Here is a 144,179-nt window from a genome sequence, read left to right as displayed (position 1 = left end):
TAACACATATTGAAAAAAGTAGTTCTGGATATTACATCCACATAAGGGCCCCAAAAGAACTGAGGTGAAACTAGTGGTCACAAAAAACATGATAGGCTTGGTTGGTCATTTACTCCCCCAGCAGATGCTGCATTGAGAGTGAAGATCCAAAACGCTTCCCTTTGTAACAGTTTTTAAATAATATCTCCCCCCCTGGGGGGTAGAGTGACTTTTTCGATTCCAACAAATTTTAGAGATGCGGCTGAGCCATGGTTTGCCTCAACATAGTGCCGTATGGCATAGTCTAGGTTTTTGTGACGTATTGCGGTCTTGTGCTCACCTATTCGAACTTTTAGAGCTCGCTTAGTCTGTCCCACATAAACTTGGCCACAGGGGCACTTAAGCATGTATATAACATGGGTGGACTGACAGTTAATGACATCTTTTATTTCATATTTGGTCCCCTTGAGAGGGTGATAAAAGAATTTGGTTTTACTGGAGCTCGAACAGTGTGAGCAGTGACCACAGCAATAAAAACCAGCGGGTGGGCGTGGTAGCCAGGTATTAGTGGCTGTTGGGGGCATAAAACTATGTACCACCTGGTCTCTAATGTTGCATGGTCTCCTAAATGATACCAGTGGAAAGTTAGAAGTAACGTCCTTCAGTGTTGGCTCACTTTTGAGGACATGCCAGTGTTTTAAGATTATGTTCTTTACCTGGCCAGCAAAAGGGTTAAAATCGGTCGAGAAACAGATGCGCGGAGGGCATAGACGGACTATGAAAAAATGGGCCCCCGGGCCCCAAAATGCAAAGGGCCCCCCTTCTTACGACCGCACAGCGACAAGTCCCAAAAAAAGAGCTCCTGAAATGTATAGAATAGTTATACCGTAACTATAACACACAATATTGTGTAGAAAACATAGTAGCCATTCTTGAAAACATTTTGGATGGGTTTATTTTCCCTCTCCTCTGCCCTAAAAACAGTGGTGCCAGGTTCAAAGTTAAACTATGCTGTGTGATAACATTCTTCATCATGCTTATGTTAGCTGCTAAAGCAACTTAAAAGAAAAAAATAAGAAAATCTAACAATACTTTATATAAAATTGGGTGCTGTCTTATTTATTTTAGATATATTATTAGGCCTATCTATATTTTAATAATACATTATTGTCTCCACCAGCCGAAGGCATGGGGGAGAATATGTTTTCCCCTCCGTCCGTCCGTGTGTCCGTCCGTCCGTGCGTGCGTCCGTGCGTGCGTGCGTGTGTCCTCGCTGTTTGTGTGCAGCTAATCTCAGTCGCCGTTGGCCCGGTCGCTGCCAAAGTGAGCACACACATTCCCTGGATGCCAATCTAGAACCTCTGCCTTAAATATTTCAAATGGGCTTTTTCTAGCGCCACCTAGTGGCCGATGTTCGCAAGACACATTTCTGTGCACTACTCTTACAGATGTTGTCCAAAAATCCTACAAATCGGTAGGTAGTATCTCGACAGTCATGTGATCGACACGGATTTGTCCGAATTTTCATATTCCATCCTGATTGGCTAAGATTGGCTTTGTAGGATTGAGCCATTTGGAACAAAATGCCTCAAATCCCAAACGCAAAGTGCAATTATCATGAAATCGCGCACACACGTTCCCACTAGGTCGAAGAAGAAATGCCACTTCAAATTTTTGAAATCAGCCTCATGGTGGCGCTATAACAGGCCGATTTGTGGTTTTACCTATAACTCCATCGATCAGTTTCAAACTTTGTAAGCGCATTCCCTAGAGGCCAAGGAAAAACCCTTTCCCTGCATTTTTCACATCAGCCTTTTATAGCACCACCAGGAGGCCGACTTATGTAAAACACAATTTTTCCTATTATTCCTTGAGATTTTATCCAAAAATCATGCAAATCGGTACACAGTATCTCTATAGTCATGTGATCAAGTCCGATCCGTCTGATATTTCATATTCCATCCTAATTGGCTAATATTGGCTTCCAAAGTTTGCAGGATTGCTCCATTTTTGAACAAAATGCCTCAAATCATCAACGCAGCTTGCAATTACCGTGAAATTTGCCACACATATTCCCACTATGTCAAGGAAAAAATGCTACCATTTTCACATTAGACTGTTATAGCGCCACCAGCAGGTAGACTTTAGCAAAATACATTTTTGGAACACAATGCTTCAAATCATGCATGCAGCGTCCGATTGCCATGAAAGGTCTAAGGTGAAGAACATATGCCACCCTTTTTACATTGGCCTATTATACAGTAGCACCACCAGGACGCAAGGCCTGGTGGAGACCTGTGCTCGGAAGAGCACTGCTTCTAGTTCATTATACTTCTTGCAAGAGTTTGGCTCCTATACATTTGATAGGGCTTTTTATGTTTATGCAAAGAATCAGCCAGGTAAGGCTAGTGGTAACACACAAACTGAGGAGCTAAACACTTACAGTATAATATGTATCATGGTGTTTTAGGAATATCTGGGGTTATTTTTGACATGAACGAATAAAATAGTGTCTGGTAAATAGCGCAACGTTAATAACAGGAACGCGGTCACACGGTGGCTCAAGCTGAGGGGCCCCCCTAGCTCAGGGGCCCCTGGGCCTGGGCCCATTGTGCCCGTTGGGTAATCCATCCCTGGCGGAGGGGCCTTCACCCCTGTTTTTTTGGACAGGAGGGAGGCTCGATCAGCACACCTAGCCCGATCAAAAGCCTTATTGATATCAACTTTACTATAACCTCTATCCAAAAAAACGTTTTTTCATTTCTTTGGATTTAGTCAGGAAATCATCCGTACTACTACAGTTACGTCGTAACCTGAGAAATTGACCCACAGGTATATTGCATTTGAGTGGTTCAGGATGATTACTTTTTGCATGCAATAGTGTATTGCGGCTCAAGGGCTTGCGATAGATAGTGGTCTCTAGGACATTGTCACTATTTTTAAAAATGTTTAAGTCCAAGAAATTGATACTATGAGGGCTGATAAAGGGGGTTCTATTGTTGTGATGAGCTCTGAACAATATGACCGTGGTATTAAGAGTCAACTCTGCAATGATACATTTTACTCACCTCTAAGCTCTGATCCCACTGTGAAATTAAAATCTGAAATTGATACATTTATTGACTCCTCCTTAGAGAAAGGTTGGATAACTGAACAAGAAAAAGATTGTCTAACTACTAAACATCCTATTTGCCCTGCTTTTTATGGGTTGCCAAAAATTCATAAAACAATTGTAGACCCTCCACTTAGACCTATTGTGTCTGGGAATGGTAGCCTGATTGAGCCCATGTCCCAATACATTGATTTCTTTATTAAAAAATTGGTACCAGATTTGCCAGCCTATTTGGGAGATACCACTGATATTTTAAATGCTGTTAACCATCTCAAAGTGAGTACAGACTGCATCCTAGCAACTCTAGATGTTCAGAGCCTGTACACTAACATACCCCATACTGGAGGTTTAGAGGCCTTAACACATTTTCTAGAGAAACGACCTGAGGGTATTTCTCCTCCTAATGAGTTTTTACTCACTTTAACAGAGATGGCTCTAAAAATGAATTTCTTTCAATATGGTGGTTCTTATTATATCCAATCACAAGGTACTGCAATGGGCGCTGCATTTGCACCAAATTATGCAAATCTGTTTATGGGATACTGGGAACAGAAATGTATTGATAACCCCACCACCAACCCATTCCATTCAAAAATCAGCCTATATCGGAGATATATAGATGATATTTTTCTGATTTGGAATGGGTCAGAGGATGAATTTGCATCATTCATGCAATATGTGAATAATACAAACCATAATCTTAAATTCACTGAGGAACATAGCCCTCATAGTATCAATTTCTTGGACTTAAACATTTTTAAAAATAGTGACAATGTCCTAGAGACCACTATCTATCGCAAGCCCTTGAGCCGCAATACACTATTGCATGCAAAAAGTAATCATCCTGAACCACTCAAATGTAATATACCTGTGGGTCAATTTCTCAGGTTACGACGTAACTGTAGTAGTACGGATGATTTCCTGACTAAATCCAAAGAAATGAAAAAACGTTTTTTGGATAGAGGTTATAGTAAAGTTGATATCAATAAGGCTTTTGATCGGGCTAGGTGTGCTGATCGAGCCTCCCTCCTGTCCAAAAAAACAGGGGTGAAGGCCCCTCCGCGCATCTGTTTCTCGACCGATTTTAACCCTTTTGCTGGCCAGGTAAAGAACATAATCTTAAAACACTGGCATGTCCTCAAAAGTGAGCCAACACTGAAGGACGTTACTTCTAACTTTCCACTGGTATCATTTAGGAGACCATGCAACATTAGAGACCAGGTGGTACATAGTTTTATGCCCCCAACAGCCACTAATACCTGGCTACCACGCCCACTCGCTGGTTTTTATTGCTGTGGTCACTGTTCACACTGTTCGAGCTCCAGTAAAACCAAATTCTTTTATCACCCTCTCAAGGGGACCAAATATGAAATAAAAGATGTCATTAACTGTCAGTCCACCCATGTTATATACATGCTTAAGTGCCCCTGTGGCCAAGTTTATGTGGGACAGACTAAGCGAGCTCTAAAAGTTCGAATAGGTGAGCACAAGACCGCAATACGTCACAAAAACCTAGACTATGCAATGGCACGGCACTATGTTGAGGCAAACCATGGCTCAGCCGCATCTCTAAAATTTGTTGGAATCGAAAAAGTCACTCTACCCCCCAGGGGGGGAGATATTATTAAAAAACTGTTACAAAGGGAAGCGTTTTGGATCTTCACTCTCAATGCAGCTGCTGGGGGAGTAAATGACCAACCAAGCCTATCATGTTTTTTGTGACCACTAGTTTCACCTCAGTTCTTTTGGGGCCCTTATGTGGATGTAATATCCAGAACTACTTTTTTCAATATGTGTTATTACTCATATTGATTTGTTCAGTGTTTATCAGGTGAATTAACTACATTAATAAATAAAAATGAAGAAACAACTGTTAAATTAAAATTAAAATTAAAATGTGTGGATATCTCTAAAATCCCACAGTCCTTAATACCTGCCCTAATTAGGGTTAACACTGACTGTATAGTTACTATGTATTTATGCTTGATATTTCATTTTCTGTATATTTTTTATATAAAAAAATGTCTGTCACTGACATCACTAAGGGGAGGGCCTATTCAGCAGCGAAGTGTGATGTCACTTCCGTGAAATGGCGTGAAATGTCGCCCTCTACGGGGTTCATGCTGGTATTGTTTTGTATTCAAATCGCCATAGGGGATTCTGCGAACGCCGCATATAAGGTCTGTGTTAAAAATATAAACACACCATGTGCGCGGACATGCTCTCAGCGACAGTCTGTCCCAGACACGAGTGTCTCTCTGTAGTTTCCAACATTTAGGACAGCATTGATTACATTTTCTCTGACAACAGGCTATATCAGATATGAATGAATATCATAAACTATGCAGAACCCCCCCACTGACAGAAACGCGCACATGGTGTGTTTATATTTTTAACACAGTTCTTATATGCAGCAAACGCAAATCTCCCAATGGCGATTTGAATACAAAACAATACCAGCATGAACCCCCTGGCCTAGAGGGCGACATTACGCACAAATGACGACATGGCTTCGTTTCTCTATATATACCCTCCCCTTTCATGGTTCTGGTTGACTCTGAGGAAGACTAAACGTCGAAACGTCAGTCACCCTGTCGCTACAATAAATGAATGTGCAGACCAGTTGAGTGCTCCATTTTTTTTCATCTGGATAGTCATTTTTTAAGTGCCCAGGTAATAAGTCTTTTTGATATAGTTTGTCCTTGTTGAGCACCGACGAGTCCTACTACCAATCTGCTGGCTGAAGTGCGCAGACATCTCCTACTTGTACTTTATACAGTCTTTTTTCACTCATACCAAATCTCTTTGCCACGCGTTGTGAGCTTGTAGATCTGCTATTTTTTGGCAAATGTTCCACCCCAGAATAAGTTGGGGATATTTTGATCATCGCCATTATATCGTAAATCACAATATAATCGTGATATGACATTTTCATATCGTCCCTTCCCTATACTACTACAACTGTTGCTACCACTCCGTCTCTCCAGGTGAAGGCGAACACCAAACAGAACGTCATCATGGCGTCAGACGTGCACGTGGAGCGGGACCACGGCTCGTGCACGGCCGTGGCCGCGCTGCTGCAGTACTTCCTGTTGGCCACCTTCGTCTGGAACTCTGTTTACGCCACGCAACTCCTCCTCCTCATCAAAAGGCCCGGTCCTCAGCCTCAGTCCTCCCTGCCTCCACACTGCACTGCACTGTCTGTTATGGCTGGCTGGGGTAAATTGTAAAGTTATTGCATCAGGGGTCTTCAATAGGGGGTTTGGGACTCCTAAGGGGTCCTCAGAGTTACTACAGGGGGTCCTCCAAATCTTTGTGTGATAGAAACCTTTTTTTTCTCCTTTTTTATATTAACCACTTGAACCCTAGCGTCCATATTCTGAGAGCTTTAGCCAAAAATAGCAGATCTACAAGCTCACAACGCAAAGAGGTTTGGTTCAGAGGGGGAAAAGAGCACACTAAGTACAGAGTGAAAGGTCAAGTGTATTAAGTATTGATGGTTCAAGTGGTTAAATATCTGAAAACACAAATTGACATGAATCCAAAATACAATGATGATTGTGCTGTCAAGCGATTAAACTATATGGAATCTATGAGAAGGTTGTGGGGGTCCCTGCTTCATCTCTCTCTCTCTCTCTCTCAACTAAGGGGTCCTTGGGCTGAAAAAGTTGAAGACCCCTGTATTACATAATCACACTATTGCTATTAACTCCATTGTCTTTCATAATCGTTTCCTCTCAAACAAATTCTAAAATGTTTCAAAAACATTTTAAGGTTAACTACTTTGAGCCTACATTTTAAATATATATTTAAATCAGCCACTGTGTGATTATGCTGGGGTGTTTTCCTGCAGAAAGACACTGCACTGTTTATGTTGACTTTCATCCCTTGCAGGAACGTTTCTGTCTGTGGGGGGGACACCATTCTATGCCTCGTTAGTGCTCTCTCTAATCAGTGAATGCATCAAAGACAGCAATCACTTTGACAAATACAGAACCTAGTCAATCTACAAGGCCACACAATGCATCTAGTCCGACCCGCAGTTTGAGCACCACTGATCAGATGGTGCATGTATTGTGCGTGTATTGTGCGTGTGTGTGTGTGTGTGTGTGTGTGTGTGTGTGTGTGTGTGTGTGTGTGTGTGTGCGTGTGCGTGTGCGTGTGCGTGTGTGTGTGTGTGTGTGCGTGTGCGTGTAGGTATCCCTGCTGTCATGGTGTCTCTATCTCTTGCTGTGTGCTACAGAACCAGCAATCCTCTAGGATTCAGGAGAGAGGACTTGTGAGTCGATTCTCTTTAATTCATTCTAATGAGATCATAGAAAGCAAATACTGTTTCTGACACTGTCTCCTTTACTCTGCCTCCTTCCTCCCACTGTCATCCTTTTTTCCTCTTATTTTATCCTATCTGTCCACAATCTCTCTCTCTCTCTCTCTCTCTCTCTCTCTCTCTCTCTCTCTCTCTCTCTCTCTCTCTCTCTCTCTCTCTCTCTCTCTCTCTCTAGTTGTTGGCTTGCTGCCACGGATCACACAGGGAGGTTTGACTTTGGGAAGCCCATGTTCTGGGGCTTTCTCCTTCCTGTGGGTGTGGTGTTGGTCTACAACACAATGGTCTTCATGTACTTTATGTACATCACCTATAAAAAACAGCCCAACCTTACCAGGTACATCCTCATTAATATCTATTATTAAGGTACTGGCACTGCATCATGCTGTAGGTAGCTGGGTTCATTAATAGTAATGACACAGGTTTCTTGTATTTAGTTTTTTCAAGCTAATCACACACTGTACATAGGCTAAATAATGTATACGGTATATGATTATGTAATTTATATGATTATGTCATTTGCTACAGCATGTAGTTGCTCCCACTTTCAGGTGGATAGCTCCCGAGATAGGACGTTCATTTAAACCACTGATAATTTTCATGTCAAGGAACCCCAAATTTCTACAGTCTCAGCCTGCGAAGCCCAATTTGAAAAATATGTTGTGCCAGATAGTGAAACATCTGAATAGTCATTCTTAGACATTCTCTCTTTGGGCTAACATCTATACCTGGTGAAATAATAGTTAAAGTACACTGTTCCTCATTTTGCTGGGGACCCCTTGGAACCCCCTCAAGGACCTCTGGGGGCTGAAGTGGTAATGTTATGTGTGTTGCAGTACAAGGCGTAGCTCCATGAAGAAGAAGTTGCTGAGTAGCTTCTCTCTGGCTGTCTTACTGGGGATATCCTGGGTGCTGGGATACCTGACGCTGGTTACCACCGGAACCGGTCACCAAATCTTCAACATCTTCTTCTGTATCTTTACAACAACACAGGTAGGAACATTGTGCTATATCATATATAGAGGCGGTATGCATCCACTCAAGCCATCATATGCCACTCAAGCGCTCATTGGGACTCCAACAAGTAGGAGCAGGCACGTGCACACATAGACATCAAAGGGGCTTGAGCCCCTGCCTTTTTATCCGTCTGTAAAAAGTGCCCTCTCCAGACCATGAATGCAGTGTTTACTATGGTGAAAGAAATGCAAATGCCCTCTTTCCATACCATACCTGAAGGCAGCATTTAATAGAATTGCCTTGTCCAACTCTCCTGAACTTGAATGCAGCATATGTTGAAAGAATTGCCCTCTCTGTGTAGAAATCCATGCCATACGCCAGATCTCCAGTATTGACTTGATTATGCTTAGTTCAGTGTGGTATCAAGCACCGAAAATAGCCGACCTCCAAGCTCACAACGCGTCACGCTTGTGAGCTAGGTCTGCTATTTTCGATATTTTCACCAAAAGGCCCCTTTAGAAATGTCAGCCCCTGCCTCTCTAACATTTGCACATCCCTGAGAAGGAGTCATGGCTCCTCATGACTCCTACTGACTGTTTCTGTCTCTCTCATTCTCTGTCTCTCTCCAGGGCTTTCAGATATTCATCCTGTTCACAGCCAGAACGTCTTCATTCAGGAGCTCCATGTCGTCGGTGGCTCACCTCCTGTCCCTGTTGTCTATCGTTCCCCTTCACACCTTTGAGCTGAAGGAGTCCCAGGGGCCGGGGGACCAGGGCATCTACAGAGAGAGGCGTGATTCTCCAGCACTCCCGTCACCAAAAAGAGGAATGAACACACTTCTATGGGAAGACCCGCACCAGGGAAGAATCTATAGTGGGACCGCGGAGAGAAACCGGCACCGGGACAGAGTCTATAGAGGGACAGGACAGGAGGGGACCAACACCATAGGGCCTGGGGAAATCTCGCTTTTGCGAACACCCATCATTTCGACCGGAAGGTTAGCGACTCACTCCACGGAGGTTAAGGTTAGGGTGAGGGTTAGAGTCAGGTGTCGAAAAGATGACATGTAGTAACAGCGACACGCTCCCTGGGCCTATAGGGGCAGGTGAGGCCAGCTCCTGGAGAGAATCTCTAGGCTAGGGGGACAGGAAAAGGAAAAGATGCCACTCTAATTAGAATCATTTTAATATATTATGGCTGCCGATAGCCAATATTAGACACCAATAATATGCAAGGACTCACAGACCTTGCCTCACTCCCTCTCTCCCCCTCTCGTTCTCTCTCCCAGAATGAATGAACATTTGCACAATTTAGGCTATAACAAATACAGGATCCATCTACCGTTGAGCATACAGTAATGTACAGTATCTAATGCGACAGGTCGTTTGCTGAGATGACGATGGGCGACGTGCAATGAAGTATAAATTAAGCACATTTTTGAGGGAGGTATACAGTATGTAATTTAATACTTAACACATGTCTTGACCAAAGGTATTTTTTAAATATAAATATTATGTTTATTTCATTTTGCAGCTTTTGTGGAGGATGTAATTTCCTTATATAACATCTGATGCCACCATGCAGGCTCCTCCTCTGCCAAAATGAATTGTATCACAAACTATAATAGCCTACTACAGGGCTTTGGTTGTTAATATAAAACCGAAATGCAATAATTCTAAATGACAGTATAAAATGCCTGTGGAAGAATATTATGTGCTGTAAATGAAAACGTCTTTCAATAACAAAGTTCAACCTCAGTTTATTATCACATCACAAGTTTACAGCCGGTATAAAAGAGTGGGTGAAATTCCCACAACTTTCAGTCAGTGAATAAGAATAAAATATAAAATGTATCCAGAATGTATCTAGAATATTATAGAGAATGTGAAAACGTGTCCTATTTCATACTGAACTCATGTTGTTAATAGCAGGTGTAGAAGTGAAACTCAGTGGATTATTTCATGGATAGTTAATAGGTTTACGATCTCCATGGTGCGCAGGGTCATTTTGTTTGCCCTACAGAAATATCCATGGTGGGGGTTGGGGTGTGGGGTATTCAGACAGAATGGCTGACAGATAGATGCTGTATACTACTACATAACCCCCAACTCATCTTTTTAGTAAAGGCAACATGTAAAACCATGCCACGGCCATAGTTTTTGAATTAATATTTTATTAAACAGAAATGCAAGTAGTCATACAAAAACGTTCAGTGGATTGTTTCCATTGAGGTCATATGTTAATTCATTTAATCAAAATATTATAAATAACCCAAAGAATACATTATCATCACAAATATAAAATACTATATGTACAGAGTAGAAAAGGGGGGAAACATAGGGTTGTATGGTGACCTTTCCAGGTGCCAGGTCACCATACAACCTGTACAGCTTCAGAGCTGTCGGTGTAAATAGATGTTTATAACTTTGGAAGGATAAACCTTGCACAAAAAGCACTTTCAGTGCATTAGGACCAGTGTACTAAACAATAACCGCTGTTATTGTTGGATTCTCTTTCTCTCTCTCTCTCTCTCCCTTGTTATTGTTTATTTGTTAATTATTACTGCTGCCATAATGTCTGACAAACCTGAACAAAACATTTTACTCTTACGTAGGGTCAATAAAGAGAAATTGAACCTTGAACCTTGTAGCTATTATGGGTAAATTCATCTGCACACGCAGTCAAGTAAACACTCTGTATAACGTTTTACTGTACATAAGTTTAACAGTAAGGCAGCCTGTGGGCTTAGTACAGAGCCCAGAGGAACTCTGGTCCAGTAGAGGGTTTAAGAGGTTAAAATGTGACAAATATACTTACACGTGATTGAACATTTCAAAGTGGTGTTGAAAGGTGACGTCCGGGGGTTGACCAAATAGACAAAATAATATTGGGTGTATGAATGTGTTGAAATTGAATAAATACCTCCAAAGTAAAGTAACCCTGATTTAAAAACCAAAAAACAAGGTTAAACTAGAAAGATGCGTTGACTTTAATGGGAAACCAATTAGATTGGTACCCGGGAAAAGGTATCGTGATGTCTGATTGGGTGATGGGTTACATCAGATGATGAGAAAACCGGACAAGAACTATGTCCTAACTAATAAAAAAAAATAGGTTTTACATTCCACCAATCTATAGGATTGGTGGAAACTTCATCCAGTTGGTCAAGCGTTCCTTTGCCCTGCTTCATGCATGGCATATTGAATGACTCGCATGTATATTATCTACAGTAAGTCTATACTTTAGTGTTATAAATAGTTTTTCTAATGTATTGCTTGTTTCGTGTCCCAAACATAGATTGGTTCTGTGTCATATAACTTGAAATAGATTGCATTTGATTGTGAAAACATGTTGAGTCTTTCACCCATGTTCTTTCTCCTGTACACATGGATGGGGAAACAGATGGATGTGTTAACCTGTAGGGTCATGAAAGAAAAGTCTTTGCACCTATTCATCCGGATGCAGTTTGGACGGAGTCCAACTGGACTCAACCGGTCATCATTCCTTGATCTCAGTGACCACTCCAGCAGCGATGGTGGAGCCCACGTAACGCAGCATGAAACGACCCAGCTCCTTGTAGTCCTTGTACAGCTCCAGTGGCACAGGCCGCTGGGTCTCGATCTCCACAATGGCAGTCATACCTTTCCCCAAACACTTCGGTTTCATCTTGAGCACCTCGCCGCTGCTCTTATGCAGAACACTGATCAGCTTCCTTACGGTGGCTGGCTCACTGACGGTCTGGTAGTGGAGCAAGACAGGGAAGCCTTGCGTGACGGGGATCTCAATGTTAAAGAGGAGGATCCGGGCCCTGAAACGCGAACAGACTCTGATGGGCTCCATGGGATGGCAGAACACACAGCCAACATTGATCTTTAGGATGTCCATTCCGGAAACCGTGAGGGTGACATGGTCCCCCGCTGCCGCCCAGTTCAGACCCTCGTCATGTAGAGTGATACCTTTAACAGAGCAAGTCTCATTAGGAGGCACCGCCAGGATTCTGTCTCCGGTATGAACATAGCCAGCCTCAATCTTCCCCGTTACACAGAAACCTGATCCCTGATCTTTGAAGACGTCTGAGATGCACAGTCTGAAAGGCTTCTCTATAGACCTCTGGGGTGGTTCGAAGGCATCAATCTGTTCCAGCAGGCAGGGTCCAGAGTACCAGGAGGTGAGTTCTGGAATTGAACTCCTGGTGGTGAGGTTCTCCCCTGAAAGGCCGCTGGTGGGGATGTAGAACACGTCAGACTCCTTGAAGCCTGCCTGCTTGAGGAAATTGCCGAGTTTAAAGAGGATCTCCTCGAAGCGCTCTTGTTGCCAGTTCACTTGGTCCATCTTGTTGACGGCCACAGCCAGCTGAATGACGCCGAGGGATCGAACCAGCAGGCCGTGCTCTCTGGTCTGACCCCCAGCTTCGAAGCCTGACTCAAACCCCCCTCGGCTGGCATCCACCACCAGTACCGCCACGTCAGCCTGTGCTGCTCCTGTGATCATGTTTGGGATGAAGTCTTTGTGTCCCGGTGCATCCATCAAGGTCACCATCTTAGAGGCCGTCTGGAACTTAGTCACGCCGACATCCATGGTGACGCCTCTGTCCCTCTCCTCGCCAGTCTCATCCAGGACCCAGGCGAAGGCGAAGGAGGCCTTGCCCACCTTCTTGGACTCTTGCTCGTACTTGTGCATGGTGCGCTTGTTCACGTCGCCCAACAGGTACAGCAGGTGCCCCATCAGAGTGCTTTTACCCGCATCCACGTGCCCTATAACAACTAAGTTCAACAGAGCTTTCCCCCCCTGTCTCTTCTCCAGCTCCGCCTTGACGTCGATCTGCTGCCTGGCCTTCCCTAGGGCACGTCCCAGGACGGGAGCCGAGGCGAGCCCATCTGCCCCTCCCCCGGACTGTTTAGACGTGGTCTTGTGACGTTTAGTAGGGGCCAATGAAGCAGCCATGACGTGTATGTCCTCACTGCCTCGACCAGAGATAGTCATGCAGGCCAGCTTGGGTACCACCTCTGACGCTTTTCTTTGCGGAAGCTGTTTTCTTTCTGGGTTAGATCTTAGTGGCTTTGTCATAGCCGGGTCCTCCTCAGACAGGACTCCATCTAGTGCTTTCTGCGGGTCGAAACCACATTTGAAGGCCGCCTGGGTCAGGACCGAGTCTGGTACTGCATCACCCAGTACGGTCCGCATCTGGTCCAGACATGAGAACAGCTTAGCCTGATCGATTGGGTCGAGGTTGGCTACCTGTTCCACGCTCTCATGATGCTTCGAGTAGATGAACTGAGCTGCTGTTGTTGGTGAGATGCAGTCGTCATCATCGTAGTCGTTATCGTAGTCGTCGTAGTAGTCGTCGTCGTCATCATCATCATAGTAAGAACCCCCGACGTTTCTGTGTCGAGACATGTTTTTGTCTTGAGTGTTTTTTCTCTGATATCATAAATATATTTCATTTCTGCGCCTGTTGATTTGCATGTGTCTCAATGCCGCATACATATCCTTATGAACAAATATGTGATGACGTCATAGGATGCTCCTATACAATACAGTGACAAGCCACAGTGGGCCCAAATGACAGGTACAGTACTGGTCAATAGAGGTTGGTTCGGGCTGATCCATGCCCAAATATTGAGTCATACATACACCACAGACTCTATAGTCTATTTTGTCTCTTTGGCATAGAGACAAAATAGACCAGAGGTTCTCAAACTTTTTCACATCAAGGACTTGTTTGATTAGATCCACTGTCCCTCCCCATATTTGGGCAAGAATGACAGCATCAGCATGCCATCAACATGATGTCAGACATCCCACACTGACAAAGGAAGCATGTTGGACCGTTTTGTTTACTATCTGTGGGTCTAGTAAAGTTTGTATTACAATTGCATAAGTTACTGTATCTATCTATGTAGAAATCTTGGTGTTTACGCCCCTTTCATATCTTTTTGAGCAGTGCTAACTGCTCCTACAGTAAGCCTACGTCTGGCTTTGTGTGTGGAGCACAGAATGAGCTCGGAAGTTCGGAACTCCATGTATGGAGATAACTAAGAATATGTGATTTAAATATTCTGAGACTCTGGGTCTCGGGATTTGTTTCCCTCTGACCGCTTACAGTCAATCACAGCAGTCTGGCCAATCACAGTGGGGTTTTCCTATATGTGAGAATCAAATCATAAATCTCCGGGGACCTCCTGGGTCTCACACACACGCACGCACACACACACACACACACACACACACACACACACACACACACACACACACACACACACACACACACACACACACACACACACACACACACACACACACACTCTCTCTCTCTCTCTCTCTCTCTCTCTCTCTCTCTCTCTCTCTCTCTCTCTCTCTCTCTCTCTCTCTCTCACACACACACACACACACACTCAAATCATGTTAACTATTTGAATTTAACTCTGATAGTGGGGGGGGAGACAATTTTGAGACCATTTTGTGTCAATTACACCATTGATGTGTGTGTGTGTGTGTGTGTGTGTGTGTGTGTGTGTGTGTGTGTGTGTGTGCGTGCGTGTGCGCGCGCGCTTGCGTGCGTGCGTGCATGCGTGTTTGCCTCAAATTGCCTGCCATGGACATGGTTAACATGACGGTTGTCTCAGCGCTATTTATGTTTACACTGTTTATTTATAACAGTTCGTTATAACACAACTACAAAAAGAAACTAAAAATCAAACGGCACTGTCTACTGAGTGCAGGAATAAAAGAAGACACCTAATAGGGTCCTGTCAGACCGCGAGTCCCTTCGATATGATGTCATGTCGTCAACAACAACCACTATGGATTCTTGAGTGAGCAGCGGTGTATGGAGCAGTGCTGTGTTGCAGTGCCTACAGTGAGTGAGCGAGCATCTTATTTATTTACTGGCGGTGTTCATGTTTATGTTTATGTTTGATGGTGAACGTTCGTATTTCAATGAATAAATCATGGTGCAACGTTTAGTTTTGTACAGTGACAGTCAGTGCTTGGTGAACGTCAGGATTAGACTGTACAGTCATTGTGAAATGAAATGTCAGTTTATGCAGCCGATGGTGTTTATTACTTTTTATACAATCAATGGTGAACAAGCCAATGTGCTTTCTTTAAATCCTATGTGATATTGCATACGTTTACATATGTATTCCATTAGCCCTGAATACATATTCAGGGCTAGTATTCCATTATACATGTGTCTGTGTAATATCACAGCCATTCTAGGGCTAGCTAGCTGTGTGATGTACATCATATCCACTGTTTTGGGATAATAATGCAACATTTATGTAATGTAACTAGTTTAAATCACAGTTGTCTTTTCCTGATCTTAAGGCCCGCAGTCACCACATCAGTGGTCTGTCATATTTATGATTCATTTTACATTTGTGACATAATGACATTAGGCTACTCTACAAACACAACTTGCACAGGTCAGCAATACAGTATCCTACTGTATGACAGCCAGGCACAAGGAGTGCATGCAGCGCAGCATATCTTCTGAACATTGTAGACATTGAGGTATTTGGTAAAGAAAAATCACTCTAATTTATAACTTTATCTGTTTGTTTCTGGCCCTGAAACGTACTTGAACAGAAGTGGACTATGGAGGATGCCAGTGGACCTGTTGTGAGCTGTCAGTCAAGCTGGAGCTCCACAGCTCAGCTGTGTGATGTTCTTCTGTCGGTTCTCCTCCTGGATGGAACGGAGCAGCTGGAGACAGCTGCACATAAAGAGTATGGAGGATGCATTTAGGTCTAGGGCTGCAACTATCCATTCTTTTCATAGAGATGAATCTGTTGATTACTTTATTGATCTATCGAATAATCAACAAGCGTGGTTTAAACGCTGTTGTGTGCGACAACACCCTGTAGACAATATGCCTTCCGGTTGGTTCCAAGATTTCTAGCGGAAGTGCTGTGTTTAACCGAAGTTACGTTAGGGGAAAACGGGGGAAGCTCACTTCCGGGGAAGCTCACTCAGCGGAAGTTGAACGCTTTCTGCCTTATATTGTCACCAGGCTTTTCTCTTCGCAGATGAGTAAAGCCTGGCTACACGAGGCTAGTGCAACAATAACAGTGAAAATAGCTGATGTACAAGCTAAGCTATTTTCACTATTCTTAAAAAAAAAGGCATTTCTTTTTAACTTTTTGCCTATGACATTCCCAAAATAGGGATAGATTCTTAATCAATAATTTTATTAAATGACCGATTCTTCTTTTTTAATTGATTTCATTAGTTCAATTAACTGTTGCAGCGCTATTAGGTGTTATCTGTCTGCAGTTTGTCTTGCTAGTTAGTCCCTTGACTGTCATTTAAACAGATAATGATGGCAATATTTATTATTCTCTCTCTCCTCTTCCGTGTTTTCTATTCTTTCTTTCTTTCTCTCGCATTCCTCTCCCTCCTTTGTCTCTCTCCATCTTTTCTTACATCTTTCATTCACATCGCTCACTGTTCCATCCTCCCTCTTGACTCCTTCCCCCTCTCACCCTCTCTCCTCCTCCTCCTCCTCCTCTCCTCCTCCCCCAGCTGTACTCCGGTGTTGTTGGAACAGGAGACGGTGGGCGACCCCTGTGTCCTGACGCTGACCTGTGAGGCCCAGACTGTCATCAGCAGCCTGCTGCTCACCAGCCAAGCCAGAACCACTGAGCTCTACTCGCCCACTGGAGACTACTGTGGAACCTGCCGCGGTGTCCAGACAGACTGGTAGGATATTTCACAGTTTAGGCATTAACGCTTAAACTCATTATGCCCAATTTTACACTTGGTTATAAATCAAAGAAGTCCGATCTACAATTTAGCAGTATCATAGAAAAAAGAAAAAGCATAGGGCTGCAGTGTTCTTAAAGATCTGTGAAAGATGAATGCGGTGTAGGAAGCTGCACTTTGGTTAGAAAAGGAGATAGCCTTCAGAGTCAAATAAGTTGAAAAAACCAAGGCACATCTTCCAAAAAAGTTTAAAAAGCTTTAATATAAAGGCCTTTGACCTATATAAAAACATTTGGCTGAAACATGTTGGCTTGTTTTTATAATAGTCCAGCGATGAACTAGCATTTATATTGAACTTTTGTGGAAGATGTGCCTTGGTCTTTCCAACCTAATTTAGTTAGCAGATGCTGTTATTCCACAGAGACATTTTTGTTGGGTCAAGTGGTTCCTTGTGGTACCTGTGACATTTCGCCTCCTTCTGTTTACTGCTAGTGCTGCAGACACAGAACCCTTCTACACATCACAACTGAACCTGGACAACCCCTCCACGTCGTGTCAAGTGAAGGTAAGGTGTCCCTCATGTTCTTTCTCTTCCTCTCTTCTCTGTCATTTATTGGGATGGGACGATATGAAAATGTCATGTCACGATTATTGTGACAAAAGAAATTGTTATTTACAATATTATCGCCAACATCCATTATCCTGGGGCGTAACATTTGCCAAAAAATTGCCGATCTACAACGCGACGCATTGTGAGTTTGTAGATCGGCTATTTTTTTGGCAAAGAGATTTGGTAGAGTGAAAAAGAAAGACTGTATCGTGAGTGTCTTTTATCACGATAAATGATAACGATTATCATCCCATCATTTGTTATGTTGTTCTGTGGTCCGTTCTGTCAGTTACTCTCTTTCATCCCCCTGTCCACCCTCCTAGCTCCTGTCCCTGGGCGGTCGGAGCAGTGTGGCAGTGGGTCGGATCGTTGTGGGCTTGCGGCCCGCGGCCCGACAACACACCGCCACACCCGTCGGCCTGTCTCCCAGCTTCGACATGCAGCATGTCCAGAGTCTGGTGGAGGAGATGGGGGCAAGCCTGTCCCCCGGAGCCCAGAGCCTCATGGACATGGTGAACTTCCAGCAGAGGGTAGGGGCTCCAAACACTGTCTTCCATTGCTCACTTTTAAATGTTTTTCCTGCTTTGTCAAAGAAAAAATAGTTATAGGGGCGATCAGTTGGCGCAGGGGTATCAAATCATTCAAAGCATACATAAAATCTTGTTGCATGACAGAAATGGACTTTCAAATTATATTTTAAATATAGTTTGTGAAAGGCGGTGTAGTTACAGACTTTTTGCATCATTCAAAGATTTCGGAGTAGGTGTCAAGCCTGAGAGACTGTTTTGTTCCTAAATAACATCCATTTAGCTGAGGCACCCCGGAACACCTTGAAGGACCCTTGAGGGTTCCCAGACCCCACTTTGAGAACCACTGTTGTAGACACAGTATGGACTAGTATGCAACTAAATGTATCTGAAATTGTCCCATACCTGCTGCCCTACCTTGAGTAATTATCTTGACATGCATACATAGTAATCCATGATCCTCTCCATAAGCTCATGTTGATGTGTGCATGTAACTGGCTGTGTGTTGGTGTTCCTGCAGAACCAGACAGCGAGTGGGCTCGGGAACTTTTTGCCTCTCCTGATGGGAGGAGGGACCCTGTCTGCACTGGCAGGAGGAGCCCACCACGGACCCCCTCCTACAGTAAGGAATGGAGCATTCTAGTTCTCATAAGCAATACATTATGTTTTATGATGGAAAAGGCAAAGGGAAAAAAATAAGAGAAGAAGAGGCCTGTCATAATTATTACATAATCGTCTAATCGCAATTATTTGACATAATCACAATTATTCATAATTGTTTTCATGTTGTAAAATGTTCATATATTTTCAAACCTTTTCAAAAATAGTGCAAATAGCCGATCTACAAACTCACAGATCGGCTATTTCCACTATCAATGTTCTTTCTAAAGTATAAAGTTGGCAAATATGTCAGCCACATGCAACTTCAAAGCCCAAAAGCCAAACAGAAACGTAATTGTCAACAACAAAAACACTATTAAATCGCTAATCGCAATTATTTGTGTGACAATTAACCCTCATGTAAAATGACATTATCGTGACAGCCCTAGGCTTGAAAAGTGTGTGACCTACTGTACTTTCCTTATCTTCTATCCAGTTTCCAGTGGGCAGCAGCAGCCATGGTCTTCCTCCTCCAGATTGCGTGGACTCGGCTTCAGCAGTGCAGAATGGAGACCTGCGCTCAGATGAGTCCAGCTGTGCCTCCTCTTCATCACCACCGCCACCCCTAAACAGTGGTGGAAGAAGTATTCAGATTTATTTTTACGTCTTGTAGATCTGCTATAATTACAAATAAAATGGTGCTTAACTGGTTAATTCATGTTTTGTAATATTAACCAAAATCTACAAAGGAGTTTTTCAAATAATTGTAGTGGAGAAAAAGTACAATATTATATAGAAGAAAATGTATTCCATACTTAAAAGTATCTAAAATTTGTACTTCTGCTTAAAGCAATCCATAGGTTTTATGTTCTACCCAGGACTCTAACTTGAAGTTTGGTCTCCCATGTGATAGACCAAACTTTTGCCGCTCATTCAAGAGAGAATCCCTACTTTGAGTACATCTTTGATGTGTTGTAGGAGTGCGTCTCAGTTGAACGTGACTGAGGCCTTCTCTGTTCTTTCGTGAATTGAGTTGAAAACATAGTTTCAAAGGTGCATGTTGTAAACGTTCTGTGTTGTGTCCTGTCCCAGCACCCAGGAGAACCTCCGCCCAGATGGCAGAGATGATGTCCCAGTTCCTCAATGCCCAGGTGTCAGGGCAGGGGTGTGGCCAGGCTTTAAGCTCCACCCCTGACCTTCTGCCCATGCTCCAGGACGTGTGCGGTCAGGTGACCCAGTGCAGGCTGGATGCCAACGCCGCAGCCAGGGCGAGGTGAGCACAACCACACTAGTAGTATACTATTGGGGGCAGACATATCTCCATAACTAGGGGTGGGGCGATATGGTGATGAATATCGTTGAGGCGATACAATGACTCCACAATATGCCTTTTCAGAGATATCGTATGTATTGTGATACAATGAGGGAGCCTTATAAAATATCCTGTTGAATTGTTAATACAGAGAATCATTGCAGAATTCATTTAAACCTGCATTTTTGTCTAAATCAGTAACTCTAAAATGTCAAGGTAACTCTGAAACCAAATTCATTTGGTTTGATTTGTATACTGTCAGAGTTACATACTTGTAAGGGTCAATTTAGACCTCCCAAAAGGAACCCAGAGAGTACCTGGACCCCACATTGAGGACCACTGATCTAAATGGTCTGTTACTCCTATTTATTTTAGTTTTTGTTACCTTGTACTGTCTGTAGGTGGTTGAACTGTTAAGTAACTTGAAAAATAACCATAAAAACCAACATGAAAAAGAATCGTGATTAGATTGTGTATCGTGATACAGCCTGGGAAAGATATTGTGATATTGCATTTTCCCATATCCCCCACCCCTAGCCATAACTGAATGGTCAGAGAGCACGCCTGGGAAGCCAAAGGTCCCAGGTTTGATTCCAGGCCTGGGCAATGTGTCAAAGTGTCCCTGAGCAAGACACTTAACCCCCCAACTGCTCCCCAATTGCTACAACCAACGGCTGCTCACTGCTCATAGGATGGGTAAAATGCACAGGATACATTTCACGTATACAGTAGTATGTGCAAATATAAGGTGACTAAAAACACCTCAAGGAGTGGGCACCAAATTATTATCAGAATTATTAAATAGTTGTTATTACTGGTGACCAATTGGTTATCTTGAGGAAGATGTGACCGAAACATTGATTTGTTGTAAATACAGATAGAACCCTGGGGCATTTGTTTTTACCTGAGGTTATTCAACTGAGGGTCAGTTTGTCAAGGTTGAATAACCAGAGCAATGATGGATGCTGGGTGATGACTGTTTGACAATTAATTCATTAATTACACAAATATACCATGGCTTTATTTATTACCAAAGACGATGACAAAATGGCATTTGAACAGTTCAAGCTTTGCTGCTCTCAATATGCCTTGTCTGTCCAAAACCGCAGATCCACATCCTCAGAGTGCATTATGACACGCTGTGAGCTTGTAAATTGCTACTTTTGCAAGACATTGTCATATGATGACAAAGTATAAAATATGAAAAACTAAAACATGAAATAATGAGAAACAAGGTTTCTGTCTGACCGTGATGAATGATGATCTATAGTATGAGCATGTTGATCACAGGCTGAAACATTTAGATTCTTCTCAACCCCTCAGCTCATCTTTTTTAGTTCAAACACTATCAACATTTTCATTGTAATCTCTATATCTATTTTGTAAGGCTAATGTTCTCTTGTCCTTTAAAGCAAATAATCTTCTGTTTGTTTCTGGAAGTTGTGCTGAAACATTTACATTTACAGTGATGTGACTGGCTTAAAATAAAGTTGTATTAATTTAAACAAGTTCTAGATGGCAGCTTTAAGCAGAGCTCTAGGTCAGTAGTTCTCAAACTGTTTTGGCCCAAGGGAACCCCTGTAAATAACGTTTTATCTACGGCATTAATGATTTACAAATGTGTTACTTTATAGCACCTTACTTTTATGTCATATTAATGGTTACATACTAATGTAAATCCTTCCTCCTAAGATACAGTATGTAACGAGGAAAACTAATATCCGTTTTCATTAAGACAGATGGAAAGTAACTTTATGCATTTAACCATTGAACCACAGCATCCCTACTTGTGTCGTTTGCGTGCGCCTTGTGTGTCATGGACGGCGCTAACTATCACACAACTCTAAATCTATCCAGTAACTTGAACACTGCATACTAAATTATTTTAAAGCCTTGTGTGATGATTGTTACAACTGAGCATATTCTACCCACGTGGAAGAATTCTGCATGCGCTGCTGCTGTGTTGGTGTGGCGTTGGTTTCAATGAGGCCTTTTGTCAGAGCTGACAGTCACATGTAGGCACCGTACAGTCATCTCTCTGTTCACATCCAGAGAGAGAGAGATAGAGAGAGAGAGAGAGAGAGAGAGAGATAGAGATAGAGACGGGACGTTTAAGACGGCAACAAACCGGTAGGTCCCTCGTCACTCATTTAACGTTATCACATGATTTAAAAGAATTGGATCTGTGTTATACTGTATGTGAATGAGTGGAAATTAAGTGGTGCTACGCTTGTCACTGTTATTGCATAATCAACTGAAGCCATTTATTTGAGATAATCGTGATTATTCTTGCATCATCGTCAGAATGGTTTCCATTCATCTGTAAATGAATGTGCCGAAAACGTTTTAACATTTTTTTTTATATTAACCACTTGAACCTTAGCGTCCATATTCTGAGAACTTCAGCGAAAAATAGCAGATCTACAAGCTCACAGCGCCTCACGCTACAAGTCGTTGTGAGCTTGTAGATCGGCTATTTTCGGCAAAGAGGTTCGATGTAGAGGGGAAAAAGAGTAGACTAAGTACAGAGTGAAAGGTCAAGTGTATTAACTATTGACAGTTCAAGTGGTTAAATATCTGAAAACACCAATTGACATGAATCCAAAATACACTGATGATCGTAATGTCATGCAATGAAACTATATGGAATCTATGAAAAGGTTATGGGGGTCCCTGCTTCATCTGTCTCTCAACCGAGAGGCCCTTGGCCTGGAAACGTTGGAAGACCCCTGCTCTAGATTAATACAGTTTGATTGATTCCATCTCTCTGTCTTGTTTTCTCCCCGTCTCATGCTCTCTTTCCTCTCCCTCCCTGCAGGGACCTGGGTGACATCATGGAGCGTCGTCTGGAGGAGATGGAGAGGAGGTTAAAGGAGCACATGGACCGTCGTCTGGACGCTCTGGAGGACAAACTGGACAAGGCCCTGCAGGCAGCCCTGCCTCGGCTATCCCTCAACCCCCCAGCAGGTGGCAGCAGCAGCAGCCCACAGCACAACCCCACCTCCCACACTTAAAAGCTAAATACCTGTACTCTGTCCGTTGCGGGCAGGTGTCGCTCAACTACAAGTAACCAAACCTACCTGCAAGTGCTGTTGACGTGTGTGACGAGCTTGTAGAACGGCTGTTTCTGGTTTGCACAACGCCGGCGCGCAACCAAGTCTAAAACAAGCCTTAACATCTACTGATGATGACTGACCATGGGCGCCTTAAGCTAACCCTAGAAAGCTTACAAGTGAAGATGATAGGTGGCACGTGCTTCATCGGCCGGGAAGGAGGAGGTGTGAGCACTGTTTACGACTACGAAGGGTCACCCAGAACCTCATAACCTGGAACCTTCCAGAGCCTGTGAAGTTCTGTGATGTTCCTTTTTTTTTTCTCTCTCTTTTTTTTTTACGTTTCCACATAAGGGTCCATTTGGTTCCTGACTATCAATACAAGCTCATAATGTGCATTGTGAGCTTGTAGATGTGGATCTGCCTGCTCTTGGTAGTTCGGAAGAAAAAAGAAATGTAAGCGTTAAATGGATATTTCACTTTCAAACGTTTGTTTGGGGTCATTTTAACATCTAGACAGTTCCTATACAAACCCATTGAAAATGGCTACATGCTCGCAACGCCAGGCGTTCACACATAATATTGACAATTTGGCCAATGTTTCACCAAGCACCATTTTTTTATATTACAGTTTGTAGATTACTTTTGACGCAATAATGTGTCGACACCCTTTATACACTTGTACTGTATGTACGTTTGGTTTGTTTACTGTTGAATGAGAAAACAATGTTCATCATCTGAGGACCCCCCCCCCCCCCCAAAAATAAAATAATTTGGGGGATCCACCCACAGTTTGAGAACCACTGGTCTAAACTCATGCAACGAAGACGCCAGCGGAACAGATCCACTCCTCATCAGACCCTCTGCTAACCTTTCAACCAAAAGAAAAACTAAAGCCTGCGTATTAACCCTCAACCCAAAGAAAAACTAAAGTGTGTGTATTAACCCAATGATTCTCTCACCCAGTTGCACGAGGCCACAGACCCCCATTTAATACCATGTTTTATCTCTGGGACCCCTGTCCACACTGTAAAATACTCAGTGTTAGTTTATCTCTGAGAGAGTTTTCATGTCAAGGACCCCCAAATTGATATATACTGTATTTGCCAATGGACCCCCAAACTGAAAGGATTGGAATTGGTGCCAGCAGGGACCACCATAAGAGCATATATGTCTAAAAAGGAAGTTTTCAAAATGTCTCACAATGTTTCAAAATATTTCAAAAACATTGCAGATCTATAAAATCCTGGCTACTACTGGCTATTTTTAAATGTCCAAAGTAGCCTACTGTATAGAAGCGGTTAAACTGATTTTGCGAGTCACCCCTTGGAACCCCCCCCAAGGACCCCTTGGCATCCCCTGGACCCTAGTTTGAGAACCAGTGGAATAGTTTCTTAATGATCAAGATGGGGTGTGTCCCCGACTAAGGAACTATAGTTGAAAATTTAATTAAGCCTAAAACAAGAAAAATGCTACAAATATATATATATTGTATAATTTATATACGGTATGTTTATACTGTATGACAGGACTGTGTATGAAATGTGTTTTAGCATGAATTTAGTTGAGGTAAAGCTGTGTACGTTAATGTTTTAAAATACCTACTGTTTTGTTGAACTGTGGTGTGTAAATGTGATGTTTTTAACACCTGCACTGTTAACAGTCTGAAAATAAAATATATTTATCATATACTGTTCACAGTACATTTTGACTTTCTTGCACAGTTTTGTCGAAGTCCTTTTTCAGGCCTCAAAATATGTCAACAAAATGAGTACGTCTGACGGGTCTTGATGCCTGTTCCTGATAAGTTTGCGTTAAAATCAAGTCTATCAGTATGAGGGCTTGTTAGGGCCTGATCGTGCGGCACGTTGTTTGCTTGTAGATCTGTTCTTTTTGGCAAGCGACACCGTTACGATGGAATATGAATTAGGCTTTAAATGTAAGTATAAAAATTTTAATTAAAACTAGCAGGTTTTATTTTATTGCTTGCCTCACTGTACCTAATAGGGCGGCAGTGGTTCCGGGGTTGTGTGGCCGCTAGACTGCCTGGATGGGAACCACAAGGTTCCCAGTTTGGTGCCATGGCATTGGTCCGAAATCTCATTGTTCCTACATCCCATTAGTCAGAATCTGGTGGTGTTAACCTGGTGAAAAATACTATGCCTAACCTCAGTAAAACTATGCCTAAACCTAACCCTAACCTCAGTAAAACTATGCCTAAACCTAACCCTAACCTCAGTAAAACTATGCCTAACTAAATTCGGACTAATGAGATTTTGGACTTATGGGCAGTCCCCCCAGTTCGATCCCGGGCTCCGCCAGAGTTAGTGTCGAAGTGTCCTTGAGCAAGACTCTGAACCCCTAATTGCTCCCAATGTGCAGGTTGGTTGATGGTTCCCTCCACCATCGGTGTATGAATGGGTGTGAATGTCATGCACATTGCACAATCTATGTAAAGCACTATAAAAACACTATATTAAATACACCATTTATTTATAGTCCTCTGAGTACAGAAAACATCACTTTTACTGTAATGCAAGCAGGAAGAGACAATATGTATACAATGGGATGCACAAAATCCCAGAAAATATCTAGTCTAAGTGTATTATAAATCATGTACATTTTCCATAAGATGTTTGTTGCCTGGGCCTTAGCCTTACGCAAACTACTATACACTAAATATGGCCCTGTATAAAATCTCCAATTGAGGAAACTGTGATGGAACATGACATTGACAACAAGGAAGAATGTTTGATGTACAGTAATATGTAATGTGACTGAGAATGATCTAACCTGGCATCAACAAAGAAAAAACAAATCCGGTTTGGTTGCATCTGCTAAACAACCTGTAGTTTCCTCCTTTTCATGTTGGTTGATGATACTGCAGCAAATATTAACACATAATGACATTGTTTTGTTTCTCATGAAGAATCATTCCAAATGATTTCCTTTGACATAGAGGAATGCTCCAGTAACGATGCCCAGTATACCCAGAACCAAACCTATTCCACAGAAGACAGCAGGACCAGAAGACCTGCTCTCAGGTATGTCAGCATCTGTGAACAACAAATAGACATCATAGCCAATTTGGATACAAATTATGACGGAACAATTCATTCAACATGCAGTAAGATGCTGTATTCAAGTTCAGGAGAGTTTGGACATCAGGTATATGGCATGGAAAGGGGCATTTCTTTCGACATAGTGAAAACTGCATTCATTGTCTGGAGAGGGAACTTTTTACAGACTGATAAAAGGGCAGGGGCTCAAGCCCCCTTTGATGTCTATGTGTGGTGTGCACATGCCAAACTCACCCCAAAATCGTGTCTCGGGCTCCTCCAGTGCTTCATGCTCCACCGTACAGGCATAGATGTCTCCCTCCTGGGGGGTGAAGTCCAGGGTCGCGATATGGCGGAAGGTCCCATCAGGATTAGCGAAATATGAGAGAACAGGATCTTCTACAGCGACTTCTATGTCATTCTTGGTCCACCTCACTTTGATGTTAGGAGGGAAAAAGTGGTTGACAAAGCAGATGAGAGTGTTCTCCACACCCATCACCCCTTCATCTTTGGTGTAGATGACAGATTCAGGGGCATCTTCTGAGGGTTAAAAGTCACAGTTTATTTATATATAATAATTTATTTTGCACATTGTTAGAGCATTGAATTATTTTTAAAATAATTTGATACTGTTGATAAACACAGTAAATAAAACAGTTCTCAAACATTTTCATGTCAAGGACCCCCACATTTATGTTTGGATTTATATGTAGGTCCATTTGGCCGCAGCCCGCAGACCCCAATTGAAAAACGTGTGGGAAATATTTAACAACGCAGATCTTCTCTTATTATGATAAGAGAAGATTTATTTAAATACAGAAATAGTGGATATAGTTTAACTGCTCCTCATTTTTCTGGGGACCCCGGCCCCTGGAACACCATCAAGGACCCCTGCGGGTCCCTGAACCACACTTTCAGAACCGCTGGGTGTGTTGTCTTGTGTTGTCTTACCTTTGGCCTCTTCAACAGTTTCGATGTTTTCCCACCATGTCTTGTAGTAAGGGCATTCAGCTTTGTAGTGGTATGCAAACAGGTAGGCAGAGGGGTGATGTGCAGCTGATGGGATTCTACTAGTCCACTCTACCTTTCCCTTCTTAAAGTCTGCGTGGTACAATTCATCCCCATCCAATTCCACAGAGACATCAGTATCCCCATGAACAAAGCACCCATATCTATGTTGAAGAACATGACTTGCTAAAAAAAATGAAGAAAAAAGAAAAAACAATAACTAATTCGATTAAAGAAGAATTTATTCATTCTTTTTCAAAGTCTCTTAGAATATTCTTTGGCTACATGGGAAAACAAAGTGTTCTGGAGATCACTGTCTATAGCTTTAACCTCTGCTCATTCCTGTTCTTTGGCTCTCTTTCAAGTTTTAAAAAATACATTCACTTTGGAAGTGAGGACATTAAGATCACTTGCTAAACAACATAGGATCAGCGATATGAACAAAATCATACTTACGTTGTGCACAGGTGCAAACGGCTCCAGAGAAAAGGAGCATCATTTCAAAGTACATTCTTGTTGAATGGCACTGCTCGATCTACCATATTAACTCGCCTACTGTACAATGATAAAGGAGGAAGCTACTTGATCTCGTGTGAACAGATAATTATTTTTCCTCATTCATGGTGTATAAATAGAAAGTTGTCAAGTGAATGTCAGAAACTGGTATGGGGTGGAGGGAGGAGTGGTTTAGGGGGAGGTTATGGTGGTATGGGGTAGGTGTGAGGTGGCTGAGGTTTGGTGGTGAGGTATGGGGTAAGGGGTATTGGGGGTGGAGAGTTGTTGTATGGGTTGGGTGGGGGGTGATTGTTGTGGTAGGGAGTGGGGTGGGGTTATGGAGCTTTTAGGTAGGACAGGACCAAACACCTGAAGGATGTTTTTCTTTTTCTAGTGATAAATAATAAATGAACACATCAACTAATAAGAGATGCTCTGTGTAGAGTTAAACCCTGTGTTTTGTAAATTCGTCCAAACATCTAAACACAAAAAGATGGTCCCCAGCTTATGCAAAACCAGACAATACACAAAAATACCCATGAAACCTGGCCCTGTTAGATTAGATTTCAGACCTCAAAAGTGATGACTCTATTTTGTCATCACACAAGGCGGAGACATATTGTGAGACGGTGGCAATATTCATTCATTTCCTTGTTTTTTAGTATTGTGCTCCTGTGCACAAGGTAACTCATGACATTGGACGTTTATCGTTGGAGACATTTGAAATGCAAACATGTATGTCAAGAATTTCCTTTATTTAGTTACTTTCTCTCTTCTCCGTCTGGGTGAGTGAAATTACTTATGACGTATTTATGTTTAAATATCAAATTATAGCATTTGTTTTGAACCTATTCAGAAGTTGGTGATTGTTTTTCCTTTTTCATTTAAGTAGCATCAATACTGTTTGTCCTTCTATTACAGTTTCTCCAAATAGATACTATGTACAGACAGTCGCTTACTGTTTATTCAAGGGTCATGGTCTTGAGGAAGTGGAGTATAACATATTGCACTATTTTAACAAAGAAATAACAATGACCTGGAACAGCACCCAAGGAAAATGGACAGGACGCACAGCCAATGGCATAGGTACAGCAAACGCTTGGAGTACTGACATTGTACTCCAAGCAACAGAGAAGAGAATTCTTTGTGACGACAACATACCATTTATGAAAAAGTATCCAGGTAATGGAAGAAATAATAAGTGTTCATATTAATCAAAATCTCAAGGCATAGAAAATGGCTTGCTAATGTTACAGTACCATATCTCAATACCATGACTTTGTTTCAGGTGTAGTAGGCCTAGGCCTACTAGCAGCTAAACCCAAGACCACGGTGAGATCAGTGAGCGTGCAGAGAGGCAGACATCCATCCATGCTTGTGTGCAGTGCATACAACTTTTACCCCAAGCAAATCCTGGTCACGTGGCTGAGAGACGGCCAGGAAATCACTTCAGGTGTCAGTGATTCTTCGATGACTGATGGGGATTTCTATTTTCAATTCCATTCTTACCTGGAGTACACGCCAACATCAGGAGAGACAATTACCTGTATGGTGGAACACCCCACCCTCACCGAGCCAATGTTTCAAGACTGGGGTAAGAGTGTTTGATTATTTGTGTTGTAACTAATAGCCTAAGCACATGTAAAACACATTTACTCTCACCTTCAAATGTGAAACTCCCAAGTCAGTGCAATAAAGGAAAAATAACTACATAGAAAAGAATATCCACATGAATAAGACAATACATTTCAATTATAAAGTAGCCATTTCCAGGAGGTATTTAAGTTTGACAGTGTACTTGGAAAACAAGTCAGTTCAAGTAGCCTATTAGTAGATACTCCGTATGAGATATTTCTAAGATGAGATTTCTCTCAAAATGTTAGACCCGCCCTCCCTTCCAGAGTCAGAGAGGAATGAATTAATAGTTGGATCAACTGGTTTGCTGCTTGGCTTTGTCTCTGTGTCCTTTGGGTTGATCCACTACAAGAAAAGGTCTGCAGCACGCACCATTCTGCGCCAAGGTAAGAGTCCAGCTGCACAGAAGAAATTGGAGGCAGATGTCAGTGTTTTTATTTAGCCATTTTTAATCCCTATTTTGGGAATGTCATTATATGAGAAGATTTCTTCTTATCTTATCTTTTTCACTTTTTAAAAATGACAAAAAGAAGTGAGAAAATAGCTGATCTATAAGCTCACAACGCATTGCAATGTGTTGTGCGCTTGGTAGATATAATAAATTTCTTCTGATTTCAACAGATCGGGTGTTGGTTCCAATTGAAGACCTTCCAACTGTAAGGATGGACGAATCTGAAGAACCAGCACTGTAACTAATGTGGTGTGTGCATTAATGTAGAATTAATGTAGAAGAATGATAATATGCTGTTATTTTATAATCTTCGCTCATGACATGAGCATAGCAACGCTCAGTTACGTTCTTCATTGTAAAACTTCTACAATCTTTTACTGCAATTGTTCTGTCTTGATTTGATTTGTTACAGTCTGATGATTTTGTCTGCAAACACCAGAAAAATGCATTTCACTGAGTTTGGGGTCAGAAATAAGTTCAAAGTGGTGAATTAATTCATATTTGTTTGTAACTGATCAGGCAAAGAACTTGTAAAAGTTGTATTGTGTGATTCATCAGGGTGTTTATTGCACATAAGCGAGAAAGTTAAAGGCACTAATCTAGATCATTTGTGATTGTGAAATATCAAATGTCATTTCCATTTTCTTTTTCCATGCTGATTATCAATAACAATTACAGTAGTTAATTGTTTAGATACTTGCAAAAGGTTGAAGTATTGTAACATTTAACAATAAACTGGGGCCAGAGAAAAGATATTTTCTGCAGGGGTCAAGTAAACTTTCTTGACAACCACCTTCTGGATTATAATGGAATTGCTTACTTACCATTTTCTAAAAAGTGTAATGCAATTTTTGCAATGTGCTATAGCTGTTGTCTGGCACATCCACTAAATAAAACTAAATTTATATAATTGGTGTTATATAACTGGTGGAAAAGAAAAGGAAATTGGCACTGTTAAGCTACAAAAGAAAATCTAAAGGGGGGAACTAATAGTGTAGGCATGAGGAAGAAAACCAGACAGCAATAGAGAACTGGAGGTTGCCTGGCAAGATAAACAGCTACATTTGACAGTTGTCTTCCATTCCTGAACATCGAGTTGAATATCTGGTTTGGTCTTATGTTAAAGTAGGCCTAATTCTGTTGTAGAATTAGTATTATTATATTATGTAGTATTATTATCCCTATCCTTGTTTTTTTTCTTTTTTTCCCTTTTTAGTCTTACTTCTTATTACATGTAGCTCATTATTGTATTGTTATGTTTGCACAGTTATGAACAGTTCCCACCAACATTGCACTGCTTGTAGGCTACTTGTATAAGTGTATAAAAACCCTTCTTGATACTTGACATTCAAACTGAACACATTCTTGCTGTTTTCAATACAATTTACAATTTAGGCATTTAGCAGACACTCTTAATCCAGAGCGATTTACAATAAGCAAAGTAATACATCAATACATCAATAAACCATCATGCCGTGTTTTACTGTAGTAAATACTTTCTCTTATTCCTGTTCTAAATCTTTTGTTTACTCCAGTCCAGTCCCAACCTTTATTCTTTGGAGCCACACATTCTTACATCTGACAAAAGCTGAAACACACACACACACACACACACACACGCACGCACACGCACACGCACACACACACACACACACACACACACACACACACACACACACACACACACACACATGCATACACATTTATACCATTTATGTATCTCCACATAAAGAAGAAACACACAGGTATATAAATGTTATTAAAGGTATACTGTAGGGAAGGTTACATTCACAAGTATAAGTAACAGCGGCTATATTATGGCGGCTGCCAATTAGCAGAGACAGCACAATATTGCCAGCCCTTTTGCCTCCTTGGAGTTGTTGGTATTCATAAAGGCTTTCTCTAGAGTCTAGGCTAAGGTCAAAGGTGCATGCTATCCCTAATACAGACCGTTCCCTGGCCTGGACACACACACGCACATGCATGCACTTGTATTTGTCAGTTTACCTCTTAAAACCTATAGGCTACTGTATATACATATATACATACATATATATATTCTTGTACGACAAATACCGAAAATAGCGATCTACAAGTTCATTTTTTGCTGCATCGCCACACATTATGAGCTAATTATAGATCTGTCATTTTTCTGTATGAAATGTTGGACTGATATCACATTCAGAACATACAGGCAGACAGTGGATGAAAGCAGGCTCTGATGTTGTGCCACATGTTGAGACAAGGCCTCGCTGTGATCTTTGGCGCCCCCTAGGGGGGCTTGCCTGGGACCCTACTAGGTTGGGAAGCACTAAGGGTAAGGCACACAGCTGACAATAAAGCACTTCATGATAATGAGAACCAGACTTCCTGTCCTCGACTGTCAATGAACTTCTTGGTTGTCACTTAAAAATGAACATTTTAGAGTTGATCAGTGACTCAGTGTTACACAGCCGGTACAGCTGAAGACAGAAGAAAAGCAGTTTTGTGAATTAACAAACGTATTGTTTAGGAATGGATTCAACATTCATTACACAAACAAAGTACTTGCCCCTCCCTTTCGGAAGGGAAAAAAAAAGAAAATCTCAAATTTCCTTTCCCTCTCCCACCCACACAAATCCCCCTTGCTCTTCCACCCACACAAATCCCCTTTTCTCTCTCTCATACGCAGTCCTGACTCCTCCTGACCACTACATGGAAAGCTTGGACAGGGTGGGTCACTTCATGTTTTCTCTGCAACTGCTTTCTTTTTATAAAAAAAAACACTTTTTCTCCTGCATGAAGGTCAAATGCTACGTTGTTTGGTTTCCTTAAACTGCTGAGATAACTATAGATGCTGTCTGCAGACAGAAATACTGATCTGGGTTCATTAATTCTTTCTTGTCTGCTATCAGGACTAAAACCAGTGGCCTTTTTTGTTTTGTTTACCATGGAGAATACCAAGACCCCAGCAGGAGAGGGTACAAGAGGGACCCGAGAGAATCATAAGACAGACCCCAACTTGGTCATTGGTAGCAAGCCTTTGCATCGATTCATCAGAGGAGAGCCTCGCTCTCTCGGGGTAAGACTTTTAACAATCCACAGCCAGAGAAATCAAAAAAACAATCTAACATTCTGATGCTTAATGTGATGCACACATGCACAATCACATTATTGTTGTGGTGAAAAGATATGATATCCTATCTCCCAATAAGGGTTTTCTTCGCAGAGAGATTATGTACAGCACATTATCCTGTTTACTTTACAGTCCCAACACCCTTAACTCTTCATGTCTCCTCCCCAGATTGTTGTCATGATCTGTGGCTTTGCAGAGGTCTTGATGGGGTTTCAGTTGGCGAGAGACCCCCACGAGAACTCTACCAACATCTACATTCCCTTCTGGCAGGGGGCTTTGGTAAAGAATTTTAAAAGCTTTGCCTATAGTCAGTTTATTGTTTATCATATAAAATGGGAGGTTCCGAGAATGGTTGCATTGGGATTGTGGACAGAATCCCTGCGTATTTTAAAGTGATGTATTCTCAAACATTTCTGAAGATAATTTATTGATTGAATACTTTATTAATCAGAAATGTAAACAGCACAAGGTGCAGTCAGACATTTAGGCTAAAAGGATAACAGAAAAAAAGTCCCAGGGACTTGTTTCCACAGTGGTCCTATGTATTCAATTCAATAAACAAGTACTACTGTAACCATTGTACATGGAAATTAGTCAAAGTCAAGTTCAATGTTGGAGAACAATATTTTGTCAGTATGAAACTAAAAACTACTTGTGGCATGTGAATCATTGTGTAACAAAGTATAAAATAACACTTCAGTACGGTTTATCAAATTGTTGATGCTAAGGGTCTACATGTTTTTTATATTAAAAAAATCTGCGTTTCGATTATTCGATTAATTGAAAAAGCAATCGATAGAATAAGCTCTAAGAAGATAATTGATGATTGCAGCCCTAGACTAGAACATCTCAAACACAAACTAACGCAACACAAGGCAATGACCAAACAATGACTAACTGGGGCCTGGGGAACAAGACTGATGCACATGATGGCTGTTTACAAACCAGATCCAGACAATTGGGGAAGACATGAACGTAGAACTATGAAAACTAGAACATGGAACATCGAAATACCTTTTTTGTGTTCGCATAGATGCCTGTCAAAGCCAGCTGCACCACGGTGGATTTGAGCCCCAGGGGCGTCACAAGGGGGGGATAAGTGGGACTGAGTTACTAGGGCCCAAGGTGAAGGGGCCCGGAATTATTTTATACTTTAGCTATTGAAAAATAGCAGATATATGCCATCTCACAGCACGGCACTGAGTGTCGCGCTGCGAGCTTGTGGATCTGCTATTTTTGAAAAGTCGTGAAAATGTGTGCAAACATTTGTAACTCAAGTTTTGCCTCTGGGGGGAACCTGCAACTATATTTTGAGATGGGCGTCCGTGGCCAAATACATATCATGTTGGGGGTCCTTGACATGAAAACGTTTGAGCATCACTGACATAGAAACATAGGTTATTCAAAAAACCTTTGAAGGATTTGAAATATTCAAAGACCTGCACATCTGCTATTTTTCAATAGTTAAAGCACAAACTAATGCATTCCCTCCCCCTATGAAGAACATTCATGGGGGGCCCGCAGTGAGTGAATCCTTGTACCCAGGGCCCAGAATTTGGTGCAACACCCCTGACCTCCATGGTGGTAGGCAGGGACATTACCACTGCGCCACCCAAAGCAACTATTCTGTATTTGTTTCGCTGTCTCGTGATGTCAAATAAACTGCTGTTATGTGTCTTCTTTCAAGTTTCTAGTCTCTGGAAACCTCTCTCTCTACACAGGAGCTCATCCCTCCAAGACAATGGTGGGTCAAATATTGTTGTTCTGTTCTGATTCTATGTGACCCCTGCAGGCCTGCACACAATGCAGTTTACATCACTTTCAGATTCAACACACTGAACCCCACATTTCTCACTTGTATTTCTTTATCTTCTTTGCCAGGTCACAGTGTGCTTCGCCATGTACCTGGTCTCTCTCTTGGGAATCATTGTCTCTTTGAGCAACAGAATTGTCTATATGCACGAGATTGCCCACTTATTCCACTATTCGTTTCGAGAGCATGAGTGGACCATCTTCAGAATCGTGAGATATGACATATTCCAAGGCATTTGAGTATATACTGTAAAATACAGTGGTTCTCAAAGTGAGGTCAGTGGACCCCAGGCGTCATTGAGGGGGTCCAGGGAGTCCTCAACAAAATGTTTTAATACACAATCAGTTTAACAATTTTGACCCTATTTTATACTAGGCTACACCTATTCCAAAATATCAAATCTACAAGCTTACTTGCTGAGCTTGTAGGTTGGCTGATACTGATTATTATTATTTATTTTTTGTCTTTTCGTAAAATTTTGAAAAAGTAATTGAATCATTTTGGAAATATTGAACTCAAATCTTCTCGTCTGGGGGTCCCTGGCACAAATTCTTTTCAGACAAGGGTCAGAGGCCAAATCTATATCAATTTGGGGATCCTTGACATGCAAAAGTTTGAGAACCACTGATATCTATAATAATATGTGTTTTTTTTTTCTTTCGAGGAAGAACGATAACAGTGACAGTATCTCTCCTTCACCGTTTCAGGCACAACTCATGTCCATTGAAGTCATATTGTTCATCTCTTCATTGTGTGTGTCAGTGCTTCTCATCTTCCTGTCTGTGATGGCACGTTTAGCGCTGAAATCTACAAACACTCAGGTAAAATATATCCCAAAATGCAATGGGTCCTGAGTGTAGCCTCCTCAACAGTCAGTTGAAAGGTCATCTGTTACAAAGTGTCATGAATGTCCTTGTCAGGTGTGTTTTTACAATTTACAATATAGGCGCTCTCTATCCACAGCGACTTACAGTAAAGCACTGTAAACACATACATCAAATGCAGAGAGACAGTGCAGTGCCTCAATTTGTTTTGATTGATTGGTTATTTCATTAGACAAAAAATGGAGAACAGTACAAGTACTGTATAGTCATAGTCAATACAATAGAAATGTAGTACATTACAAGTATGGTTAAACAGCCTGCCTAAAAGGAACATAATAAGTCATTTTACGGTCTTCTTTACGTTGGAAGTCCTTGGTATTCAATTCATGGACAGAACAAATAGCAAGCAAAGAAAACATTCAATAATATCGCAGTTATAAAAAACATGTACAGGATAGGGGAAACAAGGGGGTGGGGCTAAGGTAAGGGGGTGGGGGTGCTCACTTCTCGCCTGTCTATGGGAGAATTGGTGAACTACCTCCGTCTCTGGCCTCCTGCAAGGTGAGTTTTCAGAGCAGTTTTGAAGGATGCCAGTGAGCTACATGTTTTAAGGGAGGTAGTCAAGGAATTCCACACCTGGGTGGCAGTGTTGTAGACACATATTTGTCTCATGGGTTATCAGATCATTGTGTGCGCTCCCTCTGGTGGTGTGGCTGTGGGTTTATACCTGTAACCTACGATAACAGGTAAACCAGGCAAGAACCATCAGTCGACATTGAAACTATAGAAACTATACGATGCCAGGTAAACAAATGAACCTAGCATCTGTTTTTAATCTCCTCCATGGTCTCTGTGTCTTCACCAGGTGGTCATCCAGCAGGTCCTGTCATCACTGAGCGGACCCACATCAACCTGATGGGTTCAGGGCTGCAACTCTCTATTGTTTTCTTAGAGATTAGATGACTTTAATCAACTATGATACTGTAATCAATGTGAACATTCAACATCTACAGGCAACTATACAACTTACGAACGGTACAAAGAAATATGTTGAAAGCATTCGTTATATTCTGTAAATAGTATCTCCCAGTGCTCCTGCTCTGTCTTCAAACAACATCTGTCTAGTGCAGTGGTTCACTGATTAACTGATTGATTGAATACTTTATTAGCAGTTTGCAGGAAAAAGAACACGACAGACCAGGTCAGATAGTGTACTAATAGGATTTAAACCACAATGGCTTGTTTACATTGGGGTCCTTTGTACTCAATTCATAGAGACATTAAATGACAGACAAATATAAACAGTACTATGCAACAAACATAATATAACCGTCAGAAATCAGAAATAAAAACATATTTACAGTATGGTCGGAGGTAAAAAAAAAATAGTGGAAATAGCCGATCTACAAGGACATAGATCGGCTATTTCCACTATCAATGTTCTTTCTAAAGTTTAAAGATGGCAAATATGTCAGCCACATGCAACTTCAAAGCCCAAAAGCCAAACAGAAATGTAATTGTCAACAACAAAAACACAATTAAACACGGTAATCGCAATTATTTGAGTGACAATAACCCTCATGTAAAATGACATTATCGTGACAGCCCTAGGTTTGAGAAGTGTGTGACCTACTGTACTTTCCTTATCTTCCATCCAGTTTCCAGTGGGCAGCAGCAGCTATGGTCTTCCTCCTCCAGATTGCTTGGACTCGGCTTCAGCAGTGCAGAATGGAGACCTGCGCTCAGATGAGTCCAGCTGTGCCTCCTCTTCATCACCACCGCCACCCCTGAACAGTGGTGGAAGAAGTACTCAGATTTATTTTTACTTGCTTAACTGGTTAATTCATGTTTTGTAATAATAGCCCAAATCTACAAAGTAGTTAGTAAATAGTTTTTCAAATAATTGTATAGAAGAAAATTAATTACATACTTGGGTAACATAAAAGTATCTAAAATTTGTACTTGTGCTTAAAGCAATCCATAGGTTTTATGTTCTACCCAGGACTCGAACTCGAAGTTTGGTCTCCCACGTGGAAGACCAATCTTTTGCCGCTCATTCAAGAGAGAATTCCTACTTTGAGTACATCTTTGATGTACTGTAGGAGTGCGTCTCAGTTGAACGTGAATGAGGCCTTCTCCGTTCTTTTGTGAATTGAGTCGGAATAATGATATTCCTCGTGTCAGTACCACCACCAGTATTGATGATAAAGGCTATAGCCCGCGTGTCAGTAGAAACACATAACTCAACAATGACAACATAACATTATTAACATAACGCTCATAAAACAAACCTACCTTTTGATTCACAGTCTGCGCAGAATTTATTCTCTTCCAGGGCTAGTAAAGAGTTGAGGACGGCTTGGTATCTGTCAATGTCTTTCAGCGATTTGCCCGTCATCATCATATTTAGTCCGCAGATATTTGGGCTATTTGTGAAATAGCCTGTTAATTATTTATGCCAGGATGTATATTATTTCTTCTATCAACAAAATGAGAGCTGTTTAATGCAGAAGCGATGCGCTTCGTTCGTTCCTCTTCCTCTCTCCGGTAGAGTAAAGCGAGTTTGATTCATTCACCGCGATGGGATAATTGCCTTGAAGCGAGGCAGCATGCAGGTTATTCCAAGTAAATCATCCAACAACAGCCAGCAACAAAAATATATATGAAGCGACACGTTATTGCTGGCTTAGAAGAACGTTTACAACATGCACCTTTTTGAAACTATGTTTCCGACTCGGAAACATAGTTTCAAAAAGGTGCATGTTGTAAACGTTCTGTTCCAGCACCCAGGAGAACCTCCGCCCAGATGGCAGAGATGATGTCCCAGTTCCTGAATGCCCAGGCGTCAGGGCAGGGGTGTGGCCAGGCTTTAAGCTCCACCCCTGACCTTCTGCCCATGCTCCAGGACGTGTGCGGTCAGGTGACCCAGTGCAGGCTGGATGCCAACGCCGCAGCCAGGGCGAGGTGAGCACAACCACACTTGTAGTACGTTTACCAGGGGTCTCCAACGTTTTCAAGCCAAGGACCCCTTAGTTGAGAGAGAGATGAAGCAGGGACCCCCCACAACCTTTTCATAGATTCCATATAGTTTCATCGTTTGACAGCAAAATCGTCAGTTTATTTTGGATTCATGTGTTTTCAGATATTTAACCACTTGAACCATCAATACTTAATAAACTTGACCTTTCACTCTGTACTTGCTGCTCTTTTTCCCCTCTACACCAAACCTCTTTGCCGAAAATAGCCGATCTACAAGCCGCATGCATCTTTAAATAATGAGGTACAAGGTTTCTGTCTGACCGTGATGGTCTACAGTATGAGCATGATGATCACAGGCTGAAACATTTCGATTCTTCTCAACCCCTCAGCTCATCTTTTTTAGTTCAAATACTATCAAGATTTTCATTGTAATCTCTATATATTTTTGTAAGGCTAATGTTCTCTTGGCATTTAAAGCAGTCTTCTGTTTGTTTGTTTGATTGATTGATTGAAGACTTTATTAGAAGTTTGCATAGAAAAAGGTACAGTTTCATGACGGTACAGTTCACTGGTACAAGGTCTACTAAAAGGAGATCCATGAAAAGACTAAGCTTATTTCCACTGGAAACCATTGAAGTATCTCATATAACATTGAATGACAGACAAATAGAACACAGTACTATGCAGTAGATATGTAAAGAAAAACAAAAAAGAAGACAGTAAGTCTTAAAACAAACAGTATATACAAAGAAGGGGCAGGGGAGGGGAGGGTTGGGCTAGGTTAATTTTTTACCAGTTGCGAACGGCTGCTGCCTGTAAGTGGTTTTTCAGGGCAATTTTAAAAGATGCTAGTGATCCACACTCCTTTATGGCCTTCGGTAAGGCTTTCCACATTTTGGTGGTATAGCAGAAAAAAGAGTTTGACCCTTTGTTGGTTTTGACTCTGTGTTGAAAGTGATCTGTGGCGCTGCTTCTGCTGAAACATTTACTCAAGTGATGTCTCTGGCTTAAAATAAAGTTTAAACTAGTTCTAGATGGCAGCTTTAAGCTGAGCTCTAGGTCAGTGGTTCTCAAACAGTTTTGGCAGCACCTTACTTTTATGTCATATTATGGTTACACACTTATGTAAATCTTTCCTCCTAAGATACAGTATGTCACAAGGAAAACTAATATCCGTTTTCATTAAGACAGATGGAAAGTAACTTTATGCATTTAACCATTGAACCACAGCATCCCTACTCGTGTCGTTTGCATGCGCCATGCGTATCATGGACAGTGCTAACTATCACACATCTCTAAATCTATCCAGTAACTTGAACACTGCATACTAAATTATTTTAAAGCCTTGTGTGATGATTGTTACAACTGAGCATATTCTACCCACGTGGAAGAATTCTGCATGCGCTGCTGCTGTGTTGGTGTGGCATTGGTTTCAATGAGGCCTATTGTCAGAGCTGACAGTCACATGTAGGCACCGTACAGTCATCTCTCTGTTCACATCCAGAGAGAGAGAGAGAGAGAGACGAGACGTTTAAGACGGCAACAAACCGGTAGGTCCCTCGTCACTGAGACAACGATATGTTAACGTTATCACATGATTTAAAAGAATTGGATCTGTGTTATACTGTTATGTGTTGTGAGGGATATGAGAAATGAATGAGTGGAAATTAAGTGGTGCTACGCTCGTCACAGTTATTGCATAATCAACTGAAGCCAATTATTTGAGATATTCGCGATTATTCTTGCATCATCGTCAGAATGGTTTCCATTCATCTGTATAAACGCATGTGCTGAAAACGTTTTAATACATTTTCAAACTTTTGTGTTTTGAGCTTGTAGACTTGTCGTTTCCATTATTTCTTCGAAAGTATATAAAATTATGAATATCTGTCCTGTGCATCTGTTTACAAAGTGTAAAAGCCAAACAGAAATATACTGTATATTTTGAAATCTATGTTATTATGTTTTAATAACAATAATATACGGTAAGAATAATTTCAGTGTAATATCATAAAAATCTTGTCCCTGCTTCATCTGTCAACCAAGAGGCCCTTGGCCTGAAAACGTTGGAAGACCCCTGCTCTATATTAATACAGTTTGATTGATTCCATCTATCTCTTGTTTTCTCCCCATCTCACTCTCTTTCTCCTCTCTCCCTCCCTGAAGGGACCTGGGTGACATCATGGAGCGTCGTCTGGAGGAGATGGAGAGGAGGTTAAAGGAGCACATGGACCGTCGTCTGGACGCCCTGGAGGACAAACTGGACAAGGCCCTGCAGGCAGCCCTGCCTCGGCTATCCCTCAACCCCCCAGCAGGGGGCAGCAGCAGCAGCCCACAGCACAACCCCACCTCCCACACTTAAAAGCTAAATACCTGTACACTGTCCGTTGTGGGCAGGTGTCGCTCAACCACATGTAACCAAACCTACCTGCAAGCGCTGTTGGCGTGTGTGACGAGCTTGTAGAACGGCTGTTTCTGGTTTGCACAACGCCGGCGCGCAACCAAGTCTAAAACAAGCCTTAACATCTACTGATGATGACTGACCACAGGCGCCTTAAGCTAACCCTAGAAAGCTTACAAGTGAGGATGATAGGTGGCACGTGCTTCATCGGGCCGGGAAGGAGGAGGTGTGAGCACTGTTTACGACTACGAAGGGTCACCCAGAACCTCATAACCTGGAACTTTCCAGAGCCTGTGAAGTTCTGTGATGTTCCTTTTTTTTCTCTCTCTCTCTCGTTTTTTTTTACGTTTCCATAGTTACCACAACCACTCCTGAAGGGGAGAGGTAGTGTATGTATGCCACTGGTTCTCAAACCGTTTCATATTAAGGACCTCTGGCCCCCCATGCCAGGGGACCCCCATAAGAGGTGAATTTCACAACGATAGTAGTGATTCCCAACCATTTTAACTTCCAAGGACCCCCATCGCCTCTTATGCAATATAGACTTTAATTTAACTCTGACAGCGTACAGTACAAATGGAACCGAATGGACCTCGGAGTTACAGACACATAAGGGTCCCGTTTGGTTCCTGACTATCAATACAAGCTCATAATGTGCAGTGTGAGCTTTTAGATGTGGATCTGCCTGCTCTTGGTAGTTCGGAAGAAAAAAGAAATGTAAGCGTTAAATGGATATTTCACTTTCAAACGTTAGTTTGGGGTCATTTTAAACATCTACTCAGGCTTTTGTGAGCACCCCAGACAGTTTTTAAGTCTCTTGATTGAGTATGTAGATATCTGATTCATTTGAACAGACACGCCATTCCTATACAAACCCATTGAAAATGGCTACATGCTCGCAACGCCAGGCGTTCACACATAATATTGACAATTTGGCCAATGTTTCACCAATCACCATTTTTTATATTACAGTTTGTAGATTACTTTTGACGCAATAATGTGTCGACACCCTTTATACACTTGTACTGTATGTACGTTTGGTTTGTTTACTGTTGAATGAGAAAACAATGTTCATCATCTGAGGACACCCCCTCCCCCCAAAAATAAAATAATTTGGGGGATCCACCCACAGTTTGAGAACCACTGGTCTAAACTCATGCAACGAAGACGCCAGCGGAACAGACCCACTCCTCATCAGACCCTCTGCTAACCTTTCAACCAAAAGAAAAACTAAAGCCTGCGTATTAACCCTCAACCCAAAGAAAAACTAAAGTGTGTGTATTAACCCAATGATTCTCTCACCCAGTTGCATGAGGCCACAGGCACAGACCCCCATTTGATACCATGTTTTATCTCTGGGACCCCTGTTCACACTGTAAAGTCCTCAGTGTTAGTTTAATTCTGAGAGAGTTTTCATGTCAAGGACCCCCAAATTGATATGTACTGTATTTGCCAATGGACCCCCAAACTGAAAGGATTGGATTTTGTGCCAGGGACCACCATAAGAGCATATGTCTAAAAATACGTTTTCAAAATGTTTCACAATGTTTCAAAATATTTCAAAACATTGCAGATCTTTAAAATCCTGGCTACTACTGGCTATTTTTAAATGTCCAAAGTAGCCTACTGTATAGAAGCGGTTAAACTGATTTAGCTAGTCACCCCTTTGAACCCCCCCCCCCCCCCCCCCCCCCCCCCCCCCCAAGGACCTCTTGGCATCACCTGGACCCTACTTTGAGAACTAGTTTCTTACTGATCAAGATGGGGTGTGTCCCCGACTAAGGAACTATAGCTAAAAATTGAATTAAGCCTAAGACAAGAAAAATGCTACAAATATATATATATTGTATAATTTATATACGGTATGTTTATACTGTATGACAGGACTGTGTATGAAATGTGTTGTAGCATGAATTTAGTTGAGGTAAAGCTGTGTACGTTAATGTTTTAAAATCTCTATACCTACTGTTTTGTTGAACTGTGGTGTGTAAATGTGATGTTTTTAACACCTGCACTGTTAACAGTCTGAAAATAAAATGTATTTATCATATACTGTTCACAGTTAATGTAGGCATTATTATGTACATTTTGACTTTCTTGCACAGTTTTGTCGAAATCCTTTTTCAGGCCTCAAAATATGTCAACTTATAAGTCACAAAATGAGTACGGCTGACGGGTCTTGATGCCTGTTCCTGATAAGTTTGCGTTAAAATCAAGTGTATCCGTCTGAGGGCTCGTTAGGGCCTGATCGTGCGGCACGTTGTTTGCTTGTAGATCTGTTCTTTTTGGCAAGCGACACCGTTACGATGGAATATGAATTATTCTTTAAATGTAAGTATAAAAAATGTAATTAAAACTTGCAGGTTTAATTTTATTGCTTGCCTCACTGTACCTAATAGGGCGGCAGTGGTTCCGGGGTTGTGTGGCCACTAGACCGCCTGGATGGGAACCATGAGATTTCTGACTTATGGGCAGTCCCCCCCAGTTCGATCCCGGGCTCCCCCAGAGTTAGTGTCGAAGTGTCCTTGAGCAAGACTGAACACCTAATTGCTCCCAATGTGCAGGTTGGTTGATGGTTCCCTCCACCATCGGTGTATGAATGGGTGTGAATGTCATGCACAATCTATGTAAAGCTCTATAAAAACACTATATAAATACACCATCTATTTATAGTCCTATGATGGCAGAGTACAGAAAACATCACTTTTACTGTAATGCAAGCAGGAAGAGACAATATTTATACAATGGGATGCACAAAATCCCAGAAAATATCTAGTCTAAGTGTATTATAAATCATGTACATTTTCCATAAGATGTTTGTTGCCTGGGCCTTAGCCTTACACAAACTACTATACACTAAATATGGCCCTGTATAAAATCTCCAATTGAGGAAACTGTGATGGAACATGACATTGACAACAAGGAAGAATGTTTGATGTAATATGTAATGTGACTGAGAATGATCTAACCTGGCACCAACAAAGAAAAAACAAATCCGGTTTGGTTGCATCTGCTAAACAACCTGTAGTTTCCTCCTTTTTTATGTTGGTTGATGATACTGCAGCAAATATTAACACACATAATAATAATGACATTGTTTTGTTTCTCAACAAAAGGATCATTCCAAACGATTTCCTTTGACATAGAGGAATGCTCCAGTAACGATGCCCAGTATACCCAGAACCAAACCTATTCCACAGAGGACAGCTGGACCAGAAGACCTGCTCTCAGTCTCAGGTATGTCAGCAGCATCTGTGAACAACAAATAGACGCCATACCCAATTTGGATACAAATTATGACGGAACAATTAATTCAACATGCAGTAAGATGCTGTATTCAAGTTCAGGAGAGTTTGGACATCAGGTATGGCATGGAAAGAGGGGCATTTGCATTTCTTTCGCCATAGTGAAAACTGCATTCATGGTCTGGAGAGGGCACTTTTGACTGATAAAAGGGCAGGGGCTCAAGCCCCCTTTGATGTCTATGTGTGCACATGCCAAACTCACCCCAAAATCGTGTCTCGGGCCCCTCCAGTGCTTCATGCTCCACCGTACAGGCATAGATGTCTCCCTCCTGGGGGGTGAAGTCCAGGGTCGCGATATGGCGGAAGGTCCCATCAGGATTAGAGAAATATGAGAGAACAGGATCTTCTACAGCGACTTCTACATCATTCTTGGTCCACCTCACTTTGATGTTAGGAGGGAAAAAGTGGTTGACAAAGCAGATGAGAGTGTTCTCCACACCCATCACCCCTTCATCTTTGGTGTAGATGAAAGATTCAGGGGCATCTGAGGGTTAAAAAATCACAGTTAAAAACAATTTATTTTGCACGTTATTAGAGCATTGAATTCTTTATAAAATAATTTGATACTGTTGATAAACACAGTTATTAAAACATTTCTCATGTCAAGAACCCCCATGTAGGTGCATTTGGCTGCAGCCCGCAGACCCACAATTGAAAAACGTGTGGGAAATATTTAACAACGCAAATCTTCTCTTATTATGATAAGAGAAGATTTGCCTTGTTAAATATTTTCAAAATAATTCAAATTATTTCTCAATGTAAAAAATATTTTTCAATATATTTCCAAATCTTTCCAAATAGCCGAAATACAGAAACAGTGGCTATAGTTTAACTGCTCTTCATTTTTCTGGGGACCCCTGGAACACCATCAGTGTGGCCCCTGGACCACACTTTCAGAACTGCTGGGTGTGTTGTCTTGTGTTGTCTTACCTTTGGCCTCTTTAACAGTGATGCTTTCCCACCATTCCTTCCAGTAAGGGCATTCAGCTTTGTAGTGCCACGCAAACACGTAGGCAAAGGGGTTATGTACAGCTGATGGGAGTCTACTAGTCCACTCTACCTTTCCCTTCTTAAAGTCAGCGTGGTACAATTCAACCCCATCCACTTCCACAGAGACATCAGTATCCCCATTAATAAAGCACCCATATCTATGTTGAAGTACATGACTTGCTAAAAAAAAAGAAGAAAAAAAAACAATAACTAATTCAATTAAAGAAGAATTTATTCATTCATTTTCAAAGTCTCTCTATTTTTGGGTTACATGGGGAAGACCCCCTTAAACAAAGTGTACTGGAGATCACTGTCTATAGCTTTAGCCTCTGCTCATTCGTCTTCTTTGGCTCTCTTTCAAGTTTTCGAAAATACATTCACTTTGGAAGTGAGGACATTAAGATCACTTGCTAAACAACATAGGAGCGGGGTTATGAACAAAATCATACTTACTTTGTGCACAGGTGCAAACGGCTCCAGCGAAAAGGAGCATAATTTCAAAGTACATTCTTGTTGAATGGCACGGATCGATCTACCGTATTAACTCGTCTACTGTACAATGACAAAGGAGGAAGCTCCTTTGCTCCTCCTACTTTATCTCGTGGTGGTAACAGAAAATAATTTTTCCTCATTCCTACACTTCATGGTGTATAAATAGAAAGTTGTCAAGTGAATGTCAGAAACTGGTATTGGGTGGAGGGAGGAGTGGTTTGGGGGGAGGTTATGGTGGTATGGGTAGGTGTGAGGTGGCTGAGGGTTGGTTGGTGGTGGGAGTATGGGGTAAGGGTATTGGGGGCGGAGAGTTGTTGTATGGGGGGGGGGGGGGGGGGGGGGTGGGGGGGGTGTTGTGGTAGGGAGTGGGGTGGGGTTATGTAGCTTTTAGGTAGGACAGGACCAAACGCCTGAAGGGTGTTTTTGAGCGGTGGTCACAACGCTCCTATACGTGGCCGTGTGTGTGGGTATGTCTGTCTCCGTCCGTGTCTGTCTGTCTGTCTGTATGTAGCCTACAGTACCTTTTATGACCACACATGTTAAGGGAGGGGCGCTGTTGTTCAGGCCAGGCCAGAACAGGCAAGGCACACTCACACACACGCACACATGCACGCACACACACACACACACACACACACACACACACACACACACACACACACACACACACACACACACACGCGCGCGCGCACAGACTCCACCGCTCAGTTCACACAAGTGTGATTTTTCTTTTTCTAGTGATACTTAATAAATGAACACATCAACTAATAAGAGATGCTCTGTGTAGAGTTAAACCCTGTGTTTTGTAAATTCTTCCAAACATCTAAACACAAAAAGATGGTCCCCAGCTTATGCAAAACCAGACAATACACAAAAATACCTATGAAACCTGGCCCTGTTAGATTAGATTTTAGACCTTAAAAGTGATGACTCTATTTTGTCATCACACATAAGGCGGAGACATATTGCGAGACGGTGGAAATATTAATTCATTTCCTTGTTTTTTAGTATTGTGCACAAGGTAACTCATGACATTGGACGTTTATTGTTGGAGACATTTGAAATGCAAGCATGTATGTCAAGAATTTCCTTTATTTAGTTACTTTTTCTCTTCTCCGTCTGGGTGAGTGAAATTACTTATGACATATTTATGTTTAAATATCAAATTCTAGCATTTGTTTTAAGTTGAGTAGGTCTACATAACCTATTCAGAAGTTGGTGATTCTTTTCCCTTTTTCATATAAGTAGCATCGTTTGTCCTTCTATTACAGTTTCTCCAAACGGACTCTATATGCAGACAGTCTCTTACTGTTTATTCAAAGGTCATGGTCTTGAGGAAGTGGAGTATAACATAGTGCACTATTTTAACAAAGAAATAACAATGACCTGGAACAGCACCCAAGGAAAATGGACAGGTCGCACAGCCAATGGCATAGATGCAGCAAAAAGATGGAGTACTGACATTGAGAAAATATTAAAAGCAACAGAGAAGAAAATTCTTTGTGACGACAACATACCATTTCTAAAAATGTATCAAGGTAATGGTATTTAATAAGTGCTCATATTGACCCACTTAGACCTGTTACACCAAAACGTTGTTATACCTTTCAAACTGGGTCATTTTATTTGTTGCTATATATTGAAACCTCTCATCTCCATATTCAAAGTTTTGTGTTCGTAAACTAATGCCCTACTTGATCATAAGACAGTGTCACACAAAAGTAGCAAAAGTAGCAGATCTGCAAGCTTGCAACGTGACACGAAGATCTGCTACAATTGCTGTTTTTGAATTTTAATAATGTTGGACATATGAGGTTTCCACCAGGCAGAGACAATATATGGCGACATAATTGTTTTAAATGTTTTGAATATATATATATGTGTGTGTGTGTGTGTGTGTGTGTGTGTGTGTGTGTGTGTGTGTGTGTGTGTGTGTGTGTGTGTGTGTGTGTGTGTGTGTGTGTGTGTGTGTGTGTGTGTGTATATATATATATATGTATGTATGTATGTATATATGTATGTATGTATATGTGTGTGTGTGTATATGTATGTATGTATGTATGTATGCATGTATCTGTATGTATGTACAGTATGTATGTATATATGTATGTATGTATGTATGTATGTATATGTGTGTGTGTATATATATATATAATATATATATATATACACACACACATATACATACATACATACATATACATACATATATATATATATTATATATATATATATATATATATATATATATATATATATATATATATATATATATATATATATATATACTGTATATATGTGTGTGTATATGTATATGTATATGTATATATATAGAAGTGTATTGAAGGACCACAACAGCTTCACATGGTTTTGCAACTCAGAGTTTCATGCCATAGGACAGGGGTGGGCAGCATTAATTTCCAGAGGGCCATACGGACCTCGATAAAGTGAGTGAAGGGCCACACATTGTACAATTTAATTGATACTTGAAACACATAACACATAACAATTATGTTCAAACTGCATGAATTTGGTAGACATGCCAAACTAACTTTACAATGAGGTCCTTTCACAACAAGACAGCTGTATCACGCTGGTGTACTCTGGCCTACAATAAAAAATATTATAGTTACATAATTTAATCTGCGTCAATGTCATATCAACTTTTAAATTAGCCTATACATGTATACTGTATCTTATCTTATCTGATATGCACCTTGCACCTCTGCATAGGTCACTGATAAAAACACATTGCATTGTTATAAATATGGACTCAAGGTTGACTGTTTAACTGTTAAATAAATAAAAAACATTGACTACATACAGAGGTATGCATGCATGCTCAAATGGTAAATATAAAATTGGAGTCAAGTTAAATCAATGTTTCAAAACTATTAACATATAGCAAACTTTTAGAATGTAGTTTTTTACTCGGGGGGGTAATTTAGTTTTTCTTTGAGGACTTCAAGGGCCTGATTGAGATGATCAAAGGGCCGGGTCCGGCCCCCGGGGAGAGACAGCCGCTGATACGAACGACCTACGGCCTGGTCGCGACCTAGGCCACGACCTGGAGGTCGTAGGTCCCGGTTCTGGAGGTCGTAGTTCGCGGTACATACTTGTTAGGTCGCGGCCGGTCTAGTTTCGCGACCCCCGGCCGTGGTTGCGCCACCTCGGTCGTCCCCGGGCCGTCTTTTTGCAGAATATTCTAGAGCAGCAGCGCTATTCAACCTTTTGAAGCTTGTGATTGGCTGAACCGGAGGTAGGAAGCGCTCCATTGTAGTCACTTGGACCGCGCGAGGTGCACCAAAACCTATCCTTAACCCTAACCCCAACTCTAACTCTAACCCTAACCTTAACCCTAACCCCAACTCTAACCCTAACCCTAACCCTAACCCTAACCCTAACCCTAACCTGCCGACACTGAGTAGCTAACCTGCCGACGCTGTTGAAAACGAGCGCTCCTTCCCTTAGCAAGCGTAGAGTTTCTAAACTCGCGTCCCTTCCCTTAGCAAGCGTAGAGTTTCGATCGCGGCGCTCCTTCCCTTAGCAAGCGTAGAGTTTCTAAACTCGCGTCCCTTCCCTTAGCAAGCGTAGAGTTTCGATCGCGGACTTCCCAGGTCGCTGAATTACGACCGAGATCGCGCAAAACCTCCAGAACCGGGACCTACGACCTCCAAGTCGTGGCCTAAGTCGCGACCAGGCCGTAGGTCGTTTGTATCAGCGGCTCTTGCTGCCCCCGGGCCGCATGTTGCCCATGTGTGCCATAGGACAATCATCAGGCAAAAAGCCTGCAACATCAAGAAAGGACAGATATACTGTATATATATATATATATATATATATATATATATATATATTATTTTATTCCCTCCAGAAAACATAGGTTAGGATTTAGAAGTTTTTGTTTTTTTATCAAAGTCTCAGGGCATGGAAAATGGCTTGCTAATGTGTTACAGTACCATATCTCAATACCATGACTTTGTTCCAGGTGTAGGTCTACTAGCAGCTAAACCCAAGATCACGGTGAGATCAGTGAGCGTGCAGAGAGGCAGACATCCATCCATGCTTGTGTGCAGTGCATACAACTTTTTCCCCAATCAAATCCTGGTCACGTGGCTGAGAGACGGCCAGGAAATCACTTTAGGTGTCAGTGATTCTCTGATGATGACTGATGGGGATTTCTATTTTCAATTCCATTCTTACCTGGAGTACACACCAACATCAGGAGAGACAATTACCTGCATGGTGGAACACCCCACCCTCACCGAGCCAATGTTTCAAGACTGGGGTAAGAGTGTTTGATTATTTGTGTTGTACCTAATAAGCACATGTAAAACACAATTACTCTCACCTTCAAATGTGAAACTCCCAAGTCAGTGCAATAAAGGAAAAATAACTAAATAGAAAAGAATATCCACATGAATAAGACAATACATTTCAATTATAAAGTAGCCATTTCCAGGAGCTATTGAAGTTTGACAGTTCAAGTAGCCTATTAGTAGACACACCATATGAGATATTTCTAAGATGAGATTTCTCTCAAAATGTTAGACCCGCCCTCCCTTCCAGAGTCAGAGAGGAATGAAATAATAGTTGGATCAACTGGTTTGCTGCTTGGTTTTGTCTCTGTGTCCTTTGGGTTGATCCACTACAAGAAAAGGTCTGCAGCACGCACCATTCTGCGCCAAGGTAAGAGTCCAGCTGCACAGAAGAAATTGGAGGCAGATGTCAGTGTTTTTAATTAGCCACTTTTGATCCCTGTTTTGGGAATGTCATTATTATCTTATCTTTTTCACTTTTTAAAAATGACAAAAAGAAGTGAGAAAATAGCTGATCTATAAGCTCACAACGCATTGCAATGTGTTGTGCGCTTGGTAGATATAATACATTTCTTCTGATTTCAACAGATCGGGCGTTGGTTCCAATTGAAGACACTCCAACTGTAAGGATGGACGAATCTGAAGAACCAGCACTCTAACTAATGCGGTGTATGCATTAATGTAGAATTAATGTAGAAGAATGATAATATGCTGTTATTTTATAATCTTCGCTCATGAGCATTAGAGCAGAGCAACGCTCAGTTACGTTCTTCATTGTAAAACTTCTACAATATTTTACTGCAATTGTTCTGTCTTGATTTGATTTGTTACAGTCTGATGATTTTGTCTGCAAACACCAGAAAAATGCATTTCACTGAGTTTAGGGTCAGAAAAAAGTTCAAAGTGGTGAATTAATTCATATTTGTTTGTAACTGATCAGGCAAAGAACTTGTAAAAGTTGTATTGTGTGATGCATCAGGGTGTTTAATGCACATAAGCGAGAAGTTTAAAGGCACTAATCTAGATCATTTGTGAAATATCAAATGTCATTTCCATTTTCTTTTTGCATGCTGATTATCAATAACAATTACAGTAGTTAATTGTTTAAATACTGTAGTTACAAAAGGTTGAAGTATTGTAACATTTAACAATAAACTGGGGCCTGAGAAAAGGTATTTTCTACAGGGGTCAAATAAACTTTCTTGACAACCACCTTCTGGATTATAATGGAATTGCTTACTTACCATTTTCTAAAAGGTGTAATGTTGTGCTATAGCTGTTGTCTGGCACATCCACTAAATAAAACTAAATGTATATAATTGGTGTTATATAACTGGTGGAAAAGAAAAGGAAATTGGCACTGTTAAGCCACAAAAGAAAATCTAAAGGGGGAACTAATAGTGTAGGCATGAGGAAGAAAACCAGACAGCAAAAGGGCACTGGAGGTTGCCTGGCAAGATAAACGGCTACATTTGACAGTTGTCTTCCATTTCTGAACATCGAGTTGAATATCTGGTTTGGTCTTATGTTAAAGTAGGCCTAATTCTGTTGTAGAATTAGTATTATTATATTATGTAGTATTATTATCCCTATCCTTGTTTTTTTCTATTTTTTTCCTTTTTAGTCTTACTTCTTATTACGTGTAGCTCATTATTGTATTGTTCCCCAACCCCTCCCCCCAAAAATAAAATAATTTGGGGATCGGATCCACCCACAGTTTGAGAACCACTGGTCTAAACTCATGCAACGAAGACACCAGTGGAACAGATCCACTCCTCATCAGACCCTCTGCTAACCTTTCAACCCAAAGAAAAACTAAAGCCTGCATATTAACCCTCAACCCAAAGAAAAACTAAAGCGTGTGTATTAACCCAATGATTCTCTCACCCAGTTGCACGAGACCACAGACCCCCATTTTATACCATGTTTTATCTCTGGGACCCCTGTCCACACTGTAAAATACTCAGTGTTAGTTTAACTCTGAGAGAGTTACATGTCAAGGATCCCCAAATTGATATGTACTGTATTTGCCAATGGACCCCCAAACTGAAAGGATTGGATTGGGTGCCAGCAGGGACCACCATAAGAGCATATATATGTCAAAAAATAAGTTTTCAAAATGTTTCACAATGTTTCAAAATATTTTTTTTTAAATTGCAGATCTTTAAAATCCTGGCTACTACTGGCTATTTTTAAATGTCCAAAGTAGCCTACTGTATAGAAGCGGTTAAACTGATTTTGCGAGTCACCCCTTGGAACCCCCCCAAGGACCCCTTGGCATCCCCCGGACCCTACTTTGAGAACCAGTGGACTAGTTTCTTACTGATCAAGATGGGGTGTGTCCCCGACTAAGGAACTATAGCTAAAAATTGAATTAAGCCTAAGACAAGAAAAATGCTACAAATATATATATATATTGTATAATTTATATACGGTATGTTTATACTGTATGACAGGACTGCGTATGAAATGTGAATTTTGTTGAGGTAAAGCTGTGTACGTTAATGTTTTAAAATCTCTATACCTACTGTTTTGTTGAACTGTGGTGTGTGTAAATGTGATGCTTTTAACACCTGCACTGTTAACAGTCTGAAAATAAAATATATTTATCATATACTGTTCACAGTTAACGTAGACATTATTATGTACATTTTGACTTTCTTGCACAGTTTTGTCAAAGTCCCTTTTCAGGCCTCAAAATATGTCAACTTATAAGTGTCAACAAAATGAGTACGGCTGATGGGTCTTGATGCCTGTTCCTGATAAGTTTGCGTTAAAATCAAGCGTATCAGTATAAGGGCTTGTTAGGGCCTGATCGTGTGGCACGTTGTTCGCTTGTAGATCTGTTCTTTTTTGCAAGCGACACCGTTACGATGGAATATGAATTAGGCTTTAAATGTAAGTATAAAAAATGTAATTAAAACTAGCAGGTTTTATTTTATTGCTTGCCTCACTGTACCTAATAGGGCGGCAGTGGTTCCGGGGTTGAGTGGCCGCTAGACCGCCTGGATGGGAACCACAAGGTTCCCAGTTTGGTGCCATGGCATTGGTCTGAAATCTCATTGTTCCTACATCCCATTAGTCAGATTCTGGTGGTGTTAACCTGGTGAAAAATACTATGCCTAAACCTAACCCTAACCTCAGTAAAACTATGCCTAAACCTAACCCTAACCTCAGTAATACTATGCCTAAACCTAACCCTAACCTCAGTAAAACTATGCCTAACTAAATTCGGACTAATGAGATGTAGGACTAATGAGATTTCGGACTTATGGGCAGTCCCCCCCAGTTCGATCCTGGGCTCCCCCAGAGTTAGTGTCGAAGTGTCTTTGAGCAAGAATATGAATTGGGCTATACATGTAGAAGTATAAAAATTAAAAAAAAAGCAGGTTTTATTTTATTGCTTGCCTCACTGTACCTAATAGGGCGGAAGTGGTTCAGGGGTTGAGTGGCCGCTAGACCGCCTGGATGGGAACCACAAGGTTCCCAGTTTGATCCCAGGCTCCCCCAGAGTTAGTATCGAAGTGTCCTTGAGCAAGACTCTGAACCCCTAATTGCTCCCTCCTCCATTGGTGTATGAATGGGTGTGAATGTCATGCACAATCTATGTAAAGCACTATAAAACACTATTTAAATACACCATTTATTTATAGTCCTATGATGGCAGAGTACAAAAAACATCACTAATACTGTAATGCAACCAGGAAGAGACAATATTTATACAATGCGATGCACAAAATCCCAGACAATACCTAGTCTAAGTGTATTATAAATCATGTACATTTTCCATAAGATGTTTGTTGCCTGGGCCTTAGCCTTACACAAACTACTATACACTAAATATGGCCCTGTATAAAATCTCCAATTGAGGAAACTGTGATGGAACACTGACATTGACAACAAGGAAGAATGTTTGATGTAATGTGACTGAGAATTATCTAACCTGGTATCAACAAAGAAAAAACAAATCCGGTTTGGTTGCATCTGCTAAACAGCCTGTAGTTTCCTCCTTTTCATGCTGGTTGGTGATACTGCAGCAAATATTAACACACATAATAATAATGACATTGTTTTGTTTCTCAACAAAAGGATCATTCCAAATGATTCCCTTTGACATAGAGGAATGCTCCAGTAGCGATGCCCAGAATACCCAGAACCAAACCTACAACATACAGTAAGATGTTGCATTCAAGTTCAGGAGAGTTTGGACATCAGGTATGGCATGGAAAGAGGGGCATTTGCATTTCTTTCGCCATAGTGAAAACTGCACTCATGGTCTGGAGAGGGCACTTTTGACTGATAAAAGGGCAGGGGCTCAAGCCCCCTTTGATGTCTATGTGTGCACATGCCAAACTCACCCCAAAATCGTGTCTCGGGCCCCTCCAGTGCGTCATGCTCCACCGTACAGGCATAGATGTCTCCCTCCTGGGGGGTGAAGTCCAGGGTCGCGATATGGCGGAAGGTCCCATCAGGATTAGAGAAATATGAGAGAACAGGATCTTCTACAGCGACTTCTACATCATTCTTGGCCTCACTTTGATGTTAGGAGGGAAAAAGTGGTTGACAAAGCAGATGAGAGTGTTCTCCACACCCATCACCCCTTCATCTTTGGTGTAGATGAAAGATTCAGGGGCATCTGAGGGTTAAAAGTCACAGTTAAAAACAATTTATTTTGCACGTTATTAGAGCATTGAATTCTTTATAAAACAATTTGATACTGTTGATAAACACAGTAATTAAAACATTTCTCATGTCAAGAACCCCCACATTTATATGTTTGGATTTATATGTAGGTGCATTTGGCTGCAGCCCGCAGACCCACTATTGAAAAACGTGTGGGAAATACAGTACACAGCCCTGATGATGACCAGCCTCTGGTCGAAACATGTCGGGTTTTAAACACTGAAATAAAGTTGTTCCTCCTTTTTTAAACTTGAGTGCCTGGATCACTTTTTTCTTTTTTGAATTCAGTTCGAGTATTGTCCATAATAGTAGATGAGACCGTATGAGATATATCTAAGATGAGATTTCTCTCAAAATGTTAGACCCGCCCTCCCTTCCAGAGTCAGAGACGAATGAAATAGTAGTTGGATCAACTGGTTTGCTGCTTGGCTTTGTCTCTGTGTCCTTTGGGTTGATCCATTTCAAGAAAAGGTCTGCAGCACGCACCATTCTGGACCATGGTAAGAGTCCAGCTGCACAAGAAATTGGAGGCAGACTTCAGTGTTTTTAATTAGACATTTTTAATCCCTATTTTGGAAATGTCATTATAAGAGAACATTACAAAAGTGTCCCAGAATTTCACTATTTAAAAATGACAAAAAGAAAATTGAGAAAATAGCCGCCCAATAAGCTCACAACACATCACAATGTGTTGTGCGCTCGGTAGATCGTCTCTTTCCGCTATTTGTCATATGACAAACAAAGTACATATGACAAAGTACATAGGGCTTAAGTGGTTTACCTTTTACTCAATTATTGTAATTCTTGTTGTGTTTGTTTTTGTGCTGCTGCCTATCTTGACCAGGTCTAATTAAAAAAAAGATATTCTTTAAATTCTATTTACTATTCTATAACAGTTTTCTTCTGATTTCAACAGATCAGGTTCCTATTGAAGACTGTAAGCATGGATGAATCTGAAGAACCAGCACTGTAACTGATGCAGTGTGAGCATTAATGTAGAAGAATGATAATATGCTGTTATTTTAAAATATTCACTCATGAGCATAGCAAACGCTCAGTTGCGTTCTTCATTGTAAAACTTGTATAATCTTTTACTGCAATTGTTCTGTCACGCGCAAGTCATAGGTCATAGGAGTTTCCTGCTAATTGATCTCAAAGTTCTCTGGAAGGTAGTGTCGTAGATTAGAGGTTATCATGATTGATTATGTGTGACGTTATAGAGTAGATCATGTGTTCATTGATTATATTAATATCTAGATCTGTATGATGATACTAATAATTGATAGTTAGGTGTAGAGAGGCCTTCAGTAGACCTTAGTAACTATTGTTTTGTTAAAGCCTATATTGTTATGGTACAGCTCGTTCCAGAGGCCTTGAAGCCACATGTATAACTCTAGTGCCTGACCATTCCTCTTGGCAGAACTCCTTTACCACTGCCCAGAGTGTTAATTGTACTTCAGTCAATGATATCATCGTTATCGTTACATAAACTTGACCACACCACCACCTAATACAATTGTCTTGTCTCCTCATTTTCTCATGATTATTGATTTATCTGAATTCCACCACAGTAGCAAAGTGCAGTTATGAATCTGTGATTATAACTACATCCAATGATGCTTCTCCTCCATTTCACGTTTGGTGAATGTAGCCTTGGCAAGGAAAATTTGATGTCTTCAGGCGGTAACCATCGATCATCAGGTGTTTCGACCCTTGAACCGCTACACCCTCCTGATGGCAGGGTCAGCAGTGGTGGCCAAATCACTGCCCATCTCCTCCTCCTGGCCAAGTCTGAACTCCCCTCTCTATTTTTTTTTTCAACAAGAGGCTCCTCTAGGGAGGTATTGGGTGGGTCCCTCCTGAGGTCTTGAGGTGACACAGGTGCGTCCAGTACTGTGGGGTTATTCCTGCCTGGAGTTCTCCTTCGTCTCACCAACTCACCAACCAAGTTGTGCGCTGCACCTGTGACCCCTCTTCTCCACACTTGGTCCTGGCTTGATGTATTTTTACCTTTTGTGTTCCTGCAGATGTTCTCGCAGTGACACTTTACTTCCAATTTCTCCCCAGCTGATGTTGTTTAGGTGAGCCGTCTCGTTAGCTGAGATTAATCAAGGGCTGTTACCGTTATGTTTGTATTGTTTTGAGTCTCACATACTCCCCCCCTCTCGGGAGACTGAGGGTATTTTGTATTAATGTCTTTAGCTTGAGTTGGTGCCCTCTCGCAAGTGCTGTGCATGGTTGCTAACCTCATACACTCACGCCAGGCTTTTCCTGGTGGTCATCTGTCTCTCCAGCGTCACCGACCTTCCTTGGTTTCCATCCAGATTTTCCTGGAAGTCACTGGTTGCCCAGAGTTCTATGATTGTAAGTATACCTTCAATTTGTTAATTATGGGGCCGGATAAACAAGTGACAACATACCGGGTAGTAAGCTCCACCGTCTGCCTGTCTGTCTGTCTGTCTGCCCGTCCGTCACGTCACGTCACGTCACGTCACGTCACGTCACGTCACGTTACACTTTTGCCCCTCTCTGGCACCTTTGGCCCTATCGATGCCAAACTTTGCACACACACTCCTTGGATGGCAAATCACAACCTCCAGCTGATTTCTCAGCTGATTTGCCCTCTTCTAGAGCCCCTGTCAGGCCGATTTTTGCAAAACTCATTTTTGGACACTGCTCCTACAGATTTTGCCCTAAAATCACGCAAAGCGGCACACAGTATCTCTAAAGTCATGTCATTAACATGGATATGTCCCATTTCCCATATTCCCTCCTTTGGCTATGATTGCCTTCTAAAGTTTGTATATGCGTCGTGACGGTCGATTATCTCCTGATTAGGGAGTCATACTGGTTTCTTTAGAAAGCAGAACTGCTAATGTGACACTTTGCATCAGGGGATACAGAAAACAAGATATCAGGGAAGTTAACTACTGCACTGGTCTATCTGATACAGGCTGCAGACAGTGAAAAACAGGAAATAGGTAGAGAAGCAGAAGATAATGACTGGGAGATAAGGAACAATTACTATTTTGAAAGGTTTTGAGTTTGTTGTTATGACAAAAAGACAATGGTGGCTACAAGCCTTGTTGCAAAACAGTAGTCGGGCAGGTGGGGGCAAACACTGAAAAATGCATGTTACTGAGTTTGGGGTCATGCAGTAATAAGTTCAAATTGGTGGATTAATTCATTGTTTTTAACTGATCAAGCAAAGACCTTGCAAAGTTGAAGTTGTATTATGTGATGCATCAGGGTATTATATTGCCCATAAGCAAGAAAGTTGTTTACTAATCTAGATCATTTGTGAAATTTCCTTTCCATTTTCTTTTCGCATAATGATTATCAATAACAATTAATGTAGTTAAATGTTTAGATGCTGTAGTTACAAAAGGTTGACGTATTGTAAAGTTTATCAATAAACTGGGGCATTTCTTGACCATTTCAATGAACTGGTTCGCTCAACTCGTTGTAGAATTTGCCGTATTTCTGGGTATCTTGGGTGCGGAATTCGGGATAACATATGAAGAGAAGCAACCCGCACTCACGTTTTCAATAGTGGAACAGCAGCAGCAGTAGTCAGGAGGAGGACAGATGCGTTTTGGCCCTTAGGCCATTATCAGTGTTACTGAGTAACATGCAGTGGAAGTGACATATACAGTATATCACATGGTATTGTTGATCATATGAAATACAATACAGCTGTGTCTCATTATTAAATGACAATACTAAATAGAAAAATAAAAAAACAAACATTCAATGTTTTGGAAAATAGAAAATAACAAATCCCACAGAGAATACACACAAATACATTTATAGAAAACAATTTAGTATTAATTCTTCGATTAAACCTTTAGGGAACTCAGGGAACTGTTCATGTAGTGGATCCAAAATGCCTCTCTTTGTAATAGCAACCGGTCTCTGTCTCCTCCTCTCTTAAGGGGTTTAACTAATTCTATACCTAACTTCAATGTACAAATATCATGTCCTGTGTCATTAAAATGTCGAGCTATAGGGGATTTTTCAACTTTGGTTCTGATGTTACTTTTATGTTCAGTGATTCTAGTTCTCAATTCTCTCATAGTTTTTCCTATATAACAGAAACCACAAGGACATTTGATAAGATATAATACTACATATTTTGTCTTGCAAGTGATTCTACCTTTTACTTAGATTTTTTTTACCTGTGTGAGGGTGTACAAAATGATCTCCAAACCACAGTATACCGCAAAAAAACTGACAGAAATAATTATTTTCATTTTTCGAGTTACCACTCTTCTAATTTAAAAAAAGGTTTATCATACATTCAGAGACTAAAAAGAATTTGTAGTAATGAGGCTGAATTTTACAGGCCTCAGAGATGAGTGCCAGGTTTAAAGAAAGGGGGTATGATGATGTCACTCTTAAGACATGTATGTCTAGAATTAAGCTTTTGAATAGAACCAGTCTCCGCACCCCCAAGCCCCTATACTGCCACTACTGGTCAATCTATTATTTTGTCGACTACTTTTTCTCCTGTTTCTAAAGATATTAAGCAAATTGTTAAAAAAACATTGGCACATTCTCTCTAGTGATCCTACTATAGGCAAAGCCTTCGGTACTCCCCCTATCTTTGCCAACAAGAGGTCTAAGAACCTAACAGATACGTTGGTCAAAAATGACACTCATACTCAGCCTTTACATTTTATGTCTACTATACCTTCAGGTAACTATCCTTGTAATGGTTGTCCTAACTGTAATGCAATGATAAAAGGAGATCATTTTGTACACCCTCACACAGGTAAAGAAAATCGAAGTAAAAGGTAGAATCACTTGCAAGACAAAATATGTAGAATATCTTATCAAATGTCCTTGTGGTTTTTGTTAAGGAAAAACTACGAGAGAATTGAGAACTAGAATCACTGAACATAAAAGTAACATCAGAACCAAAGTTGAAAAATCCCCCATAGCTCGACATTTTAATGACACAGGACATGATATTTGTACATTGAAGTTCCAAGGTATAGAATTAGTTAAACCCCTTAAGAGAGGAGGAGACAGAGACCGGTTGCTATTACAAAGAGAGGCATTTTGGATCCACTACATGAACACAGAGTTCCCTAAAGGTTTAAACGAAGAATTAATACTAAATTGTTTTCTATAAATGTATTTGTGTGTATTCTCTGTGGGATTTGTTATTTTCTATTTTCCAAAACATTGAATGTTTGTATTTTATTTTTCTATTTAGTATTGTCATTTAATAATGAGACACAGCTGTATTGTATTTCATATAATCAACAATAACATGTGATATATATGTCACTTCCGCTGCATGTTACTCAGTAACACTGATGATGGCCTAAGGGCCGAAACGCATCTGTCCTCCTCCTGACTACTGCTGCTGCTGTTCCACTATTAAAAAGACTCTTAATGAAAACGTGAGTGCGGGTTGCTTCTCTTCATGCCTTTCTTGACCATAACAGTCAAACAATAAAACAATATTATCTGGCCACTTAAAAAATAAGGATGCACTGTTTACTGTTTGTTTTAAAAATGCTTGACAATTTTGAAAGTGCTTGACAATAAAAGTATTTGAAAACAATAAACTGGGGCCTGAAATGTCTTTTCTACAGGGGTCAAATAGTCTCAAATAAACTTTCTTGCCAACCATCTTCTGGATTGCAGTGCAATTGCTTTACTTAAAATTTCCTAAAAAGTGTAATGCAATTTGGATCATATGATGTATTAGATGGGAAATGTATATGTTTATTTCTGAACCAGTGAATGCTGTTGTGCTAATATAGCCTATAGTCTGGCACATCCACAAAATAAAACTAAATGATAATTGGTGTTTTACAACTGGTGGAAAAGAAAAGGGAATTGGTACCGATATACAAGCCACAGCTACAGTATAGGGGAACTAATAGTGTAGGCATGAAGAAGAAAACCAGACAGCAATAGAGAACTGGAGGTTGCCTGGCAAGATACGGCTACATTTTAAATCAAATCAAATCAATCTTTATTTATATAGCACCTTTACAACAGCAAAGCTGACCAAAGTGCTGGACAAGTTTAAAAACATCACAAAAACAAACCAAAACAAGGCATCAACAGAGACATTTGACAGTTGTCTTCCATTCCTGAACATTGAGTACTGGTATATCTGGACCAGTTCCCACCAACATTGCACTGCTTGTAGGCTACTACTTATATACAGTAAGTGTGTAAAACCCTTCTTGATTATTGACATTCAAACTGAACACATTCTTGCCGTTTTCAATACAATTTACAATTTAAGCATTTAGCAGACGCTCTTAAACCAGAGCAACTTACAATAAGCCAGGTAATACATCAACATCAATAAACCATCATGCCATGTTTTACTGTAGTCAATACTTTATCTCATTCCTGTTCTAAATCTTTTGTTTACTCCAGTCCAGTCCCAACCTTTATTCTTTGGAGCCACACTTTCTTACATCTGACAAAAGCTGAAACGCCCACACACGCACGCATACACATTTATACCATTTATGTATCTCCACATAAAGGGGAAACACACAGGGATATAAATATTATTAAAGGTATAGGTAAGTTTACATTCACAAGTAACAGCAGCTATATTATGGTCGCTGCCAATTAGCAGAGACAGCACAATTTTGCCAGCCCTTTTTCCTCCTTGGTATAGGAGTTGTTTGGTATTCATAAAGGCTTTCTCTAGAGTCTAGGCTAAGGTCAAATGTGCATGCTATCCCTAATCCAGACCGTTCCCTGGCCTGGACACACACACGCACATGCATGCATTCATGCACACACTTGTATTTTTCAGTTTACCCCTTAAAACCTATAGGCTACTGTATATACATATATACATACATATATATATACTGTATATATTCTTGTACGACAAATACTGAAAATAGCGATCTACATTCATTTTCAAGTTCATTTTGTGCCACATCGCCACTCATTGTGAGCTAATAGCTCTGTCATTTTTCTGTATGAAATGTTGGACTGATATCACATTCAGAACATACAGGCAGGCAGTGGATGAAAGCAGGCTCTGATATTGCACCACATGTTGAGACAAGGCCTCGCTGTGATCTTTGGCGCCCCCTAGTGGGGCTTGCCTGGGACCCTAGGTTGGGAAGCACTAAGGGTAAGGCACACAGCTGACAATAAAGCACTTCATGATAATGAGAACCAGACTTCCTGTCCTCGACTGTCAATGAACCTCTTGGTTGTCACTTCAAAATGAGCATTTTAAAGTTGTTCATGTGTCTCAGTGTTACACAGCCGGTACAGCTGAAGACAGAAGAAAAGCAGTTTGTGAATTAACAAACGTATTGTTTAGGAATGGATTCAACATTCATCACACAAACAAAGTACTTGCCCCTCCCTTTCAGGGAAAAAAAAAGAAGAAAATCTCAAATTTCCTTTCCCTCTCCCACCCACACAAATCCCCTTTGCTCTTCCACCCACACAAATCCCCTTTTCTCTCTCTCATACGCAGTCCTGACTCCTCCTGACCACTACATGGAAAGCTTGGACAGGGTGGGTCACTTCATGTTTTCTCTGCAACTGCTTTCTTTTCCAAAAAACACTTATTCTCCTGCATGAAGTTCAATATGCGACGTTGTTTGGTTTCCTTAAACCGTCTATAGATAACTATAGATGCTGTCTGCAGACAGAAATACTGATCTGGGTTCATTAATTCTTTCTTGTCTGCTCTCAGGACTAAAACCAGTGGCCTTTTTTGTTTTGTTTACAATGGAGAATACCGAGACTCCAGCAGGAGAGGGTACAAGAGGGACCCGAGAGAATCATAAGACAGACCCCAACTTGGTCATTGGTAGCAAGCCTTTGCATAGATTCATCAGAGGAGAGCCTCGCTCTCTCGGGGTAAGACTTTTAACAATCCTAACCCTAACCCTAGCCAGAGAAATAAAAAAACAATCTAACATTCTGATGCTTAATGTGATGCACGCATGCACATTATTGTTGTGGTGAAAAGATGATATCCTATCTCCCAATACGGGTTTTCTTCGCAGAGAGATTATGTACAGCACATTATCCTGTTTACTTTACAGTCCCACCACCCTTAACTCTTCATGTCTGCTCCCCAGATTGTTGTCATGATCTGTGGCTTTGCAGAGGTCTTGATGGGGTTTCAGTTGGCGAGAGACCCCCATGAGAACTCTAGCAACATCTACATTCCCTTCTGGCAGGGGGCTCTGGTAAAGAACTTTTAAAAGCTTTGCCTATTGTCAGTTTATTTTTTTGTCATATCAAATGGGAGGTTCCGAGAATGGTTTCATTGGGATTGTGGACAGAATCCCTGCGTATTTTAAAGTGATGTATTCTCAAACATTTCTGAAGATAATTTATTGATTGAATACTTTATTAATCAGAAATGTAAACAGCACGAGGTGCAGTCAGACATTTAGGCTAAAAGGATAACAGAAAAAGGTCCTGGGGACTTCCACAGTGGTCCTATGTATTCAATTAAATAAACGAGTATTACTACTGTAACAATTGTACATGGAAATTAGTCAAATTCAAGTTCAATGTGTTAACTTGGAGAACAATATTTTGTCAATATATGAAACTAAAAACTACTTAAACTGTGGCATGTGAATCATTGTGTAACAAAGTATAAAATAACACTTAAGTACGGTAGTTTATCAAATTGTCGATACAAGGGTCTACATGTTTTTTATATTAAAAAAACTGCTTCTAGATTATTTGATTAATTGAAAAAGCAATCGATAGAATAAGCTCTAAGAAGATAATTGATGATTGCAGCCCTAGACCAGAACATCTCAAACACAAACTAACGCAACACAAGGAAATGACCCAACAATGACTAACTGGGGGAACAAGACTGATGCACATGATGGCTGTTTACAAACCAGATCCAGATTTGAAATATTCAAAGACCTGCACATCTGCTATTTTTCAATAGTTAAAGCACAAAATAATGCATTCCCTCCCCCTATGAAGAACGTTCATGGGGGGCCCGCAGTGAATCTTTGTACCCAGGGCCCAGAATCTGGTGCGACACCCCTGACCTCCGTGGTGGTAGGCAGGGACATTACCACTGCGCCACCCAAAGCAACTATTCTGTATTTGTTTCTCTGTCTCGTGATGTCAAATAAACTGGTGTTATGCGTCTTCTTTCAAGTTTCTAGTCTCTGGAAACCTCTCTCTCTACACAGGAGCTCATCCCTCCAAGAAAATGGTGGGTCAAATATTGTTGTTCTGTACTGATTCTATGTGACCCCTGTGCACATGCAGTTTACATCACTTTCAGATTCAACACACTGAACCCCACATTTCTCACTTGTATTTCTTTATCTTCTTTGCCAGGTCACAGTGTGCTTCGCCATGTATCTGGTCTCTCTCTTGGGAATCATTGTCTCTTTGAGCAACAGAATTGTCTATATTCACGAGATTGCCCACTTATTCCACTATTCGTTTCGAGAGCATGAGTGGACCATCTTCAGAATCGTGAGATATTACATATTCCAAGGCATTTGAGTATACAGTATACTGTAAAATACAGTGGTTCTCAAAGTGAGGTCAGGGGACTCCCAGGCTCCTCAAAATGTGTTAATATAGCATCACAATCAGTTTAAGAATCTTGACCCTATTTTATACCAGGCTACACCTATTCCAAAATATCAGATCTACAAGCTTACTTGTGAGCGTGTAGGTTGGCTAATAAAGATTATTATTTTTTTTTTTATCTTTTTGAAAAATCTTGAAAAAGAAATGTAGAACATTTGAATCATTTTGGAAATATTTAACTCAAATCTTCTCGTCTGGGGGTCCCTGGCACACATTCTTTTCAGACAAGGGTCAGAGGCCAAATCTATATCAATTTGGGGATCCTTGACATGCAAAGGTTTGAGAACCACTGATATCTATAATAATATGTGTTTTCTTCTCTTTCGAGGAAGAACGATAGCAGTGACAGTATCTCTCCTTCACCGTTTCAGGCACAAGTCATGTCCATTGAAGTCATATTGTTCGTCTCTTCATTGTGTGTGTCAGTGCTTCTCATCTTCCTGTCTGTGATGGCACGTTTAGCGCTGAAATCTACAAACACTCAGGTAAAATATATCCCAAAACACAATAGGTCCTGAGTGCAGCCACCTCAACAGTCAGTTGAAATGTCATCTGTTACAAAGTGTCATGTAGGCATTTAGTAGACGCTCTCTATCCACAGCGACTTACAGTAAGCAATGTAAACACGTACATCAAATGCAGAGAGACAGTGCAGTGCCTCAATTTGTTTTGATTGATTGGTTATTTCATTAGACAAAAAATGGAGAACAGTACAAGTATAGTCAATACAATAGAACTGTACTACAGTACAAGTACAGTTAAACACCCTGCCTAAAAGGAACATCCCAAATAAGTCCTTTTACGGTCTTCTTTACGTTGGAAGTCCTTGGTATTCAATTCATGGACATAACAAATAGCAAGCAAAGAAAACATTCAATAACATTTACAGTTATAAAAACACTATATCTACAGGATAGGGGAAACAAGGGGGTGGGGCGAAGGTAAGGGGGGCGGGTGGGGGTGCTCACTTCTCACCTGTCTATGGGAGAATTGGTGAACTACCTCCATTCTCTGCCCTCCTGAAAGGTGAGTTTTCAGGGCAGTTTTGAAGGATGCCAGCGAGCTACATGTTTTAAGGGAGGTAGTCAAGGAATTCCACACCTGGGTGGCAGTGTTGTAGACACATATTTGTCTTATGGGTTATCAGATCGTTGTGTGCGCTCCCTCTGGTGTTATGGATGTGGGTTTATACCTGTAACCTACGATTACAGGTAACCAGGCAAGAACCATCAGTTGACATTGAAACTATATAGAAACTATACGATGCCAGGTAAACAAATGAACCTAGCATCTGTTTTTAATCTCCTCCATGGTCTCTGTGTCTTCACCAGGTGGTCATCCAGCAGGTCCTGTCATCACTGAGCGGACCCACATCAACCTGATGGGTTTAGGGCTGCAACTCTCTATTGTTTTCTTAGAGATTAGATGACTTTAATCAACTATGATACTGTATGTACGATTAACCACTTAAGCCCTGTTTCATACTACAAGCTCAATGCCGAAGCCAAATTGATTGATTGTTTTCACTGTGGTCCAATGTGAACATCTACAGGCAACTATACAACTTACGAACGGTACAAAGAAATATGTTGAAAGCATTCGTTATATTCTGTAAATAGTATCTCCCAGTGCTCCTGCTCTGTCTTCAAACAACATCTGTCTAGTGCAGTGGTTCACTGATTAACTGATTGATTGAATACTAGCAGTTTGAAGGAAAAAGCACACGACAGAACAGGTCAGATTGTGTACTAATAGGATTTAAACCACAATGGCATTGGGGTCCCTTTTGTACTCAATTCGAGACATTAAATGACAGACAAATATAAACAGTACTATGCAACAAACATCATATATCCGTCAGAAATCAGAAATAAAAACATATTTACAGTATGGTATGGAGGTAGGGGGGGTATCACAACCTTTTTAATGTCAAAGGCCCCCTGAACTTTAACTCAGCTACTTTTAGCTACACTGTAAAATCCTCAGTTTTCATTTACTCTGAGAGTGTATTGATTGATTGATTGATTGATTGAAGGCTTTATTAGAAGTTTGCATAGGAAAAATGTACAGATTCATGACGGTACAGTTCACTGGTACAAGGTCTACTAAAAGGAGATCCATGAAAAGACTAAGCTTATTTCAACAGGAAACCATTAAAGTATCTCATATAACATTGAATGACAGACAAATAGAACACAGTACTATGCAGTAGATATGTAAAGAAAAAAAGAAAACAGTAGGTCTATACAATCAGTAAGTACAGTATATACAATATATACAAGGAAGGGGCAGGTAACAGTAAGTCTAAACAATCAGTATGTACAGTATATACAAGGAAGGGGCAGGGAGGGTAGGGTTGGGCTAGGTTTTTACCAGTTGTGAACGGCTGCTGCCTGTATGGAACCAAATGGACCTGTGAGGGTCCATTTGGTTCAATTCATTACCCTCTCAGAGTTACAGACCTGTATGATCTGTTTGGTACTATCAATCATTTATCTGGGGACCCCCTTACACCCCATCAAGGACCCCTGGGGGTCTCTGGACCTCACAGTGAGAACCACTGGGTATTGTGTTGCCATTTTATATAAATCGATACAGTAGCCTATATGTTTTTTTTTTCTGTTTTAAATAATTACACGCAGCTCCTTTTAGCACTCTTGTTGTTGTTTTTTCTTCCGTCTTCTTTTACATCTGCTGTGAGGATTGAGAACAATTCAGGATTGACTCATTCATTCTTAAACCTTTGGTAACCATGGTTACTGGATGGCTGTCTGAAAGTTTATCACGATCAAAATGTTTTGGCTATGATTTTTTTTACCAGACTGGATGGGCAGAATAATCATATCCATATAATATCTATATAGGAGTCTATATATAATACACTATACTATATAGTATATATATATATAGTATTTTAAATAGAATACACACTATATTTTCAGACTTTCTGTTATCATGTACGGAAACAGTTGACAAACCAACAGAGAAGTTTTCCCTGATCAATGGTGGACAAATACATACAAGTCATGCAAGTAAATAAAAGTACTACAAATAACAAATTATGAATGTGTCTCTGTACATTATTGGAAAACACAACACAGGGGGATGCAATGATGATTGCGGGGAGGAAGAAATTACAGTGGAGCATGTGATGTTGCAGAGAATATGAGTTTGAAAGAAGGAAACTATTAAATTCATAATTTAACAGAAATCAGAACAAAAAGTAGGAAAAGGTGATATAGAGGTATATTTGAGTATATGTAACACATTTTAATTTCTTCTTCACATGAATTTAAGTATAGATTTAGGTAACTATTTCAATCAAAATGGACAACTAGTGCAAAGAACAGCAGGTGGCAGTAATGCGCACAATATATATGTGCGTCAACCGAAAATAAAGGACTACAGAACTGTAGTCCTTTCTGATTGGTCGTCTGCTCACAGTTTAAAAAACTCCGCGGCCGACTTGAGACCTCAACGCTACGCTTCCAGCCTTCCATACATCCACAACAAACAAACCGTGAACTGTTATCGATGGTTAAAGAAAACTGAACCCGTTTCAACGTTTCAAGTGAGTAAAATAAGCATTTAATACTGTTTTACAGTAGCAACCTTAACGGCAGCATGTTTATGCAACGCTACAAAGTAGCCTACATTGTTACAAAAGGATGCTACGAAAGCGTTAGCATTTAGCTCACTGAGGCTAACACGCTAAACAAACAGACGGACCATATTTCCTTCAGTTAATTTAACAACAACAACAACAATCCGCTGTTATGTCAATTTAATAACTGTGCAACATCTTGTATCTGTGTTTACATGTAGGCTTAATACATATTTAGACGAACAGAAACTGTTCATTCACTGCTCGTTGTGTGTAGTAAAGGTTTGTAAATTGTAAGTGCGACCCTCTTCACATCAAAGTTCCATTATTTATTCAGCATTTGAGCCACGGACCGTCACCATCACCATTTGATGAGATTTATTTGGCCTCTCTCAGACCCAAAACACCGAATATTTTGTTATAAATCTTGTCCACAATTCCATCCATGAGAACAAGCAAATGCAGGTGTTTAACAATACTTTAACTTTCTTAGTTAAAGTATTGTTAAGTATCGTCGCTAAGGCTTAAGGAGGTTCATTCATTCTCTTGTTATTGTGTGACTTTACGTAATGTATCTGTTTGTACGAAATGTGTTTAGATATGTTGGGAGCAGTAAACTAGGCTATGTACTTGTAGCAAGCTGGTTGTCAAACTACATTTATAATTGTAGTCAGTCAAGTGGTTCAACTGCGCTTCTCTTTTCAAAAACGTAATATTTATATTCTACCTTTGCTGTGTGGTGTGTTTGAACCTCCTGTGACAGACAGACAGGTCCATTGTTTCAACATTGGGTCTGTGTCCTCGTGTAGTTTATTGGCCACCCATTAGTAAGGAAAATTTAGCCTCATGCATGCTGGACCAATCTGGGAACTAAATCATTTCCAATATCTTTCTTCACAAATGTGTTCATAAATGTGTCTACTATCACCTCTGAACTTTCTCAATCACAACTCCCTCTGGAAACTTTGTGGGAGCCAATCAAAGTTGGGGGTATCCCGAGGGCCTGGGATTAAAGGGGGACAAATTAAAATATTGTCAATATGAGTGTATGAGGTGTGTAATTAGCGTATTTTGGGGCTGCTGAATCCATTCCAACCATTAGTTATCAGTAGAAATGACTCCTTGGCCATAAAATAGGCCAAGCTTACTTTTGTATGTCCATGAGACATATAATATTTGCAATAAAGAAATGGTTGGAGTAGGGTTTGAAAACTATTCAAGATCAGGCGGGTAAGCGCACATCATGACACGCATAACATGATACAATCTGACAAGGAAGGAACACTCAAACACAGGGTTTAAAACATGGGGACGAACAGGACACAGGTGAACTTGAATGACATGATTGGCTAAGCCTTAGCCAATTAGGCCTATTTTATGGTCAAGGAGTCATTTTAACTGAAAACAAACGATTGGAATGGATTCAGCTGCCCAAAAATACCCTAATTACACGATACACACCTCATACACTCATATTGGCCATTTTTTATTTTTCCCCTTTAATCCCAGGCTCGGTGTATCCCGATACCCCCAAGTTGAACTTTGATTGGCTCCCACAAAGTTTCTAGAGGGAGTTGCGATTGAGAAAGTTCAGAGGTTATAGTAGACACCTTTATGAACACATTTGTGAAGAAAGATATTGGAAATTATTTAGTTCCCAGATTGGTCCAGCATGAGGCTAACTTTCCCTTACTACATCTGCACTTGAAGTTGTATATTTCGCACTCAGCTTCTCGGTTCCATGTAGACATGCTAGACCAGTTCACATTCAGTGAGCACTATAACTAAATGAATTTAGTGTGTAAAAAAAAAAAAAAAAAGTTTCAGTTTGTATATTTGTGGTATTTTAATATGAAGGCCCTCAAGTTTACTGTGGTTGGTGGTTTATTATCTGCAGGATGATGGATACATGTCTTGCTGGAATGCCAGACAGAGAACCAGTGATCATCGATGACATCCGAAAAGATTTATTCAGTGACTTGGACAACATAGATAAACAGGTGTGTTTGTATTCATTAGAGACAAAAGAGTCATTTGATTTGTTTTGATTTCATCACCATTGTGACCCATATAGATGTTTTCTTTCCTCTGTTATAATGGATGGTATCAATGTGTTCTCATCAGGATCCCAGTGAGGGGGAGAAGGAACATCTTCATGTTTACCTGAGGATTAGACCCTTCACCTCCTCCGAGAGTGGGAATGGCGAGTCACAGGTAAAATGGTTAATCTAATACACAGAATAAAGGTCGTTCCAACACGTCACGCGTGCACACACTGAGTCACACCTATAAAATAAACATACACATGGATATTACAAGGATATCTTTTCATACGATCTAGCACTCAGCTCTGATCTGTTTCTCAGTCTCACATAATAACAGATTTACTCACTGACACGTCAAAAGCCAGTGAGTCAGTGACAAACGGACATATAGCAGCATGTTGATTGTTGTAGACCTGGTTTTGAATCCCAGTTGGACCTAATATGGACAGATCGCAGTTTTACATGCCTCATACTTGACCCACAAGCTACAAGGCCTCAACATAAATTCTCAACCGATCTTCAAACCCCTTCAAAGACACGCGCACACACGCACACACACACACACACACACACACACACACACACACACACACACAGGCTAAAGCTGTTGGGTTTCCTCTTCTGCAGGACTGTGTGACAGTGGAAGGACAGAACACTGTGGTTTTAAAGGCTCCTACGTTCAACAACAAGCAGAGTGAAAAGATCCTCCCTCAAACTGCACAGAGGTTCACTTTCACACAGGTAAGTACGCACACAAGCACGCATGCACGCATCAGAAGCCATTTAGCGAACTCAAGCTGACACTTCTGTTTCCCATGTTGTCTTGCTGGGTTGTAATGAAATGAAGTTATTTCCACTCCAGGTCGGATGAGAAAACCAAACACGGGATTGATCCCAGGCTAGCTGGTATATGGTTCTCATCGTTCAAATTTCAAGGTCTCCCCTTAACTCTTGACAGTGTACAAATGGAACCGGGTTAATTTGGTTCCATTTGTACACTGTCAAGGGTTACAGACTTGTATGGGTCAATTTAGACCCCCAAGGAACCCACAGAGTCCATGGAATCCACTTTGAGAACCACTGGTATAGGATAACTGTCACTCACCTCCTGCAGTCAGAAGCAAATGTTGTGTGTTGTGTGTTCAGGTGTTTGGACAAGACTGCAGTCAGAAGCAGATGTTTGAAGGGACGGCACGGCGGCTGGTCAGAGAGTTCCTGGACGGACGCAACTCACTGGTGTTCACCTACGGTGTCACCAATGCAGGGAAGACCTTCACTTTTGTGGGTCAGTAACACTACAAACGTGAATGTCGTTGCCGTTGGGCAGAAATCTCTTATCTCCATATTCAACTTTTTGTGTTTTTTTTCCCATAATTTAACAGTCTACTTAATTGATCTGCTACTTTTGATACTTCTGTCACGCACACGCTGTAGTAGTGTGACACAGTGACACACACAGTTAGGAGTTAATTTTCTTGTGGGTGTGTTTGAAAGCTCAATCTCACTTCTCCTGCTCTCCTTCGCTCCAGGTCCAGACAGTGATTTAGGCCTGCTGCCCAGGTCTCTGGCGGTGATATTCAACAGCATTGAGGGTCGGGTGTTCACGGAGAGCAGTGTGAAACCTCACCGATATAGAGACTTCGTCAGACTGAACAGAGAGCAGCAGCTGAAGGAACACACTGCCAAGAAGCAGCTTCTGCGTCTGGTGAAAGAGGTGAGGAGGACAGGATGGAGCGATTGAGCAAAGTTCTAAATATATGAATGGATGGGTAGATAATTGAATGGCTAGATATTTTAATGGGTGGACAGCTATTGGATATATGTATGAATAAATTGACATGTCTAGATGCTGATGGATATTTTATTATGATTGGTGTCTATTTATGGCTATATCTGGTTAGATGGTTTAATTTGATCATTTAATGTCCTGTTTTTAGAGGATTTATTTCAATTATTTACTCTTATTCCCTCTCTGTAGAGTGACGCGCACAGCGGCGTATCTTCACTGAGTTCCTCTGGCAGATCCACTTTTCTGGAAGGTTCGTGTGTTTTCAACTATTGGTCTGCGTGCATGTTTTAGGTGTTGGTTATGCTATATCCATATGTACCCTTTCCTGTATCCTAAGCGTGTAATTTAGATGGTATGTTATTTAAATAATCTGTAGTTCAAAACATTTACTCATGCACTTTGCATGTTGCTCTGGATAAGATTGTCAGCTAAATGCTTAAATTGAGGCTCCTTAGTGCTGATTGCTTATGGAGAACCAAATTGCCTGACGTAATTTACACATCCTACCTGGGTACCTTTTTTTCCCCCCATCACCCTTCTTAATTCCCAGACTTTTTATGTCACGTCAAATAAGAACTGTTTTTCTGTGGTTCAACTCGTATGGATATGAAGTATCAACTAACGGCAAGAAACCGGTTACTGCCGCCGAGGTTCGAATAGTAGTAGATTGACTGACTAGTCGAGTGACTGACTACCGTAAACGATACAGAGCCACCTCCCCGACAATATCGCAGAGACAGTTTGTTTATTTTTGGACCACAATGCTTAAGATGTTTTTCTTCTTGGAGAAAAACTTGCGACCCGGGGGATGAAGTTTGAACTACTCTTTGGTACTCTTATTGCTTTCTTTGTGGGTGGTTGTTACGTTAGTTTAGATAATGTGTGTCTGTGTGTGTGTTGCAGGGAGTTCTGTGAATGAAAGCAGTGTTTCCAGCAGTTCAACAGCAGATAGCTTCTTTCTGGATGCTGAAATCAACACCAAGTTCTCAGTTTGGGTTTCGTTCTGCGAAATCTATAATGAGAACATTCACGATCTGCTGGAACAAGTAACTATCATAATGCCACTAATTTAAAAATGTTGCTTTATTCCATCAGTACCATGGCTGCAGTGATCATGATGATTGTCATAGTGTAACATCTTTCGGGTGGAAACTGTCCAAAACTGTTACTTTTCAGGATTAAATAAAAAAAATGGCTCATCGGCATGCTTGTTAGGATCTGCTATTGTTTTATACTTTTGTGTGTTGTAGTATGATCAAGTAGGACATCAATTTATGAAAAAGTTAACTTGAAATATAGAGATAAAAGGTTTCTCCCGATCGATGAATATTTCCAGTCATGTGTGTGTTCTGAATGTTTGGTGTTGTTCCTCCCAGCTTCCCAATGGAGCCAGGAGAACGGTTCTCCGGCTGTCTCAGGATATTAAGGGAAACTCCTTTGTCAAAGGTAACAAATGTGTGTGTGTGTGTGTGTGCGCGTGCTTGCGGGAGTCATATGAACATATATTGTGTGTAGGGTGGAGATCTGTAACAGCGGTTCTTCAAAAAATGGCTCTTGGCCCCACTGTTGGGGAAACACTAATCTATATGTGTGTGTACCTGTGTTGCAGACCTGCGTTGGGTCCAGGTGAGCACTTCAGATGAGGCCTACAGAGTCATGAAGGTCGGCAAGAAGAACCAGAGTGTCTCTGCCACCAGACTCAATCATCTGTCCAGCAGGAGGTAACGCCAGCCACCATGAAGTTGGCACAGCCAATCAGAAGCAGCGCTAACTCACTGATGTGCTACCTTTTAGCACTGTTGTGTTGTTGACTCCACCAGGTCAAAAGGCATGGCTATTGTTTTGTACCATATTATGTCCTTCCGTCTGTCCAGCGAATCTTTGGCACCGTTGGCCTGGTCGCTGCCAAACTGTTAACACACAGTGACAAACTTCCTGGATGCCAATTCATCTGCCCCACATTTGTCACAGGTTCTAGCTCCGCCATGAGGCAGATGTTTGCGAAACACTTTGCTTTTTGACGGTACCCCCACATATCTTGTCCAAAAATCACTCAAATAGGTATACAGATCACCATGGATCTGATTGATTTTCCATATTCCATCCTGATTGGCTTCCAAAGTTTACAGGATTGTTCCGTTTTGAACAAAATTCCTCAAATAATGAACACGGCGTTAATGGAGCGTCGTAGTTCAAGCCCCACCTGTCACGACTCTGGTTCTGGAAGCGATTCCCTCATTCTTTTCATCCATAGACATTTCAGAAAGTATTTATTTAAAGTCTTTTAAACCAGGGATAAAGCCAACATGGGTGCTGATGAATCATGTCATAACATTTATTTTTTGCATGCAATGATTAATTGGAAAGCTGAAAAAAAGAGTAGGGTTCAACACTGTGTACATAATCTTTGTCAAAAGTGCAGAAACTACACTCCCACAAATCATTGCGAATTTACTTCCTAGAAGGTATCCCATATATAAACCATTGCAAATTGCACCGCGGTGCTCTCAGTTTAGTTATCCAGGCCAGGGTTATGGCCTGACATGTAGTGATTTTCACCTGCGGATGCTCTTATTTTCATGTATAAAATAGCGCATCATATTTGAAAGGCTAACCAAGAGATGGTATCCTTTTCACATTGGCCTATAATAGTGCCACCAGGAGGCCACAATGACATATCTAACCTGGTTAATATTGTTTTTCTCTGCAGCCATAGCATCTTCTCCATTCGGATCCTCAGAGTAGACGATGGAGTCCCAGTTCCCAGAGTGCATACCGTCAGCGAGTAAGTCACAAGTATAGTAGAATTTCAGAAATGTACATTGTGAGGGTCATTTTCCTGGTGGTTTTGTAGTTAAATATGATTTGAGGAGTTGGGCTCCCAATTAGGCACAGGTTTGCTTTAGGATTAGACATTTAGAGGTTAGGTTTAGGGGTTGAGTGTCAATGTCACACACTATTCTCAATGCTGTTCTAAGTTTTGATTTCCTCACAAATACAGTAATACAAGTGTGTGTTAAACCTACTGTACACAGTGAAATCCTCAGCGTAAATGTAGCTGCGACCATACAAATGTAAGCAATTATGCATGGATGTGTATGTCCATACTTCTGTGACTAATTTCTATGCTTATGTGTGTGTCAGGCTCTCTCTCTGCGATCTTGCTGGCTCTGAGCGCAGTGCTCGGGCCCGGACCGGAGCAGAGAGGCTGAAGGAGGCGGGGAACATCAACACGTCCCTGCTCACTCTGGGGAAGTGCATGAACGCCCTGAGACTCAACCAGCAGAACAAGTACAAGTAAGTGTGTTTTGTTAGGGGCCACGGCTGGGTCGATAAAACTTCAAATCATCTACTCTGCCCTTGCCAGCGATTCAGAGCGTTTTCTCTGAGCGTTTTCTCTAACCTTTCGATAATCATAGAATGTTATACTTCCAACGATCGCTTTAAAACATTCAGTAGAGTCTCTGGGAATCTGAGAAAAACAATTGTTCTGTCGCTCATGTTCCATAGTTATGGGGAGTTGAATGAGCTTGTTTTAGCCAAAAAGCAACACAAGGAAGCTGAGAAAAAATGCACCAGGAAAAGCAATTGCACACAAATGACATAAAGGGCCTCTCTCCTCACCCTCGTCCAACTCTGCACTTCTCTCTCTCTCTCCAGATGCACGCAGCATGTCCCATTCAGGGAGTCTAAGCTGACCCACTTCCTTCAGGGCTACTTCACAGGCGGAGGAAACGCGTGTATGATTGTCAATGCCAGCCCTTGCGCCTCTGCACACGACGAGACACTGAACGTGCTGAAGTTCTCCGCCATAGCTCAGAAGGTACACACACACACACACACGTCGTACACGTGACTGACAGGAATCCCGAGAGGTTATTCTGTGAGAGATGGCTGAGAGAGCTTTAACTCGGTACTTTCACAATGAAAGGAAAGGAGTGATGCTGTTCTGTAGGTCTTGACATCAGGTGGGGCAGAAGTGCTATATAGTAGTATAGTGTAGTACAGTGGTTTTCAACCCTTTTCTTATCAACGTCTATTATTTATTGGGCATTCGAGCCACGGACCACCATTTTAGATTTAGACTCTCAGACCCAAAACATAGAATATTCTGTTGTCATTGGATAAGATTATGTCTACAATTCCATGCTGTATTGAGAGATAACAGTAATCGTCAAAATAACAATTCTTCTACATTCTCTAATTGTGTCTGACTCAAGAGTTAAAGATCTATTAAGGGTCCATTTGGTTACCAACTCTCCATTTAGCGGGGACCACCTGGAACCCCCTCAAGAACCACTCGCTGAAAACCACTGGTGTAGTGGAATGACATACACATTGCTGCACATGTGATGTTTCTATCCCCTCTCAGTGTGGGCTCTGACCATAGGCTCTGACTCCGCTCGACTGCCCAGCGAGTTGTCTCACTGTTTACTTTAATTTTGTGTTGGCATACACACAGTCTCTTGAGTTATGAGGCCTTATAATATTATAGTTTTTGCTCTAGTCCAGGGGTCTTCAACAGGGGGTCCGGGACCCTAGTGGATCCTCAAGACTTACTACAGGGGGGCCGCCAAATCTTTGTGATTGGATCATTTTTTTTACATTAACCACTTGAACCCTAGCCTATTCTTAGTGGAACATTAGCCAAAAATAGCAGATCTTCAAGCTTACGCCTCACAGCGCGAGGTGTTGTAAGCTTGTAGATCGGCTATTCTTGGCAAAGAGGTTTGTAGAGGGGGGGAAAAGAAGAGCAGACTAAATTATTTGACGGTTCAAGTGGCTCCAACATGATGACAGTGGTGTTTCAAACACTTGTTTGAAGCAGGGACCCCCTAGCCTCGTAAACCGCCCTCTTCCAGAAAGGATTTTCATTTGGTTGTTTACTAGGCTAGGGACTCCCACTAAATATTGTATAACATGTAGTGGGGGTCCCTGCTTCATCTCTCTCTCAACTAAGGGGTCCTTGGACTGAAAACGTTGGAAGACCCCTGCTCTAGTCTAATTGTTTTTCTCTTGGTCTTTCTCTTCTCTCTATTTCTTTCCTCTTGCTGTCTCTCCAGGTTGTGTTGTTGAGGCCCGTCCAGCCCTCTATCGCCACCCAGCGGTCGTCCAGGGAAGTGTCCATGCTCATAGACAACGCTGCTTGTCGGCGAGCGAGGGGGCGGGACAGTACCATGATCGCCTGGGAGAACAGCTGGCTGGAGGATGTGGAGGAAGATGAAGAGGAGGAAGAGGAGGACGAGGATGAAGAGGAGGAAGAGAGTGTGATCCTGATGGAGGGAACTGTTCTGGAGCAAGGAGAGACGACAGCCATGGAGGTTCTTTAGCTTTTCCTTATTTCTAATAGGGGTGCAACAGTTAATAGAACTAATTTATTATAACAAATAATCAATACATAGAATAGATTAATAATCCATCCCTATATTTTGGACATGGCATTATAGGTGAAAAGTTAAAATGTTAAATGTAAAGAATACAAGCTCACTATGCCTCGTAGGCTTGTGCACTGTACCGTTGCAAATATAGTATAGTATAAAATAAAGATTAAGTGATAATCGATTTGATATGTAACATTGGCTTAATTACTTAACGTTTTTGTAGTAGCCATAGTTGAATTGAAAGTTGTTGAACGCAACACATAGAAATGCATGTATTCACGCTTTGTGTGAGAAGCCACGGCTGATTTCATTAATTTCCATAGAAGATGGCAATTCTTCATGTAAGAACGTCGCACACAGCGACATGCTTTCATCCATGTTAACGTTTATATTGCTAAACTAACGTGAAATGTGATTCATTTCGGCTGACATAGTTGCTGACTGTGTATACAGGTCCAACAGGAAAACTCGTTAGCTCTGGAAACGAGGATCAGAGAGGAGGTGGCTGCGGAGTTCATGGAGCTCATCGATCAAAGGGAGAACGACTACAAGTAAAAACACACAATATATATTATACCCCAAAGAGACGTATATGTGTAAAAAGATGTGCTACACACTGTACACAGTCCAACTCTTATGTTCGTGTTAATTTAACTCTTGAGAGTGGACCCTTACAGTAGTTGTTGAGAACCACCGCCTTACAGGACCACTTGATTACATTTGGTCATGGTATCAGCCTGATCACAGCCACATTGACTCTCATAATACATTTTATTTGGGGTGAAAGAAGGGGTATGGCTTCTCGTAAGATTCATAACCAAAGAAAGGAAATCTGAATCTGTATGTGTGTTGTAGGGAACGGTTGCAGCTGGAGATCCAGATCGTTGAGGAGAGAGCAGAGAAGCGTCTGGAAATCTTTAAGAATCTCGTCAGTAATACCAAGGTAACTACAAACCACCTGGGTCTGTGATATCTGAAGCATTGCTGTGGTGTATGCTTTGGGAAACCCCTGGTCTATGCTATACTCCTCCAGGGGTCTTCAACATTTTCAGGCCAAGGACCCCTTAGTTGAGAGAGACCTTTTCATAGATTCCGTATAGTTTCATTGTTTGACTGCACAATCATCAGTGTATTTTGGATTCATGCCAATTTGTGTTTTCAGATATTTAACCACTTGAACCATCAATACTTAATAAACTTGACCTTTCACTCTGTACTTAGTCTGCTCTTTTCCCCCTCTACACAAGCTCTTTGCCAAAAATAGCCGATCTACAAGCTCACTGTAGATCTGCTATTTTTGGCTAAAGTTCTCAGAATATGGACACTAGGGTTCAAGTGGTTGATATAAAAGATTTGGAGGACCCCTTGTAGTAACTCTGGGGACCCCCTGTTGAATATCCCTGCTATACTAATTAGTTAATTGCATAACTTGACTGTGTGTGTGTGCTTGTGTGTTTTCCAGCAGGATGCAGATTTGGAGAGTAGCCGCCTTTCCCTAAGTCACACCGCAGGTACGTACACACACACACACACACACACACACACACACACACACACACACACACACACACACACACACGCGCACACACCCCTACTGAGTTTGCTGGTAGACCGATGAACAGTGTTTTCAAGTGCCTCTCTCTCTATCCCTCTTGCTGTGTTTAATCTTTACTATGTCACATTTATTTTTAATGTTCGTATGAACGTATGTCTGATTTGTGTATTATGTTTTGGTCCATAGAGATGGATGAGCTCAGGACACAGATGAAGAGTCTGTCTGAACAGTTAAACACACAAAACGGAGGTAGGACACACACACACACACACACACACACACACACACACACACACACACACACACACACACACACACACACACACACACACTCTCTTACTTGAATAGGGCTGTCACGATATGACATTTTACATGACGATTAATTGTCACTCAAATAATTGGCGATTAACGATTTAATTGTGTTTTTGTCGTTGATAATTACATTTCTGTTTGGCTTTTAGGCTTTGAAGTTGTACATGGTAGATATGACACATAACCTAAATATACAAAGAAATGACTGACATATTTGACAACTTACTACTTAAAAAATAACTTTGATAGTGGAAATAGCCGATCTACAAGCTCACAACGCGTCGCGATGCGACGCGTTGTGAGCTTGTAGATCTGCTATTTCCACTATTTCGGACATTTTTCAACATTCACGATTATGACGATTATGACAAAATAATTGCGATAATGTCAAATAATCACGATTAGACGATTATGTAATAATTGTGACAGCCCTATACTTGAATACATTTTTAGCAGTGTGGGCTTTGGGAAAAAATTAATTAGCGAATGTCTGTCCGTCCAATGACCTTCAGAATCCCTACTTTGGTTTATTCTACGGATCCATTTGGTTCTATTTGTACACTCTCTCCCTTTGAAAAAAAAAAGAGAAAAGTGGAACCACGTGGAACATGACTATCTTATCCTGGGTTTATAATCCTTTTTTCCAGAGCTGGAGGACATGCGACTGGAGAAGCAGGTTATTTTGCAGGTATTTTGACTTGTCTCTACTTTGTCTTTTTTAGCCATACAGAAAATACATGCAGAAATGAATAAATATGGAAATAAATCAATGTAAAATGTTTTATTAGTTATTTATTGAAACGTTTATGTATTAATGTATTTATTTACACATTTATAGGCCCAATTATTTTGTTTTAGTTTGGCAGTTTTGGTTCTGTGTTCGGATTAAAACGTCACACCGCCAGGCTAATTGATAGGTTTAATAAACTGATCCAAACAAAGCTCATACGTTTTCTCTACTGGACTCAATAACCTGCGTTTGTTTTTGTGTGTGGTGTCTTTTAGAACGCGGAACAGCAGAAACAGAAGGTGTCCGAGTTGATGAACATGTGTCTGGAGAAAGATCAGAGACTGGACGCACTCCAGGACGCCTTGGATATTGCTACAAGCGATGTACGTGCATTAGGACTGTTAACATTCCTCAGAAATTTTATTTTAATATTGGTCTGACTATCAAATATATTGGAATATTATAATTGTCTTTTTTAATGTTTTCCTTGATACAAAACAATGTATCAAGTTATAAAAACAAACAAAATATATATATTTTTCCCATAGTAGACCGTGACTTTTTATTGGATAGAGGATACCAGCAGAAGGACGGCGTGCACACGCTGCTCGGATCCAATACAAAATATGTTTCGTTTTTATACCTTGATACATTGTTTTTTTTGTATTAAATCTAGTTTATTTTTTTATATTCTATTTCCCCCCCCCCCCCCCATATTCGAGGAATATTCAAGATTGGAATATTAATTTACCAGCCCTAACGTACATGTAATGTATTATCATATTGAATTGTAATAATTTCGTGAAAATGGCAGATATCTACTCTGACGTTGGCTCCCAATGCTGCTACTTACAAATGTATTAGTCATGCACACCTAGTGCATGACTTGATCAAAGTAGAATATTCTACTGCTATTAATAACGAATTTGCGATTATTCAACCATGCCCCACAAAGACAATGATATCGAACTAATTGGTCGATTTCCATGAAACTTGGTAGGAAGACTTACCCAGAGATTAACTTCTACTAAGCTTACATAATAACTGGTAATATCTCAGGAACGGAGATATCTCAGGAACGGAGACATGTTGATGCAGACAGGGTTTGCACCTCTAGGTCAGGGCGTTTTTTTTTTTTTTTTATTATTATTATTCACAACTTTGTCTCTTTTCACGTTCATCATCGTTCTCTATACCATCTCTCTCTTTCTGTATTTCTCTGCAGACTCACTCCATGCGACAGCAGTTGCTGGAGTTGAAGGGCTGCCTGCACCTGGCTGAGGCAGAGGAGGGAGCTGGACAGATCACTGACGGAGGAGTGGAGAGGCAGGGCAGCAAAGACCAAGGACCTACGCAGGCCAAAGCAGCACCAGCAGGACGAGAGAAAAAGGTGGAAGGGAGAAAACGGCAGGCGGAGGAGTCCGTAGGAGGACCGGCCCGGAAAAGAGGTAGAGATGGAGGGAGGAGAAACTGGAGAAAGTGATGAAGATGATGGGTTGCTTTCTTCAAAACGGAAGAAGGCTTTATTATGTCTGTCATTCATTCATCACGTATCCTGTATTATTTACCTCTAATGCAGTGGTTGCACTTTTATTTCAAGGATAACTCTTGAGATGCATATACAAGTGGACCTTCACGGTTCCATTGGTATAGTCTTTAGAGTTACAGACCTCCAATGGTCTGTTTGCCTGCCCCTCAAGGAACCCCAGTGCTCTCTGGACCCCACATTGAGAACCAGTGCGCTAATGTTTCCCTCAGTGATGTGTATTTGTAACGGGGCAGGAGGAATTGCTCTCCTGCCATGTAGTGACACACATCTACTCTCTGGGTAGCGCTGTTGTTGCCGTAGCTGAACCGTTGATGCAATGTGTGTCAAGACAATATATACAGATTTTATTTTTTCTAGACAGATTTTTACATTTTTCCAAACTAATAATCGAAACAAACAAGTGTGGGTTTGAGTGGGTGCACGGTTATGTTTGTGGTGTTAAAGTGAGCACAGTGTTGTGCTCTGTGTGTGTGTGTGTGTGTGTGTGCGCAGGTGGGCATAATTGCGGCAAGTGTGTTATGTGTGCATGCAAGTATGTATGTTGTAGGTGCACCTTACTTCATGTCTTGTACTTGATTTGCTGCTGTATTTTATAAGCTACTAGTCTGCACTTATTTTTAATTTTTGCTTTTACTCATTAATCTGTTCTGCTATGAAGGATTAATAAAGTGTTGTTGTTCTATGCTATACAGATCCATTGACTTATTGATCATTTGGGTGGTTTCATACAGGGAAACTAGGCTCTAGTTCTCGTCCGGCTTTCAAAGTTGTTTTTTTTTGTTACTCCAAAAATTCCATTGAGTCTTGCAATTTGCCAGAATTGCACCTTTCTAGTTGGTTTTATTCTGGTGTTCAGAAGAACTACTTGGGTCATTTAACGTCACCATCAGCTGCTGACTGAGCAGACATTTCTTCAAATTAAGTGTCTCTTTTGGGCTTCATTTTAACCACTTGGATATGTCATTAACTGGGTTTATGACATATCCTTGTTTTTATCCTCTCTGGTTCTCCTCTACACAGAATCACTTTGCTTATGTATTGCCAAATGTCCCTCTATGATGACATGCCCAGTTTTGAACCTGTTCCAGCCTTCACAGAAATATTTTGCCAGGAGCCACTTTCAACTTCTAGGAAAATACTTCTGTAAAGGCTGGAACAGGTTCGAAAGTGGCTTATCTGGGTGTGTGGTTATTGAGATGGTGGGTTGTATACTGCAGATGAATAAATTAGCTTCATGAATACCAATAGCTTTGTCCTTTTTAGTCGGATGTGATATGTGCTTTGTTGTACACAGGTGTTGGGCATATACTTTGGCGAGAGCCAAACTGCAAAGGCAGTGAAATCATGGTCTAAGTTGTCGCTACTGGTTGTTTGCTGCTGTTGGAAATTAAAGTTGTAGCATTAAAACTAAGTTGCGAGCCCTTCCTCCTTTTGTTAATAAGTTGGTAGAGACTGAGATTCAGAAGGTCACTAGTTTGTCAGACACTTAAACTTTTGTTGAATTTTCGGTTATTTTCGGTTCGCTTGCTGTAACTCCAAATATAGTCTGATAAAATTAAGGCAGAGGTTGGACAAAATTGTATTATTTAGTTTTTCAACTGATTCTGTTAGGAAATTAGGTCTACTAGCCAGGATAAAAAATCTACCACGATCTGCTCACTGCAAATACCCACAGTGGCCAAATCAAGTTGGGCTCCCATCGACTTTCTATACAGGAGGAAAATACCCAGAAAAAAATCTGCTTTAAGTAGGATGTGAGGGGTATAACTATGGGTTTGTCATGATGCTGAATCCATTGAAACCATTTGTTTTTCACAAAAAACATCCATTGGCCCCAGAAAACGCAAACAAAAGATGATTTCTTTGATGACTCATCACTTTTCATCACTAAACCATCATTTTCTGATTTTCGGGCCATTTTTAGCCCAAGGAATGTTTTTGTGCAAAACAAATGCTTGCAATGGATTCAGCATCATGACAGACAAACCCCTAGTTAGACCCCTCACATCCTACTTAAAGCTGATTTTTTTTTTCTGGGTATTTTCCTCCTGTATAGAAAGTCGATGGGAGCCCAACTTGATTTGGCCACTGTGGCTATTTGCAGTGAGCAGATCATGGTAGATTTTTTATCCTAGCTAGTAGACCTAATTTTCTAACAGAATCAGTTGAAAAACTAAATAATACAATTTTGTCCAACCTGAGTGTATTTTTTTCCCCTAGATTTACTAGACTAATAGTGCTGTCCTAGTAGCGTTCTTTTTTTGTTTATAATCAGATGTTTGATATGGTTTTGCTGTATTTTTTTCCCGGCCTCAATTTTTTTTTAAACTTTTTGGTGCGTCTTCATTTGCTCAAAAGAATGTTATAAATACACAACGTTCTCCTTGTATTGAAGCCATATCACAGGGTGAGTAAATGAAAGGAAAAAAGTACAAACTAATCGCACTTCTCCAAGGTGAAGATTTTCCGTCTGTCTCACTGTGTTGGTTGGCTCTTGGTAGTTTGTCTCTTTCTGTGGTGAAAGAACGTGTTTCTCTTTTTATGCTGCCACTTTAGTTGTCACTCTTTCATGGATTTTTTTCCAATTAAAGGTTGAGGGCGTTTCTGGAACTCATTCCATGGGAATCTATCTTTCCTCTCGCCTCGTTTTTGTCTCCTCTTTATCCTCTCCTGTCATCTCATGTTAGGGCTGCGTGCGCCTAGCCAGTATTTATATTTTATCTCATGTCATCTCTCTCCACTCCCTTCTCTTGTTCCAGTCCTCCTAGAAGACGAGATCTGGAGGCTTCAGGAGGAGAACGAAGGCAAAGAGCAGACGATCGTCCAGCTGACGGAGGTGGCGAGGGTGAGCGGGGAGGAGGGGAGAGCCAGGGAGAAGGAGGTGGACGAGCTGAAGAAGGAGAGGGCGTCGCTGGAGCGGAAGGTGGAGAACCTGACGAGTAAGAGAATGTTTCCTTCTGTTCTTATTCTAGTGGTTCTCAACCTTTTCAGGCCGCGACCCCCAGAATAAGCATATATTTTAACTGGGGACCCCCCACCCCGACGAGCACTAAGAGTTGAGGCATTATATTTTGTATAACACGGTTCTATTGTGAAAATAGCTGATCTACTACATGCTCGCAACACAAGGCGTTGTGAGCATGTAGATCGGCTATTTTCACAATTTCTATCTGAAATATGTGACAATTTGGCCAATGTTTAATTTGTCATTTTAGATGCATTAAAAAGTCCTTAAATTGTCACTTTAGAAATGTGCAGATAGATACCCTCTATACACTTAAACTTTATGTTGGTTTGTTTACTGTTGATTGATAAAACAAAGTTGCACATTAAGTTAATCATCTGGGAACCCCCAAAAATAATCTGGGGACCCCCATGGGGGTCCCGAACCACAGGTTGAGAACCACTGCTTTATTCAGTGAGAGACAAATATTTTTGACATTTTAAAAACTTTTCACCAGATGACATTCCTCAAAATATTAATATTAAACGGTTTAACTTATTGATAATTGATCATTTAATACAATTATTAACTAAACACATTATGTCCATCTGTCCGTGTGTTTCCTAGCTGATGTAACGGAGCACAGTTCAGACTGTGAGAATCTGATGTTGTTGTTGGAAAGCGAACAGAGAGAGACCGCCCGACTCAACAAAGAGAACAAAGCTCTGGTCAACGGCATCTTTCAACTCCAGTCTACTGAACAAGCACACAAAGACCAGGTAATCTTGTAGCCAAATTTATACCTTTCGATCCACAAGGAATTATTTTACAGCTGTAGTTACAAGTTACATTTAGAATTAGATTACCGGTAATAATAACGTGCATTAACCACTTGAGCTGATTTAATGTTATGCTTGGGCTATTTTTTGTTCCGGTTACGTCATCGACATGTCAGGTGACCTTCGGGGTACCCCGGAAATAATTGGTGACCCATAAGCTATAAAACGGCATCAAAATAAGGAACTCCTCAAACTCGTGTCATGGCAGCCCTGGACCATTGTCAATAAGTCGTCAAACTCATCACGTGATACTACTTGTAGTAAATGCAGTCTACTGAACAAAACACATGGCTAATAATACTGTACTTCAATGTACGTTATGTAAGGGAGGTTTCTGACCAGGTGTTTGTTACTGTTCCAGGTGAGTAGTTTACAGAGCCAACTCGGAGAGCAGACTGACAGGGCTAACAGCCTGTCAGAACAGCTAGACGCCGCCAAGGCCCACCTCCAGGACCTGGAGAGCCAGGCAGATGAGAGGATGAGGACCATTGACAGACTGAAGCAGGATGTGTCAGGTTTGACACAGGATGCAGATGGCCTCAGACAGGAGGAAGTCAAGGTACAGTTTTGTTTCACAGGTTTATAATTCTTTTGGGATTGATTGGGTCTAATTTCTTTTAGGCTGTATATTTAGACCGGGAACGCATCAGTGTCACGTAACCACTTTAACTGGCCTTGAATTTTAAGGATGGATTCATTGATTGTCTGATGTATTGCTCGGTGTGTTTTAGGCATCTGTGGATGCAGAACAGAGGAGCAGTGCGTTCAGATCTGCCATGGAGCAACTGCAGATGGAATGCCAAGGGGCGCTAAAGAGATCTGCACAGAAGAGCCAACAAATTGAAGAGCTACAGACCCACATCACACAACTCACCACACAGCTGACTGACAGGTAGGAACAACGGATGGCACCCAATATTTGCTAGTTTTCTGCATACAAGGTCTGATGTTAATGGATATCTGAATACCCTGGGCAATAACAAAAAAAGAATCTTCAGGCAAGTGAAAGCTGTCTAGTGTCTAGACCTGCCCAGTTGAGAAGATCTTTTGTTATGGTAGTTTGGGGTTTCAGTGTCTTGCTCAAGGATACTTTGACACTGACCTCCATTTGCCAAGCGGCCACTCTTCCCCTTGTTGCCATTTTCATTAGCAATTTTCTCATCGTTTGCGGGCTGCCTCTGTCTGCCTTTTCTGAACATCTCTCTGCCTGAGAACGTCTCTAGACTGCAAACAAAAGTGACGGTTAAAACCCAATCGCATTTGTGTAATAATGCATGATGTATTATAAATAAATATACAATGGCATCGGTTATAAACATTTATGTCTAACTAACTCTTATGTCATCCTCTCCTCTCCTCCCTGTCTATTCTTCACTCCTCCTTTTTCTCCTCTCCAGTGAGACACTTTATCTCCAGTTGAGAGAGGAGGTCTCCAGTCATAAAGCAGATTCGTCTGCTCAGCTCCAGGCCTTGCAGTCAGAGAAGAGCCTCCTGGCGCAGCAAGCAGAAAGCCTTGTGATGCAGGTGAAGGCCTCAGAGGAGAGCTGCGCCAGGGGAGCCGTGCTGGAACAGCGGCTGTCTGAGAGTGAGGCCCAGTGTGCAGCTCTGCGAGAGAGGCTAGAAGAGATGGCGAGGGCAGAGGAAGAGATGAAGACGGCGTATGAGAGGGCATCAGAAGGTAACGTATTGTTTACGGCAGTCCTGCCCCTGATCACAGGCTCAAAATGCATCTGATGTGACCTTGTATGTCTTGTAGATCTGCTATTTTTACAGTTTTGCCCCTGAATGGGGAAATACGCTTTATACGGTTAAAAAGATTGTCCATTCGTCTGTCTGTGCAATGTGTATTGTCAAAGCTGTATGCACATTTGTTCCCCCTAGGATGTTGAAACTGCTAAAACAGATTACAGACTATAGACCCCAAATGATAGTCTCAAAATATACAATCCTCTGGTCTAGGTTGTCTTATTATTCCTAAAGGAGAGATTAACATTTGACAGAAATCAACCAATACTCAAGACTGTCACAGAGACACGTTTCTACCGATGACATTATTGATGCCCAACTGAAAATGAAATTGATGACAGAAATGTCCATTGTCAGGGATTATTATAATTTAAGTGTTGATGGAAATGATGATAATAAAGCAGTCTCTCCATCCTCCCCCCCCCCCCCCCCTCCCCCATCCAGAACTGGCCCGTATGAAGGCCTCCTCCCAGCAGAGTGAGGAGGAGGAGGAGAAAGGCGTGACGGTGGTGGAGGGGCTGAAGGAGGAGATGAGGAGGCATGATCAGAGGAGGATCGGGGAGTTGGAGGTGAAGATGAAGAGAGAGATGGAGAGACTCCAGCAGCTGAATGGAGGGGACATTCTGTCACCACAACGCACACTGGTTAGTTAGACTGTGTGGGTGTGGGTGTAAAAGTCAAGTTTATTTATGAATCACTTAAAAAAATGTATATTGTCAGGTGGGTGGTAAGCCCAACACCTTTATGTAAGTGATCTGCTATTATCACTACTTTGGGTGACACATGATGAAGTAGAACATTAAATTACGAAATAAAAACTAGGTCATGTTTTTGCCTGACACTGACGATATACAAGACAGGATTAATATACAGCTGGAAGGTGGGTTTCAGAACCAAGTTGATTTGTTTGTCAAACTCCCTAGGCAGAAGTTTGTAACGTGGTCATATTTCTGTTTAGTTGGCCTGTGCATAATGTTTGTCCAGCAAGCGTCCCTAGAGAATCTGTAAAACGGGCTTTGTTTAATAGGATTTTAAATATTTCAATGTCTTTTCAGAGAGTTATGAGATTAACGATGAGATTAACGATGCAATCTTCTAACACTCTTTTCGACTTGAGTAAAAATGTAACGTGTTGAAACGTCTTGGAATTATTCTGACAGTGTGTGTGTCTGTGTGTGTAGCTGTCTCCTCTTCAGCCCAACACACTGAGGAGAGGTAGAAGAGGAGAGTACAGCTCCACCAAGGCGACAAACAGAAAGAGGAAGAGTACAAACATGCAGGTAGTAGGATGGAAGGATGACTGACCGTTTAATATTCAACCATTCTTCACTTCAAAAATGTTCTCTTACATTGTGTGTGTGTGTGTGTTTCAGGACATGGGACAGAGTGAAAATAAGAGGCCCCGTCAGAAAGGAAACAGCAAATCTGTTGTCTTACAGGTGACAAATATATATTTTTACTATTCTAGTATACTCTTCTAGTGTAGACTAGACTGTAGAACATTGCAGCCTGTAATATACTAGGCGAGTGGTTCTCAAACATTTTCTCAGGTCACTGCCTGTAAAGAACCTTTGAACCCTGAATTACATTGTTAATTCTTAGAACTTCATGTCATATTACAGTATGTACCCCTAAGATACCAGCTCTTATGACTTGAGACCTGGAGGTCAACGTGTTACGTTGTGAGCTTGCAGATCTGCTATTTTTGGCAGAGAGCTTTGGATTGAAAAGGAATACACCTGTTTAATAAGTATAGAGGGTTAAACTGAAGTGATATTCTTATTCCAAATATTATCAAAGTATTCTGTGGCACCCCTGAACTTGCATCACAGAACACTAGGGGGTGCCATGCCCTTTGAGAAACCATGCACTATAATAGTGCATACACTACAGTATATACTGTATAATCTAATAGTAGTCACTGTTTTGAAACTTGAGATGGCATTAAAATGCAACTGACTCACTCTGCCTCTCTGTCTCCATCACTGCTTCAGACTCCTTTGTCAGCAAGAAGAGATGGAGCTCTGCAAATGATAGGGGACATCATCCATAACTCTCCCACCATACTGGGCAGCAAAGGTGAGCTCTTTCTCTTCTACTTCCATTTTCAGTGAATGTACATACTATATGAGTACGGTATGTATGTTATAAATCAGCAATTCTCAACCCTTTTTAATTTGAAGGACTCGCAGTTTGACATGAATAGACCGTTTGTCAGCCTTCTGATTGGTCCCTGAGACTCCCTGACTGGCCAACCAGAAAAAAACATTCACTTTTTGCTATCGGGGGTGGAGTTTGTGCAGTGGAGAATGTTGCTTCAGCCTTTCAAAAACTGTCCGCAGTGCGCGACACGGAGATCGGCCGGTACGGTGATAGCGACGGCAAGCGTCAAGCGATCTCGCTCATCATAACGAATAAGCTTCAACAAACTAGTTCACATGTACCTTATCAATGGTCTAAGAGTCACGATTGGGTACATATAATTTAAATGGGCAGAATTACGAAAAGCCAGCCTATTATGTGAGGAGAAACATTCTCTCTGTCCTCTTCCTAGTACCCAAGATGCAATGCGCTTCTCTTTCTATCTCTGATCCAGAGGATTAAACTAATTAAAACATTTATTTTTCGGGGGAAAACTACTGTTTTGCTATGTAATTACTGTACCTTTTTCTTCCCTTTTTATTAATATCACGTAGATGTGTTTTTTGTGGTACTTTATATAGCTGTAATGAGGCTATGAAGGGAAAAAAAACGCATCCACTACCACTATAAAAGAATCTGCAAAGAGGATTCTGTCCCACTGGGATTAAACAAATTAAAACATATATTTTCGGGTAAATCCCCTGTTTTGCAATGTAACTACCGTACCTTTGTCTTCCCTTTTTATTAATATCACCTAGGTGTTTTTCCTTTGGTACTTTATATAGCTGTAATGAGGCTATGAAGGGAAAAAAAATCCCATCCACTTCCACTATAAAAACAATCTGCCCAGGGTTAATGTCCCATCATAGTAACAGGGCAGAATGGGGCGGGATTTGCAAAAGGGTTTATTGGTAGGCCATGAAACCCCCATTTGACTTTGTTTTGATATCTGAGCCACCAGTCTATAATGAACAATGTCTGATTTGAAGAGTGTGCGTCAATCGTAAAACATGGATTGTTTTTATTTTTTACTGAAAATGTCAGTCTGCACGCTCCCAATGCTATTTGTTGTGTTCCAAAAAGGTAACTGCTTAATTTGTCGATTTGTGTTTGTGTATTCAATTCCATTTGGATCAAACCGAGCCATGTGTTAGATATACTGTTCTGGTATGATACAGAATTTTAATGTTTTACTGGCTGCATTTGTTTAACATTTAACTGAGAAACAGTACATGATCAGTTGATTGGATTAAAAATGTAGATTTTTATTCAGATTAAATGTAGATTTTTATTCAAATTTGTAGATGGAAAACCAAAAAGAATGTGCCTCAGTTATAAAGTATTTAGTTTGAATGAAAGTTGAATGCGTTTTTGGAATATCAGTTTGTATGGAGAAAATCCTCCTCAACGGGTCTCTTTGACTATCTCTCTAGCCAAGACCATCATGAGTTTGATGAGTGGGCGATCCACGGACGTGGAGCAGCCAATCGCCACAGAGGCCAAGCCCAAACGAGCCAGGAGGAAGTTGTACAAGAAGGACATCTCATCCCCGCTCATGGACATGTCTCCCATGACGGTCAGTTAGTACAGTGTGTGTGTGTATATCATTGGTTCCCAAATGTTTTAGCTCAAGACCCGAAAGAAAATTAGATGTTTGCCTGGGACCCAAACTAGTGAAACTAGATCTACAAGCTCTAAACATGTCACCTTATGCCAACCTTGTAGATCTGCTATTTTCACTGTTCCTAACTTTTTTTTTAATGTATTTAGTAAATATTTTTGAAAAATGTTGGAATAGTTTTTAATTGATGAAAGGTTGAGATTTCTTTAGTTTAAACTCTTGTCTTTTCTTTCTAATTATACAGCACATATTTTAAAGTTGTACCATGTAACTTTTTTTATAAAACAAATCTTAAAATTGTCCTAACTGTTAAATCGCTAAAGTTTTAGAACACCCACTCCGTTATTTTCAGCTTCTGAAGCCTTCTCTTTATATGTTTTCTATGATCCTGGCCGTGGACCGGATTTCGCGCCAAAATGACGTAATCTGCATCATCTGTATACGTTGTGTATACGTTGCCCAATCACATCGCCGATCATGCACACATGGGACACTACCGGCCAATCACAGCTTATCTGCTCTGGTCTCCAGGAAGCGCCTCCGCTTGGCTACAGTGTTTACCATGGTGAAGGATTTTAACCTCTTAATCCACAAATCCTGGCCAGAAAATTACGTTCTACCATGCGTTCTACCCCTCCACGGATTACTATCGGTCGCGGTGGTTTGCGGCGCCGCTCCGGTGGTCCGCTGCGGTGGTCCGCGACGACTCCGGCCGAAAAACGGCCGAAAAAAGCAATACCGCTACTGACCACTAGTTGAACTTACACAGTATAGCTTTAAATGTAGGAAACTTAGGAAAATTAGAAGCCTGTCCTGGATTTGGAGTCTCCGAACGTAAAAACTGATTTACTCACGACCCATAAAGATTGGTCCGCAACCCAAAGATGGGTCCCAACCCACCGTTTGGGAACCAGTGACGTACGGTCGAAGGAAGGAGTCGTACTTCACATGTTGTTGCTGTTGGCCATATTCTTGGCCATATTCTAACTTTTAGTTTTTCTCTTAAATGAATGCCCTACTTGATCATGCTACAGCGTCACACAAAAGCATCAAAAGTATCAGATCCACAAGCTTAAAATGTGTTTTGAGCTTGTAGATCTGCTACTTTTGAATTTGAATCCTGAAAAGTAACAGTTTTGGACATAATGAGGTTTCCCCTGGACAGGGACAATATCCATTATTAAGTTAACCACTTTGAATCCGGCATCCCTATTTTTATGTCATCTTAGGCAAATTCTTTCAATTTCTTTCTACAATAGGGAAGAAACATGTTTCATCTTGGTACGTTGTGAGCTTGTAGATCTGCTATTTTCCTTTTCCCCATGTGGCATTAGTGGTTAATGTAAGGAGGCTACATGCAAGTGTGTAAAAGACTGACATTTCATGGCTTCAGCTTGGAGTTCTTGGATGGGACACATCAGCACATCCTGACTTGTGCATGTTTTGTCTTCTCCATACAGGCGAGTGTAGGAGAGCAGGACGAGAAGGAGAGCGACCACCTCATCATCACTAGAAAACTCCGCTCTAGGACCACCAGGAAATGATTGCTAGGACAGGGGTCTTCAGTGTTTTTAGGCCAAGGACCTCTTAGTTGAGAGACAGATGAAGCAGGGACCCCCACAAACTTAGCAGAGTCCATGTAGTTTTCCATATCGTTTGACAGCAGTGTATTTTGGATTCATGTAAATTTGTGTTTTCAAATATTTAACTACCTTACTTGAACCGTCTTGACATTTCACTCCGCCCTTTCAGTCTTCCCTTTTTCCTCTCTAGAACCTCTTTCCCGAAAATAGCCTATATGGACACTAGGGTTCAAGTGTATGCATATAATAAAGGAGAAACGTTTCTATCACAGTAGTAACTCTGAGGACCCCCTGTTGAAGACCCCTGTGCTGGGAGACTGCTCCGATCCGGGATAGATTGTACTTGTCTCTGGAACTCTATGAAAATACCCCCCATGCCCACTTGTATATAAATATTTTCATAAATGCACCATTTACCATTTATTTCATGAAAGCCATTTTTAACCACTTGGGACCCTAGCGGGCAGGGCAAACGTTTGGCATAAATTGCTTTTCTGTGTGTGACACATTACAAGGCATGTTTGAATTCTGTCTTTATATTGCTATGTAAATATGTATATTTTTCTTTTACTCTAAGTTTTTTTTAATCTGCATTATGTTTATATTGTCTGAGATAGAGATTACTGACTGTACCTCACAACATTGTCGTTGTGTATAAAACATGAAGATGACTGGTCAATAAAGTCACAATTCTTTGTATACAAGGTCTGTTTTTGTTTCTACTTTTTAGAAATAATTCACAAAATGTGATTTTATTCCCTATTTGGACATGATTTGTCAAATGGTTTACAAGTTTTGTTTTTCGCAAGCTTTTAGGTGGGATATTTTCAGATTTGAATTTCCCAGATGAATTTGAATTAACTTGGGCTGAAGGATTCAATGTTGGGTGATAGAAATTCAGAGGCACACCAGACACTGCCTCCCATTGCCTGTCTAGAGGTTTGTTGGGAAACTGCACCACTCTGTGGTCTAGGTGAACACCTACATCCTAAAGTGTGTGCAGTTTCAATGTACTGATTATTGATTCTTTGGTTATTCTACTGTTAAATGATGGGTTCTTGGTTTACCTTCGATCCTAGATTACTATTGCTATGCATTTGATGTTGTGGCACTGTACAGCATTGACAGATTATTGATGGAGTATAGGCCTATGGCCCGACCTAGACAGCTGCCTTGTGGAACCCCACAGTCGATGGCATTCCAATTTGAATAGCTTGCATTAAAGAAGACTTAATTCTCCCGGAGAGAAAGTGATTTGGTCATACCTGAATGTGCAAGTGCGGTGCTTGCAGAATGTCCTTACCTTTATGTATGCTGAAAGTTACCAACTGGAAACTCTTCAATTACTCCATATTATAAATGATATGATCTACTCATAAGTTGATTACTATTCAGATCATTGAAAACATTGTATAGCCGGATTTGACAAGATTAGGCTATCTGGGATCTAGTGGAAAAAGTACTTAAGAAAGTATCAATACTGCAATATGGGTAATCGGGTATGACAATGAACAGTTTCAAGAAGCAGAGCCTTTCTGTGTATAGGACTATTATTATGCACACCTTTTTTTTTTTAGTTGATATTTATAATATTGTTTAAATCAAGCTACACCATCATGCCCGACTTGCTTGCCATGACAGACAACTCAAATAATTAAATTAAAATTAAATGCTATCATTTATTAAATGCAAATTAATGTAGAGGAGTAAAAGTACAATAGTTGGATCCAAGATGTAGTGGAGTATAAGTAAAAGTATTGGAAATTGGAAACACTAAAGTACAAATGGCCTACCTCAAAATTGACCTAAGCCTGTAGATATATTCTAGGAATAGCTTTGTATGCTGCACAGCTTTCAATTCAGCAAAAATGGTTAGATGAGGACCCCCCACCACACACCATGTGAAATGATGTCATGATTACCCCTCCCCTAAACGGTATATAATATTTAGTAAATAAGAAGGCAAAACAGACAGTCATTTCTCATTTTCCATGTACTGTATTAATATTTCACATTGCAAGATCTCGAACCAGTGCTTGAGTATACATTTAAACAAAAGTAACACAAAATAAATAACAGATAATTGTATTTACAAGTTAAAAATGTCAAATAAAATAATTTCATCTACAAATTAAAATGTTGTACGTTTCATTTGGCCCTAACAACAGGAAACACCAGAACACCACAGCTACCACAACAGGAATCCCAAGAACCCCCAGAATCGCCCATCCACAAAATCTCAGAACTCTCTTAATCTTATTCTTTCTGCTCGGCCTCTTATGACTTCTGTGACTGTCATCAGTCCGAATCCGACCTGTCCCTCCGACCTCGTTGGCTGATCTAGCATCCTCCGTCTGGGTGGTGATGTTGTCCTTGAGGATGACGGTTGCACGGCGAGGACATGTCGCCGCCGCTGCTGCTGCTGCGACTCCGCTACTCTCCTCCTCATCACCCGCCCAAGTGGCGGTCTGGAGAGGCCGCGGTGCCGGTGCCTCCTCCTCTCCCTTTGGATGGAGCTCGGGCTGGGGTCGGCGGTGCCTCCTCGCAAACAACGAGCGGAGGAAGGACAGGCGTGGTTTCTTCTTCTCCTCCTGGGTATCCATGTCTATTAATGTCTGTCTCTCTCTTTGCCACTGTTGTCATCCGTAGGTAACTGCTGGTTTGGTTTGGTTGTTGGTTGGTAGTTATCTCTCTCTATGCTTCTCTTCTCTCTCTCTCTCTGTTCGACTGCCTCTCTCCTCTCTCTGCAACGACTACACACCTGCTCTGCTCGTGTTGAGGCTATTTGAGCGCCGCAAGGTTCAAAGCTTGGCCAATCACAAGGCCGATAGCCGGGTGGGGCGGCCGCGGTTGACCAATCAGAATCAGGAGTGTAGCGCCGGTTGGAGGCGGAGCTATTTTTTAAAAATGTCGCGCCGGTGCTGTTGTTCTGGTGGAAATTATGTTACATTGCAGATATATCACACGTTACAAAGTCCTGGAACTGTAAGTCACAAACCCTATTACACTATGTGATGGACAAAACCAGTGCTATTTTGTTCTATTTTAGCTGTTTATCCGTCTTTTCTGTCTGCTAATCGTGAAAACCACTGGACCAATCAGCGCCGTTTGTGTACGTCATCCATGACGTCGCCAGTCAGCTAAGAAAGTAGCAAACCTCTGCGCAGCTATTTTGCGCATCTTGTTTACATTTTGTAGCCTATATTTTTCCAAGGAACAAACAACAGATCATCACTACAACCTTTTGTTCCGATAAATAACATTATTAATATATGGAAATGTAACATTATATTGTCAATGTGCGAATGGCCCATGCACAATAACACACTAGATAAAATACTGTCAGCCTGTGTAGCTAGGCGGAATGGTTCAGGTTGAACAAATAATACAAACTTGACTTCAGGTAGGCCAATGAACAGTTTCAAGAAGCAGAGCCTTTCTGTGTATAGGACAGGCTGAAATTATGCACACCTTTGGTTTTCAGTTGAGATTTATAATGGTGTTTAAATCTAAGCTACACCTTCATGCCTGACTTGCTTGCCATCATGACAGACAACTCAAATAATGAAATTAAAAGAAAGTCTATCATTTATTAGGAACGAATAGGCCCTATGTTATTTAATATTTACAGAGACAATAAAATATTATGTTGCTATCCCACCAACATGAGTAATTTGGTACACATTTAAGCACATTTAATTCAACTCAATTACAAGCAACTACATGGAACAGGAAAAAAGTTATATTAAATAGGCCTAAATGAATGATCTGAAATAAATATTGAATAAATTGTTAACAATATTCTGTTTACTTTCCAGGTTGATCAGATGAACCCTTCAAAAAGCTCAGTTCTTCACATTGGCTAGTGGTGGAGAGCCTAGATGTTCAGCGAAGACCTCCTGGGGTCATTGCTGAGGTAAGTGTCAACCTATTTTATTTTTATGAGGAAATTACCATGAATGCATTGTTTTTGTATTTACCATAACATTACATGGATATGCTTGGCACACTAAAGCAAAATAACACTTTTTAGTGTTAAAGACATCATTAAAGACAACTCCAGAAAAATAACATATAGGCTTATATAGTTATATTCCTACTTATATTGATCCCCACATGACTTGTCATGGGGTCTATTTTGCAGAATTTCCCCTGTCATCCACGTGCGGTTTCCCCAGCAGCCCTCAGGCTCATAGCATAGAGCGGAGCCAATAAGCATACCGCTTTTACGCCATTTGTTGCGGTCAATACAGAATTTTCTTTCATGAATGTGTTATTATTTGTCATTACATACAAACACACCCATGCCTTGGTTGGCACACACGCCGCTACAGTCTTGTAAATCATGTGATTGAGCATTTGGCTCAACTGCCAATCAAAGTGACTGTACTGTACAGCATAACATCTGTTTAGCAGACTGTGGGACAGCCAAGGCATGGATGCGTGTGTAATGACAACTAATTTACAGATTGAGTAAAACTTGACCTCCCCACCTAATTATGTTTTCACCTCATTATTTAGTTTTTAGAACAAATCTCTCTTCCCCTATTTCTTTTAATAATTTTTTACTTGAAAATCACCCACTTCCGTGTGTGTGTGTGTGTGTGTGTGTGTGTGTGTGTGTGTGTGTGTGTGTGTGTGTGCGCGCGCGTGCGTGCGTGCGTGCGGTTGCTCTGCAGGTATAGATGAATCTGTTGCTGCATAGTCTCGGCCTGCTGTCGTGGGATTCCTTCACTGGAGCCGCGAACAACAAGAAAGAAACACACTGTCGCAGGTACTACACTTGCAATACATCTGTACTACAATGGTGTCTGTAGTTCAGTGGGTAAAGAGGCCACCTGGTCACTCACTGATTCACCTCCTGGCCTGCCAATACATGTCGAAGAGTCACTGAGCAAGACACTGCTTTCCCTGAGAATTTATCATGTTCCTCTGAGCATGCACCTGGTTTCCTTGCATTTTGGAAAAAGATACGTTACATATTGTGAAGATTAGCCACTTGTTTTCAGTACGGAGGCCATAAGTTCAGGTTCAAACAAATGGTGTGTTTATTCACCAGACATTTTTTCACCACCATTGCCACCGTCACAGTCACTAATATTTAAATGACTAAGGGATAATATGCAAACATGGACAGTCTGACAGCAGAATTGAGGGTGGGCGAAATGTCTCTTCAACGCCGGTGAATCGGCCAGACAGGTAGGTGAAAAGACTCTTCTCCACGGCGAAAGTGCCAGGCGAAAGGACCAAATGCATTTTGCCGAATATGTTTTCGGCGAATCTGCCCGACACCGGCTGGTTCTGGCTGTGCCACGGCATGCTTTGTGTTGTGTGTTACAAGGGGAGGGGTGCAATTTGAGGCAGGCCCAACCCATCCAGCCCAGTCAGTGAGTCATGGATGGACTCAGGATCCGGCCCTGGAGAGAACCCATTTATCATCTTCAAGTGTCTCAGTTTCATTTTGTCCTCTGATATTATTTTTGTTTGTTTTAATCGTTTATCCCATATCCTTTATGAGTTAGGGTTATAGGGTCAGATTGAAAATGTGCATCTTGACCTGAAAATATATTTTCTGTTTAATAAAGAAATGCAATGATGAGCCTGAGCCTGCACAACTGAAAAATTCACCCACCTTACTTAATGTGATGTGACAATAAAGATTGATTCGGCGACAGAGATACCCAAGCCCAGGGGTCTTCAACGGGGGAGTTACTACAGGGGGTCCTCCAAATCTTTGAGTGATATATATATATTTTAATATTAACCACTTGAACCCTAGTGTCCATATTCTGTGAAATGTAGCCAAAAATAGCCGATCTACAAACTCACAACGCCTCGTTCTGCGAGGCGTTGTGAGCTTATAGATCTTCTATTTTCGGCAAAGAGGTTTGGTGTAGAGAGGATAGAGAGCCGATTAAGTACAGAGTGAAAAGTATTATATCTGTATGTATGGTAGCATAAACCCTATGCATGATGGATGAATGGATAGGCATAGAGGGGGGTAAAGTTTTTTTTCCTTCCAAAAGGAGGTCACCAAATGTTATTTTAACACATTTCACAATGGCTCCCACTACTCATTTCATGATCTCATCTCTAGCCATATATGATACAAAAAAAAATATATTGATGTAGGCTAAATGTATGTTTGTTTTTTGTTATTGTTTTTTGGTCAACCAGAAAAGTATGTCAGAATGTAATCATTATGATGGCCTAATAGAAGTAATCAATTTGTACAGAGAGAAAGGGCAATATGAGATATTGTGGAAAAGTAGGTAGCCCACCCACAACAAAGGCATATCAAAATGCAGATATTTATAATGTACAGTCATATAAGACACTGTAAATGACGTTGACAACCCGGAATTGCGTTAGTTATGAATATGATGACATAAATGATTGCGTAGAAATTAACTGGACGTAGGTCTATAATTTACCGTCAGGGGAAAAAAATTACAACTTCCGCCTGGAATCGATCTATCAGGGAAGAATTAAATCCCATCACCTGGAAGGATGGTCGGTCTCCATTGGCTAGTTTGTTGTCAATGGAAACAAAATTGTCTCAGCAGATCAGAGGTAGCCGGGTTTGACAAGATTAGGCTATCTATCTCTATCTGGGATCTAGTGGAAAAAGTACTTAAAATCTACTTAAAGGAGTAGTTCACCACTTTTCAACCTGTCTTCATATAATAGGTCCTCACTAATGTTCATGATAAAATATCACATTTTTTTTTCTACTCAGTCCAAGTCTCCGAGGAGAGCTGTGGTTAGTTCAGAATCCATCGTCTTGTGACATCATCATTTTCCCCCCAAAAAAATGAATCAATATTTTTGAAAAAAATATTTAGATTTTTATTATCGCGAGAACAATGGCTTCCACTTTAAAATTGCAACTTTCAATTCCAGGAATAGAAAGCCTGCAGTTTCTATAAACTGGATTGGCAATCAATGATGTCACAAGACGATGGGTTTCTGACCTGCCCACAGCCCTCCTCTGAGAAAAAAAATCAAACCTCGGTTCGAAGTGGAGCGGTGAATTTGAGCAGCTGTACCCTATGTGAGTGAGTGAGTGAGTGTAAACTGTGCCTGTGAGTGAGTGGTGAGTGTGCCTGGCCTGCACAAAACAGCGCCCCTCCTTTAACTAGTGTGTTGTGTGTGGCCACTCAAGGTATTGCCCAGGCTACGGACAGGGCCAGCCAGCCACCCACCCACCCAGCCAGCCAGCCAGCCACATACCCACGGATATACCTGTTCATTGGGAGCGCTTTCACCGCTCCAAAAAAGAAGAAAAAAAAAGGAGCTATTTTTGAGTGAGGACCAATATATGAACATAGGTTGAAAAGTGGTGGAGTGCCTCTTTAAGTAAAAGTATCAATAGTACTGCAATATAGAAATACTATTATATAATATATTACAAGGTCCGGAATACAATTTGGTATCAAAATGTACTTAAAGTACCACAAGTAAAAGTACTCTTTATGCAGAACGTCCCATTTCAAGTTTTCAATATCTTTTGAAAATAGTAGATCTACAAGCTCACAATGCACCGCATCGCAACTCATTGTGAGCTTGTAGCCTATATCGGTGGGTGTTTATAATAGATAATCGAAGAGGTGGTTATTAGACCATTGTTGCTTTTTAGTTACAAAACTATTTGTTATATTTGTTTTTTATGAAAAATTACATTCACACATGTGTGAGGCGTGAGCCGGTGTCACATCATAGGCCTATTATTGGCTATGATTTAAAAATGGCTTGTGAGATTCCACAGCTAGGCATATGATATATCATTGTTATATAAATACATCACGTAATTATCCTTTATTTTATATTACTTTTATCCGTCCCCCATCCTTTTACCCTTTTCATTTGACCTTTGTTCTAATGTTGTTAAGGTAAAGCAAGTTGAACTGTAATTATGAAATGCTCTGAAAGCTGCTCTATAATGAATTATTATAAATGGTAAATGGTGCATTTATATAGCGCTTTTAATCCAAAGCGCTTTACATAGATTGTGCATTACATTCACCCATTCACACACACATTCATACACCGGTGGCGGAGGAAGCCATGCAAGGCACCAACCTACTCACCGGAGGCAATTAGGGGTTCAGAGTCTTGCCCAAGGACCCTTCGACATTAACTCAGGGGGAGCCCGGCTTCGAATTGGGAACCCTTCGGGATTTATACCCTTCGTGCTCTAATACCAGTTTCTCTACCCCTGAGCTATGCCGCCCCTGTTATTATTACTATTACTATTATTATTCACTTAAACCCCATCCCATCATCCTTATTGCTGCGTGTGAGCTTGTCGATCGGCTATATCCTGCGAAAGCCTTCCCCACATAAAATAAAACAGAAAATAGGCCTACACTAGTCTAGAGCCATGAGAGACTCCGCTCAACCATATGAAGAATGTGCAGTGCAATTAACAAACTATATTGTGTTCACACACTGACAACGGCATATCCAATCAATCACCGCCGTCCGTCTGGGCTATGGGACAGTGTGTATTTCTCAAGGGTTGTGAAATTCCGGTTTTTTTATTGGGTTCCTTTTTATTTCCCTGTTTTGAAAAAAAAACCTGCCTGGCTGCTGCTGTCTGTACCGGTCCGCACGGACACACACTCTCTCCCCCCTTTCTATCTCTCTCTCTCTCTCTCTCTCTCTCTATCTACCTCTCTCTTTCTTTTCCCCTCTCTGTCACCAGTCAGTCACCACCACCACCACCACCAGCAGCAGCAATGGACGACGAGCACGTCGGCCGCTCTCCGGAGCAGAAGAGACCCTGTCACGAAGCAACAACCAACGGCCTGACGAACGGCTACCACCGCGGGGACGGCAGCAGCAGCAGCAGCAGCCATAATGGATCTCTGCCGGAGGACGGAGCTGCAGCGGCAGGAGGAGGAGGACAGGCTGCTTACAGCGTGCTGTCACCGGCCAAGAGATGCAGGATGCAGCGGAGGAGAATGGACTCTGGCAGGAGGAACAGACCGCGTGAGTAGCATGGAGATAATAATAAGCCCTGGTTGTTATGATGATGATTGCATTGCAGACATATGTTTTGACATTGAGTGTAATGGTATTATGTTAATAACAACAATGCTACTACTACTACTACTACTACTACTACTACTACTACTACTATGTTAATAACAACAATACTACTACTACTACTACTACTAATATAATATAATTATTATTGTTATTGTAAATCCATAAATGTGATTGCAGAGAATATGTTTTGTATGTGCATTAGCCTAATATAATAATAATAATACTTCTACTGATAATAACCACCAATAATTTTGTATGTGTAATAATATAATAATAATAGAAAAACTTAATTATGACTGATGATGCAGAGAGAGTGTGTGTGTGTGTGTGTGTGTGTGTGTGTGTGTGTGTGTGTGTGTGTGTGTGTGTGTGTGTGTGTGTGTGTGTGTGTGTCTCGTGTGTGTGTGTGTGTGTGTGTGTGTGTGTGTGTGTGTGTGTGTGTGTGTGTGTGTGTGTGCGCGCGCGCATGCATGCATGTGTGTGCATGTGTGTGTGAGAGAGAGAGAGAGACAGAGTGAATGAGTGTTTAGTAAAATGTTGTATCAATAGACTACATTTGGCTATCATTCTGTGGAACACAGAATGCAATTACATGACAATATATAATGCATTATCATGAAATATGATATTTTATTGCTAGTCTAAAGAAGTAAATGAGAGCTCAGACCTGTACAGAGTGGCCACAGTTGGATTAGAACAGGGGTTCTCAAACCTTTTTAGGCTGTGACCCCAAAAATAAAGAACTGGGGACCCCCACCCTGACAAGCACTTGGAATTGTAGGTATCAGATTTAATGTGACTCGGTTCCACAGATAAATATTGTGAAAATAGCAGATCTACATGCTCACAACACCTCGCACTGCGAGGCATTGTGAGCATGTAGATCTGCTATTTTCACAATGTCCGCCTCTTGCTTACTTCATATTTGACAGTTTGGTCAGTTTGGTATTAAAACGGTCTTGAAAGTCCTTAAATTGTCACGTTATAAATGTGCAGATACCCTGTATACAATTATACTGTGTGTTGGTTTTGTTTACCATTGAGTGAGAAGGAAAAAAAATAGCATTAAGCTAATCATCTGGGGACCCCACAAAATAATTTGGGGACCCCACTTGGTCCCGACTCCAAGTTTGAGAACCACCGGATTAAAACCTTGGCACTAGTGCCTTGCTCCACCTGTTGAGCTAAGCAGGGAATTGAACCTCACACCATGGCAGTGGGACTCGCCTACAGTTAAATTAATAATCCAGTACAGTAGCTACATTTATTTCCTAACTTTATTTTTCGTGCATGCACTTGAGCACCTTGACTGCATTTTATCTGTGGTAGGTGCTAGGCTATATAAACAGAATGCTGCTACTACTACTTTCTACTTCTGTTACGATGATGATGATAATTAGGATGAGGGTTATATTGTCATTATTATTATTTTAAGGTCATTGTTTGGAATTAGTAGGTCTGTATTTTTAATAATAATGATGAAAAATATCTAATAATGACAATGATATTTATCAATAAATAATAATGTCAATATATCATCATCATAACATATTGCACCTTTCATACATAAAATGCAAATCAAAGTGCACAAAATAATAATGTTCAACAGACAACATTATACAAGGGGTGTGTGTGTGTGTGTGTGTGTGTGTGTGTGTGTGTGTGTGTGTGTGTGTGTGTGTGTGTGTGTGCGCCTGTGTGCGCCCGTGTATGTGCCCGCGCGCACGCGTCTGTGTCGTGCTTGCGTGTGTCGTGCATGCATGCATGTGTGTGTGTGTGTGTGTGTGTTAGTGTATGTGGGACATGCATGCATGCATGTGTGCGTGTGTGTGTGTGTGTGTGTGTGTGTGTGTGTGTGTGTGTGTGTGTGTGTCTGCGCATAAGCTGACCTAGTTTGTTTTGACCCACAGTAGGGGGGCGATGACTGGAGACACACACACACACACAATTCAATTCAATTCAAAGGGCTTTATTGGCATGAGAAAACATACATTTACATTGCCAAAGCAGAAGAGTACACAGTACAATACAATCAATCAATATAATACAATCAAAATAAAATATGTACAATTTAAAGGGGTGCCAGTTTTCATGTATGGAGATTACTCGATGCAGACAGTGCAAGGATGTACTGTATATACACCATGATCGGTAGTCTTTAAGGTGGTTGTGTTCCATTTGATGTCCTTCTCCTATCACAGCAGCTCACTGCTGCTGTGTTTGCACATTGTCGTACTTAACCCAGCAGATTTGGGAGTTTTTTATCATTGGTCATGTTTTCAAACTCTCCTTGTGTGGTTATGATCTGTGGGAAGTATGTGTCTCTGATGTCTTGGTACAGTGGGCAGGTGGTTAGGAAGGGTAGTTCAGTTTCCACTTCATTTTGTTCTGTTTTCTCTAGGGAGCCAGGCACACACGCACGCACGCACAGTTCGCTCTTTGCTTCTTTTTGAATAGAAAGCCAGTCAGACTAGTGTGGAGGGAGAAAGAGAGCGAGAGAGAGAGAGAGAAATATAAACCACTGCATGGAATAACAAAGATCAGCTGTAATAATAGAACACCTGTAAGCCTGTAGATTTATCACAAACTAATGAAACAATATACTAGAATACATTCCTCTCCTCTCCTCCCCTCCCCTCCCTTCCCCTCCCAGAGTGTGTTGTATTCCCATTAACACAATGGCGACTAATTTAAATTCCTCTGCACCAGTTCCAATTCTACTGCATGAATGGCCTATTGACTCTGTAACGTGTGTGTGTGTGTGTGTGTGTGTGTGTGTGTGTGTGTGTGTGTGTGTGTGTGTGTGTGTGTGTGTGTGTGTGTGTGTGTGTGTTGGTTGGTTGGTTGGTTACAGTGTAAACAACCAACACACACACACACACACACACACACACACACACACACACACACACAATCACGCATTTGTTTCTCTCTCTCTCCATCAGTCTCTACGGAGGTCATTTATTCGTGCTCTTTTACTTTTTCTATCTTCTTGTATGTCTCTCTCTCTCTCTCTCTCTCCCCCTCCCTCCCTCTCTTTATTATTGTGTGTGACATCTTCAGCAGTGTGTTATTGGAGCCCTCTCGTTGGCTCAGCCACAGTCAGGAGTTGTGCAGAAAACACTGACAGTCGGCCTCAATCAATCAGCTCCCACGGTGGCTTCGGAGGGGCGGGCTGTTAGGGGTCCTGCTCAGCCAATGGTGTTGGCTGCATTGTGTGTTGTTTCTCTGTGAGTCTGTGGGTTGGATATTGCTGCCAGTGTGTTAGACCCCAGAAAGTAACAGCTTCAAGTTCAGAAAGTCAACGACAGGTGACTGGAATGGAAGATGCACTGTATAGGCTGTTTTGATTTGTTTAAAACTTCGTGGACATCCCTCTCTGCCTGACAGGAGGCAGAGTGTAGAAGAGACAGACAGTGTGAAAGCTGAGTGGGAGACGGTTGTTAGGGGAGACAAATATCTGGGAAAGCTGAGAGGGAGACAGCGTAGTTGGGACAGACAGTAGGGAAGCTGAGAGGGAGACGGTGCAGTTGAAAGCTTAGATGGAGACAGAGTAGGAGAGAGAGACAATAGTAAAGATGTGAGAGACACCGTAGGAAAGTTGAGAGACGGACAGTAGGAAAGTTGAGAGGGTGTAGGAGAGACAGACAATAGGAAAGCTGAGCGTGAGACAGTGATGGAGAGACAGACAGTAGGAAAGCTGAGAGTGAGACAGTGAAGGAGAGACAGACAGTAGGAAAGCTGAGAGTGAGACAGTGAAGGAGAGACAGACAGTAGGAAAGCTGAGCGTGAGACAGTGATGGAGTCATGGAGAGACAGACAGTAGGAATGCTGAGAGTGAGACAGTGAAGGAGAGACAGACAGTAGGAAAGCTGAGAGTGAGACAGTGAAGGAGAGACAGACAGTAGGAAAGCTGAGAGTAAGACAGTGAAGGAGAGACAGACAGTAGGAAATCTGAGAGTGAGACAGTGAAGGAGAGACAGACAGTAGGAGTGGGCTGAGTGGGAGACAGTCAGACGAGTGGTGGGTTCCTATTGGTTGACCTGCACTTCCTAGGTAGCACCAGGATCACTCGAACCAATCATGAAGCTCATTATCAAGAAACCAGGTAAGATGCAGGAAGAACTGTCTGAAATGTATATTATTGAGCTCAGAAACTACACTTTGAGCAAAGATGATGCCTCCTTATTGGTTTTGAGATTTCAAAGCCAGCAGGGCCGGATTAAGACTCAAGGCGGCCCCTGGGCCATTGCCTTTTAGGGCACGCACGCACAACACTACTTGAGTTGGAAGGCAACAAATTGAACAAAATCACCTGAAGATATGAGATTTTAGATTTTGAGTTGGTTGGATGTATGCATTTGTGATGAGGATTTTCTTGTTGTAAGTCCATACAAGTGTGTTTTCATTTGTTCTAAACAAAGACAGAAACTAAACCATTCATTCATATTTAATTTGATGGAGAAAAACAAAAGAAACTTTAAAATATGTGTGACCTCTGTTTGTACAGACTGTGGCTGAGGCTTCCATGTATTTGTTCATATCCATCCAATCCATCATGTGTTATTGCTGACAACTTTTAGATGCTCACATTTTTAAAAGTAGGTTGACTTAATAGAAGGATACATTTTAGGAAGTCAAGTCATGCAGGGGCGAGCCCACTCCAGACACTCTGTCATTACGTGTGGGTGTGGGTGTGGGTGTGGATGTGTGCGTGTGTGCATGCGTGTGTGCGTGGGTGTGTGTGTGCGCGCGTGCGTGCGCGCGCATGTGTGTGTGTGTGTGTGTGTACCTGTAAGTGTGTGTGTGTGTGTGTGTGTGTGTGTGTGTGAGTTTGTCTAGCTATACTTATGGGGACTAAACGCATGTTCACACAGTCACCTGCAGGGGGGTGTGGGGACAAAATAGTAGGTCCCCACAACGGTTAGGGTTAGGGGTTAGGTTTAGGGATAGAGGTTAGGGTAAGGCCACAGGACTTGCATAAAAATGAAGGAAGTATATGTAATATCCCCACAAGTGATGTAAATATATATTGTGTGTGTGTGTGTGTGTGTGTGTGTGTGTGTGTGTGTGTGTGTGTGTGTGTGTGTGTGTGTGTGTGTGTGTGTGTGTGTGTGTCCTCCCAGTGTCCCATCCCATTCTCCCCAGTATAATACCATCCTTGTGTGTTGGAATGCAGTCTCCTAGGCTGTGCTATGCTCAGCTCAACTCCCTAAATTACTCAGTGTCAGTTTAACTCTGAATTTAAACCCTGCTTTTGATTCCATTTGTACACTATATGAGTGTGTGTAAAAAGTGATGGAAGATTATTAATATGTGTCTGTTTTATCGCTGTGCTCAATATGCCTTTGCAGGCAGAAGTTTTCATGTTGTTGCTGAGCATTGATGGTGACTGTTATACTACTAGATCAAAATCTAAATCTCAGCAATCTCTGTCACCATAGCTCAATGCTGCAGCATAATAGAGAAATAGGGTGTGTCTGTAACTGTATCCATATCCATATCACACACACTCAAAATCGAATCATCCAGCATGTAATATCCTACTATCCTACTATAAAATCCTACCATAAAATCAGGAAACCTCTCTCTGTCTGTGAGAATCCATTTATCTCCTCAGTGGGCAGTAGGGATGGGATAATAATGGAAATTACATGTCACGATTATTGTTAATCATGTAAAAAAAAAATCTGCTTAACGATGATGTCACTGGTAGACAGTAGAGATGGACCGATTACAAAATTCTTGGCCGATACCGATCCTCCGGTTTTATGAAGGTCTGACCTGCCAAAACCGATTTTTCCGATACCGATTTCTTTAGCTAAGAACTAGAAAATATGGTTGCTCCAATACCCTTTTTTCAGGCCAAGTAGGCCTACAAGACATACTTCAATTTGAGTACCAATAAGCTAGAAGAACACTAATGCCAAATCAATCACAATAGTACAATATCCAAAAACACAGACAATATCCAGTCTAATATGACCGTCTGTTTTTTTTTCTCCTTCTTTTTGGAGACGACATTGACACAGGATTATGGAATATATCCTTACATTGCAGTAATCAGCACCATCTGTATTCTGTAGGCTGCCACTAAGTAGACTGGCTGCTACTTGCTAATGTTTACTTTAGTCACAGGACCAGAGCATCATGCTATGCAGTGCCATAGACACAATTGGCATAAAACCGGTTTTATGTCAGTGACCTGCCGATCACCGATTCGGCCGGTTTGATATAATACCTGCCGATTTTTGATATTGGCCGATACCGATGTCCATCCCTAGTAGACAGGTTTCCGAACTGCCCCACAGCCCTCCTAAAGGGGAACACACACCAGACACGCGGGCGGCTGTGCAGCGTCGCAGTAATTGACGTGCGTGAAGTGCCGCACGGTAACACCAACTGGATGCGGCACGCTTAACACTTTGAGTGCCAGCCCCCCCTGCCCCCCGTCCCTTACCAGTGCCACCATTAGGTCCCATTCATTTCTGCCCCAATTCCAGGGAATAAATTGGAAATGATCCGATATTCACATCGGAACAAAAATGGGAGGTTTGGTAAAAGAGGATTTTTTTTTTTACCCAAAAAATTTTGGAGTGATTTCGGTGAGCGGTTTTGGAGATAGGTGCTCGAGAGTGCGCACTGCGCAAACCAGTCAATAACCTCAGAAATCTAGATTCTGAGATATTTGAGTTCAAAGAAAAAAAACTTTAGGAAGCCATAGCAACAAATTGGTAAATGGTAACGGAACACAAGTACCCTTGACAGAAAGAATGACATGCCTACTTTCATTATGTGCAAAAAAAGTTAAAACAATATTGTACCATCGTCTAGTTTCAAGGGGGCAAAGTGAAAAAGTATGAAATGACTCAGAAGGTAGAAATTGCCTTACATTTTGATAGAACTATGCACTGTGAATTCACTGTGTTTTTACCTGGTCTAGAAGGTCAGGAAGACAAAAAGTCAGAAAAGCGATGTCAACCTTTTATTTTATGGCAACATCGAACCCTAACCCTGGTGAGTACCTCACACATCCAGCATGAACATATTTATGTTCAACAATATTTACAAATATTTCCAAAAAAAAAATCACAAATATGACTTCACAAAAATAAAATATAACTGGATAAAAGTAAAATAAAATAAATGTGCAGCAAGTAAAGAATAAATAAAATAATATAAAAGTCAAAAAAAGGCATTCAACAAGCCAACATTCAGGAGTCAAAGGCACCACAAATCAAGGTCAAAGATGGTACTGTTCACCGTGTGTGTGTGTGTGTGTGTGTGTGTGTGTGTGTGTGTGTGTGTGTGTGTGTGTGTGTGTGTGTGTGTGTGTGTGTGTGTGTGTGTGCGCGTGCGTGTGTGTGTACCTCAGGTGCCTCAAAATGGCCTGGTACCTGTTCCTTGCCATTGTTCTGGGAAAGTACGGCATGGCAATGTTTTTTTGACCACTGCATGGCAATCTCCGGCTTGTGAACGATAGCTGTGAGGAAGAGAAGTCCCAGAAAGTTCTTCAGCTCCCCTAGAGTGACATTGGTCCAGGCAGCGAACCTACAGTGTGTATGACCTATGCCTGACTCCTCCGCTCTCGCTATCTCCGCCATCATACTGTCCTCTGCGTTGTCATTGGTCTGGTTGCAGATCGGGCTCCCATCCTTCCTCCATCCAGTCAGACTCCACGGGCCCTGTATATGATAGAAATAAATACAAAATACTAAATGAACGTGCTTCTGTATAATTTGTATGTTCTTTAGCAAAGGCTGTCGCACAAAAGTAGTGAAAACAGCAGATCTACAAGCGAGGCGTTGTGTGCTTGTAGATCGGCTGTTTTCACTAGTCTAAATAATTTCAAATGTATGTATATATACGTGGCCACTGAATTCTATAGGCTCTGCTTTGATACAAATTTGATACAGATTTGAGATCGATTTGATAGATTATTGCCAGACCCATGAAATGGGTAGGCCTACATAAGCAAATGTCGGTCTGTCCCTTTTCTATATAAAGGGTATATATGATGATGACATGATGATGACATGCCTACAAAAGGTATGATATCATAAATGATGATGACAGACAGGGGGTCTGGCACAACCAGGTTGACCTGGTCTAGTTATGTCACACACACACACACACACACACACACACACACACACACACACACACACACACACACACACACACACACACACACACACACACACTGATTGTATTACTAAACTATCTATCTAGGTATACACACACAATAAAAAACTAAACTATAAAGAAATGTATTCTTACTGGAAGAAGTTGGAGGAACTTCATACACCTACTACAAACCATGGATTGACATCTAGACCTACTGCACATACAGTATGAAACAGAGCTGATACCTTTATGTACTATGAGGAAAATAATGCTGCTATTTGTACCCTGTATATATATAAAATGACAATGCGACATAGCTCTGTTTGAACAATGCTGTACCCCCTCCAACTGTATATTTTCAACTGTTTATTTTATTTTATTTGTGATACTTGCTTTGGCAATGTAAACGTATGTTTTCTCATGCCAATAACGCTCCTTTGAATTGAATTGTATATTACCAAATGCACCCTACGTGGAAAAAAAACAATAGCAGGTCAGGCTTATTGACATCGGTTATTGATTGATTGAAGAATGTATTACAAGCTTGCATTAGAGTAGACCTACAGATTCATGGCTCATTTCCACAGGAACACACTTTATGCATATCATACAGTGGTGTGTTCTAGACTTTTTTTGAGGGCATACGATCAGCTACTATTCGTTTGGCCAGGGCAGACGCTATAGTACATAATCCCTATCAAATACGCTACTTTGAAAGGTTCACGAGGGCAGACGCCGTTCATATTTTATTGTTCCTCCATCACGGAGGTATAGAGGCCGGCGCCTGGCGGCGCCGTGCCTGCGAGGGTGTCCCAAGTCGGGCGAGGTGTGGAGGGAAAGACAGACAGACGTATAGAACATATTGAAACGTAAAAAGCATAGCTTTATAATGCTTACCCGGTTCGCTGATCGCAGCACACCTCGGCAGTGCTTCCTTCAGGGCAGGGGGAGAGGGGAACATGTTTCCATTCAGACATATCTCCATTCCGACAGTGACATACACTGCTCCAAACAGCCTGCCTCCGGTCCGGATCACCGCCGTAGCTCCTCCGTCCACTGTGGATGGCTGGCGACGTTCCTTGGCTCCCCCGACACAGCAGCAAAAACACAGAATTCTCTTCAAATCTCCGGCATCAGCGTTCAACGGCATCACCGTTCATCCTCACGCGTCGCCTCAGTCAAGTCCCAAACGCAGCCGCGCAGCAACAAACGAAAGTCCAACTGGTGCTTCGGGTTTTGATTATGGTCGGTGGCGGCGCTGGGCTGCGGGCTTGGTGTCCACGGCCACGGGGCATGGTTCGGCTGCCTGCTTGGTCTCCATGTGCGGCCATGACTTGCTCTCTGATCAGCGGAGCAACGGTCCGGTAACTGGGACGGCGTTTTCTTTTTTTACAAAATGGACGCTCTCTACCTTCCGATCTCTCTCTCTATCTCTATCTCTCTAAATAATACTACATCTAATGATTTTATAACTAATTCTAGCTCATTCTCTCAATATATCTCTCTCTCCCTCTGATTGCTGTGTGTCCGGTTAGGGTAAAAGTCACTGAACTATTTGAGACCCTTGTTTCTGGGGGGAACCGGCCAACCAGCATGCTTGAATTTGGTCACATAAGCGTGTGATGTCATGCAGGGGCGTCAATTGGGTATGGCAGGGGTATGCAGCTGCCATACCTTGACAGGGGGAAATAATAAAAATGTACTTTTCATCGTGCCTGTTGCTAAGGTATGGCAACATGACTGGTGTCTTCACCAGACACCAGTCATGTTGCCATACCTTAGCTTGTTCTGAACTGACGCCACTGAATTGTCATGCATGACGACCGTCCCATCGTCCAAAAGGGCTGTATCTTGGTTACCGCATAGATCCAACACTGTACTACTGTAATATGAAAAAAAGCATCTGGCGTCATATGACGCCAATATTATTTTCTGGCATCATTGCCAAGTGCGTGTCTGACGTCATATGACGCCCTGGCACTCAAAGTGTTAAATAAGACAGACCAAGTAGAAAAATCATGAACATTAGTGAGGAATTATATGAAGATAGGTTGAAAAGTGGTGAAGTTGTCCTTTAAGTTGTTTATTAGCATTTTTGTCAACTCTGTCACATTGTTAACAGTTTCTGATTTACTGTGCATGCGTGGTCACAGTCTATGGGCTCAGTTGTCAAGGTTACGATTCCCATAGGCTATAGCATCTTCTCTATTACCATGGTTACCAGGTTGTTACACACGATACAAGATCAAATGAGCAGCCTCCTCTCCAAAAGTTTAACTGAGCATTTGTATTGTAGAGCAATAGCAGATGTGCACACATCCCCGGGTATGGATTAGTTGGAATATAATGCCACAGCTCTTAACCTGTTAAAGTTCAACAAGGTCTAAAATCCAGGTCCCCTTTCCCATCTTCAGTGGTTCCCTGAAGCTGTGAGACAAGTCCAGGCGTGCCATGTGATTTGTTGACAACCACACATTATTACTGCAGTACACAAAAACAAAGCTATGGTGGGCATGTTATCATAGGTGAACTTTGTTTCTCCACAAACCTTTTAAAAAAGTGAAAATAGCAATTCTACAGCCGAGCAACTTGTGAAGCGATGTGTTGTGAACTTGTACAGTACATGTAATGTGCAATTTTCACAAACTTTGTTACTATTTTGCATGACAGTTAAAGATTCTGGCACAGCAACACATTTCTGCGTTTACCTTCGTCAGAGTGCATTCCAGGTAAACGCTGTGTTCATGTGCCGGAACATTTGACTGTCTTGCATGGATATGACAACATAATAACAAAACATTTCAGGGAGGAGTGCCTTGACTTTCTCTGGAAGTATTTGGATGGAACCGGGGCAGTAAAAAAACATAGGAAAGGACTTTAATTAGGATACAGCAGCTGTAAGGGAATAGTCATAACTTATTTCTCATTAGCTACACCCCCACCTCCCAAACACGCTTTGATTGATTGAATACTTTGTTAGCCGTTTGCAAAACAAAAGTACAGGAAAGTACAGTTCAATGCAAGGTATCCTAAGAGGATTCTAAACCCGAGAAAGCCTATGGCTTGTTTCTATTGGGGTCCTTTGTACACTTAATTCATCGAAAAGCATATCTGGTATGTAATAATAAAGCCTATTAGCTGCATACCTCCAAATGACACTGGAACCTGTTGTTTGGCCTCCCTGCTTCCACTGGTAAAACAACACAGATGAAGAGGAGATAGCTTCATTACATGTTAATGGAGTGAAACGCACCCTGACCAAAACTCAACGTGTGTTTAGTGTCCTGATCCCTGGATAGGGCACGTAGTACACCTCACCGACCTCACAGGAGGAAGTGCAGGCCCTGTGCAGGGCGTTGGATCGAAACATGAATCTATCTACAACTTATCTACAACAACGCAGTGGCACACTGGCAAAGCATTCCGTTCTATTGAGGTCAAGAAGATCAATAAGTCCTATTTGCTAGTGAAATCAGGCGTTTGTGAAGATAAGATAATGGCAGCCACGTCTATTAACAATCATGTAAACTTTCTTATGTACATCCTACAGAGTACAGCCGTGTCCACAAACATTAAACCATAACAAGAGTGATTTGTATATTCATCCTTATTGATTCATCTCAACATCTCTCCATCTAATCGTGAATCTACTACTACTACTACTACTACTGCTACTACTATTTGAATACGAATTATGTAACTACTGTTGTTGTACTGATCAGCTCCCATTGGTCAACAGTAGAGTAGAGACTGTGTTTGTACTGTAGCCTTGCGTTGCGTAGAGTCTGGCAACGCAAGGCTAGTTGTACTGCTCAGCTCCCAGTGACCAGTGTACTGGTCAGTAGTAGGAATGTGGAGGTGGGTGTTGCTCTAGTGAAGTCTATTAGCTTACCTTGTCCCAGTTTTAAATAACTGTTACAATATTTCATGTGACTGATCTAAACTGAGCTTGTCAATTATTATGTGAATTTGACCTGTGTGTGTGTGTGTGTGTGTGTGTGTGTGTGTGTGTGTGTGTGTGTGTGTGTGTGTGTGTTTGATCTTGGTGACATGATGATGACAGTTTTCAGTAAATATTTAGCGACGAGTGTCAGTGTGCGGCTGCTTTGTTGTTTTTAGGTCATGATCGCAGAAACCTCCATGAGGTTATTTCAGTTCATTTTTGGCGATTAGGAGTTTGGTTTTCAAACACGCACGTGCGTGCGTGCGTGCGTGTGTGTGTGTGTGTGTGTGTGTGTGTGTGCGTTTGCTTGCTCTTGGTGGGACTGTCTTAAACAAACAACAATGGGTTATTTCAGTTCATTTTTGGTGACTATTTGGTTACAAATATTCTAGTAATCAGCGTTGTGAACTTGTAGATTGGCTATTTATAAAATGTGTGAAATGAGGGGTGGTGTCATTTTAACATCTAGACCTAAACTCTAAATGTTAAATAGATAAATGAATGAATGAATAAACAACAAACACATTCTCCCCTGTATTCCCTGTTTGTATGCTGACATGTCTGTCTGTCCGTCCGTCTGTCTGTTTGTCTGTCTGTGCAGCCTTCCCCTGGTTCGGGATGGACATAGGAGGCACGTTGGTGAAGTTGGTGTATTTTGAGCCGGTGGACATCACAGCAGAAGAAGAACAGGAGGAAGTGGAGAACCTGAAGTCCATCAGGAAATATCTCACCTCTAACGTGGCTTATGGTGAGAAACCTCGCCTCTCCTCTCCTAATAACATGCCAAAAATTAGCCTGGAGACCAATCGAATCTGCCAAAAAAAGTTTAAAAAAAGTATATCCCTAACCCTGGGCAGATTGGTCTGGCACTCCTCGGTTTGAATTACATTTAGCTCACCCCAGAGTTATGGGTGACCAATCAGAGCCCATTATTCAAAGTGGGAATTTCTTTGCTGTGAAGCTTGAATCTGTTCGTAACCGCCCCTTGGAAATTAAACTTCACCACCAAAGTTACGTGGATATTAGTCTGGCCATGCCAGGCTAGCCCAATTATGTGATTAATGTGATTAGACGCGTGCAAATGTTTCTGCCTCGGGTTCGATCACCTGTTTCTGTTTCCCAGGCAACACGGGGATCCGGGACGTGCACCTGGAGCTGAGGAAGTTGACCATGTGCGGCCGAACAGGAAACCTGCACTTCATCCGCTTCCCCACGCACGACATGCATGGCTTCATCCAGATGGGGCGCGACAAGAACTTCTCCTCTCTGCACACCACGCTCTGCGCCACGGGGGGAGGGGCCTACAAGTTTGAAAACGACTTCAGAACAGTGAGAAAGAAGCTGGCTTGACAGTTAACTTGTTGTTTCTGCGTTTGCAACAATGCGATTGGAGATCTCTGCCTGCTGATATCTCTGGTGATCAAAGACCGGTGTATCAAAGACCACACTGCTTTGGTTGGATATACAGTCACATTTTGTCACACCTACAGTACTAATCAAATTCATATTTGTACAATCGATTACGCATTTTCTCCCCAAAGCCCACAATGAACTCATTGACTGCCTAAGCCTGAGTTTCCCGAGTAGTAAACTCAGTAAACACAATAGATGAGTTAATCAAGGATCAGTTATTCATTTGACAGCCCTTGTGTGTGTGTATGTTTGTGTAGCCTCGGGATCCAGGCATTTCAAGAAGAAAAGCCTGGGCTAGCCCCCCTGTAACTGTGGTTCACAACATTTGAATTTGAATTTTGTGCATAGAATATATGTAGCCGTTCAGATATCTTATTTTACATCAGTATTGTTCATGTGAACTGGTTTGTTTATGCTTATCCTTTATAATTATCAAAATCACTATACTTTATCACTCGTTTTCCACCGCGGCATACACACCTTGTTGTGAACTAGTATGTTAACTGCATTCATTTTCATGCTCCCCCTCTCCCCTCTCTCTCTCTCTCTGTCTGGTGTGTGTCTCTCTCTCTCTCTCAGATAGCGGACTTAGAGCTGCATAAACTGGATGAGTTGGACTGTCTGATCAGAGGCCTACTGTACGTGGACTCAGTGGGCTTTAATGGACAGCCAGAGGGTTACTACTTCAGCAACCCGTCCGATCCGGACAACAGCGTCAAGCAGCCCTGTACGCTGGACAACCCCTTCCCCATGCTGCTGGTCAACATAGGTGGGGAATGTTGTTAACATTAATATGTTTACAATTCACAATTTATCCAGAGCGACTTACAATTAGGGTTGGGATCCGGAACCAGCTGGGAACCGGATCCATCACATTTGGAAACGTTTCCGGAACCGGTTTATCACACTCTCAGAGCAGGTATGCAGACTTCATGTCTGCTATACCTTTACAATTTCAGTGGTTCTCAAACGTTTACATTTACACTGAAAAGCATTACCCCGAATTAGCGTTCGGAAAGCTGCACGTCAGAAAGTCAGAACTTTCCAACGAAAAGTTCAGTGGTCGGAGACAGTATGGGCAGCCCTTTAGTCATGTCATACATTACCACTTCCTCCAAACATTCGGTGAGTGAACTTGTGACAAGAACGTGCGACAGATTGTCCTGATGTGTACCATCCATGTTTATGGACACCCCCCCATAACAGAATAGTGGTAATGTTCTGTAGCCATTTGTTGCAGTGTTGGAGGTCTTGAATTTGTAATTATTTGTAAATAAGCTATTTCTGGTGACCAGCATTGTCATACAGCAAGTATAAATCAGGCTTTAAAAGACATTGCAAGAGTCTGTAGTCAAAGTGGACAATTTTTCAAGCAATTTCTGTACATGTTCAGCTGTGGTTAGGTTTTATCGTGTTGTGATGTTTTTGTTTTACTCTGTAGCGCTTGGTTCCAAATGTAAAATAAAGAAATAATAATTATTATTAGTTAGGACAAGTTGATAGAACACGACAAAGACAAGAACAAACATTTACAGATAGACATTCAGAATACAGTAATGAAATAGATTTAATTATCCGATGATGAATGGCTGTTACTCCACAGTGACAATATTCATGATTATACTCAGGGCTACATAGAAGGCCAAATTGCTTTATCAAATTATAGAAACATAACTTATTTGTCACGATTTACTGTGTTGACTCTGGTCAGGGTCAGGAGTGTCGATGCTGGCAGTCTACTCTAAAGACAACTACAAACGAGTTACTGGGACCAGGTAAGATTACTCTGTGTGTGCGTGCGTGCGTGCGTGCGTGCGTGTCCACAATGTCCTGGTCATCAGAAGAGAAACAGTTGTTTTATGGTTTAGACATATTAGAGCTTGGCTTAAAGCTGCACTGTGTGTCTTTCCTCTTCTCCCCTGGTTTTTAACCCGTTTTCCTGCGCAAGTGCTGAAATGTTTACCATTGAGCTAATAGAGCCTGCCTGCTTGCTACAGGGGATAAATTGAGTCTTGACCATCAGGTCAAAATTCCTGTGTCTAGGTGAGACATTTGACTTACATGTGTATGTGTATGCATGTGCAAGTATTAACGTGCGTTCATATCACGATGTGTGGTGTTAATGTGGGCTGTGTTTATCGTTGTCCCCTACAGTAGGGATGCGACGATAAGCGATATTATCGTTTATCGTGATAAAAAACATTCACGGTAAACGTATCGTGGAGATTTAATTTATCTGGGAAATTGTCCCCCGTCATGCACTGGGATAAATTCACCTTTTATCTGCCAAGCTGCATATCCTTAATATATGTACTTGATACCAGGCCTAGAATTTCGTCATTTTAGGGGCAAGGCCAGTTGGCCTTTAGTGTTGTCAAATTTTTGAGGGCACAAAGGCCAAGTGCCAGGGCAAGAAGGCCATCAATTAAAACAGTGATTTTAAGTCCACGCCTCGACAGTCATAATTAATTTTGCTTAAAGATTAAGTACAAACAAAAACTGTTGACATTTTAGACTAGTTTTAGTCATCATGACAATTATTTTACCCCTTTATTTACCCCTTAATTGGACAAAGATTGCCATGTAATCATAATTATTTCACACAACATTTCCTCTCATCCTTTTGATGAAAAAAACTATTTTAGGAATACAGTACAAGAGAACACAGAACACCTGTCCTGGTTATATAACCAATGTCTATTCAACCAACTGATCTCAGTACATTACAGTAGTACATTACATACAGTACAGTACAGTACAGTAAGACAATACCAGCTAGTAGACAATGTCCAGTTCATCCAACTGAACCCACAACCCAGTAGCCACAGCCTAACATTACTAAACAACACCTGCAGAAGTTGCAGAACCACCAGTCCAGTAGCCTATAGGTAAATAAGCATGTACACCACACACACACACACACACACACACACACACACACACACACACACACACACACACACACGCGCGCGCGTGCACGTGCATACACGTGAGCGTCGCACGCAAACAAGGGGGCTAGTCGTTTGAGTTTGTGTTTGTTGTTGCTACACGCTAGGATAACAGTAGACCAACATGGATTTAACATTTTTGTATGGATTCTTTTTTTTGAGTTCAGGTACGTGTACACAGCCGTTCACTCACATTCTCTCTGTCTCCACACATCTGCGCGGGGGGATTATTTCCATCACATCAGCTGGTTCCCTGTTCTAGCCTTATATATTCCTTTATTTTGTCGCGTGTTGGACGTATGGCTTGATAACGTTGGAACATGTTGCAAACATCCTCCATGCCTCTGTGACAGATAAACATCGTCGCTTAGTAGTTTTGTAACTTTTACTGCTGTGTCCATTCAACTCTCTCTCTCTCTCTCTCTCTCTCTCTCTCTCTCTCTCTCTCTCTCTCTCTCTCTCTCTGCTTCTCTGCGTGTGTGCGTGCGCTCTGCCACTGGAGATGGGATTTATGGCTCTTTGAAGTGAGCCGGATCTCTAGGATCCGTTCATTTCAAAGAGCCGTTCAAAAGACTGGCTCATTCTAGTCACTAGTTGTAGTTACTTTGTAGATTTTGATTATAATTATCACTTCAACCCTATATACATTTATTTCGGACATAATAGGTACATAGGCCTACCTGCCATTTGAAAATAGCCGATCTACAAGATGTGAGCTTGTAGATCTGCTATTTTCAAATGTTTTTCCCCCTACATTTTATTCATTGGAAAAATTGTGAAATGGGACATTTTGCATAATAAGTACTTTCTACTTTAACTACATTTTGATACCAATACTTTGATATTTTTACTCAAGTAGTCTACATTTTTTATTCCAAACTTCAACTTGTGGCAGAGTATTTCTACATTGTTGTACTTTTTCCACCACTGTTGTTCATTAAAGGAACGGCTCCCTATACTGCGATTGCGAACCGGATCCCATCGTTCATATCAAAGAGCCGTTCAAAAGACTCGATTCGTTCGCGAACGTCCCGCCTCTATCTGCCACTGCATGTCAGAAAGCAGCAGGTGTTTGACCGTAATGCGCATCGCAGGACATATTTCGTACTCTCTTTGTTCGTGAACTAAAATGAAGACAGATTTTAGCCCAGTCTTTATTTTGTAGTTAGGGTTACATTTTCGTCTCCTCTTTATTCCTCAATGAAATTGTGAACTGCTGTGGTCGCTGGGCACTGCATGGGACAGCAGGGGCACCACGGCCACTGTGGCCGTTTGAGCATGTCATTTTTCGAGGGGCACACGGCCAAAGAGAGGGGCAACGACGGCCATGGCCGTCGTGGCCGCCGTGAAATTCCTGCCCTGCTTGATACAGTCTTTTTTTCACTCTCTCTCAAAAAATAGCAGATCTATAAGCTCACAACGCGTCACGTTGTGAGCTTGTAGATCTTCTATTTTTTGGCAAATGTTCTGCCCCAGGTTAATGGATGTTGGGGATATTTTGATTATCCCGATAATATCGTAAATCGCTATTTCTTTTGGTCACAATAATGGTGACATGACATTTTCATATGGTCCCATCATCCCTACCCTGCAGTCTGGGAGGCGGGACGTTCCTGGGCCTGTGCTGCCTGCTGACGGGCTGCCAGAGCTTCGAGGAGGCTCTGGACATGGCTGCTAAAGGAGACTCCACCAACGCTGACAAGCTGGTCAAAGACATCTATGGGGGGGACTACCAGCGCTTTGGACTGCAGGGCTCCGCCGTGGCCTCCAGGTGGACAAAACAAACGCACCCCACAACATATACATACACATACACTCGCAACGGTGGTTTTTGCGAGAGATGCAAGCAACCAGGTCTATGAAAACAAGTTTAAAATAAGCGACTAGGGCAGGTCAGTCAAACTTTGGCCACAGACTCCCATCTGAAAATAATTTGCCACCACCTTACAAGATTTGTGTTGTTAAAATGTTTCGAAAAACATTACAGACCTTTATTTCTTTATTATTATTACTATAATTTGTATTAGTATATATATCAAGATTTTTAGCAGTAGCAAATATACAAGCGGTTGTAGATGTAGTATTTTAAAACAGCCTATATACTGTATGGGTTGAAGTAACTAAACTTAAGAAACAAGCCCAAAAAAAGAAGAACCCGCAACTTCTAATGATTACAAGTGACTTTATAGGTAAACAAGACTCACGTGCACGCAACACACAGGCCCCTTCAATGTGGTGTTCCCCAGGGATCAGTCCCTTCTCAGTACTATTGTATTGTGGCTCTGAAAGAGGTAGCCAGTTCAAGTCTGCCGCTGAGCCAATCAAACCAAGCTATAGGAAAATGAACCTGAAAAGGAACTGGATATGCTACCTTCTGGAAACCTGGGAATACAGTTATGCACTGTGTCTGTTAGAAACCTGGCTGAACTGTAGGCCAGTGGTTCTCAACCTGTGGGTTGGGTCCCCACATGATTGTAATGAGCTTTTAGAACTTGTAAGATGTGTGTTGTAGGGCATTCACCAAATATTAGAATATTCGAATATCAAAGTCACTATTCGACATTGTTCACCGAAGATGAATATTCGCTTATTTTTATTTTCTATTGTTTTCTCTTAAAAAAAATATATAGTTTATAAAGCTTGGCTAGATAGGAAGTCATAAGAATGAGTTGTCAATGCCCCTGGTGGATGAATTTGTTAATGCTCTATACCAGGGGTTCTCAAACCTTTTTAGGCCATGACCCCCAAAATAAACATATTTGAACTGGGGACCCCCACCCTGACAAGCACTTGGAATTGTAGGTATTAATGTGACTCGGTTCCACAGATAAATATTGTGAAAATAGTAGGCGTTGTGAGCATGTAGATCGGCTATTTTCACAATGTTTGCCTCTTGCTTACTTAATATTTGACAGTTTGGCCAGTCCTGTCGAATATTCGACTATTCGAATACTTTGAGGTCGAATACTAAAAATCACTATTCGTGAATGTCCTAGTGTGTCGTTGATTCCCCAAAATAAGGAACAACGTGTGTCCCTTATCAGTTCAACAATGCATGTGTCTTCTAATTTCCAAATAACGGACGATTCCCATTTTCAAGGCACGGTTGGCAACCCTAAGCCCAGTCAACCACACCAATGATTTGCTGATTTGCAACAAAACCATTGCAATACATGACCACAGTCTGAGTTGACCCATTGCAGCTAAGTGCAGTTTGGGGATTCTGTTGCAAGTGCTCACAGGTTGCAACTCGTTGCATTGCAAATCATTGCAGCGCACTGGGCTTACGCTTAGACAGTGCTGGGTAAAATACTGACATTTTGTTCCTAGTAAAAGTATCAATACTGCACTTACGTGTAACACTCTGTTAGGGTGCCCTCACACCAAAATACCTATGAGAGTGGAATCTGCGTTCCGCCAATGCATTTCAATGATAAGGGAGCGTTTTTTGCAGAAATCCTCTGCTGGCATGAAACCGCTTCACTCTCATTGAAATGCATTGGCAGAACGCGGATTCCACTCTCATAGGTATTTTGGTGTGAGGGCACCCTTACGCGTAAAAGTCCAGTAATCTAAATGTACTTGAGTAAAAGTACAAAAGTATTGGCATAAAAATATACTTAAAGTACCAAAAGTAAAAGTAGTCATTGCGCGCTTCGCAAGTTATCATATTATGTATAAAATCATTTAAATGTATTAAAATCTTTTGAAAATAGCAGATCTACAGCTATTTTCAAATAGCCAAAGTTTAAATAATGCTGAATAATGTACTGTATGTTTTGCAATGATTATCAAAATCTACAAAGTAACTTGTTCCTAAAGTTTTGTAAGTGGAGTAAAATGTACAATATTTGTCTGTGAGATGTCGTGGAGTAGAAGTAAAAGTATAGAGAATTTTAAATAGTCCAGAGTAAAGTAAAGCTACCTCAAAATTGCACTTAAGTACACTACTTGAGTACATGTACACAGGGTTCCCACATGACATTCCTGGAAATATTTTGAAATTAGAAAAATATTTTTCCAGTACTGGAAAAGTTTTGAAATTGATCAAGGGTCCTGGAAAGTCCGGGAAAAAAATTGCTACTTTTATTTTTGCTATGCCTTTCTTTGGGCATTGCACATAGGAGTAAGCAACTCGTTATTGTGCTGAATTATTGTTATATCGTTGTTGTCGGGTGGAAACCTTGTATGTCCAAAACCATTCGTTTTGCATTTATCATTTTAGAAATGATTTAAACTAGTGAAAACAGCCGATCTACAAGCACACAACGCCTCGCACCGCGAGGCGTTGTGTGCTTGTAGATCTGCTGTTTTCAGTACTTTTGTGGGACGGCCTTGTATGATGAAGCAGGGCTTTACTTTGCGAAAGAACGTACACATTTTAAACTTGGAGATACGAGGTTTCCACCCGATAACGACGATATAGTCCTGGAAATTGGGTGAAATATTCTGGAAACGCTTTGGAAAAGTTTTGGAAATGCATTGGAAAAAAATGTGTGGGAACCCTGTGTACAGTACTTACTTACTTTGCGGCTGTAACTTAACCCCTGCGTCCCCTGAGAGCAGCTGTCACATTGAACGGAGGTTGTTTTGTGTTGGCTGTAGTTTCGGTCACATGATGAGCAAGGAGAAGAGGGACAGCATCAGTAAAGAGGACCTGGCCAGAGCTACACTGGTCACCATCACCAACAACATAGGATCTATAGCACGCATGTGTGCTGTGAATGAGGTACAAGCACGCATGCACACACGCACGCACGCACGTATACGCACTCACGTATACACACTCACGCGCACACGCACACACACACACACACACACACACACACACACACACACACACACACACACACACACACACACACACACTATATATTTACATCACTTGTGGGGACATTACATAGACTTCCATTCATTTTTATGTAAGTCCTGTGGCCTTACCCTAACCTCTATCCCTAAACCTAACCCCTAACCCTAAGCCTAACCCTAACCGTTGTGGGGACCTACTATTTTGTCCCCACACTGTCAGAGGTCCCCTGCAGGTGACTGTGTGAACATGCGTTTAGACCCCATAAGTATAGCTAGACAAACTCGCTCACACTCTCTCTCTCTCTCACACACACACACACACACACACACACACACACACACACACACACACACACACACACACACATCACCACTGAGATAATGTGTAATATCAGAATGCAACCTCTAGAGGGCAGCAAAGATCCAGTGTGTTTCCTAGTGTAAATGAACACTGGTCTTATTCCTTTTAAAATACAGAGTGCATTCCATGCTTGTTCTCTCCTTGTAAAAGGTTAGATTGTATTATTATATTAGTAGTAGTACTACTACTATGTGTGTGTGATATTTTGACTTTGAGAGCATGTTATTTCTCGCAGTAAATGCTTACTGTCATTTACTGTCGAGGTTGATTGATTGGCGTGTTCATGTGGTCCTTTTCATGTAAATGTGTGTGTAAACTGAAAGGGTATATGGTAGCAGCGTGTCGTTTGTAATAGTGTATGTGCGTGTGCGTGTGCGCGTGTGTGTGTGCGTGTGTGCGCGCGTGTGTGTGTTTTCAGAGTATAGAGCGTGTGGTGTTTGTGGGGAACTTCCTGCGGATCAACACGGTCTCCACCAAGCTGCTGGCCTATGCCATGGACTACTGGTCCAAAGGACAGCTGAGAGCTCTGTTCCTGGAACATGAGGTTAGTACTGGACTAGACCAGGGGTCTTCAACGTTTTCAGGACAAGGACCCCTTAGTTGAGAGAGAGATGAAGCAGGGACCCCCACAACCTGTTCAGAGATTCCATATAGTTTCATTGTTTGACAGCACAATCATCAGTGTATTTTGGATTCATGTCAATTAGTTTTTTCAGATATTTAACCACTTGAACCGTCAATACTTAATAAACATGACCTTTCACTCTGTACTTGGTCTGCTCTTTGCCCGAAAATAGCCTATCTACAAGCTCACAACGCCTCGTGCTGTGAGGCGTTGTGTGCTTGTAGATCTGCTATTTTTGGCTAAAGTTCTCAGAATATGGACACTAGGGTTCAAGTGGTTATTATAAAAAAAGGAGAAAAAAAGGTTTCTATCACTCAAAGATTTGGAGGACCCCCTGTTGTAACTCTGAGGACCCCCTAGGGGTCCCAGAACCCCTGTTGAAGACCCATGGACTAGACTCATCTACTGTAGACTGCATTACACTAGGAATGGGACGATAATCGTTATTACCGTTATCACGGTAATCGTATCGTGGAAATTTAAATTTATCTTGAAATTGTCCCATTAACCCATGTACTGGGATCAATTCACCCTTTTATTAGCAGAGCTGCATATTCAGTACCATTTAAACCCTCTATAATTGGTAGAACAGAATTGGAAATAGTACTTTATACTAGGGGTGTAATGATATAGTAACTTAATCGAAAAATCGATTTTAATTTGCAATGATTTACTATATTGTTTGCAAAAGCAACATATCGTACCGTTTTGGCTTTGTATCGTATCGTTCTAAAATGCAGGTAATCGGTATCGAATCGTTTTGCAGTGCAAATGATCAGTTCTATGGAAATAAAGTATTTGTACCTTGTATGGGGAAAATGAAAAAGAGGGGTCTAAATACCTTTCCATTCGATATAGCTACTCTTGGTCTATTGATAAATGTGTGTAATCTCTGTGTTATTTTCAAGGTGGGTTTGTCCATATATGTGTTGAAATCTAATGACCATGTAATTTCTTTGCTAAATAGTTACTATATCAATTTTAAATCATTGAATCGAATCGTACCACCATGAATGAACCAATATCGTCCTTGTATTGGATCGTCAACCATGTATCGAGATGCGTATCGTATCGCTATTAAAATGTAAAAAATAGCCAAAAAAAAATAGCCAATCGTTTATACTCCTCCTTTCTGTTTTCTGATTTATTTTTCTTGAGGTGAAACGTGCCCCCAGGATTAGGTCATAAACAACAGTCTGACAATGGGGAATAATTAGGATGTGACCTCTTCTCAAATGGCAGTGTGACATGTCATGAACACAGGAGACACAGGACCAAATTATACAGTCTAGAGCACAAAATGACTGCTGGAAGAGACAAACCTGCTGAACTACATTAGACAAGACTGAACTCTCTGTCTCGCAACCGTGCACTTACCAACGAGTCTGTGGCCTTAAGCTAGATGCAGAATAGACCAAAAGTGACACATTTTAACTAAAATCTTTGCTTCTGGGGGTCCCTGGAACAAAATATTTTGCGATGGTGGTCCGTGGACAAATACATATCATTTTGGGGGTCCTTGACAATACAAACTACTGATAGCATTTTCCAGAAAACTGTCAGGATTTAGAAGACATTTTGTAGAATCAGTGGTTAAGGACCCCCAAAATATGTATTTAGCCACGGCCCCCCATCTCAAAATATTTGCTCCACGGATGGGACCCCTATCAAGATATTTTGTTCCAGGGACCCCCAGAAGCAAAGATTTGAGTTAAAGATGTTCACTCTAAATTTTGGTCCATTCGGCATCTACAGTAGCTTTAAGGGCACATACTTGTTGGTAAACGTGCGGTCGCCTCTGTCTCTCTCTCTCTCTCTCCCTCCAGGGATACTTTGGGGCAGTTGGTGCCTTCCTGGAGTTGCTGAAGATGTCAGATGACCTTTAACTTTTAAACTGACCCCCGAGGTTGACCTCTGTGACCCGGAACCCAGCAGCTACACTGTAGAACTGAAACGCCCCGCCCCGCCTCCCCGCCCCCGCACTCACTAACTCTGTCTGTCTCCTTGTCTTTCTATCTGTGTGTGGGTGTGTGTGTGTGTGTGTGTGTGTGTGTGTGTGTGTGTGTGTGTGTGTGTGTGCGTGTGCGTGTGCGTGTGGGTGTGTGTGTGTGGGTGGGTGTGTGTGTGTGTGTGTGTGACTCTCTCATGGCTCTTTTTGACTACATGAACTAAGTGAACCATGAAACGTATTCCATGGTTTCTGGATTTGTTCTCATAACACGGCGGCTCCCATTTCAGACCAGATTCTCAGAACCTAATTTGGGGCCCTGCCCAGAATCACAATCGGAATCATCTTTATTATCACATCACCGATTTTATGGTGGGAGGGGGGCAGTACAGTATGTACATGAGGTTAGACATAAGGTGCATGAGCATAGCAGCCAGTCGCCCAAGGGGATGCCGTGTGTGTGTACTGTAGGTGTAGGCTTGTAGATCGGCTATTTTTGCTTTTTTTTTTTTTTTTTTTTTTCCCTTTGTGATCGACCTCCTCCTTCAGGCGCGGTACAAAACTTTGCAAGTTCTGCAAAGTTCGAGGTTATGGAAGGTTCTGTGTTACCCTTTGTGGGTCGAAAAGAGTCATCGGAGGAAGCAGTTTAGTCTGTCTGTCTCTTTGTCTTTCTATCTATCTGTGTTTGTATGTGGACATAGTGTCCTTGTTCTCTCTCTCTGTCTGTCTGTCTGTCTGTCTATATACGTATATATATGTGTGTGTGTGTGCGTGTGTGTGGAGCGAACCCCCGCTGTCTCTCTGTCCTGCAGTGTTATCATTGCAGACAGCAGCTCATTATGTATGTATCCCAACGTTCGTTCACATACGTCACCTACCGTTGTCGACGGACAACTGCTGCAACCAATCGTATCTGTGTGGATCTGTACGAGAGGCCCGGCCGGCGCACAATCTTTTCTTTTCGCGGACACAATTTAAGTGGATTAAACCGCTTAGAACCTGATGTACTTGGTTGGCTGGAGTCCTCCAGGAGGGGTCTCTACTAATGCGCCCCCCCCCCCCCCCTCCTCTTCTCCCATATCTCCACCGCTTAACAATGCGTCGCAACGGGACATGTTGTAAGCTTGTAGATCTTGCTCGAATGTCCGTGCCCCCAGAATAGGGACGTTAGGGGTTCATGTGGTTAAATGCTACTACTGCTACTGCTAGTGCTACTGCTCCTATGCAGACCGCCGCTGTGACATGTGAATACCCCCAATCCCCCCGTGTTGTCCTCATGGCTCTACCTGTGCCCTCAATGAGGAGATGACGGGCGTGTAGTTCTCTATCCTGGAGATAAGCTGTAAGGTGGAAAAAAAGTGGGATGCTTCATTTAGCCTCCCAGAACATTCCCTCCCTCCCTGCTGCATATTTTAACGTGGAGCTTCCGATGGATTTGGGAGACCTGTCCGGATCCGATGTTCAGTAAAAGGATTGAAGGTGATCTGGTGATTTCACAACGGGTTGTCTGGAAAACCTGGGGCGCACTTGATTTCCTCTATACCAGGATCGCCCTGGTGCTCGGTGGCTGTCAGTCACGGAGTCAAGGAGTATTCTACGGATTGGGTTGAGTTTGATTTAGGCCAGTGATACTCAACCTTCTGCTAGCTTGGGGTATTGCAAGTCGGCCCCCAAATAATTGGCGACACTGTGTAACTCTTAATTTTGATGATGATATAACATTAATATATATATATATATATATATATATATATTTAAAAAACAAGTTATGTGAGGAAAAAAAAGGTCATCGTAGTTTTTCTTTAAAACCTTGAAAATGTGTTTTCATTGTGACATTGATAAATAGGACATTATACTCTGTTAGATCCATTGATCCAAGCTGGAACACAATCGATTGATTGATCATTAAATGAAACATGCTCTGACGAATTCGTACAGCGGTGGGCCGTGAACACTAAATATTAAAAAAGAAAATCTAGTGGGCCCTGATCCATAAAAGGTTGAGAACCACTGATTTAAGGCTTGGCTAGTTTAGTGCTCTAAACTGTAAATAGATCATGGACTTCGAAAAACGCTACTGAGTTGTTGTATGTTTATGTGTGCGCTTATAATGTATTTTAATGTTAAGGAAGCTTTGTGTTTTTTTTTTTTTTATAAGTTATTGGTTTCGTTATTTTATCTCTGTAGTTTTTGACATGGAATAGTTTGACTTGGGTCTGAGTTCTCTGTGGTCACCATTAATATGGTCCAATCCTTACACGTCCACAACAAGCCTTAGCACTTTGAAACATTCGTTCATTAGTCATTCATTCGTGGGTCGAGTTTTAATTTGTGGCTATCAGCCACTTCTCTCTTTCTATCTACTTGTCTGTCCTCCTTGCCTTGCCTGTCTGTGTGCTTGCCTCTTTGTTCACTACATGTCTGCCTACCCGTTTACCTGCCTACCTGTCTGTCTCAGTCTGTCTGTCATACCTGGCTGCCTTACTTGGAAGTTAATTACTGTAAGCCTTAAAGGGAAATATTGCCTATTTTGAACCGAGGTTCCATATGATGTGAGAGTGGGAAAAATACCCTAGGTCTTCTGTGGTTTTCTCCGCAAAATGTGGAAGTACGATATGCATTGTACGCGATTTACATCAAGCGCACCATTTTGCGTAGGTTTGACTACCGGTATGTGAACTGCATTATTGTAAACTTTTTTCTGGTTTAACTTGATGCCATATAATCTCTTCTGGTGTTATGTCAGGGTTCGATTAGTAAATAAACGTAAAAAGACAATTGGTTGGGAAATAATGGAAATAGCCGATCTACAAGCACACTATGTGTTGTGTTTTGGGGATGCTTTTTCAAGCTTTGCCCACAATAAGGACAGTTAATGTGGTTAACATACATTTTGTATTAAATTGTGATATTATTATCAAACATAAAAATAGCCAATCTACAAGCACGCTATGTGTTGTGTTTTTTCAAGCTTTGCCCACAATAAGGACAGTTAATGTGGTTAACATAATTATTTGAATTAAATTGTGATACTATTATCAAACAAAAGTCATGCCAGCCAGTCTGCATTATCCCAAAAGGAAATGCATGTATAAAATTTCGTCTGACCAGAAGAATCCAGGCCCCCACCCCCCTCAGCAAACTGAACCCTGTGTAACATGATGGCGTAACCTAAGACCATGTGACCTCTACTGTTGTAAATGGACACCGTGTAATCTCCCCTGACTGAAAAAGAGCAGATTTTTGTGTTCACACACTGCCCTGAACAAAACAGATGTGTGTCAGAAGAAATTCTAGATCGTTGTAAAAAAGATGAACTCTTTAATTGTGTTCAATGATAATATTGATTATTACGTTTTCAAGGATTCCAGTTATGTATTTTTTAAGGCTGGGACTTTAACTGATTAATTGTGATTAATTAATTACAGAAAATTAACGCGATTAAAAAAATTAACGCATTTTAATCGCACTTAGTTTTTGCACCACATAACCTTCAGTTTTGGGCATACCGATCATAGCGATGCACCAACCAAGAAGAGAAAACAAACGCAAAGGGAGAAGTAGCCCATCAGAGCGCTTTGTTTGGCCCAGTGGATGCAAAATTTAGATTTAAAAAACTCACTTGTTGATTCACTCGTACAACAAAATGTGTTTTACTTGAAAAAAATGCTTCTCAGGTCAAATATTGATGTGCGATTAAAATGCGATTAATTGCGATTAATTAATCACAGAGCCTGTAATTAATTAGATTAAAATTTTTAATCGCATCCCAGCCCTAGTATTTTTCTTTTGTTGATGTGGATATTGATGGGCTTTAAGGTTGATATGGCAAAAGGAAGAAAACCTAATCATTAGCATTACCTAATGTAGCTTTGCATGCGCTGATGTATCCGTCTCTGCATGCGCACAACACAAATGCTGCTTAAACTTTTAAATGTATTAAGTCATTAAAATCTGTAATCACTGAGTCATGTAGTATCTCTACTTAGATCATTTTAAGGACACAACTTTTTCTTTTCTTTTTTTCTTTCTTTTTTTTACCATAGTATTCCAAAAGGTTAGCAAGCAACCTAACAAAGCGACACTGAACATGCACAGTAAAGTCCCCAGTGTTCATTTAACTGCTGTGCGGGTCCATTTGGTTCCATCTGTGCACTCTTTGGAGTCTTAACACTGCAGTTCAAATTACTTAACTGTAGCTTGGCATCTCTGGGCGTCAGAGGGTCACATGCGAGACGTCCACATAATCGCAACGTACCCGGTTCGATTGCCGGGTGCAAAATTAGTCTCGGCGGTCTAGATGCTTTGTTGTTACAACAAACAACTGTTCACTTTGAACTGATGATATGCACTGGCAGTCATGTGTTCACTCCTTTCTTCATTAGCCTTCACTGTATGTGCGTGCGTGCGTGCGTGCGTGCGAGTGTGCGTGCGTGCGCGCATGTACAAGTCCGTTTAGTGTGTAGGCACAAGCGCTATATTTCTCTGTGTGTGTGTGCACTGTGCAGGGCAAGCGCTGTATTCCACCTTGTGTGTGCGTGTGTGTGTGTGTGTGTGTGTGTGTGTGTGTGTGTGTCCCTTCCACATGATACTGAGTTGCATTCCAGTACCACTCTGAAACAACCTCTGAGCCATTCAGTCATGTGTGTATTAGTAGGTTAAACTCTTTTTACATTTATTTTGCCAAGTACATTTGCACATATCGTCCTCTGCATGCAAGGCTGTGATCCAGAACGTGTCCTATACCATGGGATTCGAACGCTGGTCCGCCCCGCGCATGAGGCCAAATTGCTCCCGCTCGACCAAGTAGCAATCCCCTCTTAACCATGGGGGAGATTTTGCGCTCATGAGTTTCATTAGTTGCAGGCAGTACTACTTATATGTCTCAGACAAGAGTATTGTGATCACCTCCAACCACTGCAGTCTGCAGATCATGCGCAAGTTTCGGCTATTCGAATTAGAGTTCTCAACGGGCCTTAAAATTAAGACCCGGCCCTAACTGGGACCTAACTGGGCCGGCCCGAGGCCCTACCCGGCCCGACTAGTTAGCGTACATTTTAGGCCCTAACCCGGCCCAAAAACTTCAGGTCGGTCGGGTATGGCTGGGTTTTGAAAGAATTTAGCAATAATATATATAAATATATATTTTCTTTTTTCATTGAGCCCGAGGCCCTACCCGGCCCGACTAATTAGCATACATTTTAGGCCCTCCCCTACCCTAAATGTCGGGTCGGGTATGGTTGGTTCTGGCAGAATTTGAGAACTCTAATTCGAATAGCTGAGCTGCAAGCTCACAACGTGTCGCATACACATTGTGAGCTTGTAGGGCTTGTAGATATAACACATTGTGAGCTTGTAGATGTAAAACATTGTGAGCTTGTCGACGCAAAGTTATTAGAATAAATCCCGTATTGCAGCTTTTTGACCCATCCTAAGCATCAGGAGCAGTGTTCAGCTTTACCTTTCTCATGAACACTACCCCTTAACATTGTTACCATAGAAGTTAATATTTATAGAATTCTTTGGCCAGTCTGCTCGCCCCTCCCCATCCCCTCTTTAACCATTCACCTTTTCTATCTCTCTACTCTACCTCTCCCTCGGGCCTTGATAACGTGCAAACCTTTCGACGAGTGTCTCGCTCGACAAAAGTGGCCTATTTTTCGACTCGATAAAAGTGTCAACGACATCGTGTGCCGAACAACTGGGCACTTGAAAGCGGCCCGCAGGTCCATTTTAACCGACGACCAGCCACAGCGCAGACCAAATAAGACATCTACTTTTATATTCCATGACAGTGTCGCTCGCAGTTTCCACGTTGTTAGCTTGAAGATTAAAGATTAATCTGTCAAGCCGGTGTACAAGCTCTCAACGGATTTCACCGTGAGCTATTTCCGCATTAGCTTTGAAAATGAGTTCTTGTTGGTGAGCGACATTGTCACACTACGCCAGGGTTCCCCAATAGGCGGCCCGCGGGCCATTTGCGGCCCGCGGGGGCTACTGTCTGGCCCACACTAACCCCAGTAATAATAGTGGTGTAAGAGCAGCAACAACACTTGTATATTGTCGTTGTCGGGTGGAAACCTCGTATCTCCAAATTTGTACGTTCTTTCGCAAATCATACAAGGCCGTCGATCTACAAGCACACAACGCCTCGCACCGCGAGGCGTTGTGTGCTTGTAGATCGGCTGTTTTCACTAGTTTAAATCATTTTTAAAATGATACATTCAAAATGAGCGGTTTTGGACATACAAGATTTTCACCCGACAACGACGAAAACTGTTGCTGGAGTAGCGGGAACGCCACCGTCGCCCCCTGCGATGTTGTGGCCCTCGGCTTGGTACCCTATAGACATAATTCGGCCCTTGGGGAAAACTAATTGGGGAACCCTGCACTACGCCGTGTATGAACACAGTTTTGTCGCGTCGTGCCACAGAGTTTCCACAGTGCCACGTTGTAGTTCAGCTTCAATCTGACCCATGAATGGTTTTAAAACGTTTCCAGCTCCTCACATCGTAACCTCATCATGAAATGTGGAGAGACATGCAATCACGTCGTGTCTTGACGCATCTCAACGTTTTTGTTGGGTCCAAAACACAATCTGCGCCTTTTTTTGTCTCATTCTTTTTTTGTTTTGTACTGTATGTTTTACAATTATGTATGTTATATCCTTTACAATGTTGATTGTCATTGTATGAATATGAATGTTTTTTGTTTTTTTCGTGACAACTTTGGTTCTTTATTGTTTTGTTCTTTATGGAAATAATAATAATGATAATATTCTATATGTATGAAGTGTTGAAACTTTGTGTACAGTCTTTAATTACAGGAAGTGCTTCGCTCTACAAAGGCAAATGGCAGAAACAGCTATTTGTGTCTTAAAGTGTTGACTTAAGCTCGTTGCTTACTTAATACCCGCCCGCACGCTGAAAAATAGCAGCTCGCAACCTGTTGTGAGCTTGTGGGTCGGCAATGTTTGGGGTGGGACACCATCGATTCGTATGACAATGTTAGGCTTAAGTGATAGATTTCATATAGACCAAAATTATATCTGTGAATGCTACCTGCTAACATACCATGCTATCCACAATAAGACCGATGTACTGGCCATTATTTTTCTCCTTTTTTCCCATCAGTGTCTGTAATTATGCAGCCACGATGTGTTCCGATTTTTAATCACTTCATGGCCTCTATTTTGGGCATGTTTTTATTTTTTGAAAGTTTTCAAAACATAAAAAAAAAAAATAGCAGAGCTCATAATAGCGTTGTGAGCTTGCACAGATGCTATTTAAAATTTGTTTTGAATGGAGCTTCAGTGGTCAAGTAAAATAAGTTTATTTTTTATCTTTCAAAAATTAATGATTTTTAAGTTTTATTTATTTGTTTGCTTATAAGTTAAATGTTCTCAAATAGAAACTTCAATCAAATAAAAAAATGTAAAAGAAATCTTTATCTTGTTTCTTTTTACAAAATATCGGTCAAATATCGGTAATCAGTGTTTTGGCATCAGTCAGACTCTACTCCAGGGTTCCCCAATTAGTTTTCCCCAAGGGCCAAATTATGTCTAGGGTACCAAGCCGAGGGCCACATCATTGCAGGGGGCGACGGTGGCGTTCCCGCCACTCCAGTGACAGTTCGGGTATCGTCATTGTCGGGTGAAAATCTTGTATGTCCAAAACCGTTCGTTTTGCATTTATCATTTAAAAAATGATTTAAACTAGTGAAAACAGCCGGTCTACAAGCACACAACGCCGAGGCGTTGTGTGCTTGCACACAACGCACACAACGCCGAGGCGTTGTGTGCTTGTAGATCTGCTGTTTTCACTACTTTTGTGCGACGGCCTTGTTTGATGAAGCAGAGCTTTACCTTGCGAAAGAACGTACACATTTTGAGATACGGGTTTTCCACCTGACAATGACGATATACTAGTGTTGTTGCTGCTCTTATACCACCATTATTACTGGGGTTGGTGGGCGCCTAGCCTCGGAAACCCATACTTCTTTTGGTGATGGTGGGCGCCAGACAGTGGCCCCCCGCGGGCCGCAAATGGCCCGCGGGCCGCCTATTGGGGAACCCTGCTCTACACAGTGAAATACTTCATTATCCATTTGTAACTGAGAATGTACAAATGTAACAAACACAGGTCCATATGGTTACATTTCACAGCCACTCTATAGTGTTATAAATGACTGATTTCACTCCTGGGACCCATGTCTTTCATTCACTGAGCCAGAAACAGGGTTCCCACAGTCATGGCATTCCTGGAAAAAAAGTGGAAAGATGTTAGGAAAACAGTTGTTCAGGCCTGGAAAAGATTTGGAATGAATCAAATGTTTTGGGATAGTATGTTTGGATATACTGTACATCAAGGCTCTTCAACAGGTGGTCCGGGACCCCTATAGGCTCCTCAGAGTTACTACAGGGGGGCCTCCAAAACATTTTTATAACCACTTGAACGCTAATGCTTTGTTTGACAAGTTACGTAAGTATTTATTTAAAGAGTTGTAAGTGATATTGGTTAAAATACGTGTTAAATAGCTCTATATATGTTGCAATAGGCCAGGGTGTGGTGTACGTTGTTTGTTCAATAACGGCTCTTCAGTAAATAGGCTTCATTTTCAGGTCAGGATTCCAATCCAACTAGAAGAGATAACTCATACAGGATAATAAGATCAATGGTGTTGAATTACGTACACTATGAAAATGAAGCTTATAAATACTCTTTGCAGGGTTCTCTCTCCATATTGTCTAAAAATTGTATCCTGATATGAAAAAAGTATTTTCTATGCTCCCGATATGAACTATTTTTTTTTTCTAAGTTGGTTTGAATACTGAGACATCACTGAGAGCACTAATTCAAAATATAGTACAGTATGTAGGCCTTTGTATGTGTTCTGCAATTACAGGAATATCCATCCATCCATCTTCAACCGCTTATCCGGAATCGGGTCACGGAGGTAACAGTTCCAACTGAGACCTCTAGATTTCCTTATCCTGAGCAACTTCCTCCACTCAGGGAGTATACCGAGGCGTTCCCAAGCCAGTTTGGAGATATAATCCCTCCATCTGGTCTTTGGTCTGCCACGGGGTCTCCTCCCAGTTGGACGTGCATCAAGGACCTTCCTAGGAAGGCGCTCGGGGGGCATCCGTACTAGATGCCCGAACCACCTAAGCTGACTCCTTTCCAAGTGTAGGAGCAGCGGTTCTACTCCAAGTCTCTCTCGGGTGACTGAACTTCTCACCCTATCTCTAAGGGAGATACCAGCCACCCGTCTGAGGAAACCCATTTTGGCCGCTTGCACCCGCAACCTTATAGTTTCGGGCATGACCCACACTTCATGACCATAGGTGAGAGTAGGAACGAAGATTGCTCGGTAGACAGAGAGCTTTGCCTTCCGGCTCAACTCTTTTTTTCTTCACCACAGTGCGATTTAGCGACTGCAAAACCGCTCCTGCTGCTCCGATTCTCCGGCTGATCTCCTTCTCCATCCTCCCCTTTCTCTCATTCGTGAACAAGACCCCGAGATACTTAAACTCCTTCACCTGGAGTAAAGCCTCATTCCCTACTTGGACTGTACAATCCATCGGTTTCCTGCTGAGAACCATGGCCTCAGATTTAGAGATGCTGATCCTCATTCCGGCCGCTGTACACTCGGCTGCGAACCGGTCCAGTGAGAGCTGAAGGTCTCGGACGTATACACTGTACAATTCTCTGTTGATTTAACAATGAGAGTGTACAAATGGGGTCCCTTTGGTTTCATTTGTACACTTTCTGAGTTTAATTCGCTCTGGATTTTACTGTGTAGAGACAATTTCTCTCTAGGTTGTCCTCAGACGAGCCCTCCATCGTGGCCTCCAGTCATCCCGGTTTTCCATCCATCTGGCCAGCTCGTTGGTGCTTTGTGCTCCTGCATCTTTCTTGAGTACATCCATGTGGGACGGCCTCGTGACTGGTGCCTGTGTGTTGATTCCCAAAGCACCAATTTGCTGGTTGGCAGCTCTTGATGTCTTTGGCAGTGTACAGTAGACTGTCAGGAAACGGAGGGAGAAATGGGGAGTGGCATCAAGAATCGCCTGTGCTCACAAAAGGCTAAATGTTTCGTTTTTCTGTCCTGGTTGCCAGGGGACCTTCTGTATACAGTACTGTAGAATAGAACAATTGGTTGTCGATGGCACATGGCAGGTACTGCACTACATTAAAGCTTGCATTTACATCTGTCTCAGTCTAGCAGCATGTATCTACTGTTACGGAGCAGATGGCTTACTGTATACTGCCTGCTGGTTGAAGACAACCTGTCCCCTTTTGCACTGTACACAAAGTGAGTACCGGTAGTAGGTATTGTACGTTTGTATGAGTTTTGTAAATTAGAAAGGTGCAGTTGGGCCGCAACAGCTATGCCAATTGAGCTTAGCTCTATTTGCACTGTGGGTTATTCATTGGGTTGCCGAGCAGGAGAGAGGGGTTTGATTCCAGCTCAGTGTACCAACTCATTACATCACTTCGACACATGATAGACCGACTCTGGGACATTGTGATTAGCAACAGGCTCTCTAAGCTATGGCCGCCCCTATCTGTGTGTGTCTGTGTTATCTCTGTATGTTTGTGTATCTGTAAAGTGTTACGTATACTGGATCTGAGTCGTAAGGCTAGTGAGATAACAAAGGGTCAGTTTCAGTGTATGTCCTCAGTGTTCATTTAAACTCTGAAATAGTACAAAATGGAACCAAATGGATACGTGAACACTTTACCAGTGTGACCTGACACTTGATTCTTTTAACCCCTAATTAGTTTTGAAGCCCAAGAAGGGGTACAGCGAGAGGGAAGTGCTAAGGGGTGAGGCGGAGTACAAAGAGGTGATTCTTCAGATTACAGTGTGAAACTGGGAGTGAGTCTGCAGTGCTCACTTGCACCTCCCACACCTGGTATTACAATAGTAGACATCTTTTGTACAAACATTTGAATACATTTTTGTCACACCTTTATGTGAAAACTCAATACATGTTTTGATTTTATATATATATATATATATATATATATATATATATATATATATATATATATATATATATATATATATATATAAACAATAGTAGACATCTGGGATATAGCACTGACGAAGGTCCTAGGACTGAAACGTTAGCTCCTTTTTTGCACCCCTCACTTTGTGTGCACTTTGTGTGCATGTTGAAATATAATAAATACATTTTCCTTAGTCTCGTCCAAAGGAGACTTTTTGATCTTGTGTTGATGATGAACTGAGGATCATTTTATGTTTCGGCAGCTAAGTGCAAACATGTCAGTCAATCAATGTAGATATCATATAAATACATGCACACAGCTGAAGTCGGCAGCATTCTCTTACAGTTTGATGACATGTCTTCATGGATTTTTCTACTGTTGTGTCCAAGTGGATTCACAAAGGGTTAAAGGTCTCTCTCTCTCTCTCACACACGCACGCACGCACTCACACACGCACAAACACACTTTTTCATTCCAGTGGTCAACAACATTGGTACTCCCAAGTCAAGGAGCAGCGGTTACCCTGAGTCTCCCACAGATCAGATGACTGAACTTCTTATCCTATCGCTAAGGGAGAGGCCGGGCCGGCCACCTGTCTGAGGAGACTCATTTGTGATCCGTGATCCTTATTATTATTTCGGTCATGACTCACACTTCATGACTGATAAATGAAGCTTTTGAATAATTGTCACACCGTATCTGACTGGGTTTGAACTAACTTGCTTGAACAGACAAACGTGTACTGTATGTACACTGCTATAAGTAATCTGAAAGAATTATGTTTTTGAATAATTGTCAAACCGTGCCTGTTATCTGACTGGGTTTGAACTAATTTGCATAGATTGTGGGTTACATTCACCTATTCACACACACATTCATACACCGATGGCAGAGGAAACCATGCAAGGCACCAACTTGCTCATCGGGAGCAATTAGGGGTTGAGCGTCTTGCTCAAGGACACTTTGGCACTAACTCTGGGGGGCCCGGGATTGAACTGGGAACCTACATTTTCCTTAGTGTAGGGATCTCCATATATGGAAAGGGGCTTTTAAGCCGTGACATCATTTTGTAGTCAGACCTCCAAGCAGATTTATTATCCATATCTGTCCCTCACTATTTCAACAGATCCGAGACAAAAATAACGACTAAAGTATAATTCTACCACTTTCCTTTCAACAACAAAGAGAAGAAAAATAGTAAAAAGTTCTCCTCTGCCTACAAAATGATGTCAGACTTAACAGCCCCATAGACATTGAGGTGTTACAGATTCCGGACAAGATGTGGCGGTTTTCATAGTTAACTGCGACCTGCAGTCGCAATAGGTATTCTCTCACATTGTGCTTGAATTACCTTTCAAACAAGGAGTTTTAGTCGTAGACCAGTGATTTTCTTTTTAATTTCAATGACTCTGAGTTTAATATCCACTATTAGTTTTATCCCATATTGTGTAGCCCGGCCCGGTGGTTATCAAAGTGGAACTCTGTGGGTTTTTTAGGGTGGTCTAAAATGTCCCATGCATTGATTCATGCATACAAGTCTTCTGACAGGGTACAAATGGAACCAAATGAACCACTATTGGTTCCATTTGTACAATGTCAAGAGTTAACTCAGTTAAGGGAAGAGCTAACCTTGAAATGTAAAAGTTTGAGAACCAGAACCACGTGTAGTAGCCTACTCAGAGTTACAGCAGAGGCAGAGCTATGCAGGACTTCCTGTAAACTTATTTGGAGTCCCTGGTCGCTCCGGCAACCCTACGTTGAGAAACAGTGGTGGTTTGAGCATTTAGGCAACCGTTAATTACATAATTTATCCTCACGTGTCGGACAGAGACCAGAGGAGGAGGAGAACGAGGGGGAGAAGGAGGGGGAGGGCCAGAGTTGAGGAGCAGGAGAGGAGGCTGGAAGCTGCTGGCCACAGTTCAACAACACCCCACGTGTGTGTGTGAGTGTTTGTGTGTCCGGCTGTCCGCTGCTGGACTGGACTGTCCGCTCTCTATATCTGTGCATCATAGAGGTGTGAAAGAGAAGCACACTGACTGACACCCCGTTTCTTCTGCCAACTTGTTCCAGTTGTTTGTCCTGCTGTCTGTCTGTCTGTCTGTGTGATCTGCTGCTGCAACAAACACAACAACAACACATCTGGGACTGCATGCACTGCACCGTGCACGGGCAACGGAGGTAAGAAGACGTTCGTACGCTTTTTTCGGCATAGGCCTACGTTTTTAATTAATATTAATTATTAATATTAATTGAATTAATTAGAAAATATGGTAATACGTGTTCGTGTTAGTCGGAATGGACATTCTCATCTGGGTGAAGAAAAAAAAGGATTTGGCTTCTGCATTTTTGTGAACCTGATGACCTAAAACAAAGCAGCCGGTCACAACAACGCTGCGCATACATCGCTAGCGGCTGTTTAAATTAAGCTCTAGGCATCAGTCAAACAGGACTTTGGCAAAAATGTTATTGTTGTCCAAAAACACAACTATACTGTATTTGTTTAGGCCTATAATGATCAATGCAGCCTGTAGTCTCGTTTGGATGGATAGAGAACATATGTTTTTCTTCTTGGTGTGCATATGGCCCCTAAAGGAGGAGGGCCCCCCCTATAACTAGCAGGGGAAAAATGTCTGGCACACAATAGCTAGGCTATAGCTGGCTGGTCTGGTGTACTCAAATAAACTCACTGAAAAGTTCATCCAGTTGAACTTCTATCTTTCACTATCCTTCATTCACTCAATCACACAAATGGTTTGCTAATTATTGTCAGATAACTTTAAGGAACACGAGGTTGGAGGTGAAATATTGTCCAGCTGTGCAACGTACGTGTTTACACGTGACAAACTGTTAACTCCCTCTGGAGCACATTAGGTTACGTTTGGCACCAACAGGGGTGTCCTGGGTACAAGGATCCACTGCGGGCCCCCCATGAATGTTCTTCATAGGGGGAGGGTTTTAACCCATTTAGACTGGGAACGCATTATTTTATGCTTTAACTATTGAAAAATATCAGATATACAAGCTCACACTCAGCGCGGCTGCGAGCTTGTAGATCTGATATTTTTTTTGAAAAATCGTGAAAATGCGTGCAAGTCTTCGAATATTTCAAATCCTTCTAAGGTTTTCTATGTCAGTGGTGCTCAAACCTTTTCATGTGAAGGACCCCCTTGGCCATGGAGCCCCATCTCAAAATATTTAGTTCCAGGGACCCCCCTGAAGCAAAATTTTTGTTACAAATGTTCGCTTACAAAATACATATATTCAAAGATTTGCACACGTTTTCATGACTTTTCAAAAATAGATCTGGCCCCCTCCACCTTGGGCCCTAGTAACTCAGACCCACTTTCCCCCCTTGTGACACCCCTGGGCACCAGAATGACTCTATAGTCCACTTGGGGTCAGTGAGGACCTGACTGTCATTGACCAAGTTAATGTGTGTAGAATAGATGTTCTTTTCGGTTTCCACCCAGAATTCACATGGCTTGTGTCTCAGCCTGCAGTTTAACTCAATTAAGTGGGGTATGGGGACCCCTAGTGGTCCTTGAGGGGGCTCCAGGGGTTCCCCACCAAAACAAGTTACAGTAAAGTAGCATCTAAATCAGTTTAAAACCACTTTAACCCAGTAAATACAATGAATCTACAAGCACTGACAATCTACAAGCGCTGTGAGAGCTACATATTCATTTGGGGTCCTTGACATGAAGTTTGAGAAGTACTGATTGTGCAAGACAGATTGTCTTTTTATTCCACAAACCAGTAAGCCTAGATACTCGGACTGCCACATATGGGATATGGACAGATTTATGATATTTTTGACCCAATACCTCCATATCAATATTGTATAGGATAATATCCTATACATTTTCAAATGTTAATTTCCAAAAAAGCAGTCTACTTTTTTAAAGTATAAAAACGTGGTTAAAACCAGGAAAAGACAACCTATCATGATAGGAAAAGTCATATTAATTCTGGTCACTCTAATAAGTTGTAAGGGTTTCTGTCTGCCTATGTCTGGCACCCAACTGATTTCACATGTGTGCGCGCGCAGGTCGATGAAGCGCAGCGACACCCGCATAGTGGCCGGGCCAGGCAGCATTCCAGGGCGGGTGATCAGAGTGTGCTCCGCGCAGCTGGCTGGTGTCCTCATGGACATATTTAACCTCTCCCTTTCCCTGTGTGTGTGTGTGTGTGTGTGTGTATGTGTGTGTGTGGGGTAGTGCTGGTTCAACTCATCCTTTTATACCTGATTCAAATAATCTATCATTGTTTTTCTGCTGTAAAAGAAAAGCAAGGTAACTTGCACATTTGATGTCCTGATGCCCTCACTCCCATAGTAGTGAGCAAGAGGCCGGCTCCTGAAGGAAGGCGGTCTGTAGGGTGCAGGTGGTGGTCGTTTGGCAGCCTGCTCAGACTCTCTGCACATGCACATACATGTGTTGTCTGCCAAGCTTTCTTCTTCATAGATTAATTGAAGAGGCTGACCCCAGTACTTACTGTAGGTGGTTCAGCAGGGTCCATTCATTGCTGGCGTGGTAGATCTTCTCACTTTGACGCTCTCTCCCAGGGCCTCTGGGATACAACATAGCATCTATCGTAGGTGTGGCGGGACTTGAGTCTGCTTGGAGAAACACCGCTGTCATTGTGGTGTCATCCAGGATTTGCCAATGGTGTTTCTGGGCAATGGAACAAGATGAGCCGAGTACTTCAGAGGTTCAGAAGCATGGTGATACCTCCAGTCCTGTGGTGTTTGACGTGCTTGAAGTTAATATAGAGTTAAATCGACGAGGGGTCCCATCAAGGGAAATTCTTCAAGCACACTCATGAGCCAAGGAACGGCTAAAAAGCCTTTATTTAGATAGGGCTATTACATATAAAAAATCGTTTCTGGGCTTTCCTTGCCAGGGCGAGGGTAGCAGCCTCACATCAGAGGCTGGCAGGGCCGATTCCCGCTTGGACTGGCTGGCAAGAGGGACACAGGTCAGCTGCTCGGCTTCAGGGCAACCAGCTCTAAACCGGCGGGCGTTGTTACCTTTTTGATGAGTGGGCTTCTTCTCCGGGCTGGGGCACAGTTTTCGGCTACAGCGAAGGCCAGGGCTTGCATGGCTATAGGGAGTGTCTTGGCAGAGGTGTATGGAGATGTCTTGGCCATATATGGAGTGTGACATGAGTCGTGACGCACGCACGCACGGACAGACAGACACGATCTGCAGGTTTTCATACTAAATGCGACCTACGGTCACAATCACTGTCTGTATTTCATGGCCTCATTGCCCTGACATGTGGACTTGGTGCCCTCCAAATCCTTCACAACACCAAAGGCTCCTAAAACGATTCAATTGGCCGGTTGGGAAATTCTCCCTTGAAAGAGTAGTGCAGGTATTTTCTTCTGACATTTATTCAAAAACTTCGAATAGGAAATACATCAAGTCATGTTGCTTTACAACTATTAATATTTTGACTAGCATGTGACTATTATTAAACCACGGTTTATCTCGGTTTGTATCCTCTGATAGGCCAGGCCTAGTGTTTGAAACTGAAGCTGGTCCACACCACTTCTAAACTGTGAAAGTGTGCAGTCCATCAGTTCAGCCAGTCAGTCTCTTTATTGCTTCCTGACTGCTTTAAAACAAAGAGTCTTTCTTAAGAGCCCGCTCACAGGGCAGCCCCCGCTCACGAGACCTACACTACACTCACTGTGCCACATTACTAAGTATAGTTTACACAGGCCTGTGACAGGGGTAGGCAACCGTAGGCATGGATGGTATAGGGGAGGCGGGTAATCACTGGCACACTGGCACAAGTGTGAGAGAGAGGATTTTTGGTTTAAAATAAAACATTTTAAAACATTAAGTCAATTAAATTAAGCTCCCTCACATCTGTTTTCAAATTACATCCTGCACATAATTCTACATTGATTCAAACTCTGAACTCTGACTGGGGAGAGATTCTGGGAGATTGGTGGGGTTATTGTTAGTCTAATGATCATCACAATGTTGACTCAACCATAACATATGGACCGTATGTTACGTAACCATACATACAGTATAAGTACATGTACATTATATGGCTTTTCTTCCTTCCTGTATTTTAATTACCAGCATGATGGGGTGAAAGTAAACTGATTTATACTCTTAGCATCCCTATGCTGAGGTGAACATTCTGGAAAAAAACAGAGCTACACATTCACAAAAGTGTCACAACTTAATATACTGTAACTGTATATATTTGGTGTAGAGGGAAAAGCGGAGGGTAGCCTATAGACCGCTGGGGAAATCAAGGCAACAAAGTATACTATACAGTATAGGGTTTAAGTGGTTGGAGGCATTGACAAGCCTTCAACTCTGTTCTGCTCCAGAAGTGTTAAAGGCATATTATGTAACTTTGCCTTTGCCTTTGTGTTACTTTGTGTTTAGATAACAAAATAACCAAAGACTCCCTAATCGGGAGATAAGCGACCGTCAGGCTGCATGTATGTTGTCTGCAAAAAGCAACCTCATGGTGGCGCTAGAAGAGGGGCATGTGAGAAATCTCCGCTCCCTCCACTGGCTCCCGGTTGCGGCCCGCACTGAATACCAAACACTGATGCTGACCTTCAAAGCAGCCAAAGATATGGCTCCTCCATACCTCCAAAACCTGATCAACCCCTACACCCCCACTCGTTCACTTAGATCAGCCAACACAGGGATGCTGACAGAACCCTCGCTAAAAGCCCCAGGACAAAAATCCACTCGTCCGAGACAGTTTGCCCTCCTGGCCCCCAAGCTGTGGAATAAACTCCCTGTCGCACTTAGAACAACGGACTCACTCTCTAGCTTTCACCGTGGACTGAAGACTCACCTTTTCAGACTCCACCTAAACCCATGCACTACTGAAACACTCAATGACCATACATGAAGCTAGTTAGCATTTGTTTTTAGGTTTTTTAGAATCCTTTTTTCTTTACTGATTATATTGTTTTTTTTAGATTGATATTCATATGTATTTGTTATATTGTTGTTGATGTTCTGACATGTTATCTTGTTTATATAGTGATGTATTATCTGCTTATTGTAAGTCGCTTTGGATTAAAAGCGTCTGCTAAATGCCTAAACTGTAAACTGTAAATCAGGGGCAGAGGTTGTGGTCTGCTAGCCAAGGAGTGTGTGTGCAAAGTTTTGCATGGATAGGGGCAACGCTGCCGGAGATAAGAGTCTGCAAAAAGCAACCTCATGGTGGCGCTAGAAGAGGGGAATGTGAGAAATCAGGGGCGGAGGTTGTGGTTTGCCTGCCAAGGAGTGTGTGTGCAAAGTTTGGCATGGATAGGTGCAATGGTGCCGGAGATAAGAGTAGGGCCAAAAGTGTGATGTGATGTGACGGACAGACTGACAGACAGCCGGTGGAGGTTTAATGTTTTACCAATAATTAGTGTGGTTGCTATACTATTTCTCTAGAGAAAAAGCCTGAGAACGTTTATGCCAGCTAAAATGAACCTGTTTTTTGTTAACCTTTTAATTGAAGTTATAAGGCAATGTGGTTCGGCAGGTAAACAGGTTTCGCATTCCCACAACATGTCCTGTCATTAAGTCAAACTATGCAAGCCAACAAGCCCTGCTGATTAAATTAGGCTAACCTTTCCTCATTCTTTACCAAGACAAACAAGTCGAATAGATGAGAGAGAGAGAGACAGTGTAGGAGAGATAGACAGTTGGAAAGATGAGATGGACACTGATTTTGAATTTGAATTTGAATGAGAATTTGAATGAAT

General features: G+C 41.6%; 5 protein-coding genes across 5 annotated transcripts; 4 read left to right on the top strand and 1 right to left on the bottom strand.

The window, feature by feature from the left end:
• Positions 1-11,870: 11,870 nt before the first annotated feature.
• Positions 11,871-13,769, bottom strand: LOC308302934 (HBS1-like protein; the record flags this gene model as incomplete). The annotated part of the gene is made up of 1 exon (XM_080747253.1): positions 11,871-13,769. One exon carries the CDS (start codon positions 13,767-13,769, stop codon positions 11,871-11,873), a length of 1,899 nt encoding a protein of 632 aa, XP_080603379.1.
• A 1,430-nt stretch (positions 13,770-15,199) lies between these two features.
• Positions 15,200-24,682, top strand: cUnh10orf88 (chromosome Un C10orf88 homolog). The gene is made up of 9 exons (XM_080747885.1): positions 15,200-15,231; positions 15,963-16,102; positions 16,899-17,075; positions 17,571-17,643; positions 18,012-18,218; positions 18,736-18,837; positions 19,312-19,459; positions 19,908-20,088; positions 22,946-24,682. Exons 1-9 carry the CDS (start codon positions 15,202-15,204, stop codon positions 23,139-23,141), a joined length of 1,254 nt encoding a protein of 417 aa, XP_080604011.1. The 5' UTR covers positions 15,200-15,201; the 3' UTR covers positions 23,142-24,682.
• A 37,799-nt stretch (positions 24,683-62,481) lies between these two features.
• Positions 62,482-66,434, top strand: LOC308303539 (uncharacterized protein). The gene is made up of 6 exons (XM_080747927.1): positions 62,482-62,621; positions 62,846-62,956; positions 63,904-63,960; positions 64,089-64,229; positions 64,721-64,834; positions 65,681-66,434. The coding sequence occupies exons 1-6, from the start codon at positions 62,490-62,492 to the stop codon at positions 65,729-65,731; spliced, it is 606 nt and encodes a 201-aa protein (XP_080604053.1). The 5' UTR covers positions 62,482-62,489; the 3' UTR covers positions 65,732-66,434.
• Positions 66,435-69,875: 3,441 nt separating this feature from the next.
• Positions 69,876-92,150, top strand: LOC308302933 (uncharacterized protein; the record flags this gene model as incomplete). The annotated part of the gene is made up of 29 exons (XM_080747252.1): positions 69,876-69,953; positions 70,078-70,167; positions 70,626-70,739; positions 71,145-71,283; positions 71,528-71,712; positions 71,977-72,037; positions 72,691-72,833; positions 73,164-73,233; positions 73,397-73,508; positions 74,498-74,572; positions 74,932-75,078; positions 75,448-75,610; positions 76,851-76,997; positions 77,622-77,719; positions 78,024-78,111; positions 78,634-78,679; positions 78,910-78,972; positions 79,683-79,723; positions 80,041-80,148; positions 80,991-81,213; positions 84,074-84,253; positions 84,886-85,037; positions 85,459-85,656; positions 85,829-85,989; positions 86,495-86,775; positions 87,288-87,349; positions 88,838-88,922; positions 90,419-90,561; positions 92,067-92,150. The coding sequence occupies 29 exons, from the start codon at positions 69,876-69,878 to the stop codon at positions 92,148-92,150; spliced, it is 3,537 nt and encodes a 1,178-aa protein (XP_080603378.1).
• An 8,769-nt stretch (positions 92,151-100,919) lies between these two features.
• On the top strand, positions 100,920-125,883 carry LOC308303584 (pantothenate kinase 3-like). The gene is made up of 9 exons (XM_080747996.1): positions 100,920-101,183; positions 113,915-114,061; positions 114,437-114,642; positions 115,306-115,495; positions 116,438-116,501; positions 119,269-119,445; positions 122,280-122,403; positions 123,263-123,388; positions 125,296-125,883. Exons 1-9 carry the CDS (start codon positions 100,931-100,933, stop codon positions 125,353-125,355), a joined length of 1,347 nt encoding a protein of 448 aa, XP_080604122.1. The 5' UTR covers positions 100,920-100,930; the 3' UTR covers positions 125,356-125,883.
• The last annotated feature ends 18,296 nt before the right edge of the window (positions 125,884-144,179 follow it).

The sequence above is a fragment of the Nannobrachium achirus genome (assembly GCF_963921795.1).
Source record: "Nannobrachium achirus genome assembly, chromosome: 18".
Taxonomy (NCBI): Eukaryota; Metazoa; Chordata; class Actinopteri; order Myctophiformes; family Myctophidae; genus Nannobrachium; species Nannobrachium achirus.
This window is presented reverse-complemented; position numbering and strand designations above follow the sequence as displayed.

Coding starts and splice junctions, on each gene's coding strand:
- cUnh10orf88 (XM_080747885.1), top strand. CDS start 15,202: ATGGAGCAGTGCTGTGTTGCAGTGCCTACA. Junction 17,076..17,570: donor CGCGGTGTCCAGACAGACTG/GTAGGATATTTC, acceptor GTTTACTGCTAG/TGCTGCAGACACAGAACCCT. Junction 19,460..19,907: donor CCTAAACAGTGGTGGAAGAA/GTATTCAGATTT, acceptor GTCCTGTCCCAG/CACCCAGGAGAACCTCCGCC.
- LOC308303539 (XM_080747927.1), top strand. CDS start 62,490: ATGGAGAATACCGAGACTCCAGCAGGAGAGGGTACAAGAGGGACCCGA. Junction 62,622..62,845: donor GAGAGCCTCGCTCTCTCGGG/GTAAGACTTTTA, acceptor TCTGCTCCCCAG/ATTGTTGTCATGATCTGTGG. Junction 64,835..65,680: donor TGAAATCTACAAACACTCAG/GTAAAATATATC, acceptor TGTCTTCACCAG/GTGGTCATCCAGCAGGTCCT.
- LOC308303584 (XM_080747996.1), top strand. CDS start 100,931: ATGGACGACGAGCACGTCGGCCGCTCTCCGGAGCAGAAGAGACCCTGT. Junction 101,184..113,914: donor TGGCAGGAGGAACAGACCGC/GTGAGTAGCATG, acceptor CTGTCTGTGCAG/CCTTCCCCTGGTTCGGGATG. Junction 123,389..125,295: donor CTCTGTTCCTGGAACATGAG/GTTAGTACTGGA, acceptor CTCTCCCTCCAG/GGATACTTTGGGGCAGTTGG.